The 121,896-nt window shown below is 37.0% G+C and overlaps 6 protein-coding genes and 1 long non-coding RNA gene across 10 annotated transcripts; 4 read left to right on the top strand and 3 right to left on the bottom strand.

Moving 5' to 3' along the window:
• Positions 1 to 294: 294 nt before the first annotated feature.
• mstnb (myostatin b) lies at positions 295 to 5,231 on the bottom strand. Its single transcript, XM_034000915.3, has 3 exons — positions 4,613 to 5,231; positions 3,226 to 3,596; positions 295 to 2,046 (listed from the first exon to the last, which is right to left on the bottom strand). Exons 1-3 carry the CDS (start codon positions 4,980 to 4,982, stop codon positions 1,666 to 1,668), a joined length of 1,122 nt encoding a protein of 373 aa, XP_033856806.1. The 5' UTR covers positions 4,983 to 5,231; the 3' UTR covers positions 295 to 1,665.
• Positions 5,232 to 11,426: 6,195 nt separating this feature from the next.
• LOC117400663 (uncharacterized) lies at positions 11,427 to 14,368 on the top strand. Its single transcript, XR_004544236.3, has 3 exons — positions 11,427 to 11,583; positions 12,301 to 12,387; positions 14,175 to 14,368. It is a non-coding gene; the product is annotated as an uncharacterized LOC117400663 (long non-coding RNA).
• Positions 14,369 to 21,133: 6,765 nt separating this feature from the next.
• Positions 21,134 to 57,217, bottom strand: hibch (3-hydroxyisobutyryl-CoA hydrolase). The gene is made up of 14 exons (XM_034021899.3): positions 56,996 to 57,217; positions 55,956 to 55,998; positions 53,922 to 54,053; positions 53,361 to 53,445; positions 50,923 to 51,003; positions 50,430 to 50,482; positions 35,688 to 35,766; positions 29,943 to 30,088; positions 27,941 to 28,027; positions 26,243 to 26,301; positions 24,589 to 24,670; positions 23,455 to 23,574; positions 22,551 to 22,584; positions 21,134 to 21,811 (listed from the first exon to the last, which is right to left on the bottom strand). Exons 1-14 carry the CDS (start codon positions 57,025 to 57,027, stop codon positions 21,696 to 21,698), a joined length of 1,149 nt encoding a protein of 382 aa, XP_033877790.3. The 5' UTR covers positions 57,028 to 57,217; the 3' UTR covers positions 21,134 to 21,695.
• A 965-nt stretch (positions 57,218 to 58,182) lies between these two features.
• LOC117403754 (inositol polyphosphate 1-phosphatase-like) lies at positions 58,183 to 65,250 on the top strand. The gene is made up of 6 exons (XM_034006145.3): positions 58,183 to 58,572; positions 59,714 to 59,939; positions 60,657 to 60,717; positions 61,365 to 61,559; positions 61,884 to 62,058; positions 63,108 to 65,250. Exons 2-6 carry the CDS (start codon positions 59,736 to 59,738, stop codon positions 63,673 to 63,675), a joined length of 1,203 nt encoding a protein of 400 aa, XP_033862036.1. The 5' UTR covers positions 58,183 to 58,572; positions 59,714 to 59,735; the 3' UTR covers positions 63,676 to 65,250.
• Positions 65,251 to 65,363: 113 nt separating this feature from the next.
• On the top strand, positions 65,364 to 79,218 carry LOC117411400 (major facilitator superfamily domain-containing protein 6-like). 2 transcript variants are annotated; one of them, XM_034018869.3, is made up of 7 exons: positions 65,364 to 65,881; positions 67,172 to 68,700; positions 71,255 to 71,352; positions 75,267 to 75,428; positions 75,747 to 75,845; positions 76,200 to 76,483; positions 77,896 to 79,218. In XM_034018869.3, exons 2-7 carry the CDS (start codon positions 67,202 to 67,204, stop codon positions 78,007 to 78,009), a joined length of 2,256 nt encoding a protein of 751 aa, XP_033874760.3. In that variant the 5' UTR covers positions 65,364 to 65,881; positions 67,172 to 67,201; the 3' UTR covers positions 78,010 to 79,218. The 2 variants fall into 2 exon arrangements, with proteins under 2 accessions (XP_033874760.3, XP_033874770.3); XM_034018879.3 differs by having other exon boundaries at positions 65,367 to 65,881; positions 76,203 to 76,483.
• Positions 79,108 to 88,556, bottom strand: nemp2 (nuclear envelope integral membrane protein 2). Of its 3 annotated transcripts, none has more exons than XM_059032170.1 (9): positions 88,129 to 88,556; positions 87,101 to 87,212; positions 86,311 to 86,545; positions 85,663 to 85,735; positions 85,094 to 85,187; positions 84,328 to 84,442; positions 83,399 to 83,615; positions 81,592 to 81,789; positions 79,108 to 81,066 (listed from the first exon to the last, which is right to left on the bottom strand). In XM_059032170.1, the coding sequence occupies exons 1-9, from the start codon at positions 88,218 to 88,220 to the stop codon at positions 80,820 to 80,822; spliced, it is 1,383 nt and encodes a 460-aa protein (XP_058888153.1). In that variant the 5' UTR covers positions 88,221 to 88,556; the 3' UTR covers positions 79,108 to 80,819. The 3 variants fall into 3 exon arrangements, with proteins under 3 accessions (XP_058888153.1, XP_058888154.1, XP_058888155.1); XM_059032171.1 differs by having other exon boundaries at positions 84,328 to 84,382; XM_059032172.1 differs by having other exon boundaries at positions 84,328 to 84,379.
• Positions 88,557 to 99,547: 10,991 nt separating this feature from the next.
• On the top strand, positions 99,548 to 117,981 carry LOC117403061 (NGFI-A-binding protein 1-like). The gene is made up of 8 exons (XM_034924170.2): positions 99,548 to 100,000; positions 101,932 to 102,742; positions 103,124 to 103,257; positions 104,970 to 105,021; positions 108,536 to 108,655; positions 109,432 to 109,600; positions 114,548 to 114,697; positions 116,373 to 117,981. Exons 2-8 carry the CDS (start codon positions 101,951 to 101,953, stop codon positions 116,459 to 116,461), a joined length of 1,506 nt encoding a protein of 501 aa, XP_034780061.1. The 5' UTR covers positions 99,548 to 100,000; positions 101,932 to 101,950; the 3' UTR covers positions 116,462 to 117,981.
• The last annotated feature ends 3,915 nt before the right edge of the window (positions 117,982 to 121,896 follow it).

Raw genomic sequence — 121,896 nt, 5'->3', positions numbered from 1 at the left:
TCAGGGAAATTCCGGACTCTGGGAGGCAAAACCAGAAGGGACTGCTTCCCCTCATCGCTCTACACCGGACCCTGACGGCCAGGCGCCTAGTGAGTTCAGGCAGACACCTGCAGGCCTGGCCCTGTCGTCCAAATGTTGTATGCATCTTCTTAGAGAGCTTAGAATTTCATTTTGTTTCAGAAAAAAGATTGTTATTGGTTGATCACAAGCAAACATTGCTGTACCTGGTGTAAATTCATTTTGGGAGCATTTTTACATTTATGTTTTGATTTAATAATAATAAAAAAAAAAATATTAAAGCAAGCACCTTTATTTGTATAACAGATATATGAATTTGTTATTGTACAAATGTCTCTACTTTTGTGCTTTTACGATACATTTACCAACAGTGGTTAAAAAAATGAAAGAAAGTCTGTATAGAAACAATGCCATGTACACATTACAAATTAGCAAACATATCAAAATCTTTTTTTTTTTGTAGCAACCAATTCGTTTCTATTGGTTTGCCATAGTGCAAACTGTATTATTTGTAAAACAGTTTAAAGAGTAAGTAGCGGGGTTCCAAAAAATATAGCATTAACAATGAATTTCTATTTTCATTGTTAACATCCTGACAACTTTTTACACTTATAACTTTAAAGTCTGTTTCAAAGCTCTTTTCAAAATATCCACTCTAGTGCACTGGGGTTTGTGATCTGTCCTCTAAATCACTGCAGGAGATTAAAAAAAAAAACATAACAAGCGCTCTGGTTTTTCTGTCCCACATCATGGATCGTTATTGCTGTGTTACCTGTTTGACAATGTGGGCAACAATCCTTACACTATCAGTGCACTAGAGCGTCCATTTTGAAATGAGCTTTGAAAGAGACTTTAAAGTTATAAGTGTAAAAAGTTGTCAGGATGTTAACAATGAAAAGAAAAATGACAGGTACGTAATTTAAACAGTTGTAGCAACACCTGGAGACGTGTGACGTTATATTTTTCAGAACCCTGCTACTTACTCGTTAAGCATGTTTTAAACATTTAACATATTTTTACATTTCTCTGCCTTTTACACATTTACACACAAACACTGCATTCTTAGTGCCTCTAATTCAAGTCCATCTTTCCAGCAATTCTGATATAAAGTTACAATTCAAGTGTGTAGAACAGTTCAGGTGGCACTGTGACAGGAAAGCAATTGTTTACTGAACTATAATACCTCTTATGTAAAGGTTAACATTACTTGAAGCCCATCTAATCTTGAATTCAAGCATCAAGCCTTTCTCAAAAAGACCTACTGTAGAGGCTTCTTAAAAATTCTTTCAGAAATCTCTGCATATATGAATTTTCTGAGATATTGTGTAATATATTGTTAGGTTGTCAAAGCTGGTGTTGAAAGGCGTGTGTATGCATGCCTGTAAGAAGAAAAGGGTTGCTAGGAGATGTCATGGTCTGGACTGCTACTTCTCTCTCTCGAGTATGAAATCAAACCTCCAGCAGCCTCGTAGATTTGTCTTCCAGGAAGATTTTCGATGACTTGCTCAACATTACTTTTGAATATGGAGCAACTGGCTCTATTCTTGTTCTGTTGCACAGTATTTTGGAAATGCAGAAATCACTGACAGATGAAATCTCTCCATTCTCAAGTCCATCCTCAGGAAGGAACGGGCCTTGCTGGCAAGCTCATGAGCACCCACAGCGATCTACCACCATGGCCGGGATTGTGCCATATATTATCTGTTCTTTCTCATTGAAATAGAGCATATTGATGGGAGACATCTTGGTAGGGGTACAACAGGGCCCTGCCGAACCCCTCGGGTTCGCTTTGTGGACCAGGTGAGTGTGAGGGTACTTCTGCAGATACATGAACTCGCATTCTCCTGAGCAGTAATTGGCCTTGTATCGTTTAGGTGCGATAATCCAGTCCCACCCAAAGTCCTCGAAGTCCACAGTGAGGGGGTAACGACAGCATCGGGATTCAGGAGAATGCTCGTCACAGTCCAAGCCCAAGTCTCGCCTTGATCGCTTGGGCACATCTGTGATCTTCACTTCCAAGAAAGGCTGCTGTTGAAACAAGGACAAGGAAAAGATCAATGTTATCATTAAACATGCACAGTAACTGACACGCACTCAAGAGAAACATCATTATTCCTGACTAATGATCCCCCTGTCTCCCAGTTGTATACCTTACAAGCTCAAATGGTTATGCTTACATTTTTTTTTCTGACAATTCCAGGGATGAAAATAAGAGCAAAACCGCCTGAGCCATTCCAGGCTTGGGCACCTTCTGCTTGTCAGAATCAGCTCAGACCTGGTATGGCTCTAAATGCTTTTCAATGGGAGAGGGATCCCTGTTAGATTTGCATTTCCTTCAAACCATTTCTTCTTTTTGAAATATGTTTAAATGCTATACTTTAAGACAGAGCATTGCTTAAGTTAAGGCAACAGGCTGAACTACAAGATTTTGATTGCACCATCCTTTATAGGACGTTTAAAGACAAACCACTAAACACTTGAATCAATTACAGCAGAAATGGAAAGACTTATAACAATATTGTCATAAAGAAAACAGCTAAATTACAAAACAAGTCTTGCACAAACACAATTTAAACTATTCTGGAAATATATGTGATCATTCCTCTGTGATTACTTGAATTGTTATTTTGGTAGCAAAGTCTGATTATAGAATAGTCTGTTATGGCATCACCTTTGAGACTGTCTCCAAAAACATTAATAGATTTTTCAATCTTGGAGAAGGAAGCACCTGCTAACCAAGACGTGATTACTTTCAGTCTTCTATCTGTGTACCAATATGTGTTATGAAATTAGAATCACTTCCTGGAAGAATTCATTATACTTCTATAAGATTCGGTTGTTTTCTGAGAAAGCACTAGCACCACAGCTTTTCACAAAACTGTCAACTGCCCCATTTGGATGGATGCTGGTGTTACAGGGCAACACCGTATGACACTGAGCTGACAAAATTTGCGTCAAACATAATTATTGCATTGGATTTTAACACATGTTGTTCAATTTGTGTTGCTCTGTTAAAGATATGTCTGATTTGATATATTTATAAGCAAATTCATATTACCGGTAAACGAAGGACGTAGTCTACACTGTTGGTACTAACGCCGTCTTCATAATAGTAAGAAAGAACAATTAATACACACTGAAATACATATGTCAAAATGTTACAGTGGGCCGGCATCATACGTTTACTTAGTTATAAGAACCACTTACCAACCCCTCCTCCCCCGGTTCTGGGGAAGTAACAGCAAGGTCATTTCCATTGGAATCGAATGCGTTGATCTCGATCCCCCAGTTTATATCAGGCTGCCGAAACCAGGATTGTAATACTTGTTTAAAATCTATGCTTTGCCACATGCTGGTCCCAGAGTTTACGTCGAGCTTCAAAGACCGGATTCTTGTGTGCCTGGTCCCGTCGGTCACTGGCTTGAGTCGGAGGATCTGCAGATAGACAGTCGTGGATTCCGGGACTGGTCGCAGGTGTATCCACAGTTGCGCTTTGTCTATACGGTTGGTTTGAATTTTCGGGCTGAATGTGAAGAAGCAGCACTTGGGCTTTCCATCAATCTGTACAATGGAGTCAGCTTTAGGGAGAAAAAAACAGGGATGATTCACTAACATAAATAAAAACAAAAGTAATAGTAAGTTAATTCTGCTGGTTATATGCCATCAAATCTGACCTAACTATTTTTGCCAAGATACCTATTTCAGTTTAATGCCACTTTGTTTTTCAAATGACTTCACATGTTGCATTTTTCTGTCGGCTACCGGTCACTCTTGTAAACGAGATGTCTTATCTGGTTAGCAATTACTTTAAAAAAAAATTGCGACATATAGGCCTACCTACTGCAAACAACTCACTCCCCTTTATATGTTGGTATACTTTTCTTTAGGGGTGAAATAAAATCAGTATTTGTAAAACAATCAGCTACAGTACTATTTTGCCAATATTTTGAGTACCGTACATAATGCAATTAGTTAAAGCTGACTAAGCACTTTATTCCAGTCAGCTGCAATTCAACTCTTCCCTCAACTCGCTGACGTCAACCCACCGTCACTAATTGTTATTAACTTATTCTTCTCAAATGAACATGAATATGCTTTTGGGACAATGCGCCTTTCTTATACTCTCCAGAACATAAAGACCTGGATTAATCTTGAAGAACTAACAGAGATGTTAACACGTTAATGTCCAAATTTTAAGTTAATGAAATCGAAGTTAGAGAAAGTGTTCCTTGTATTGCAAAGTCCACTCAATAGCAAGAAGCCAATGAAAAATAGCATTCATTTGGATAAAGAACAAAATAACGAGAAGTCGCATGGATAACAAAACATGATTGTTCAAGTGTTCATTTTGGACTCGGCAATTTTGTAATGCAGTTGCCTATTAGTGCAGTAGCCTATAATATAACATACGTATAATATGGGGAGAAACCAAGCCTGCTACTTGGTATATTTGCATTTCTGCAAAAAGGGACGATGCCCTGTCAAATACATCTCACTTGTTTTACACAAAAACATACAATACTAGTCAATATACTGATACTGCTGCTGTACAACTAACATCAATGCAGGTTTGCGCTTTGTGGTGGGTACTTACGCTTTGTAGCTATGGTGATGATGGTTTCGGTGGTGGCATGGTAATCATCATCTTCCAAGGCGCCGTCGTTATTATCATCCCCCAGGACATCATATTGGTCAAGCAGTTGCTGCATTGGAGGAGCTTTGGGTAAAAGCTGCTTGACAACATCACGGCTGATGTTTGGAGCCTGGTTGAGGCGAAGCTTGCTGAGGATTTGGGACTTGATAGATTGCAGTCTTAAGAGTTTGCTGTGCTGCCTTGTGTCACAAGTAGCACACGGTTCACTGTCGTCCGATTTCTCTGAAGGCTGTTGAGGAATATCACCAAGACCCACTGGACCATACGCAACCAGGAGACACAAGTAAATAAGAATCCGTGATTTCTGCATGTTCCCCTTTTTGGTGGTGTACTTTTTTTGTATGTTATTCTTGGTATTGTTTTCCACTTTATCTTATGCAGTGAGGCGTATACTTAGAACCACCCACCACACTGATAGGTGTCATATATTCTAACGGGGCTTTTTATACCCCAACTTTGGTTACACTATTGTGTCGTCAAAATTCAATGATAGGCTGGTTGGGCAACAATGAATCTAGATGTCTGAAGTGCGACCCATTTCTCTATCACAGCTTAAAGAGCTCTGGTAGAAACACGTTGTAAAGTTGGCAGCTTTAACCAAGTAAATCATATAAAAGGTATTTTCTAACTACACGTGCATTACCTACTGTAATTAGATACTCGTGTGCTAATTTAGCGTTTAAGATTCGATTAGGGTTACATAATGTAAATTGAGTAGCAAACCACAATTTGTCCGTGATAAAACTATTGAGCCTGCTATTCAGTGAATTTGGGGTGAAGAGTAATGCCTACATAGTAGGCAAGTTAATGTTGTCATTTACGTATGTCCTTTCAGCAATACGACGTCACATTTAGGTCCATAATCTTTTCCAACCACTTGCAAACAAAACGTATTGTAGTGTAATACTTTGTAATTGTATTATATTTATTGAAATCGTGCTATTTATATGTATTGCATTGTATACTGTTATTTGTTATATACAAAATCGTTAAATAATAGTTATTACGATTTAAAAGCCTGGCATGCAGGTGCTCAAGATTAAAGAAAAGTGTACAGTCAAGCTCCTTATTTCGTTATTACTTCAAATAAGACATCGTTTACTTTTAAGTAATTTCCCAAATTATATTAGTTTATAAATAACTATGTACCTTGTGCACGCCTGCTTAATATTCTTCAAGACGTGTCGAGTTGCTCAGGCGTTTTGGGAGCGCACAGTCTGTCCCCTGCTGATCAATTTTAGAACTGCTACGTGAGTTACAAAAATACATTTGTAACTTAGTGGGTGAATTGCAACGGACTTGTAGATTTAGTTCGGATCTGCGTACTAATTTACAGACTAGATAATACGGGACTGTTCTTGGATTTTGCGCAAGCATGTAATTTTTTTATTCTTTCGATACAAATCAATTTTTATATAATCTAACTTCCAAATTTCTGACTTCTTTTATTATGCTGTTATTATTATTAGTTTTTATTTCTTCATAAGTATTTATATTTTGCAATTCAGTCCATACTGCTTTTATATAATCATCATTGTTCATTACTACCAACCTTAATCTGCTAGTCTTATAATGGTGCTATCATCCTTTAATAATTACTTTAGCGCGTCTTCTTCATTCGTAGTTACATGTAGTTTATCTTTACTTCTAAGGCCTGTTGTTATTTAATTTCTAACTACTTCAATATACACGTCTCCATTTGTTTCTTCCCTCCGGAGGAGTCCAATGGTGCTTTCTTTTAATTTGTATTCCATGTTCACGCACATATTCTGATTATCTGTGTGTGTGTGTGTCATTATAAAAGTATTCCTCTAGCCTCCTTCGTCTTTCCCATTCTTTTAATTATGTTATCTTCTTGCGGGAACAAACTTGAGCCCCTTGCTTTCTGTGAGGCTGTTAATGTTGTATCAGATAAATTAAATACTGCGTCCACTTCATGACCCTTAGTCATCTTCTCTTTGTTTATTTTAACTTTGATATTCTTACTGTTGTGCACCCGATAGTTACTTCTTCATTACGAATATTATTTGATCCTTTTCCTAAATCCCTATTCCGCATTCTTTTCTTTTGTGTGTGTATGTATTTTTCTGATTCCTTGCAGTTGATATTTTTTATATGTATCTATTACATGTAAGTGTAATTAATTCAAAATGATTATTTTTATATAACAGATTAATTGGTTCTCCATTACATGGGACTGAAGTTTCTGTTCCTTCATATTTAAAGCATTCCTGGCCTACAGCGTTTAAGTAAACATGTATAGTTCTATTTATAATATCTACAGCAGCAACGTCTGCCTCTGTAGGTCTCTGTGCTACCTCTGCTTAATATCATTTTCTCCATGTGTTCCTTATAATCCTCATCAAGGTAACATTTGTATCTATTTTCATTTCTGCTCATGTGTTCAGTAATATTCTCCCTTACCAATCGTATTGTGTTTCATACAAAACTACTCAAAGCACCTAAAAAAGCAATTCCCATCTTTCTCTGTCTTTAATATTTTATTTCCATATTCGTCATTGTGGCACGGATCTTTAGCTACCATATCAAGGTGTATATGTTCAATTACTTTTAAATATATATCACTGGGTATTCGATTCTTGTGTACATTATTACATGGCTTATTTGAGGAAAATATTTTTGGATTTTTTTTTTTATTTAAATACCTTAGTTTTTTTTTTTCTTGAAATACTCAGCTTCTTTTGTTACTTCTCTTATCTCTGAAGGCAGCAGTTTACGACACGGTTCATCTGTTATTTTTTGAATTTCAAAACTCATTTCTCGAATTCTTCTAATTGTGTAGTATTAGCTCTCTGTTCAGCTTCAAAAAGGTTCACACAAATAAGTTTTTGCTCAGTCAACTTCCCAACGTTTCTACTGTTCCTTTCTATTTAAACCTTCAAGCATCATGGTATCTAGTCTATTTATCAATTTATTTTCTTTTATTCTTCTATATTGTACATTATCTAATTTCATTTTTTCTAAAACCATAAACTTTAGTGTCCCAAATAAGTACCCTACTTACATTTTTGTCACTTAAGTTATTTTATGAATACAAACCCAGGTCTATGCAAAGGAACAGTAGATCGTTACATCTTTAGCTACATAGTGAATGAAATCACAAAGACATTAGATTTAAAGAGAAATCCATATATATATATATATATATATATATATATATATATATATATATATATATATATATATATATATATATATATATATATAAGAAAAACTAACATCTTAATTATTATTGGTTTTTTATTAATTTACATTTTTTTTAATTTCTTGAACTTTTTGAAATTCTGTAAGGAAATGTATTTACACACGAAAGTAAATACTAAGGCTGAATTGCATAAGGATATTTTCCCATTTACTTAAACCAAATTCCCATGTATAATCGAATTCTTCTAAAACATCACCAACATTAATGAAGCTGCGTTCGAGGATAAACAAAACGTGTATTCGTCCTGATTATTTAACTCTCACACAAAACAAATGCATTCGTTTATAGGACCAAAAAGTATATTGCATGTAGACTCTAAAAGGTGTAACTCGAGTCCGAAATGCCAATTACATGTTTCAGGTATAGCCTATAAAAGCTTAATTTCTCAGTACATCCATACGAAGGCAATCATGGACAGTAGTCGTGTGCAAAATGATACAATGGAGAAAAAACTTTATTTCATAGTCTTAAAAGATTTTACAGAAACTGTGGAGGATGGCCGAAAGGATTCCACGGTAATTCTGCAGCGCACAACTGCACAGACTTAATGCTGACTTTAGAGAGACCGCAAGTAGAGAGACTGGAAAGTCGTACTGGAATTATGTATAATTATTGTTTTGAAGAAGTTACTTAAGTATGCAACTGGTTTTGTTGCAAACGTTTTGACAATCCTCCCCCCCCCCCCGAAGATTTCAAATCATTTTATATAATTTTTTGTTATGAGTAGTTCAGTTTCATAAAAGTTGTCAATACATTTGGGAATTTTTGATATTTGTTCCAGTTGGTACGATACTGCAAGTCTAGTCTACAGAAATTACTAGGCTAAGTAACATGTTTTAGTATCCTCTAGGAGGGGAACAGCAGTTTGGGTTCGTTGCAATTGAGACACATTTTAATACACAGCTGGGGACTATCTCTAGCTGCGTAGTTCGTTGCAATTGGTGTTAACTTGTGTACTGTTTAGTCCCCTGTACTAATCGCGGCATCATCCACAGTTAGTACGCTCCTTTCAGTTCGTTGCAATTGACCCATGGTGTACTGCAGGGGTTCCCAAACTGTGGTCTGCGGCCCAAAGGTGGGCCGCGACACAGCCCCTGTGCGCCGCGGGAGTAATGACATTATGTATTTTTTTATGTTAAGGTCATGTGATCGCTCTGCTGGCAGATGTAAAAAGTGTGTTCAGAATTTTATGAAATTACAGTATGTCGAAACCGCAACCAAAGAATACGTTTTGCAAAGTATAAAGACCAGAAAAGGCAGATACAGGAGTTTGAATGAATGGTTTTTTTTTTCTTTAGAAAAAACGTTTTTATATTAACGTTTGTACTTGATAACATTCATTTAAAAATTAAATTGATGCCTATGATGAATACGTTTTTGTGACTAATTGGCTATTAACATTTAAAATGTTGAGTACTTTGATATATCTTTCAATAGTAACTAAATCAAGTTATTAATCAAAGTAATAAATCTACATAATTTATTAAAATGTTTGGATATAGGCCTACTGCTATTTTATTAATTACTGGCTCGTTCACAGTCGTCTTAAAATAACGCTAGAATATGTTTTGTTGCATAATAATAATAATAATAATAATAATAATAATAATAATAATAATAATAATAACAACAACGTTTTTGACTGATTCAAATTTCGCTGCAGATGGATTTATTTTCATAAATTTTCTTTTGATTAAGTGGCGCAGCTGCAATCCGATTATGGATTATGGATGTGATTTTGCAAATTGTATTTGTTTGCACAGAGTAGTGGCGAAAAAAGCAACTTCTGCAAGGCTCTTCCCTCTGTATTGTGCGCATTAGTCTTTTTGTGTGCAAGACTGTTCAGCGTGAGAGGTTAAGGGTGTACTGGTTGTACTGGTTGTACTGGTTTTACTCAAAAGTGATTCCTGTTCAGGTATTTATGAATGGGAATAATAACAGCCATGCACTTATTTCTTGTTTGATGACCAAGAAAAATAACTGCATTTCTAAAATGTTCTATTATACATAGGTACCTAATTTAAAGGTTTGATAAAAAAAAAAACGTCTGTTTTGTTTTTGCAATTTATTTTATTTACTAAAATTAAAGTGTCAGTTTTTTTTTATTTTCACTCAGTGCATATTCTATGTGATTTCTGTCTTTCACAATATTTATTCGAATGAATAAAGGACACGTTAGATTAAGTTTATTTGTAATGTTACAGGTTTAAACATATCAAATGTTTTTAATTTGACATTTTCCCAAGGAGTGCTAATAGTGGGCCGCAGTGCCTAATGCAGCTGAACAGGTGGGCCTCGGGTAAAACAGTTTGGGAAGCCCTTTTTTAGAGAGATGTATCAATCTTAGGATAATAACAGAAAACAATAATCATTTCCCATACTCACTCTTACATCATATATAATACATACATTTGTGTCTTTGTACCAAAAGGTTTAAGTATATAAATGCATTCATTGGTATCCCTTTAATACTAGAAAGAAAAATAATAAACATCCACAACAAATCATTAGGCTACTCTACAGCATAGCATACTGTGGTGTTTGGGGCTCTATTCATGAAGTGAACCGCTGTCAAAGTTAGAGTGTGGTTTGAAAGAGCAGAAGAAGAAAACATTGTGAAAAAGAAAAATCAACAGAAAGGTAAGCCAGCACGCAGTAAACTCCAGAAAGGCCTTCATTCCTTTGCAAACTCGACGTTTGGTAAATCCGCAAGAGGGAGCCATAGCACACCATTGCAAAACATCCCAGGGAAAGTGCTAGGAATATACAATACATATAGATAAGGGATAGGTTCGAGTTGGGATTTACCACTGAGAAATGTTTGTATGTTAGGGTTAGGAATACGTTATATAAAGCTACAGGAGAAACAATAACACCATCTTCAATTCGCGTTAAAAATTGTATTTATTTCTTTATTGATTTATGTATGTTACCTAATCCAGTGTAAATTGTCACGCTTTTTGCATCCGAGATCTGGCGTGTACACGTAGTTTATTTGTAGAATTCGTCAGATTTTCGTTTACATCCAAAAAGTATCAAATCTGCTTTATTTTCACTATGCAGAAGGGAACCTTACTTTCGGATATGTTTAATACATGTGGTAGACTATTTGTATTGTCCTCTGTCACTGATTAATTTGGGTAATTCAATTGCTGTTTAGCAACACTACTGCACGATACTGTAGTCACTGGAGTATCTTTCATGTGAGATTTCGCAAGTGTGGGTGGATGTCGGAACATCGGTTTAAATTAATATAATATATTCATATGATAGCAATAAAGGCTAATCCATGTTCATTTCAAATATATACATTCCAAATATGTTATTGGCAATATTACTAAGTAAACATTTTAGTGTTAGCATTGCCCTATTAGATTGATATTATGTCATTCAAAATAGCCAATCCATAGCGTTTTGTTTACAAAATACATTTCTAAAAATAACCTGAGATTGAAAAAAACCCATGTGTATGCCAGGACTGCTCAAAACCCATGAACCACCAAACTAACTTCACTTGTGGACAAAAGCGTCAGGGGTGAGAGTATAAACTGTAAGTAATAACTGCACCTAGTGATTGTTCAGTGACGCTCACTGTCCAAAGTTTACGTTTTCGTATTACGGGAACCTTAGCAGGATGTTTACAAAAGCAGTAAACTAAACAGAAACCATTCCAGAACGAATAGAGGTAAGATATTCTTTAACTGTCTTTGCTAATGCAAAACCTTTTTAGTAAGGTCGGTGTAGAAAAACAATGTAAGTTTTATAAATACTGTACTGTGAAAGCCTAATAATGCATACCTAACCGACTAACTCAGTGTAGACATTAGCTTCTGATTCAAAGCAATCCATGAACAATCAGTAGTATTTAATTTAATATCTGTAAGTGGTAATGCTGTTTGTTAATGAATTCGTCTATCATAATTAAACGAGTAAAATACGAGTAAAGTCTAGTGATTATAATTTATGTTTCGATTAAATAAAAATGTCACTAAATAAAAGATGTGGTGAACGCTGTAGTCTAAAGTTTAAAATGTACAACTGCCTAGAGAAATCGCATTCGAACAATCGAACACAACCGTTTTTCCCTAAGTTTTGAAATTGCCTACCGATAGGTGACGCCATAGCAATAGACACGGTAATGTATGTATTTAATATAGTAGCGTCTATTTTATAATAATAACCAGGTACTAGATTGTTCAACGCGATTTTAAACAGCTTGCAGTTAGGGTTCGCCATTGCAAAAGGGAATTCTGTACTAAATAACACTGTATTTGGAATAGGATTCCAGCCGCGTTTTTTGGCAGTAATCAGACTGGCTTTTCTGTCTTCATGGTGCATTGTGAAATGCGATTTCAATTGAATTTGCAAGTATTTACAATACGTTCTGGTTCGCTTTTTCAAGGGCTATGGTGTATTTAATTCACATGAAGAAGGAACTGATGCAGATTTGGGAGTAGAAACCTGCTGTCTCCAAAGAGATCGTTATAAGGTGAGGCAAAGTTAAAATATCTCTTGAAAGGCAGCGGTAGGTCCATTTCATTCAGATCCAGTGGAAAAAAAAATATTTTACACAAAAGTAGCATTTATTTTGAAGATAAAGATCAATCTGTTGTAGTTTGTAGTGACGTGTCAATATTATGGTCAGACAATTGCCCTAAGGTAGGTAACGTTTTCATCACTGATGTTATATTAGATTACGTGAACATGTGGCAAATGTGTTGGTGCTCAGTCTAGAAATGTTTTGCGTTTTCCTCTGGGAACGCAAACCTGTAGCAAATATCTAAACATGATTAATCAAAATAATTAAACAAGTTTAAAATAAACGAACGAGTATCTGCTTTGTATTTAAAACACGATGCACAGCCCAATGAAAAGTATTATTAAAAAGCTATTTTAGAATGTTGGCACAAATATAATATGCTTTCAGCGAATTGTGTCGACAGTTTTTAATTGACTTTGAGTTGTTACAGCAGGGTAGGTCTATCAATTTATCATTTCGTTAATTGATGCGGTCGAGTTCGAATTCGACACGTCCGATTATTGTCTATTAATTACCATCTCAGACTAAAACCAAACACTTGTGTTTTGTAAGCCATGTATACGTGCTGCTACTGTCGTTAGTCATATCATTTCAATGTATTATTTATAAACAATTACGTTATTTTGAGCCGTACCAGTTCTGAATTTGTTTTTAACTGAACCTTTATGTAAACAAATACAGTATAAACAAATACAGTGAATTGCCCTACGGGGACCTCTCATTTCATTTACTGTATATAAACAAAAGCATGTAACCTTCTTTCAATACATAATTTTCTAAGTGGTGGGGTTAGACAAAAAATAAATATTATATTTAGCACATACCTTTGTCTAAAGGGCAGTCCTTTTACGCAACTGATTCCTTTGAATGCAAATGGAACCTTTGACATGTATTCTGTGATATATAAAAGCTGCATCTCCCTGTTGAAAATCAATTTGTCAATATGGACAAGACAGCAGATCCAAAAGACTGAAAGAGTGATTGTAAGCTCTCTGTTGGCAGCTGCTTACTGTTTTTCTGGGGTTTAAAGAGCCATGCTTAAGGGAAAGCTAAACTCTTACAATTATGCTAAACTTATTCAATAAGGTAATGGGAGATTTGAGGAAGTTCATTATTCCAGACTTGTGTTTGTTAGTAAGCTGATTGATGAATACATGTGCAAACAGTTCGTATGAGTACATACCCCTTCCAATCACATATACATACTCTATCCTTACTGATAATTTTATCCACTTTCACATGAACTGTGAGATTGAACAGTCGTAACATTTGATAGAAAACTTTATAGAATACTGGCTGGGTGGAAATGGCCCTTTTCACAAACCCTTTTTTTCTTTCAAAGTCTGTTTTGCTTAATTAAATTAATTTAATGTTCTTTAAAATCTTTTACTATTGTTAAATAGGTCAAGAGCAGTCCAGAACAGTCTAATGTGGCTCATATCACTTCACCTTTAAGGTTTGCACTTCCTAGAAAAAGCTGTTGCCTTCCTCTTTACCGAGCTAATATGAATGACAAAAACAAACAAGTGGCATAATACTGTCACATAAGGTGTGAGAGTATAGACGCCACCAGTTTGACATGACCGTTCTGCAAGGTGTTTAAATTGTTATTGAGGGATTAGTAAACATTCAGTGTTTCAAAGGTTTTATCCAAGACTTTCAGCTCCTCATTGGGATATTCTTTTTCTTGCTTCCTCATCCTCATTAACCATTTTGTTTTTCTGTCTTGTTGCCAGATTAGGCTGTGTCAGAGGAACAAGTCAATGAAACCATGAATCCACAAGCTCTTTAGGTGCCTTGGCTGCCCATCCCTTCAAACTATTGCTGGAATCAGTGTCACAGCTGCTAGCCCCAAAAACCACTGGAAACACTTTAACCAAACAAGGGAAGACATAGTAAAAGAAAAAAAAAAGCGCTGATGCTATATTATTTATATCATGGGATGCATAAAATCAAAGCACAGTAACCCGGCTGAAAATGCCAACTTGGTGGAGAAGACAGACAGCAAGGGAAATACATCTTCAGAAGACAAAACAGCTTTTCTGAACTCGGAACTACACCACAGGGACAATGGATCCGCATCGGTCAATCCAGTGCTTCTGGACTACGCCCAGCGCCTTTCTGAAGAGATCGTGAGGCAGGCAGTGCAGCAGTGGGCAGTAGTAGACAGCAGGTACAGCAACATCCCATATATAGAAAGTGACTTGCCCTGAATCATTTGGATGCTGCTGAAACTATTCAGGAGGCCAGCATTTTAGCTTGTGCTCATCAATAGCCCCAGGGGATCAGAGAATGGAAATCAATATGCTGAACACTAACTCTTGTTAAAGCTAGCTGAATAACAGCATGCAAGGGGAAGCTTCCTTACACATGAGGCTAGCTTCATATTCATAACATAGATTTTTTAAAGGAAATGTATATGATAATTCCACATTACAATTTGTTTTGTTTGTTTCTGGTCAGTGACATCAACCATCATCTAATCCACAGTACAGGGTCCCTTGGTGGGACTGCTAAAAAAAAATGGGAGATTAGAAAAGGGTGGGGGGGCTGATAAGGACACTGGTGAGAATGCACGGCAGAGGAGATGAAGATGGTTCTTCCAGGCCGGGGGTTAAAGCTTATTGATGTGGCAGTAAAAAGAGAGCCCCTGTGCTATTCTTATTCTAGATTTGTGCCTTTGCATTTTTGTTTCCCAGCTCAAATCAGCCCGCAAAAGTGCTAAAAAGCTGAAAGAACACAACACCACCATCAGTGGAGTAATTAACCTACTGATTGGCTGTGTCCCCAAAGGTTATGCTTTTAGGTTCATTCAGGAAATAACTACAAAGCTCCCTAAACCTCGATGCAGCTACCGTACAGCATTCCAGAATAATGGGTCAGGTAGTGGCCATAGACCACTCGACACACTTTTGTGTACATAAATTAACACAAACATACAAAATGTTTGGGGATATTTAAACCAGTTTTTTATTTTAAAAATTAGTATTTTTAATTTATATATATATATATATATATATATATATATATATATATATATATATATATATATATATTAAATTGGTAACATTGAGGTAAAGTTTTGATCCTACAAATTGGGCAGCATTTTCATATTGCACTGCCACGTTTTGCAAAACATAGCACATACTGTATATACTGAAAAAAGTAAATCATTAATATGATGAGCAGCAGACTCACATGACTTTTCACAATGTGAACTGCTCATCTCTACACTAACTAATCCTGGTGGAGAGATCAGGCCGCATATCCCATGACCAACAAGATGATGTGACAACATAAATTGCTTTTCAGAGGTAATAGAATGGCTTTCATGACATGTTCTCTACTTGGATGTGACCCATCAGGATGTGTGTTGCTTGAAACCTCAACTTTCATCATTGCAATCAAATAGCTGGTCTGGACAGACTTCAGCCCCACAACACAGCATATTGATTACATAGGAAATCTCCTTAAAATATATAGTTATAGACTCAATTTCTACTTCCCTGTGCAATCTGTTTATTATTGTATTGCTATTTTCTGAAGACTGGGAAATGTCCAGTGCAAATTTTCTAAAGTATGCCCACATTATCAAAAGATATATGGAGCATACTAACATCATGAAGGTGTGCTGCCACTGAGCACTCATAAGAAATTAATATATGCGCAGACTACATGACACATACTAAAATACACATAAAATATCAGTCAGTCACAGGTTTAAAGCAAAAAAGATCAGCAATACAATAGCCTGGACAGGTGTGACACAAAATAATATACACAAAAACTACATTTTTAGTATAACTGTCCTGAATTAACACATTATAAATAATTACATTTATTGATGTCTATTTTGTGAAAATTTATATTTTAAACAAATATATATTGATTTCATTTTAAATATTAAGATTGTATTGAAATATGAACAATTATTACTTAACTTTTTTTTTTGTTGTAAATATCAGAATTACCACCAGAATCTATTGTTTCATGACAAACGGTTATAATAATAACATTTTTTAAAGTAATCAATTTGTTGCCTTACAAATTAAATGCATTTAACACTACAATTAATAGTTTAAAATCACCACATCCCCATTGCAAGTGTATCTCTTTTTAAAGTGGCAGTCTGGCTCCCGATTGCCAAGAACACACACCATGGTGTTCAAATATGGTACAATAGCACAAGGCTAACTAAACCCCATAGCATGCAGATAATGAACCACATTTAAACACTGGAGTATGAACATTTACTCTCTTATCCAACCAGCAAATCCTGGATTAAAACAAAAAAAACGATCAAAACATAGGCAGTTTGTTTCAAACATTAAATTCTACCCCTAGAGTAAAGACAGAGATATATGTACAGCCCAAATGAGCCCTTCCTAATTCCGCTCCCTTATTCTCGCAGTCTTTCCTTTCTGTTCTCTTGTACCTGGTCAGTGATATGTGACACCACCCAGTGGCATCCTATGATGGAGATTTCTGGCAGTCCTCCAACTGCTGTTGTCATTTCTATAGGAAACCCTTTTTTCATTACAGTAGTGTCTCTGAAGATTGAAAAACTATACAGCACACAATAAAGAATGTTTTGAAAATGACTATTCCCTAATTCTCAATGTGAGGAAAAATGCTTGGACACTTCTAGGGCTCTTGTTGTTCAGTACCATTTAACACAGTAGTGACGACCTTGCATTTTGACATCCTTGGAACCAGTTGAGATTACAATGGTTTTATGATTGCTGATACATAACTGCTTAAAGATGTCTCATGTGGCCTCTGTGTGTCTCCTTGCGCTACTAAATGATGAAGAGGGGCACTTTTGCTTTTGTAGAGATAAAATCGATGTGAATTTTAAATTAACCACAGTTCCCATAGCTAAAACATTTTTTTTAGAATATTCTTTTGTTAAGTTACAGTTGAAATGTTCCAAAAATGTGGACATTTAAAGCAACCATCCCTGACCTACTGGCTGATAATAGCTATGCAGTATTTGACATAAATTATATATAAAATTATATATATATATATATATATATATATATATATATATATATATATATATATATATAGTAAAAAATAATTAAAAAATATCATAGTGGTATAACTTCTGCTTTCAGATAACATTTTAGATTATTTTATTTCATTGATTTAATTTTCTTGGACCGAGTGCTACTTGCGTCTAATTGAATGCTGTGATGTGTGAAAGTCCTGTTTCATGATGAATCGTCTGCCTACAAAACTGTAAATAATGATTTGCTTATACGAATACTCTCCTAACCTCAATACATTGTCTGTGTTTTATTTATTTATTAGTTTGTTTAAGACCGGGTAAATATGCATTCTTCTTTCAACCTTAGATCAAGTAATTTGGTCTTGCATTGCTTGTTTTAAAGTGGCATAAACAACTCATGTTGAATCAGTAAGAAAATAATCGTCAGTTTCTCATGCCCAATGACACATGAAACAGTGAATTCTTTTTACAGATTCAACACTTATCATTGTTTATCTTGTACTTAATCCACTCATTTAATCCACTTACTGTATACATTAGTTACAGAGTTAGGAAGCCATTCCAGTTGCCATATATGAATACTACCCATCCCTGTCGATAATTATTATGCAATTTCTACAGCTGTATTGCGGTCATCATCCTGGTGTTGAAGATAAATGGCAATGTCAGTCTTTCTAGTCTGGTGAAATTCCAAAATAGAAATGTACTGTGTATGTATTAAATTCTAACCTGGCTCAGATTTCCTCTGCCTTAGTAATTTCACTCTGTAGGGATTCCTACACCTAAATGGAGACAGGGATATGACCAAACACATGAACAATGGAAGTGATGAGCCATTCCTGTTCACCAAGAATGTTATGTGTAACTGCTCTTTGGACAGATGGCCAGACTATTCCAGAGTGATCAATTTAGACCTATATGGACACTAAGCCACTCCAAATGGATATTAAATGAACAAGTAATCCTGCATTAGGGTATCCAATAATATATTGAGAGTATACTAACAGATCCATGGCTAGGGGTGGAGCATTGGTAATTTGTTTTCTCTTCTCAGACACTTGATCTTGGCACAATATCCTTAGATAGTCATCCCTTCTTCAAATATATATGTAAAAGATTTTAATTAACAACTTATAATCAAAATATAATCTTTTTCAAGGAATGCAAAATGACCGGGGCATTTGTTTCACCAAGAGAGAATATAATACTTCATGTAATCTCTGCTGAGGAGGAAACCCAGCACTTTGAGAGTTTTCTTCTGACAAACGCAATCCATCTTAATTCATTATTTATGTCTTACTGCACATAGCTCCAGTGAGAACACGTATCTATCCAGCCTAAGAGGAATGGTTGAGATTCTGTATGATGCAGCACTGCAGCTAAGCAGTAATGCATAGACAACATCACTGCCTGTTTTGTTAAAGGATCAGTGAAGTGTTGCTAATCACTTTAAACAGTGTTGCTGAGTTCCACTTAAGATGGTTCATAGATACAAGGTTCACTCCGAAAGGCTTGGTGAACATGTAAAGTACTATATGCACTTAATTTAATATTCAGGGAAGCAATGTACTTAAGTATAGAGTCAACTACAATTGGACTTTATTGGACACAGCGAATCTTATTAAACAAATACATGGCTTAAAACTACTGTGAGTTTTGTATATCCTTCGGATTGTGTATCATCGTGCATCAAATAAAATATTCAACTGCCCTTTACAAGCTCCAAAATAAAGGAGAAGGAAATTACACACAGGAAACATAAAAGATAAACAGACTTTAAATGGAATTCCAATTACAAAGAGACATATAAGGCAACCAACCTTTTATTTATTTAAAGCACATCAGCAATTAATGTCAGCATCTCTGCTGCTGTATAGTGATGAAACACATTTGTGCTGCCCTGAATTAAATTACTGTAATCCTCAATATATTATCACCCTTTCCAAGCAGACATATAATCAATACGATAACCAAACCTATAAACCCATAAGATCTATACTGACTGTACTGAATTGACAGTTTAGTTGTAATTTCAGTGTGTACTTCCTCGTCTAATTAGGACTGGTCTACTGATTTAAAAAAAACAACAAAAAAAACTCAGTTACAGTTACGTTTATGCTACAAATCAAAGTCCAAACATATCAGTGGAAGTTGTCAGGACATTAACTATTGGGTCACATATTTATACAGCAAGTCAGGTATTCATTTGACTACACTGCACACACCCAGGAGTCAAACTGTGAACTCAATAATACCATAAAACTATCCGATAAGCAAGAGTACACAACATGTACTTGGATTTACAGTAATTGCAGTTGTTCTTGGAAGTTCAGATCACTTGTTTTCTGTGGGCAGCACCACCTGCCTCAAGGTTAAGATTAATAAACAGAACAATGTGCAACGCCTACACTTCTTTAAACAATACTAAACTCTCCTACCCTGAGAGCGCTGTCTGCCACATTTTCACTTTTAGCAGAAAAGTTTAATAGATTGTAAAAACAGGTTACGTTTCAGGAATAAAAATGTACCAGCAGACCACAACCTTTTTATTATATTAATGGAACATAAATGATTAACATGAATGCCTCGTTAAACGCTATGAAGGATCCCATTTTTAAATCTAAATGGCTGGCCAGTGGAGAGGCATTATTTTACATTGAGGGGGAAAATAGTGTTTATTTATTTATTTTTTCTAGGGGCTGGTCAAGCAGCGTAAAACAAAAACAAAAAAAACACTTGGGTGGTTTACACTACTGAGCTGGGCAGACTATGAAATGATTGCTGAGGAAACTGTGACATTTGAATCAAGCCAGGTGACATTTAAATTACCTTTTTCTGCAAAGCGTATCCAAAAGGTTACGAAATCATTATAACTATAGGTCAATACATCTGTAAAGTCACCACGATGTAAAGTAATCTTTCTTAAAGAAATAGAGCATCTTAACAAAAAGCAGTCATGTCCATTTTTGATCAATTAAATGTCTTTATTTAAGAGGGAATTAAGTGAACTGTTACACCCTGTATCTATGGTATACTTGTCAACAGGACTAAAGGTGACCTCTTTGGGGATAAATTAAATAAATAAATAAATAAATATATGAATCAAATTCTGAGCATTTTCAAACCTACTTCCCAAGGTAGTAACTATATGCAGTCGACTACAGAATCATAATAAAGCTACAAAAGAAAACACTGTAGATATAAAACTTTTTTTTTTTTTTTTAACATTAGTTACTGTATGACCAAACTGAAGTCTAACTGACAATTCAATAAGTTATCTTTGCAGCTATTGACACAATGTGGGTCAAGGGGACTCAATGGCAGTACTCGAGTAAGAGTGAACTGTGTCATTATTGTTCTTTGCTTCTGTGAGAATGACAGCTTTTAGGAATTAGACATTACCAACCGGGAACGTCATTAGGAATCAGACTGTGCTTAAAGTTTACCATAATAATGGAATCAAAACTGATTTTATTCACTTTATGATTAATTTTGGTAGTTTTTGCTAGTGTCTGGATTGGCAGCACTGGTTGCCCAGCATATTCCCCGAGGGTGTATGTTAGTTACTAATTACTAGGTTTAAAGTTACTGTAGTTCCCAAAAAGGATTCAAAATAAATTTTGCACCAGCGTGCATGAAAGACATGGGGGAATGCTCAATAAAACAACTGAAAAAAGCTCCTTGAAATGAATGTGGTTTATTACACCCAACAGCTGTATTTGTTCATACTGTACATTTAGGGAACGTACACAGACCCTGCTAACAAACATAATAAAGCTGTAAAGTAATTTATTTGTTCCTCAACTGCTTCAATTGGCGTCACCGGGAACTACACTGATGCATAGCTGCGGTCTTCCACTGTACTGGACATATTTTCAAAGTGTTTCCTCCATTATTTAATTGACTCTTTTTTTTTTTTTTTTAAAGGAGAAAAAGAAACATGTTACTGTTACAAAATGAAAAACAAAAGACATTAAAGACTTGAAATATGCTAAGAAATATAGAACTTAAGTGGTCTGATTCTACGTGTTCTAACTCTTTAAAAAAATATGCGTTCTAAAGGCCGGAGAAAGCGCTTTGAAAATATAGCCCTACATCCGCAATGACAATTTCAAATGGCTCTTAAATGCTTGGTGATGGTATACATCTGTTAATGCTTCTGTTCATGGGAGAAGGGTAATCAAGGGAACTGTGGATGCTTAATGCAGAGCTCCCAGTGTGTACTCCCATCTGGATGAAAGAATCACAGCTTCAGGTCATTGCTTCCAAGGGACTTGAAACAGCCATCCACCAAATCCTCAGTCACCTCCTCCACTACTCCCGGCTTCCACTTCGGGCTCTGGTCTCGGTCAATGAGCACTGGAAGAAGACAGTTTTAGCAATCTTAACAACATTACAAAGTGGCTAACTGACTTTGTAATCACTCTGTGTTAGAGATTTATAGGTGTTGGCGCTGTGCTATACTTATTGTTGCAGACAGCTAGGGTTTACATATATAAACATTGTAATTTTAATCAATAAGAAATAGTAATTACTGAAATTACACTTGTACAGTTTTACCTAATTGATGGGAACACAAACTTAAAAACTGCCATTCACTTTGATACAACATTTTTTTCTGTTATGCCAAAAACATAACATATTAAATGACAAGTGCAGATAAGCTAATGCATGCTTTAGTGTGCCGAGTCAGCCCCCCAGCTCAGCCCAGCATGTCACAAAGTGAAGAAGATCAGGGTTAAAATAATGAGAGGCAAGAGCTGTCTTGCCATTGCTGCACCCCAATCATGGATTTCCCAAGAACCTCTGATACCTTCTGTAATAACATTAGACCTGTGTGTCTGCTATTCTCTATCTATCTATCTATCTATCTATATACACAGTATGTACCTATTTTTAATATTACAGGGAGGATGGAATGTAATACATCCAAATGATCTACAAGTACTATGAGCCTCTGCATTTAATGTATTACATTTGAAACGTATCTGTCGGTATCAAACTTTTCACTTTATTTCAAATATTAGACCAGTTGGACTGTACTTACATTTTTAGGGGAAACTAGAAGCTAAATATAAAGACTAATAATATGTCTTACCTGCCCTCACTCCTTCATAGAAATCATGACCCCTCTGTAAGACAAGACAAAGAAAATATGGAGATCAGAGGTAATGGTACTTATTCTGCTGTACATAAACATGTCTACTGTGTATGTGCTAGTGCTGGGACCAACATGGTAGTGTCATGTTTACATATCTGTTCAGAATTCAGTCAAGTATTGGAATATTCGTTCATTCACTAAATGTAATCAACGCCACTATATACAGCACTGTATTAAAGTAAAAGAATATCCTCCAAGTAAGAACAGGTTGTGAAGGCTTACTTTACTCCACTGAATTACCTAATAAAATAAAGGATGCTTTACAGTAGTTTAAGTACCAGTGACTAAGTATAACTCACTATTTGGCAGCTTGAGAGATTTGTCCCATCACTAATATGTACATATATGTATTATACAGGGTTGGATTAAAAAAAAATAAAATATGTGTTGCATGTTCCTTTTGTGTCAATGGTCTGTCCCACGCAAACAGGTTATCTGAAGTCCACTATATTCCGCACGGCAGATCTGAAGGACTTTGACAGAGGGCTGACAGTAGACGCACAAATGCCTTTCGTTTCCAAAGCAGCAATCTCAAAACTGTTGAATATGTGCTAGTTGAACAAAATTGAACAATGATTTGAACAACTTGGAGATCTACCATGTTTAATCAGTGTTGCCCTGTCAACAGCATTATTCAAGTTAACCATGGTAAATTTGCTATACTTTCACAATGCTAGACAGCAGAAAACTTTTACACAGGCAGATCAATCCTTCTGTCTCTCAGCCCATTCTGTAACTTTACAGAATAACTAATTACATAGTTTTAAATAGTTTATCAGATCAGTTTTACTGGTCTGTAGTTTTGGGCAGAGTTACGGTCTGCAGGTTTTCCAAAACCTACCATGCATGCTTGGCTAAGCCTATACTCCATAACTAGGACCTCTTGCAGGCTCATGGAGGCTCCATTTTGCAGTTGCCTGAAAGTAATCTTCAGAGATGTAGGAGACATCTTTTTAAGAGTCTGTGAAAACAGAAGAACATTCAGGACCAAGACAAGCCCAGTTCACCTGAACCAATCAGTCTACCTGCTTTTTTTCTTCAAAACAATTAAATGAGAGAATAAAGTTAATTGAAAAAGCAGCCACATACTGTATGTTGAGCCCTATTGTCAGAGGTGAAGAAGTAATACTACAGATGTTAGGATTTATGGAAGAAATTAGCATTTTATGATCAGCTTTTTAGCATATCTGACCCTTGGAGCATCTGCATATTTTAAATTTTGCTGGAATAAGAATCTGCTGTGAACTTTTCCAGGCGAAGCTAACAAATGTGTTGTTCCTTAACAACAAGGAATTCAACATGAACTACCTAAAAACAACAAACAATCAGAGTGTTGTTTTATATCCAACTTTGGGAATGTTTAGGAATCAGCACTGCTCTTGAAAAAACATTCACCATCTCAGTCAGTCTTTGCAAACTACCTGGTTTATCTGTCTGAATATTTAAATCTCAGACACACCAAGACTCTGCAAATTCCCAGTTGTATTTATGTGCAGTGTCAGTCTGACAGTGTTAAAAATAGGTAACAAAAAATGTCGCTTGGATTGCAGTCACATTTTTTGCAATAGAATCGTTTTTTTAAAAAAGGCTATTTTTTGGCCTTAAGACACAAAGACTTTCACTTGACATTAGTGGACTGCAAATTTATCAAAGGGAGCTGCAGATTGTTCTCTACCTACAGACGCTTCATGGGAGACATTATGTGGGTTTGTCTGTTGATTATAGCCAATACTGTATATCGATTATCAAAGAAAACTGTCTGATAAAATGCTCTGGTTTTGCCAAGTACTTGTGTTGGACTAATTACCTTTATTATTGCCTTAATTTAACATTCATAATTTGTTCCCCCAATATGTATTGTCTAGCTATTTTTAGGCATGTTCACTGTTGCACAATAATTAGAGAGTTCTTCAACGTCTACAACAATCCTTAACGCTAGAGGCTAAAATGATCCTTATGATATAAATGGTCCTACCTCTAACTGCTTCAGTGCAAATGATGAGCCGTCCTCGTTCAATTTCTGCATAATATCCTCGACACTGCTAGCTTCAAACAGTCTGCAATTTAAAAAAAAGAAAGATAGATAAATGGACAAGTGCCTTATCTTTAGACATTCAGGCCTCATTGATTTATCTGATGGCATTTATTATTTCATCCATAAGCCCTCCTACAGCACAATGCCTAACACCATGCTGGGACATTTTTTGTGATTTGACCCAGAGGGCCGTATACCTGCCACCAACACCACTTCTGACAACAAGCTCAACCTCGCCAAGCCCCTGTGTGTGGAGTGGCTCAGACTACAATGTAGACTGGCTGCAATCAGATCACATCGTCCAGCAGTTCTCATTCTTGGAGTTGGGATCTCCCATTCATATGAGACCCAGAAAATAAGAGTGATGGCCAGGACCTCAGATCTAACTGTCTTTAGTGTACAAAAATAGTTGATACCCTGACCTGGAGAGTATTGCTTTGTCATCTCTCAGGGCCATTTGGGAGAGAATATTTCTGTACATTCCTATTCTTTCAGCAAAGATTACCCTAGAATGACTAAACAAAATGAAACAGCTTCAAAGTTGTTTTTTTTTATACTGAAAATATAAATGGGCATAGATAGATATATTCGGTCTGCTATACTACTGTACGAGACAGGTTCATCATTTTTAGTAGAATTGTTGTCCTATACACAGGTCTGTAGTATTTAAAGAATGGACAGGCTCCAAATTGAACTCTTAAGGTTTCCTAAATTGGTGTGTGTGATCAGAATACAGAATCAATATTAGTAGCAAATACTGCAAGAGCTTTGGAAAAAAGTCTGGCTCTCTAGCACAGAATATTAACTGCATTTGTGTAAGACTTGATATTAATGCAAGACAGGACCCTTTGTGGGTAAAGACAAATTATCCCAGTAGCATGGTAGCTAAAAGGTTTTGTAAGACATTTGTTTTGAGCAAAAGGACAAAGATTAATACATGTAACCACTAGATGCTGTAATGTAATAATTCAAAGAAGCTGCTGGCAAATTCCATCTGTCTGAACAAGCAAGGATTATTCTACAGCTGTGCACCACTTTTCTCAATTAGATGGTGGCGCTGGTTGGGACTGTTGTGCCCGGTTTACATTAGATGTCTTCCTAATCAATACTAATCCAGCAACATGTGCGTTTGTAAATGATTCAGGTCTGAGAAATAATTTGGAAAAACACCACCAGCATTTGTTTCTAATGGGTAAGCAGCAGGGTGGAAATAAGACTCCCATTTGCATAGCAGTTTGATCCATTCCTCAGCTTGTTACCTATACATAATGTTTCTGTTCTAATATTATGATTCCTGGTTCTTAGGAAATCATGTGATATTGTTTTGACCTTTCAACTCGGCTGGCTCCACCTGCTTCTGTTCTATATCACAAAACATTTTGTTAAGCTTTTGCTATGGTAATGTATGTGCTTGTTAATGCACACAGGTAAAATTCATAAACTGGGGAAGAACCAGTGCTGTACATTCCCCAGAATCATCATTCTGGTGATGCTGCCACTAGAAACAGTTAGCATTTCAGAGGGGTCATTAATTTGAGTGGTGCAGATGGATGCTTTGACTCCAGGGAGTAACATGTTTAAAGTAGGACTATACCTATTGATCTGATCCATGTGCTCTGCTAGGATGAATGGCTTTCCATCATCAAGCTTGCTCTGTTAAGAGAAGAGAAGACATGAAGCGAAACAAACACACACACAAGCTTTTTTTCACAATGTATATAACTAGATTTAGCTTGTGTTTATGGAAGAGAAACTGTTTACAATGCCCTCTTCCAAACAGATTCAGCATGGGCCTTATTGTTGGCATTTGATCATTTTAGCAACAAAAGGTAGGTCTAGAAAAATGAGACAGGATGCAGAGCAAGTTGCTTTATCAACGTTTCCCATCCTCATGTTGCATGAAAACCTCCCCAAGAGGTAATACTTTCTTCCAGACTAGCATACATGTGCATAATTGTCTTCACAAAATGCAAATAGTCCAGATGTTGCAAAAATAACAAATCCCCAAAAATAACAAAGTGGCTCCATGTTAGTAAACTTCAGTTCACAACCATAGATGTTGTGCCATTGCCAGAATTTTTAATAGACTTTTAAAAATACATTTTCGGTCAGGAATTGGCTCAGTCCTCCTAAGTAAAGACAACATTGTTTATGCAGCACCGAGCAGTCATACATAAACCAATGAACACAGCTGTGCTTCTTATCAGAAAGATATTCAAAGCACAAGGCTCATTTAAAATGCATTACTTTACCCACATAAACATCATCAAACCAGAAATATACAGAACCGGGTTATTACATGCACTGTAGCACTATTATATTTTTGTTTACACTGATAAATGTTGTTTCTGAGTCAAAGTCAGAAATCATTTTGATATTTCTTTGGAAGTCAATGATGAAACAGTTCTTAAGGTTCACGTCTCACTGTATCTAGCTTTTTACACCTTGGAAACCAAGTCCCTCCCTGCAGAGGGTGGAAGCACATGGCAAGGCAGTATGGGAGCCTCACAAAGACCCATATTATTATTATTATTATTATTATTATTATTATTATTATTATTATTATTTATTTCTTAGCAGACGCCCTTATCCAGGGTGACTTACAATTATTACAAGAAATCACATTATTTTTACATACAATTACCCGTTTATACAGTTGGGTTTTTACTGGAGCAATCTAGGTAAAGTACCTTGCTCAAGGGTATAGCAGGAGTGTCCTCCACCTGGGATTGAACCCACAACCCTCCGGTCAAGAGTCCAAAGCCCTAACCACTACTCCACACTGCTTCTCTATATCTGGTCTGTGGATATGATTCAGGGCTTGACAGGCTGAATTAATGAGAAGGGAACTAGATTAGATTAAACAAGTGGGTTTGGTCACAATTCAAGCATCCAAAAAGGTTTTAGGAACAAAATCTAAATCATTCTATGGAGCTTCCATGGTTTTCGCGTACAACATGCACAGCATTCAGAACTTGTGGATAGCTATAACGAGTAAAGGCAAGCATGCATTTCAGACAAACTGATATGTTGTACATTTAGAAAGAATCTTAAAAAGGCCTGGCGAGACTTACTCTTTAATTAACTACCTAGTAAATATAGTCATTCCTTTTTTATATATATGTATTTGGCCCTTTCCGCAAAGCTTAACTCATGAGTTATTTAAATCATGGTTTTTTGTTTTTTTTTGGTTTTTTTTTTTAAAGTCTGCTTTTATGAATAAATTACAAGTTTGACTTTCAGACATATTCATCCTGACCTGAAAGAAAGATTTGTAACACATCTTTTTTACCTGTGCTTGATACGAATTTAATACACCTGCCACATCTGTGTTGGATGGAGTCTTCAGTTGCACCAAATCTTTCTCTAGGGAAGGCAGCTGTGAGGAGAAAAGAAAGCACCAATATGAGAAATGCAGGGTGTTCCTTCAGTGCAGCTAATAAGATTTCCTCCGGTTATAAAATAGTTAAAAGACATTCACTTTAATGTCAACCTCCGCAATGTAAACACTGTCAAACAGTTTACACTGCAAGGGTTCACACTAGTGTCATTCACGTCAGCCTTAAAGGGATGTGTCCAGCAACATAGCATCACAGTCAAGCTCTCTGTGTTATTAGAGCTGTCAAGAAATGTTTATTTTCTTTTAAAGTTTTAGATCAGGGATTCATTTAAAAACAAAAATACACATTTGGCATTAAATTGACATGTTAAAGAGTAAGTAACGGGGTTCCGAAAAATATAGTGTTACACATCCCCATGTGTTGCTATAACTGTTTAAATAACTGTTTTTTTTTCCTTTCATTGTTAATATCCTGACAATTTGTTACACTAATAACTTTAAAGTCTGTTGCAAAGCTCTTTTCAAAATGGCCGCTCTAGTGCACTGATAGTGTAAGGATTATTGCTCACATTGTCAAACAGGTAACACAGCAAGAATGAGCCATGATGTGGTACGGAACAGAAAAGCCAGAGCACTTTTTTTTTTTTTTTTTAAATCGCTCTTCTTGCAGTGATTTATAGGACAGATCTCAAACCCCAGTGCATTAGAGCAGACATTTAGAAAAGAGCTTTGAAACAGAATTTAAAGTTATAAGTGTAAAATGTTATCAGAATGCTAACAATGAAAAGAGAAATTACAGGTACGTTATTTAAAAAGCGTAGCAACACATGGGGACATATAACGCTATATTTTTACGGAACCCCGCTACTTACTCGAAGTAGAATTTGGTAAAGTATCAGGCTACAGCTGGATTTAGGGAGTACTGTAATCTTAGGAGTATAACATGCACAGTTTTAAAGATTTTAAGGAGAATTCCTGCATGTTATATACAATGTGTGCTTTTTTGTTTTATATATTGGCATCCTGTTTTGCTGTTTGCTTTGTTTTTTAAAAAGAAACTGAATTGTGCATTTTGGTGTCCAAATAATATATTTCCTGGACAGAGGCCTGGAATGGTTAAGACTTTTTTCTTTTTATTATGGATAGAAATTAAATCCCTAAGAGGGCAACCTTGTTTGTTGGATTATTGTGAAAGAAATGTGTTGTGTATGCCTGGCTTCATTTCCATTAATGTTTCATTACAGAATTACAAATCTAGTTTAACTGCTATATCGCATGTGCGTAGGAATTAAATCACAGCAAAACACTGTAGCTGAAGCAGCCAGCACAAAATGAAACCTGGCAGAGATATTTACTGATGTTTAATAATTGTTTCTTAGTGTTGATTAGTACATCCTTTTTGCAGTTCTAATTTAATTTTAACTCCAGGCTTTAAAAAGGTAGTGTGAGTTCACATGCAATAGGCTTGCGGCTGCTTGTAGTGAAATAGTGCAGCTATAGGGGGAAAAAAGGGAAAAATGTTTCTTTTTAGTAAAGCAAATTATCTAACATAGATTAGGTCAGATTTTATAGAGCTCTAACAGTATAGACTACAGGTTTAAAAAAAAAAAAAAAAAAAATGGGCAAGTAATTTTGAAACTGAGAGCCGTTTTCCAGCCTGTTCATAACCCGAAAAACCACAAGAACATTCTTTAAACATCCTCAATCTAGCCTCTCTGTCACACAAGCAAATAACCATTTCCTCCAAATGCCAGCTCCAATCAGTTCGCTCCAGCTCAGCTGACCCAGTTATTCCAGGGCAACTGACCTTGTGTTAGTGTTGTAATTTCCATACAAAAACCAGTGTATGGCCGGGAGAGGTCTAGTAGGAAGGAGCATAGCTTACCAAAGATGCATCCAGCTGTCTGGCTTTCCTTTATCCAACTATCCCCTCAATTCAGCTAGAAATTGATACCTTTTCTGAGTCCACAAAGTGGCTGGCGACTCCTGCTTGTTGAACATCCCTTCCTTTGATCCGAAAGCCGGTGAGTGCTAAGAAGAGGCCAAGCTTTCCTTGGAGTCTGGGAAGGAAGTAGCCTCCTCCAACATCAGGAAACAGGCCTGTCGAGAAATAAAGCTTTGGGTAACAACATGAGAAAGATATGTGATGCGAGAGTAGCAGTTTGTAGATGGGGAGCAGGGCTAACTTTGAACCATTCGCGATTTCGATAGGTAGCGGGTAATGATTTTTGACAACCCTAAAAAATAAATACACGTACCAAAAATATTCATGGAGTTATTGTGATTTTCATTTGAACTAGAGCAATTGTTTTGTGAAAACATTTTTTGGGGTTCTCCAAAATGTAATGTATCTCTCTTAATATTATTTTGAAGAAAAAAAAATACAGGATGGTTTCTGGTGTGTGTTCCTTTAAAAACACAATACAATCCTTTTGATCTTGAAGCGAGCAAGGCAAATGCATCTTTTTTTTCAGTAGGGATTTAAATCTGCTCATTACCTGTGAGGCTGCCATTCTTGACCAATACAATTACAATCTCGAGTTCTGTATTGGTGTCTCATGCAAATAGCTCTTCAAGCCGTTTCCTGTTTTCTCTTATGCTATTGCTAAAGCTATTGTGTTTCATGCATCACTACCAGCTTTCATTTTAAGGAAGCTTCAGCTACATGGTTTTGTTTGAAGTTTTGTCAAAAATAAAGCTCCATGGCAGCCCTTGCCCAGAGATTAGCTCCCTCCTACATCCTATTACCGTACAGAAAATGAGATATCTGTTTTCAATAAAGTACCATATTTTAATGATGAGACCAACTGAAAACCCCTACAAATGATTTATTATTCATCCCAGTGACTATTTTTTCATGAACAAAAATCACGTTTTGGAAGGTGTTATTTATACCTAGTGCCCTTTTATATCAAACACAAAAGATGACAGCTTATGGTACTGACTCCAGTCAAAATGACCAGTTTACCACATGTATTTTACATCATCTAAGTTAATCTTTTGTTATAGAAATACAACCCTGTGCAATGAATAAAAAATGAAATTAAACCACAGTATTATGCTTTGGCAGCTGAAAGAATATACAGTACAACTAATTTTGCCCCACAGTCTGCACTCATGTCAGTCAGAATTTGTCTTACATTAATCTTGTCTTGCCTCTCAGCTATCAGACCACTGCATCCTCTACTCCTGCATTCTCTTGCTACTCAGCAGTGCCATCCCATCAAGAATCTATCCTTTATCCAGGCTGTGCTGACAGACACTTCTTTAACATCCAGAAACCAAAAAGTCACATGAACCCAATACAGCAGTCATCTTAGGTCACAGGTCACAAGTCATTTTCCAGAAGAAGTTTCCATAAAATCTGAAGTTGCCAACTGAAATAATTAACGAGATATTAGCAGTTATACTGGCAATGGCAGATTTGTAAATACGTATAAGCTACAAGAGCATGGTAATGAGACATAATGTTCAACAACACACTGTATTTAATATGTAGCTATCTCTTACCCTGGCAAATGATAGAAATTCATGCCTGGGCAAGGTTTTCAGAGTATTGCTAAGTGACTGCTTCAGCAGAGAGGTTTGTAGTTTCTTCAGTCCCACAGTAGCAGGTGTGGTGATTAGTGTTGGAGAATCAGTGTTGGAGAATTTCCCTGAATCATGTAATACTTAAATGGCGTGTGCCTCAACACTTGAAGACCAAATTACACACTGTTGAAAAAACACTGAAAGTTCTGTTGTTATGCAAGACTGGGTCAAACAAAATGGCAAAAAAGAAAATGCAGACACCTGGCTTGGGGGCATGATGTATTTTGGTCTGCAAAACAGCTGGGAACTTGCCATTCTGAGGAATTTAGTATCGCCTGGAGAAACAAACGACTTTGAGCAGAAAACCAACCACAGCTGTCCTTTCTGAGAAGGCAACTTCTAATAGCATCACTAGATGATAACACCCTAAACTGCCTGCTACTCTAAAATCCGGGAAAGTCAACATTTACCAGCACCAGGGATTGCGGAGTTTCATGTTGAAAATGGAATGGCGGTGAACCGCCAGGGGCTGTTGCTGCTGTGAAGTTTCATGAAGGTTGTGCCACTTTTTTTATTAGGGTGAAAAGCTGCCAGGGAACCATTAAAAAAGGACCAATACTCTTTAATCTGGTGTGGACTGTGGACTGGGGGAGGGGTGGGGGTGAGTCTGTAAATTATTTCAGAAAGATAAAAACATGAATCACTTGTCGAGGCTATGGAGAGGTTATCTTGTCACAGGAAGATCTGTAATGGAAGTGTTTCTTTGTGACTTGTACAGGAATTTGTTAGAAATGATCGACAGAGAAAAAGGCAGTTATTTAGTAATGCCACTTTAAAGGCAGTTATTTATGAGGATTCTTTGATTCCACTTAGTTAGGACACTGTCAACAAAGATGGGAGTGCCGTTTGCACTATGCTGTGTTTACAAATCTTTTGTCAGCTCAGTACTAGCATTCAGAGCAATTATTTTGTAATCAGGGGTAACTGTGCAGCCTTTCACCCTTGTCGGTCTTAAATGAACACTTTCAGTGGACAGTAGCTTATATCCCAACCCATCCCACAATTCGGCACAATTGGTCTGAGTGGCAGGGTGTTGTCAGGTCTCTCTTGCAGGGCTGCAGTGGGAGGTTCTTATGATGCCTGCTTGATTGCAGCCAGTGCCATTGTCCCTCACCGTTCATGTTCACTAAAGGACCAAGGGATTAAGTACTGCACTTCAGACCATCCCTTCAATCCTGTTAAAACAGAAATCGTCATTTCCGTCATACAATGCTAATGAATCCCCAACTGTATGGAGTGCTACACTAACCACTAGATATAATTATTGCTTAGAAATTAGTTCAGACTACTACATGATGTTCAGATATATTTATGAAACCGCCATATTAGTGTCTAATATTGTAGTGTAATAGTGTCTAAATAAATTAACCAACCATTTTCTAATCATTTTCTTCAAACCGAAAAATGTCTGAATCAAAGTTCAACTACAATTACATGTACTGACAATTGTTAGCCTCTGATTTAACAGACATATAAAACTAAAGAGCGCAAGATCACAGGGGTAATTGAGATTCTGTAATGATCTAATACACTTTAAACAAGGAGCCCTCATTCATTTTCTTAATTACAGTATCAAGCCTAATTGTAACAGCTTTCCTGGTAATTAAGCTATTCTCACACCACTTGCTTCAATGTATGCAGGCCTAAATCTCCAGTACAATGGGTAGATATGAAAGCTAATTAACAGTAGGCTGTTTAAATAGAAACCAGTCTCTCTATCTCTCAACAGAACTTTTTTGGGATACACTGTTTTAATTGTTATTATAATATTTTCTTTTTTTTTTGGTATGTTTTTTAGTGTTATTTAAAAATTAATAAATATGTCTCAGATTTAACGCAGGTGGAGCTAGACTATGAGATAAATGATCTCCCATAAAATGATAATAGAAACCTTAGATAGTAACCCAAACACGTTTTTCTGTGCTATGTAGAGTATGCCTGTACAATTAAAATATCATTTTGTTTGATGTATTAGCTGCCATGGAGAACATTCTTTCCAAACAGAAGCAAGACTTCGAACCTCTGATGTCCTGTAAGGTAATGATGTTTTTCATTAGATTCACATAGTTTTTTGGCATTTTGGCTGAGCTTTAATACATGTTAACATGAGTAACTACAACAAACCTCAAACAAATGTTTCCACATAAAAAACTGCATTGGCACATACATTTGTTCAGGTTGACTTGTTGGAAATTACTGCACAAACTGACAAAAATGTTACAAAGGGGCACACACTGAAAATGCCCCTGCAGTAGCTAGATATATGCGCCATGATAGTCAATTAACTTTAAAAAAAAAAAAAAAAATTATATCCATAGATGTATATAACCATGAGCTGACACAGACAGAAAGAATTCAGGCTCATTTAAGTGGAATATTCATTATAATAACCAACTAACAGCACTTCAAATAATACATGTCATCAAGGACCATACACTCAAGCCTCTCAATTTTCAAAGCGTTCATGAGGAGCGGCTCATGCTTCCAGCCATATTAAATATGTTCTCAGCATCTGCTTTACCATGGTGCAAACAAGACACAGAAGAGCTTAGCAGTAATCTTCTGTATTCATTGTTTGCTAATATTATTGATGGCTCAGAAGATCAGATTAGGCTTTAAATGTAACGTAACTGCAGTAAGCCTGAGACTGGAGCATGTCAATTTCTGGAGCATGTCAATTGCTTAAGTGTGTTGAGCATGTCAACACACTTAAGCAAGTGCTTTTTTCTTTTCTTTTTAACGAGAAGACTGATTAATTATCCAGGCAGTGTATGGGAAGCCAAATTATCATTTAGAGACATCTCAAATTGCATTTTAAGATATCTTGAAATATTTAGAGATATCAGTAAAACATTTCAAGATATCTCAAATTGAATTCCAGATATCTTTAATTGTGCAGTTTTTAAGATATCTCAAATTAATTTTAAGATATCTGTAAATCAATTAGAGATATCTGTAAATCAATCAGAGATATCTACAAATCAAATAGATATCTCAAATTGATTCACAGATATCTTTAAATAATATGGAAACCATGTAGATTTTGCTAGCATGGTACGCCAAATTGTCATTTAGAGATATCTTAAAATGAGGGTTTTAAAGCTTTCTCGAAATCATTTGAAGATCTCAAAATAACTTCCTGTTCATTTAGAGATATCTCTAAATCATTTAGAGATATCTCTAAATAGACAGGAAGTCCATTTAAAACATAGAGCATTTTCACAGGAAGTCATTTAGAAATATCTCTAAATGATTTACAGTATATCTTAATATTTAGAGATATCTATAAATTAATTTGAGATATCGCTAAATGATAACTTGGCTTGCCATATGCAGTGCATATAAATGCTATTATGAACAGAAAACCAAAAATGTAAAATGTGTTTTTAGTTTGGGGGGGTGGGGGAGGGCTGCTCTGGGTTACAAAAGACTGCTTTAAACTAAGTCGCTATTACACTGATAATTCCGCAATTCTAAAGCTCTGTCAGGATGTCTGTAGAAACATAATGACCACTCTCCTCAGAACCAGATTGTCTAAGGGTTGGTTCATACTTCTGTCGTAGATGAATGTGATACGTCAGGCGCAGGCAGCTATAAAAGCTGTGATTTCAGGTCACAGACACACGAGAAAAGGCTGCATGACTTTCCAAAAAAGACACACGTCACAAGAGTGTGGATGACGTAATTCCGACCTGTAGCACAGGGTCGCAGACCCTCAACTCCGACCAGAAATGATGTGAAGTATGAGTGTGAAGTATGAACCAACCTTCAGACTATCCATGATTTTTTCATATAAAAGTCTACGACAAAAGCAGATTGAGCTGCAATGTCTTCATTAGATTATTTGACAGGCTCTTCTGATTCTCTGTGTGTTTTGTGCATAGACACACTGTTCTGCTAAGCTACCCACAGCAAATACTGCAATATGTGCATCTTCTCACAGGTGCACAGATAGCTTTTTGTTGAAGTTTTATTTCCTGGCAGTGTTGACATATTTACAGCTGATGCATTATAAACATTTAGATGAGACCCCGCTCACTGGCAGCTGTCATAGTTTCAAATCCAGTCTAATAAAAGATAATAAAAGCAGAACATTTTTTCTGTTTACCTATTCCAGTCTCCGGCATGGCAAACATTGTCTTTTCTGTAGCAACTCTGAAGCGTCCATGTACAGACAGGCCGACACCCTAAAAACATAAGAGCAGTAATAATTACTATGCACATTCAGTAGAATTCAAACACAAAAACAAACCAACGTTAGATGAAGTCTATCCCAATGGCTTTAAATCGGGTTGGGAAAGATCAGATATAAATTCGAGATGATAGCCTTCGCACCACAAGGAAAAGAAAATAATGAACTGCCCTTACAAAATAAACTAAACTATTCGCTGTATTCTGTACTAACCTTCCGTGTATTCTACTTCATCAGAAGACGGGCCTTGCATATATTTCATTTTGTTAACATTCCCCTCAAGTTTGTTTCAGTTGTTAGGAAACAAACTTCCTTCCCTTTGAAATCTGTGTTCCACTTGGACAGTCTGAAGAGTTTGTGGACGTCAGTTGAAGGACATTTACTCTGACCTCTGCCTTGACCTTGGCCTCGGTGTCTGGCCTAGGATATCCCTGGTCCCAATGCATCCAGGACAGAGTGTTCCAAACTGTTCACTGTTCTTTTTTGGGGATTCCAACTTGCTTTAAAAACTACAAGTTGAGGTTTGAATGTGTTTTATATATGCAACGCCTTGACATTGCCTCAAATCTAAAAAGCACCCAGATTTCGGTCAGCTTGGCTTTGAGAATTCTGGTCCCCGGACTTGAAGGTTATGATTGTCATCCTGATATTGTTTTAAAGGAAATACCAGCTGTTTTTAAAACCTATGGGGACGCCCTACCTTTAAGTTGAATACTAATACTAATAGTCAGAAACCATATTTTTTTTAAGAAATGCTATTTAAATATAAAGACTGCTATTAAATCTATAGATTAAGAATGAACACTTACTGAGAGATATGACAGTATCGTCTAAATCCATACTATTGGTGTATGTAATACAAGACAGACAGTGTTAACAACTCTTGAAAGACCCTATCTGGTAGCCTTGGGCCTTTCTAGAGATATACAGAGCCATTGTTTAAATTATCATGATTTCTGATCACACAGTTTTTTTTTTTATATAAAGAAAGTAGGCTCACAACAGCAAACACTAGGCTATTATTAGATTACAAAGACCCTGTCAACATTTGTTACATCAAAATCTAATCGTTACTGTCCAGCCACCAGACAACGACAAACACTATTACTTTCACTTCTGTTGAGAGGAACCAAAGTCGACTGCATTTTAAATACCTATTGCGGTTCTTTAAAGGCAATGCACCTTTCAGGGGAGTGCGTGTTGCTGTGTTCTCTACACGATCACTAAATGAATCTCCTCCACAAAACAGATACTGTACTTGCATCTGATCTACACATCACCATAATTAATAATCTGTAATTCAGTCCCTTAAGCAAATTATCTGATCTACAATTGTTACCAGTTATCATTGCACCCATAACTTTAAAACAATTCAAAGTCAAGTAAACAAACGTTTCCTCAGTAGTTAAAAAGGTGTTTGTTGTTCCTTATCAAATTCTGTCTCTTCTCTTGTCCTCACTGGTTACAGTTGTTGAGATTACTGTAGTTTCACCAGGGACATCTTTTCTGATTTTCTAGAGTAATGTTACAGTTACAGTAATGTTACATACTGTACAAATGTGTTTGGATGCTTGACACAAAAGGAACGATAAAAGCAGGTGATGGGGCAGTTCTCAGGACAGCAGTTACCATTGCTTCACTCATTAAGGCTGAATTTACATCTGTTGTCAAATTGCCACACAGTATTCAAGATGATGTCATCTGGTTTACTCTACCAGTACAATAAAGTGTCAGCAGTTTTTGTATCCTCTGACAGTTTTTGTATCCTTTTGTATTTCTGCTGACAACAACTATGCTGACAGATTTGCTGGTTTAAATGTATGTAAGTAAATAAATAAATAAATAAATAAATAAATAAATACATACTCTTACTCTGGAATCCTGGTCTATATGCAGAATAAATAAAAGAACGTTTTTTTCAATGTTTTATTGTATACTGCTGTCTGCTGTTTTGAGCAAGTTATCTTTTCTAAACTACCAGAGCTGCCGGCAGTTTTGTGTGGGGTTATCTTTCCCTGCCCTGTATACATGTTTGCAAAGTTAATCAGCTGAATTTTTAAAAATAATGACCTCTGTATTCCAATAGAGAAATCTCAGGAGTATAAATAAACTTGGTTACCTTGCATAACGAAGTAGAGAGACATTCTTTAGTAAAGTAAAGAGTGTTTTATTTATTGCATAAATGTATACTATTATATATAAAGTCTGGCGGTGGGTCTTTTTGCTTTGCTAATCTACTGTATATATATTGGTAATAAGACTAATTGAATTCAAGGTGCTATACAATCACAAAACAACAAGCCTTTATCAAAAATAAAGTTATTCAACTGAGAAGATGAATGGTTTTGTTACCATCACTAAAAGAGTAAAAAGTTACAGGATTTGTGAGGCCACAGTGGCTGTCCGCAATGGTGCCTCCACCAAGCAGGGCTAGGTTATTAATTATGAACTGCTGTACACTGAGCTCTTTGTATGTAATTCAGTTGTGCTAGTTGTATTGTTAGTTCTATGAAGGGGGCTGGGGGTACAGTTTATTTGTTCAAAAAAACTGAAATGATATCACAAAAGAAATGGGTCACATTAATAGTTTCATGGATTCATACAGAAATTGTATGGAAGTACAGTGCATAAACCAGTTATTGTATGGAATTACAACACATAAACCAGGTATTACTGGAGTGTGCACTGTTTTAGTGTCTATTCCTAGATAAGGTTCTCAGGTTAAATAGCAAACACATTAAAACACATTGAGACAGAGTGGAGCTAGTTTTAAACGTGTTGCTAAACAAAGTTACTTATTTGTGTACTTATATCATCAACATCTGCCTAATATTTCTTTTTTTACCTGTTTCATATCATATTCCGTTTCACCTGTATTAGAGCAGCACAAACCAATTGTCTCCACAGCAAGCAGCAAATGACATCCATGGTTCATTTGTCATCCCAATTGAAACAACTGAAGAAACAACTGCTTGAATTTGTGTCGATCACTATGTAACACAATTTTTGTTCCTGGGTAGTAAGTGTTATTTCCTAATTGCTTATGCTTCAAAAGTATAGAAAATGGCTATTATTCCCCACAAACTTTGCTTTTGTGACCAGGACAGTGATATTTTGAAATTTACCTATTTCCAATGAGAAAACGGGCGAATTTGTGTCTTTTCGTTCACATAAAGTCAGAAAAAAACAACATATGAATCCAAATTAACATGTATTTATACTAAAGTAATACAAAAATGACTACAAAAGATTTAGAAGTGAGTAGTTTTTCGAGATTTACGATTATACTGTAAATCACTTTCACGAATCAGCCCCCAAATGTAGTCTCCCATCATGTTCTCGTTATACTGTCCTTGGTAGCGGCGTTCAAAGTCCAGTATATCCTGGTGGAAGCGCTCGCCTTGCTCCTCCGAGTACGCTCCCATGTTCTCCTTGAATTTATCAAGATGAGCATCAAGGATATGGACTTTGAGGGACATCCTACAGCCCATTGTGCCGTAGTTCTTCACCAGAGTCTCAACCAGCTCCACATAGTTTTCGGCCTTGTGATTGCCCAGGAAGCCCCGAACCACTGCGACAAAGCTGTTCCAAGCCACTTTCTCCTTACTAGTGAGCTTCTTGGGGAATTCATTGCACTCCAGGATCTTCTTTATCTGTGGTCCGATGAAGACACTGGCTTTGACCTTTGCCTCAGACAGCTTAGGGAAGAAGTCTTGAAGGTACTTGAAGGCTGCTGACTCCTTATCTAGAGCTCTGACAAATTGTTTCATAAGGCCCAATTTGATGTGCAGTGGTGGCATCAGCACCTTCCGGGGGTCCACCAGTGGCTCCCACTTGACGTTGTTCCTCCCCACAGAGAACTCGGTCCGCTGTGGCCAGTCCCGCCTGTGGTAGTGCGCCTTGGTGTCCCTGCTGTCCCAAAGGCAAAGATAGCAGGGAAACTTGGTAAAACCGCCTTGGAGACCCATCAGGAATGCCACCAAAAATGCAGATATGTATCCACTTAGGCAGCTGGAACTAAACTGAACTGGTGGGCTTAAGGCCCCTGTATTTATACTACTATTTATATTACTGGAAAGTTCTAGAAAGTTCTAGAAGTTACTCCAAGTTTACTCAGCACTGAATCTATCTGGAATGTTCTGGAAAATAGGTAAATTTCAAAATATCACTGTCCTGGTCACAAAAGCAAAGTTTTTGGGGAATAATAGCCATTTTCTATACTTTTGAGGCATAAGCAATTAGGAAATAACACTTACTACCCAGGAACAAAAAAAAAATAAAAATTTGTTACACAGTGTTATTGCTCTCCAACCTTTCATAGCCTCTCAGGAGAGCAGCAATCCTAATAGAAACTGACTTTCCTGTTTCACTATACTATATGGTAGTCGATTGAACAAGAGTTATCTAGGGACCATGGACCTTTACCGATTGAAGCAACAGTATGATGAGCCAAACATCTCTGAATCCAATTCCACACAAAAAACACATACAGACTCTGACACCATTAGTAATCCTTGGAGTACCACATCCATTAAAACCATGTCAAAGAGAAAATTAAATGCACCTTCACTGCCCTCTTAACAGAACGAAAAAAAAGCTGCTTTTCTGCCAATGGAAAATACCTCCCACTCCAGGCAGTCAGTACTGTGGAAGCTTGTGTGGAAAACATTTCAAACTGAGAGATTAATGTAACCTTGCATCCTTAACAAAATGTATCTGAGGGTGTTTATGGAGCTGTGTATCTTCCTCTGACATATTGCATCCCTTGTCTTTTTTGATAAAATAACTTTCAAATGCTGTAATGTTAACCAGACCTTTTCCTCAACATACTGTGAAATTGAAAATCTAAGCAGAACAGAAAGCTTGAAATGAGAAAAAAACACAATGCAGTGTGACATACTAACCAACAGATGGACTGGTTCCTCCACATATCCCCAGATTACAATACTCTGGATAACTTATGGTTATGAATGCTGTAACCTTTTTTTTCACAATCGGAAAAGCGATCCTCCAGAGATACATAAACCTTGGGTGCCTGCACTATATCCCTGTCACTAGGACCGGTACTTATAGAGGATACTAAAAAGCTTTGGTCTGAAGTAATAAAAAGCCATTTGTAATGTTCTGGTGGTGTTAGCTCATTGAGTTGTGCATAGGTGACCACATTACAAGAGTACTACACATTTGCAGGAAATCCCTTTAGAAAGCCAGGATTGGATGGACAGGGATACTGAACTAACTACAGTACCTTCTAGTCTCCAAGAGGGTGGTCCCTCCAGAGCAGACTTGAAGCTCATTGTGGCGGCAATGATTTTTTCAGGTTATATATTTTATATACATCTTTCATTATCTTTCATATTTAGATGGATCTTACTTTATAAACCCATGCTGAAACTATCAACTCTATCATTTCAGCTCTATCACAGCCTGTGTGTGATAGAGCCTGAGCTCCCCCCCATTGGGCCTCTCATGCTCGGTCTGCAGACGCGTCTGTGCAGCATACTGTACATCGTGCTTATCGTCGATCACGACACCACAGCCAACATATTATACTACAATGAAAACCCCCAATGATCACTGATTTAGACAATGAGCTTCATAAAAGCAATAGCATACAGCACACTTTAATAAAAGGTACGATACAAAACAAAACTGTTTTTTTGGGGTTTTTTTTAAACGCACACCGCACTAACCCTATACACTGGCTCAGTGTTTCTGTTATTCTGTGCTATCAGCAACATCTGCAGTATAATCCTTCCAGATTCAGCAATGCCAAATTAAATTTGACTCCCATAGCGTGGAGCTCTAAATACAGTGTCCCACTATCTTGGATGTATTTCCCTGAACTCTAATCCTGCCTTCAGGTGTGCAATTAAAGGCAGTGGGTCACTATCTGTAAGAAATCCAGGATTAAAAATGGCATTTTTTATTTTTTACTGTCCATGCCACATCATTAGCTTTCAAGGAACCTGATCCAGGATTCAAAAGCTAGTTAGGTGACAAAGAGCCATGAACAAATACATATCTTTCTAGACGTTTATATTAACTCTAACTGCTGTGAATGAACATGAAGAGTGCCAGAGAAAAAAAACTGCCACTGGAAATGCATGTACAGTAGCTTTGCTTTGTCACTGGTATTTAATTAAATAATAGTGTTTTATTGTACTATATCCATGATAAAACTCATACGGTCAATATCTTAATATTTGGCGACTATCATCACGAAACAAAAACAAAAAGTCACACGACTGCAATATGGCAGTTCAGAGGTCAAGGTCAAGGTCGACTTCACTACCAAAATGTCCCCAATTTTGTAACTTCTAAGCCTGTAAATGTTAAGGCTGCATGTTCTCAAGACAGGGTGGGTTGAAGTTCAAGAAGAGGAACAGTACTGTATATGCTTTGATTTTCCTAGAAATATAAAAACAACTTATTTTTTATACTAAGGTTTTTTTAACAGACAAAATGATGGCACATCGAGATTTACTTGTGGAAATGCCAAGGTTGAAACAGCCACTAATGAAAATACCGTAGCTAGGTTATGACTCAGACTCTTTGACCGACAGAAAGAACCAATCTTTGAGAGGAGCGCAATTATCCTTACGCATTTTCCCCAGAACAGCGATTTCTTAAGAAGCCTCTTTGCATTTTTCCACAAAATAGTTCTAGTATCTTGCTTTACCCATAGAATGCAATTAAAAGCATAAGTGCTTGTCAAGGGCCCCATCTTCAAAGCTATTAGTGCACTGGTATATTACACAGTAAATGGAAAAGCAGGGCAATACAGGCTATTGCCTATTTAACCACAAGTTTGTCTCCAAACTTAAAGAGAATGACTGGTTGGTCTTAAACGTGAACCATATTTAATATTCTAGTAACTAACAATTTATAACGCATTTATATATATATATATAGAGAGAGAGAGAGAGAGAGAGTGAATGAGAGAGAGAGATACACACACACGGCTCCAGTTTATTTCATATGTACTTTCATAGTGCCTGTTATTGCATAATGATAAACAATTGGGGCAGTGTACAACTGTACCATTTAAAATAAAGTCTTCTGAAAGCTTGTAGTTTAAGACAACAAGAACTACATTGCAATTACATAGCGCCTTTCAAGATCAGATCTTCTTAAAGCACTGAACACATTTTAAAAATAACAAGCAACATTATGCATAAATTAACCAAAAATTAACACCAGAATAAAACTAAAGACATATCTTTGTCAAGCGAAGAACGGTTCTGGTTTTTGCCTTCACCAGTGAAGAAAATGAGTTCACTTCCAAATATGGAGTTTGAATTTTATACATCCAGCCTTTCAATAAATGTTAATTTCCATTGAAAGAAAAGACCTTGCCATACTTACTTGCCCTGGCTAGCTCAACCACGCTTTATGTTTCAACAGGAATTAGGTGCTCTTCAACAGGGAAAGAGAATGAAAGCTCCTGACCTGAATAAAACATACGTTCCACTTCCACACGCGTACTTTGCTGACATGGTTGGAATCCAGTCCAATTAGAATTTTGTTTTTAGATTATCATTTCCCATCCTCAGAGCATCATTCTGCTGGTAATCTGTGCCACACAGACCACCGGTTTGATATTATTTATTAATGTATTTCTTTATGTGGATATTTTACAAAGTGAGACAAGCCACAACCCAATCACTCAATAATTTAAAAAAATACATAAAATGCAAAATTCAGTGTTACCTAGGAGACCCTTTGCACCTTAGAACAATTAGAAAGCAGCAGTGGCCGTGGCTCCCATTTGCCCCATAATGCCATTCCACTAGCACTGCATTGTCATTGGAACACAAAGAGCATAGCCTTAACTTTGGCTCCTGACTAGATTGTTATAAAAAGGTCGATCTGCACCAATCAGAACACTCCACCAAAGTCACATTCCTTCTTCAACAAATCAAATGCCTCAGTATTAAAACAAAGCAACCAAGTTATTTAATTCTAAAAATATATATGATATTTTTCTGATCACAGAATTTTACATTGGTTCGATGTTGATCACACCTTTATAAAAGAGCCAATGCCAACAAAGGATGCAGTGTCCTGGCCATACTGAGGTTATCAGATATATTTTGTTCTAGGTGAATGCACTGAGATGTAGGAAACACATAGAATTATTTCTACCTAAAGAAATTACTCTAAAAAGATCTCAGTAGCTTATTTTTGTAAATGTCTTTATGTGCATACAGGTCTGATGCAGATGTGTTGGCAACACTCAGGAATAACAGGAAAAAAAATGATCAATGAATTACTATATTAATCTTAGCTTCAGACACAATGTTAGACAGTGAGAAATTAGATATATCTTAGGCAAAGTGCCTGGGGCACTCATTGAATCTGTTCCTGTGGAGAGCAAACACTCACTTGGTCATGCAACCACAACAAGTTAAAGTACTGAGGGTCCCATAAGCTTTTTCAAATTGTTTTTTATCATATCTACACAATATTATTTGGATATCTAGCTCAATGTCATTTAAGGTTTACCTCAATGTAATAATTCTCTTGATTTATAGAACATATGCATTAGGGTCCTCTAAAACCTACAGGTTTCGCAACAGAACCATTGTGAATTCTATACCATAAGAAACTTTTCAGTATTTCTAAAATTATCAAAGAGTGGTTAAATAGTCATAGACAGTTCTATACTATACATTATGAGCAGGCTCAAAAATATGATTTGCAGGGCCTCTATGACAACCACTAAAGAGCCAAAGTGTCTAGAGTGTGTGCTGGACAGTGGAGGGACAGCATTTTGAACACGTGGTAGTATTGTGTGGGTAACATGGTGGGTGGTGGTTTTCTACTTGGACAAAATCCTAGCGTTCTGAAACTGACATCATCTGCAATCCAAACAAGACCTTTTCAATAATTCAGATAGTAAATTAGACTGGAGGAGGCAGTTTTATTGCTATTGTTCTGAAATGGATGGAAACTTACTAAAAAATCTCCTAATTGTTGTGTACTTTTGTGTATTGTCCTCCCAAATTCTCTACTTTAAATTCTAATTTATAAACAACCTGAGAATTTTAGTTGATCAATTTTAATCCAATTCCAACTTTTAAAAATACTCATTTCTTATTAATAAATATTCATCCAGAGAAACCTGTGATGCTGTGGCTGGTCTGCCATTATGTATATTGTGGGGTGGTGTCAGAGGGCACTGACTACTCAACTATAGATCGTATTTTGGGCAACAGTATGTGAGTTTGTGCAAGAACCCAGCTGTGGTGTAATGCTTAAGAAATGTTTAAGTAAGGCAGTGTTGGCACCCTCAAAACAAAATCCTCCCATAGCTGAGTGAAGAACAAGAAATTCACTTCTGCCATTAGAAAAGTAGTCATGTAATTGCCGGCAGCAATTTTCCAAATCACAAATCATCTCAAGAGCAAGCAAATACAGACTGAAGCAGCTGCAACAGTGGGCAAATTAGCCTGATATAAAGCTTTTCTAATGATGGCAATCTTCTCATTAATTCAGCTGTTTCCCCTTTTCCAAGTCACAATGCAGATGGTTACATTTTTAAATACTGTCAAATCTGCTCTCCTGTTTTGTGTAGTAAAAGTTTTCTGCACAGTCAAGATAACATCAATAGACAATGTGGGGAAGCTATAAAAAGGCCAACAAAATGCTTGGATATATAGTAAAAAATGTTGAATTTAAATCAAGGGAAATGATGTTAAAACTGTGCATTACAATGCATGAGTAAGACCTCATCCAGAATATCGTGTTCAGTTCTGGTCACCTTGCTACAAAAAGGATATTGCTGCTCTAGAAAGAGTGCAAAGAAGAGCGACCAGAATTATCCCGGGTTTAAAAGGCATGTCATATGCAGACAGGCTAAAAGAATTGAATTGATTCAGTCTTGGACAAAAAAGACTACGCAGAGATCTGATTCAAGCATTCAAAATTCTAAAAAGTCAACAATGTTGACCGAGGGGACTTTTTTGACCTGAAAAAAGAAACAAGGACCAGGGGTCACAAATGGAGATTAGATAACGGGGCATTCAAAACAGAAAATAGGAAGAACTTTTTTACAAAGAAAATTGCGGGAGTCTGGAACCAACTCCCCAGTAATGTTCTTGAAGCCGACACCCTGGGATCCTTCAAGAAGCTGCTCTGGGATCAATAAGCTACTAACAACCAAACGAGCAAGATGGGCAGAATGGCTTCCTCTCGTTTGTAGTCTTATGTTCTAATATTATAGTGTGTATTTGACTTTACTGTGGTTTTCACAGAGGCATAAAAAGATCCTTTCAGAAACAAGTACTGTACTTTACAAGGGAACATGCATTACAATTAGGTAGCACAGAATGTTACTTGAACACGTTCTTAATCTTTCATCTCGTCCTGAATGTTAACCACTGCATTCATTCATTCATAAACACAAAGGCAGGTAGCTGGGGGGGAGAGGAAGCACTTATGCCATCTGCTGGAAATGAAACACACTGGTGCCTCCCTGTCATTATAGACTGATTGGCCAAAAAATTGAAGTCTGGATCCAAATGTCATGTGATCCAATAGCCCGGGTGTAAGAGCTGTGTGCGACTATGAGGCAACAATAATGTGAAAGCCACATGCAAAAGCACATTAGTGGCAGCGAATGCTTGTCACAGCACAGCCATAGTAAGCACACACTGTATGCTTAAATAAATGCAGCATTTTCAGTTTCAAGGCATTTAGATTACAGACCATTGATTACATTCTTATAAATACTAGATTTTGCTGTTTTACCATTTTTTAAAAAAAATACTGGTAACCAAACAGCTGTGTCTCTCACATTCCTATATATTGAAAAACAAACACATTGCTCAAGGGTTTACAGGATGGTAAAAGCAGATGACTGCTTAGTTTATGTAGCTCCACTTTTATTTAAATAATACCTGTTTATGTTTGAATTATATAACAATACCAAAACACTGAATTGATAAGATAAATAAGTAAATTAATAAATAATAATACTGTAAGCCACAAAATGGGATGCATCACTAATAAAGAGGCCGACAGACAAAAGCAAAGGCCTAAAGAGACCTCTAGACAGATACCCTCAGTTCTAGATCAGCTTCTCTAGGCCTACTTTATAGAGATGCTCTTTAGAACAGGCAGCATCTGTATTTAGATAAAGAAGAAACTGACCAACTAATTGAGAAGACTAGAAGCCATTTGAATATCTACATTGACACAGACCACGCCTTAAATGTTCCCGTCAGACCCAGAGGAGATCCCAATCTTACATGTTTGAACACCCATTTGATTTTACAGTAGCATTAGTTAATGAACCCTTGCGTTGAAGATCTCTTGGTTCTTTGCTTGTTTTTGGCAAGTTAATTCAGGCTATTCAATAGATTTGAAGTATAACACAGTAGATAAAAAAAGAGTGGGGATAGAAATATGAATAGAAATATTACTTGTTCAAACAGTGATAAGTATTTTAGCTCTCCTTTAAGAGCACAATTTTAAGTCCTTATAAACATGACAAGATTGTATTCTTTACTGTACGTGTCAGGTCTCTCACAGGCTGTAAATACTGTATGTACAGGGTCTGTCATTCAATGTCTAGTATAGGTGTTAGACCCACAACATATGTTGTTTTATTCCTGTCTAGTTTAACTGACACTATGCTACTCCCAATGCCTCCAGATTCTACAGAGAATAAACAGACAGTAACTCTGCAGTGAAAACCAAGGCCTTGAATTTATCCCAATGCCAGGATTCCAGAAATTCATTGTGAGGCTTTGTAAATCTGCCACCTGGTGGAACATTGGTGCAATGCAACAGGCCAGCTGGACCCCTGGTGAATGTTACAGTTAGTACAGTATTCAAAAGCAAGACAAGGGTGGAACCCATTCAAAGGAACCCACAGGAAAAACTGCAAAGCATTCATTTGTGAATTTGTGTTTAATATGCATTTATCAATCTCCAGATTTTCATCAATTTTAATCAATCCCTTATAAAAGTTTACCATGGTATTTTTGCAGGTTTACCATACTTTTCCTCTGGTTATATTAAACATTTACCACAGTTTACCCTGATTTGCCATGTTTATTAATATGCTTTACCACACCTCGCTATTCTTTACAATGCTTATCTATGCATTACAATGCTTTCACTATGCTTGATTACACTTGGTTATCCTTTTATAAGGGATAGCCCGTGCAGAAAACACACTTTTAGATAGAAGTGGTCATATCAATCAAACTACTTCTATTCTCCTTCAGCAGCCAGGTTACACAGAGAGAACAGAATGTCTTCACTATCAACTCCTGCTGGGCTCAGTCACTTTGCAATATATCCCTTGACATGCTTCATTTGGAAATCAGTTAGAAATAACATTTAAATCTGTCAGTATTTGACATGAATAATATGTAATACCTTTAAAAAAAAAAAAAAAAAAAAACTTTGTTCAGATAAGGTTTAAAGACTATTTTGGCAGCAACCTAATCTTATGTAAATTCAAGTCCGATGTTAAGTCTCAAAAGAAAACCGCTGCTTAGTTATTGGCTTGATAGGAAATTCACTACAGTAAAAGGTTGCTTGTTTTATGCATTTAGTTATATCTCAAAGTTTATATAAGCAGGTACTATAGAGACTATTGCTAGTACACATTACTAGCAATATACTAGAATATATTGCACTGACAGCAGGGATGAAAATTAGTAATATTTCATAGCAGTTTCACCTATTCTAGGGTTTAATGTGTGCTTGATTATCCCCAGTGTACAGGTAACAAGCTCAGGTGTGTCTTATTCAGTAATGGCTGGTGAATTCTGAGATGTGGGGCATTAATATAAAAACGAATTATATATATATATTAAGGACGGGTTTAGGCAGAGTGTGGAGCAGCAGTGTGGAGTAGTGGTTAGGGCTCTGGACTCTTGACTGGAGGGTTGTGGGTTCAATCCCCAGTGGGGGACACTGCTGTTGTACCCTTGAGCAAGGTACTTTACCTAGATTGCTCCAGTAAAAACCCAACTGTATAAATGGGTAATTGTATGTGAAATAATGTATAATGTGATATCTTGTAACAATTGTAAGTCGCCCTGGATAAGGGTGTCTGCTAAGAAATAAATAATAATAATAATAATAATAATAATAATAAGAGTACCTTTTTTCAAAGCTATGTGCATATAATAACTACAGATTATATACCCACACACACATTATATACCGAGCATCAAAAGAAACTTATCACGGGGGCTCCCGAGTGGCGCATCCAGTAAAAGCACTCGCTAGAGTGCAGGATGTGCTCTATAGTCTGGACGTCGTGAGTTCGAGTCCACGCTATTCCACAGCCGACCGAGGACGGGAGCTCCCAGGGGGCGGCGCACAATTGGCCGAGCGTCGCCCGGGGGCAGGGAGGGTTAGGTCGGCCAGGGTGTCCTCGGCTCACCGCGCACCAGCGACCCCTGTAGTCTGGCCCGGGCGCCTGCGGGCTTGCCTGTTAGCTGCCCGAGAGCTGCGTTGTCCTCCGACGCTGTAGCTCTTGGGCGGCTGCATGGTGAGTCCACAGTGTGAAAAAAAATGGTCGGCTGACGGCAGACGCTTCGGAGGACAGTGTGTGTTTGTCTTCACCCTCCCGAGTCAGTGCAGGGGTGGTAGTGGTGAGCTGAGCTTAAAAAATAATTGGCCATTCTAAATTGGGAGAAAATAATACAAATAATTGGCAACAACTAAATTTATATTAAAAAAAAAAAAAGAAACTTATCACTATTATAACACATTTATTTTTGAAAAAAATAAGGTATATAAATGATGGACATTGACAAAATGTTTTTGGTTTCTTTTTAATCACTCGATCATGAGACGCTTGAGTGACTATGACTGAAGCATATGCACTTAATCACCTAATTAGTAAGACAGTTGATTGGACACTGGACATGGAGTGATTTCAGCTGTTGAATTGCAAGCTTGAATAAAAAAAAAGAAAATCACAGAAAAAAAAACAATATGCCACATCTGTCAAGAGAGCAGCGCCTTCATGCAATTGGCATGCTGGAGGCTGGACTAGGGCAGTGTACTGTGGCTCGTCGTCTTGTGTGCTCACAGCCAGCAATTTCAAACCTGGCGAGACGGTATAACCAGACACACTCTATCCATGACAGGCCATGAACTGGGAGACCAAGAGTCACAACACCTGCCCAAGATCGACAGATCATTTTGCAGCATCTTCGTGATGTCAATTGTTAATCACCACAATAAAAAGTCACTGCACCTGCTCTGAAACAGAGTTTGTCATTTTTCGATCACATCTAGTGAATTTGATCCAAATATAAGTGATATGTTTCTTCTGATGCTCAAATGTAAGTGATAAGGTTCCTTTGATGATGAACTATAAGTGATACGTTTCTTTTGATGCTCAAATATAAGTGCTACATTTCTTTTGATGTTCAGTATACATCACAATTCTCATTATACAATCAGGAATTTTAATACAGCACAATGTGTAACTGACGAGCATCATCTTCTATCTGAAATCAAACTGAACTCACGCTGTTTTACCAGCGAAAGGAACCCCAATACCAGGGAATTGCAGAGATATGCGCTTGTCATATAATGACTGCTAAATACATATTCATTGGATACTATTATTTGTTGTTTTAATTATAGACGAGTTTGAAAGAAAAAATGATTACTTACACCTCCCATTGTAATTCCATCAATAAGGGCAACATATGGTTTCTGGTAGGTACCTTCAAAGAGAGAAAACACAGTAAGTACAGTGTGTCAATCACACATGATACACATCAGTTTCTGAAAAACAGCCTCCGTTATCCCGCAAAGAAAATACTGCTTTTGTATAGTATGTGAAGCCCTCTGGTTCACACAAAAACCTGTTATCACAGCACATGCTGGTCTTACCCTGTGTTCCCCGATACCAGAAGACCATTCTCCAGCAATCACTACAACACATTACTTTGTACAGTATAACTAGCTTTAGTACACCAAAAGCATTACTTAAACTTGGATTAAATAAAAATGACAGCGATACTATAGACATGTTAATGCCTACAAAGACATAGCTGCACTACAGTTATTGATGTACAGTAATTCAGGCCTTGGGCAAGTTTGGGTTCAGACATTGTTGTTATTGTTTAAGTGATGCAGACACCATCTCCTAGTGTATACTTACCAATAGCATTGTTTAAAATGTATTCTTCCCGGAAGAAGTCTTGGGATAGCCTGTCTCCCACTTTTCCTGCGTCTGTCACAGCTGGATAGGACAAAGAGTATGACCCTCAACATTGAAACAACACTGGACAAATGGAGGTAAAAGGCCAAGGCGAAAGTCCCAGCATACCATGTATTATTATTATCAGATTCCGAACCAATGCTAAATTGTTTCATTGGTGTTAATTTAACAGGAGCCATCCAAGCTCTAGTGGACCAAAGGGAGGTTGCTACAGTGCCTTGCATAAGTATTCACCCCCCTTGGACTTTTCCACATTTTGTAGTGTTACAACCTGGAATTAAAATGGATTTAATTGGGATTTTTACCATTTGATTTACACAACATACTTAACACTTTGAAGGTGCAAAGTATTTTTTATTGTGACACAAAAGTTAATTAAACAAAAAAAAGTTGGTTGCATAAGTATTCACCCCCCTGAGTCAATACTAGGTAGAAGCACCTTTGGCAGCAATTACAGCTGGTGAGTCTTTTTGGGTAAGTCTCTACCAGCTTTGCACATCTAGATCCTGCAATTTTTGCACATTCTTCTTGGCAAAATTGCTCAAGCTCTGTCAAGTTGGATGGGGACCGTTGGTGAACAGCAATTTTCAAGTCTTGCCACAGATTCTCAATCGGATTGAGGTCTGGGCTTTGACTGGGCCATTCTAAGACATTCAGGTTCTTGTTTTTAAACCACTCCAGCGTAGCTTTGGCTGTGTGGTTAGGGTCATTGTACTGCTGGAAGGTGAACCTCTGCCCAAGTCCCAGGTCTCCTGCAGACTGAAACAGGTTTTCCTCTAGAATTTCCCTGTATTTGGCTCCATCCATCTTGCCCTCAATCCTGACCAGTTTCCCAGTCCCTGCCGATGAAAAGCATCCCCATAACATGATACTGCCACCACCATGCTTCACCGTGGGGATGGTGTTCTCAGGGTGATGAGCAGTGTTGGCTTTGCGCCACACATAGTGTTTTGCGCTAAGGCCAAAAAGTTCAATTTTGGTCTCATCAGACCAGAGAACCTTTTTCCACATGTTTGCTGTGTCTCCCACATGCCTTTTGGCAAAATCCAAACGGGATTTGATATGGGTTTTTTTCAGCAATGGCTTTCTTCTCGCCACTCTTCCATAAAGCCCAGCTTTCTGGAGCATCCGGGTTATAGTTGTCCCATGGACGGTTTCACCCATCTCAGCTGTGAATCTCTCCAGCTCCTTCAGAGTTACCATTGGCCTCTTGGTTGTTTCTCTGACTAATGCCCTTCTTACCTGGTCACTGAGTTCTGGTGGACAGCCTTCTATAGGCAGAGTGGCGGTTGTGCCATATTCTTTCCATTTTTTAATGATGGGATATTTTTTTTATAACCCAACCCTGATTGGTGCTTCTCCAGAATTTTATCCCTGACTTGTTTTGATAGCTCCTTGGTCTTCATGATGCCTTTTGTTTAGATATGCTCTCTAACAAACTCTGGGGCCTTCCAGAAACAGGTGTATTTAATCTGAGATCATGTGACACTTTAATTGCACACAGGTGGACTCCATTCTGGTTGCAGCAGAGCTTATTTAGAGGTGTCACAGCAAAGGGGGTGAATACTTATGCAATCAAGACTTTTCGGTTTTTTATTTGTAAATCATTTTGAAAAATATGTAGATTTTTTCCCCCATTTCGACATTATGGACTATTTTGTGTAGATCACTGACAAAAAATCCTAATTAAATCCATTTTAATTCCAGGTTGTAACACTACAAAATGTGGAAAAGTCCAAGGGGGGTGAATACTTATGCAAGGCACTGTACATTAATGTTATTTGTCTAGGTTATCCCCAACATGGAAACAAATGTGGTCAAAGGTCATCAGAATGGGCATGTTTGCAAATAGACACATTCTTCCCATGTGGGGCGTTCTCTACTGCTCTTCTTTGGCAGATACAAGACCAGAAGTGTCAGAATTGAGCAATTGTAATTTGTGTAATTACACAGGTCTATTAACCTCATCACACAACTTGCTACAAATCTCAGCTCAACATTTTCATTTGTTTTATCGAAATAAAATTGCAACATTATACAGTGTCCTGTAAGCTCTCCATAACAGGAGGAATTGCCAGTATTTTTTTTTAGCAGTGGCAGTGTGTTTCAAAAATGAATGAAGATTATTGAATAATTTGAAAGCGGTTTATCTACAGTGTTAATGTCGTATTTACTGTTTGGCAGCATACATCGTTATCTACCTAACCCCTGACAATGGTCATTTATATCTAGAACAAACAGGATGCTGCACTTATCCCCAAGTACTGCGTAGCTTTTTTGATCTAGCCCCGGTTCACAGATGAAGAGGATGGTTGGTAAAATGCACTAAACTTAAACAGCTATATCTTTAATAGACAAGTAGTTTATGACGCACTTACCTCGGATATCTCCACCGGCACAAAAGGCTTTGCCTCCGGTTCCTTTTATGATAACAATAGAAGTTTCAGGGTCCTTCTCCCACTTCTGCAAATCCGGGAAAATAATTCACCATTCAGCAAGAATACATTAGTGTTTTTGATGTATATTTTGTGAGAGCACTTCAGTATGCTCTGCTGGCTGATTAAACCAGTTTATACAGGACATGTATATTTTAGGATCTGTGTTATATTGAAACAAATGTAAAAATATTTTTTTTAAAGTGACCATTTATTTATTTATTTATTGATGTTTACCTTATTGTTCATATCATTAGTTCATTGCTCCATCTCGGATTATACAGTGAGTAGCTGTAAATTTTTACCGGGTGACTACGTGAGGATATCACGTGTGTTGGTGTTATCATATCAATAACTTTAAGATTTTAGAACATAATATATTTGTTAATAATGCTGTGGTAGGTTGCCATAAAATACCTCACAAAATATTAGTGCAAAATGTTTCATTATTTATATATTAGTTGGAAATGCTCTGGAAATGTGATCAGAAGTCAAGATACAAACCTTTAGCTGTGGATATATTTGTCTGATCATAGACAAGTTCAGAGCATTTAGCGCCTTTGGTCTGTTCAAGGTAATGACCCCAGCACATCCAGACCTCTCCAGCAGTATGTCTGACCCTGCCTGACTAGACATCTGTAGTGAAAGAGAGAGAGAGAGAGAGCAGAAGCAAGGCAAGCAAGCAGAACATTCTTCCTGCACCCCCTGTTTTTAAATATAGAATTGTGTTGTATGATCTATGCTTGGGATGACATCTATACACAAGGTAAGATATATTGGAATTTTGACAAATCTGTGATGACAATTGGTTGATTTCTTACGAGTATTGTATTGCATACATGTAACAATGGGCTGTTTACACTATCCATGAATTGACCACATTAGTGAATTATTGAATGATGATGAAAGATAGTAAAAACAGCTGTAAACCCCTGGATTTATTCTTATAGAGTCCTTTCAAATCAATTCATCTTCTTATTTAGTCCACAACAAGGCACACTACACACTTAGCAGAAACATACTGTGGTGCTGTTGATGGTGGATACTCATGTTAAACATATTCAGACAAAACCATGTTACTAACGTAACGGTTCTGGTTGTAAAACAAACAGCTGTCAGGACTCATGAGCATGTTCATACAAGCATAAATGTGTGGTGCCTTGCTTATCCTTTCAAAACCAGACCATTCTGGCTGAACGTTGTCTCGTCGCAATAATCTGGCTCATTGTGATCATGTTAATGAGTGACTGAACGAGGAGCTAATGATAAAACAATATTTCCTACTGTTTTATCAAGCCCATCAGTCTGTTTTGTTTTCCATGGCTGGACATTACTGCCTTTCTGTTGGCACTCCACGCTCCCTTTCTATTTTGCAGCTGAAGTGCATGCTCCTTTATTTTGAACAAACTGTGAAGGCTAGTTGTGCTTAGCTCATATACAAAGATCTTACAAAGCTCCTACAAAGCACCTCAATCCTGATCTCATAGGACTTGCACGCGCAGACTGCCAACCAAAACACAATGCGTGCTGGTTTGGTGATGTGAACGACTGTCCAATGAGGATTAGGACTTGTGAACATAATCAAAGAGGGTTTCTAATCACAAAATGATTATTTCCCCATACAAACAATTGACCCTATTCACAACAGCTCATGTTTTTTTTGTTTTTCTTTTAAAGAATGCTTCAATGAATCAAATAACATTTAATATTCATGAAATTGTTATGGACTGTTGTTGCTAAAGTGGTTGTAGCTAACAAAACCTGTTGCTGAAATCTTTCCTGTCATACACTTCCATTTTGTTTACGATGTCTCAAATGTGCAGTTTTGAAAGAAACACATGTTACAGCAATATTAGTTTCGAAAGCATGTGTTTTCATTTTGAAACACGATCTCTGGAACACTGGGTTAAAAAAATCTCTGTTTGCAAACATTGCTTTCAGGTAGTCTTGCACTTCCTGTGTCATTTCACCTGCTAGCCACTTTCCATAGTGACTGTTGTTTGCGGCTAGTAACCTGCTTTGTTGCTAGGGCTAATGGACTGGGAAGTGAAATAGTAACAGGATTCCTAAATATAAGGCAAGCAAACTGAGAACTGTCTTTAAGCTACCATAGTACGAGAGGTCACGTTTTTATATTACTGTACCATGTGTTTCTTTCAAAACTACAGATCTGAGACCTATATAGCAAATGTAAGTGCAAGACAGGTAAGATTTAAGAAATTATTTTGTAAGCTACAGCCACTTTAAAGTCCAATTAAGTACAGAAGTAACACTGTCTATAATGACTACTCAGTTGGCTCCATATGTGTGTATGTATTCTCAGTATAATAATACCTGGATTCTAAGACCTGAAAAATCAGTAAGCCCTTTCATTCAATACATATTTTGCAATCAAATACTAACAACAACAACGATGACTACTCAGCTACAGATTACGCTGCCTAGCTCTGTCTAATACATCGAAATAAGCTTCTCAGTTTGCCATACACAGAAACATCCTGACACACTACAAAATTACAAGCACTAGTGTATACTCACCAGATGTTGCTGTACTGCAAGTAATCTGCAGAGTGACCTTTGCCTTAAAAAAAAAAAAAAAAAATTAAAAGTTAAGAGATGCATGGTTTAAAATATTGAAGTGTCAGGCACAGAATCAAATGCCTACTGTAGCATGTAGGTTTTAAGGCTGTGGTGTTTCACAATCATGTTAGTTTGTGTGTAGAAACAATGTTGGTCTAATACAGTAGAACTGCTTCAAACCGTGCAATCATACACTGCGTCACACTATCTGGAACGGTAACCTACAACAGTCAGAGATTATAACAAAAGTTACCTTATACAGGCACAACCTACAAGAAATACTGGGTGTGGTCACTTTATTAGGGAATATAATAATGTAGGCACGTCGCTATGTTATACAATGGAGCTGAACTACAGTATATGGCTATAGACATACTGAAGACAGCGCATCGGTATCTAGGAAAGTAAAGGCGGTGACCTTCCGTAATGGCAAACGACTGATCGGTCTACATGTCGTCAGAAACAACTGGTAAATAGAAGAGAAGATTGTAAAATCAATACAGACCACCCCAAACGCTGCAGATAGTGGACTGGATTGACAATAGTCATCCTAATAAAAAATACATAGGGCTTGCTCCAATATTCCACCATAATGAACTTGGGGGTCGTAAAAACATGTACCAGAAACCAGACAAGTCCAAATTTTGATAGACAGTTGTTAAAATGAACACTTGGCACATCCTGATGGGGATCAGTGGACAGAGGCGTGTCTTATACTAGTCATACTAACTAACTATTTATTTATTTTAAAATTATCCTATGCAAGGTTAGGTCAATGTGGTATGGATACAACCAAGTAATAAAGCCGTTACAAACGAAGCTTTGTTACTACCGGAATCATTATCATGTTCACGTGGTTATTAATGAATGCTTAGTGGTATTCCTCTTTTTAAAACATCAGCAACTACTGTACAGTATTTTACACCAAGAAAAAACTTTGACATTGACATGTTGCACAACATAACTAAATATGGTGCATTGCTTTCCTCACAACCTACCTGAAATTGGAACGCAGAACTGTAACAGACATTACGGAGCGGTACTTTAATATCTTAACTGTATCCTAGTTGTTGTTCTATTGCTTTGCTTTGCTTTTCTCTTTGAGCAACTACTCACTCGCTCCAGCAAGCTTTTCACCAAAGACACCCTATTTTCACACAACCATTCGTAAAAGGGGGTGTGTAAGTGACGTTTCAGCGCTGCAGAAGACCAGAGAGTTTCCAACTACGGACTTCCTGCACTTTCTAAAAGCAAAACTTCGCAACACTGCCATCTGCAGATTGAATGCTACAGAATTCACCGCGCAATGCCAGTGAAATAGCGTTTGTAAACTACCTGCTTTTTTTGGCTTGCAGCTAGGCTGCTGCAGGTATTTTATGGCAACCTACCACAGCATTATTAACAAATATATTATGTTCTAAAATCTTAAAGTTATTGATATGATAACACCAACACACGTGATATCCTCACGTAGTCACCCGGTAAAAATTTACAGCTACTCACTGTATAATCCGAGATGGGGCAATGAACTAATGATATGAACAATAAGGTAAACATCAATAAATAAATAAATAAATGGTCACTTTAAAAAAAATATTTTGACATTTGTTTCAAATGTATTTTTAGAACAAAAAAAATGACCATATTTGTATTCTTTTACAAAATTAAAAACAAGCATAATTGATTTCTGAAAAAAAATAAAATACGACTGTTACAGAATGTGGCAGTTTTTTTTTTTTTTTGTATGCGGGGGTGGGGAGGGGGGGTTGTATATGGTGCGGTATTAGTTTTAAAGGTACTTAAAAAAAACAATATTAAAAGAATATTCTACAATGGAAAAAAAAAAAAAAACATTTTTGTCCCAACACTTTATTTAATGAACCATCTGGGAACAATGTAGTGTGGTCAAATTAGGGATGCTGTACAAATGACTGTAGGAGTTTTTGGTTGAGAAAAAAAAGCCAACAATCTTCATGAGCAAAGGGCATTTTAAGGAAACATTTTTATTTAATCTATGATTTATTTTCGAGTGATGCAAACAAGCTAGCAGGCAAGCAAGGTCTAGGTTCGAATGAATTAGAGCGCACAGATGAGTGTAGTAAAGTCACCCAGTCATCATATTTCGATGTGACATTGAGCAGGAATGAGAGACACTGGTGCTTTAATGGTAACTGCCTTCCTTCCTGCTGTGTTTTCCTGACACGAATGAGCACTGTTTGTGAAAGAGAGGTCACACAATTTAAATAAAATTACATACTCCTCCAGTGTACAATTGAAATTGTTTGTATAAAATGACATGTATTTCATTTGTTACATTCTTTTTGAATATGCTTCATTGAGTCAGGAAAGAATGAATGTTCTAGCGCTTGCAAACGGATATTTATGTTCCATCCTGCGGGGAAGCAAAGAATTTGTTACACAAGAGCTACACCGGAGAACGGAGACCTGACGTACTGACGTGACAGCACTACGGGCTAATTTAAAAGAAAACTGCACAGATTACGGTCGAATACAACTCACGATCAACAGGAAAACAGTCAAGCAAGTTGGGTTTGCTATCGACAGAGGAAAAAAGGTAAGCACACAAAAATGTTAATGGAAACACGTTAAACTGAGCTAAATAGCAAATATACTGTTTAGGTAGATACGTAGTTGTCAGAAATATATAGCATAAAACAAAAATGTACCGAATCAAATATTGTTACTGGTATATCCTAATCTAGTTAAAAACTGCATACTGATGAGCTATCTATAGGTGTACAGTACTAGGCTGGTAATGAACGACAGGATGGTAAGATCAAAATAAGGAAAGATATCATGTTGTTGGTTTTTTAGTAGAAGTGATCAAAGAAAAAATAACAATAATAATAATAAAACTCAAAAGGTGTTAGTGCACTTTTTTTTTTCTTTTCTAAATGGTATTGATGCATCGGTTACCGTACCGTTAATTATGTGTTCGAAGTGATTTGGGGAAATGTGATTACTAGCTAGTATTTGAAATACTGTAGGCCCATTTTGAAAAACATTTTATTGATCATCGATTGTGGAGTCTTGTTGGATTGTAAAATCCATAGTTTATTTTAGTTTAAAAAACAAAAAGGAGTAGATTTCACACTGGGGTAAGATGCTTTGGATAAACTGTAAGATGTGTGTTTCAACCCTGCAGCAAGTTAAACCGATCTCTCCCTGCAAAGTGTGAGTAAATATCTAATTGTGTTGCTCTAAAACCCCATCACAAAAAAGTTGCCAGCAGAGTGCTGTTGCTTGTGTAAAACATTCTACATTTGTACAGCATGTATGTGTATATTGTAAAATAAAATATAGGCCTTTATGGAAATTAATATAAATGATGAAATATATAACCTTACACTGCACTGTACATTTAGTATTGAAAAAACACTGATTGATAATCCTTTAACTTTTTTTTTTTTTTTTAGAACATTTTACAGTATTTGCAGAATCCACCAGGATTCCATCAACCTCTCCATATTATGGGTCATTCCAGAGTAATCACAGATGGGTGGTTGCAATCCAGGGTGATTTACCCAATGCTGTAAAATGCACAAAAAAAACCCCATCACACTACAGTGTAATTATTGGCATGCATTATTTGTGTTCACACAAAATTGTATGGTTTAACAATAATGTTCAAAGTCTTAACTACAGTAAATTAACTGCTAGTTAAATCGTGCTTTGTTGTCTTTTTGTTCTTCCAGGAGTACAGGCCTTGAGGACAGGATGTCAGACGTGATCGCTGCTTTGGTCCACGCCTCAGAGAAGGCTGCGAAGATTGCTCGGGCCTGCAGACTGGAGAAGTCCCTCTTCGGACTGCTAATAGAAGAAAAGAAAGAGGGAGAGAAGAACAAGAAGTTTGTCACTGATTTTAAGACGCTAGCAGATGTTCTGGTCCAAGAAGTTATAAAGCATGATGTAGGAAAACAAGTAGGTTTTCTAATTTGGCAGTTTTTGTGGGACCCTGTTTGACCTACATTTTCACATTACTCACACCTTTTAAAACCAAGTTCTTGACGGGTGAATTCACTGTCCCCGATTAGCATTAATCTGAGGTAGGCCACAGTTAGAATTTCATGCCAATTTTTCCTACTGAAAATTGTTTAACTTTGCACAGAAAGCTCCTAAAATAAAAACAAAATAATATGAGGCAAACTTTTGAATTATATTTGCATCTAACACAGTTGTTAATAATTAGATGGTGTTTCTGGAACTTCATTGAAATACTGCCAGTGTTTGTCTCATACCATTTTAGAATTGAAAGAGTTTGACATCACAATTGACGTACAGACTGCAGTGAAAGATTAGCTTTAACTTATTTTTACCTTCACAATGTAAACCTCAGAGTATCATTATCTGGGGATATAAGGAAGTGCCTGTCTGTCTTTCGTTATATACATATTTGTACGCATGTGTATGTCCCACTTACTTCACTTTAAAATAACTAATTCAGTTCAAAAACATCAATATGGTGTACATGGACATACGGTTGATGTAAGTCAAGGTCACAGTGATCTATTTTTTCATGATGCTGTTTGATACAGTAGCTCTAATTCTGTATCTAAAGCTATGGCAGGGGATTTATGTTACTAACCTACTTGTCATGTATAGAATAATCTTAAATGCTATCACTTTTTTACCATTTAGTTCCCAGGCATAGAAAATAACATATTTGGAGAAGAATCAAATGAATTTATGAATGGGCTAGGTAAGTTAATATATATTATAGCAATTAGTCTTCCTAGTTTAGTTTGAATTGACAAGACTAACGGTCTACTTGTACTCAGTTCTTAATTATATGTAGATGGGATTTTTTTTAAATATAACAGCCCTACCTTTTTAAATCAGTGTATTAAAGGTGATGCCCCCCCACACAATTTTGAAAGGATATTTCAAGGGAAGGAAAAGCTTGTATGTCTGCTGCTAAAACTACCGCTGGACAATGTAAATGAACTGGACTGTTCCATTTCCTGATAGAGTACAACAATTCCTAACCTATGAAAGAATGTAGTAAAGACACAAATATATTTTCGTGTCATATTGAACATTAACGTGGGACACTGTAGCAATAATAACCTGTGAAGTTTCAGATTTACAGTATGCCTATAGCTCTCGACTTTCATGGCATTGTCAAGCACCTACAGTAGGTAATTCCAGGATAACCACAGTTAATGCAATCCTAGGTGATTCCATGGTGCTCCAGTGAAATACAGCAGTGTCTTCTCCAGGATGGGTATAGGTTAATCGAACAAACCCCCTAGTGTCTTATAGTTTTACCAGTGTTGCATATAGTTAGGGCTTTTTATTGATTTTGTTGGTTGAGCAGTTTACATTGTTTTTAATGTATCTTTGCAGGGGAGAAGATTAATGTTAAAGTTTGTGAAACAGAGCAGGAAACGGCAAAGCTTCTCAGTAAAGTCCTTGATGGCAACATGGAAGCAGCTGAAGTCCTTGCTCGATCAGCCCATCAAAACATTGTCATTCCTGACCTGGACACCGGGAGGATTGATATTCCACAGGACCGCTTGGGAGTGTGGGTCGATCCAATAGGTAAAGCCATTCATATAATATTCTGGAAAAAAAAGAACAACTAAATAAGTGTTCACTTTAAACAAAAATGGGTGAAAGCAGAGTGTTTCTTTTGCTTAATAAGGACGAAGTATGACGATTAAATGTTGAGATTCTGCATATTGGAATGTTTTCAAGTATGGTATGTAGCTGCTGTGTCCATACAGATGGACCATAAATGGCAATTACATTAGAACATCACAGAAGAAAATAGCTTCATATTATGTGTGTCTTGTATTTGTTTGAGCAATAGACTGATTGTATCATCTGCTACAGTGTCATCATGTGTTTTTTTTTGTTTTCTAGACTCAACTTTTCAGTATATAAAAGGGATTTCTGATTCCAAACCGAACAATAACATTTACAGCCATGGTCTTCAGTGTGTGACTATTCTTATCGGCGTATATGACTTGCATTCTGGAACACCAATAATGGGAGTTCTCAATCAGCCTTTTGCAGTACAGGATCCAGAAACACAAAGGTACAGTATTTACTGCTGAAATATGCGCCATTGCATTGTGAATGTATATTGAAAAGACAGGGAGTGCCGCTGTGGCACTATAATACATGTTGTGTCAAGTGCTGGATAATATTTTACCAGGCAGAACCAACTAAGAACATTTTCTCATTTACAGTGATGGACTGGACAATTTAGTTAGGCCAGAGTTTTAGTGAATTTGGATACATCAGTGATAACATCAACGTTTCAACTCAAGGGACCAGGAAAAAAAAAAGTCTAACCAGTAATTCTTGTTATGCATACTGTCAGTTTTTATTGAAGTTGCAGTAACAATACAATCTTATTTCAATCGCACTACAATAAAAACTGTTAAATGTTAAAGTACCGTGCATCTTATTAATAATGCAGCAATGTCTTTCTTTTTTTGTACTGTGATGCATTATCCACCACTTTCAACACCTCCACTTTTGTTTTCAAGGATAATGCATGTTGAAGTGACATTGGTGCGTCATGCATGAGTACTATGGCAACTCGAAAACTGTGTCTATGGCAACAGGAAATGCATTATAGGATTAGTCCTGCTAAAACAGCACTAAAATACAGAGGCACTAATCTAGATGAAAGTTAATACATTTCCCAATATCCTTTACACTCAGCTGTTCGAACTTGGGCTATTTGTTTTATTCAAATTTTTCTTCCTTGTGCTGGGCTCCAAAATAATTTGTGTGATTTAAATCGATTATAAGAAGTAATTTACATTAAGCAACTGCTAAATTTGGCCAGGACCATATAGAAAATTTGTAGTATTAGGTTTAATCCAAGTTCGTTTTAATGAGAATTGACTTTAATTCTTCTTGGAGGTCACCGTAATGTATTAAAGACAAAAAGTCTTGTCAATCTCAGTAGCATGCCATTATTCTCTCCAAATATGCATATGCCATTAAAATACAATGGACCACATTTATCAGTTTCTAAATTATATTGGAGACATGTTTACTTTGTTTACTAGATTTCCATGATGAAAACTAAAAAGGTTGCTCCTGAAACTAAATCCCCCTATGCTTTCACAGATGGAGTGGACAGTACTATTGGGGGATTTCCTATGGTACAACCAATGTTTGTTCTCTCAGGCCACATAGCAAAAACAGGGATGTTTCGTCAGAATCCAACTCCGTGCCTGCACCCCACCATCTGAAAAAGGGCAGCGCCACCGATTTGGAAGAGGAGCGTTTTTCAGCTGTCCTGAGCACAGGGGAAACAGTGTGTGTCCAGACCCTGCTAAAGGGGGCCTGTGGAGATAATATTCACTATGCATCTGGAGCTGGCTACAAGAGCCTTTGTGTTGTGCTTGGATTTGTAGACGTATATGTGTTCTCGGAAGACACTACCTTCAAATGGGACTGCTGTTCCCCTCATGCTATCTTAAAGTCACTGGGCGGAGGAATGGCTGACCTCAAGGAGTGCCTAAGGAGGAGGCAGGATGGGAATCTGGAGGACTGTTCAGAGTTAGTCTACAATGCACCAGTGCAAGACGCCAAAGGAGCAGATAGGTGGGCAAATAAAGGGGGTCTTGTGGCATATAGGTCCCATAAGCATTTGGATGCTGTCTTAAACCTACTGTCAGGTATCTCAGTATAGAGATACATACATGTTTGTTGTCTTAATCACTTTATTGTTTTTTAATGGGCACTGTACTACTGTAAGTAGATTATACATTGTACTATTTGCTTTCAATCTATAGTGCCTCTCAAATCCAGTCCTCAGGAGCCGCTGACTATCGGTTCAGGGTTTTGTTTTAGCTTGGCACTAATAAATGTGTTTTGTAGTTTGACGCACATGGAATACTTAGGAAAGTTTATCCAATCTAAAGCCTGTAAGTCGTGATGTATTTGTATTGGAAAGCAGTGCAAAATTTTAAAGGAAAATTGAATGAGATCCTGGTAAAAACAAAAACCTGGAGTGTAAGTGGTCACTGGCTACTGGAATTGCGGAGCACTGGACTGCTGTAAATGTGCCCCTAGTGTAACTGGAAGTGTTGTGTGATGCACTGCTATTACAGATCTTGGGTACCTTGAGTGTTCATGTTCGTACCCAGCCTCTAATTAAGAGTTTGAACTTCACAACTATGGTACACTTTGTCTCAACCCATTTTCTTGGTAATGGATTAACACTGACTCTAAGCCCTACTGTATATATCATCCATAAGTAAGTGCTGACTAGTAAAATAAATGTAATATAGTAAATGGCAATGTTTTTCACTTTATTAGTTGATCGTGTGACATGTCATGTGGTTCAGCTTCTTTGCATGAAATTGGCTCATGTTGTGCCTGCTTCCTTTATCAATGGTGCCACCCTACATCTCTTACACATTGTTACATTATAATGAATTTGTCACACGATTTTTCAATATAAATTGAATGCATTTTCTCCACTATGGTTGCTCTTATTCATATATGGTGCTGGCACGGCAATTATCCATTGTATATAAATGCATATAATCTGTCAGCATAAAGTACTCCTTATTATTAAACTGTTTTTTAATGATTAAAAATGTTTCTATAATCAAGGTGCTGTCACCATTTTTATGGCAACAGTCACACTTAAAAATGAAATTAATGAGTGTAGCTGTGGTAACAAGATAAACAAGTGTGTATGAGGTACTACAGGCTGAGTGCAATTATATTGTTTTAAGGGCCAAGCTGTTGTATTATTATTATTATTATTATTATTATTATTATTATTATTATTAATAGCTATGTAGAATTCCAGTTTGTTACATAATGACTGCAATAGGCTTGAAATATAAGGGTCTGTAAATGTAATGAAACTCACTGTTTTTGCAATATTTTCCGTCGTTAATCTGTGTAATTCAATATGCATGTACAGCACATACAATACACTTTAAAGTCTAAATTAAAGGTCAAATCATGCTCCAGTTTATCTGTCAGTTTTCTATTTACACTTCATCTACTAGAACGTTTAATGAAATTATTTTTTGTGGGACATACAGTATGTCAGGTACTAACATTTTTTTCAGCTATTTATATACTGCACCATATATTGGTTATGAATGGATTAAATTAATTTTACTTGTATTTGAACTGATGACGTTTAAAATGTTTTTATTTCACCCGGGGTTCTCAGTGATACGGTAAGCTATTTTAGGACATGAAATGCAATGATTACTACAATGTTACGTTAAATAAAGGTGGTACTTTGAATCCTGTATTTTCAAATGACAGTATTAACTTAGAATTTTATCAAACTACTTATATGGTCATCCTGCACCTTGTATAATACTACACGGAATGACTCTTACGATAAACAGGTCATACTGTATTCAAATACTGCGAGTGGTAGCATTATTTACATCTAAGCAGGTGTCCAAATGTTTAACGTGAGTTTGAAACTCGAGAACAATAATTCGCAAGCACAGGTCTGTAAAAATATAAAATGAAACACAGCCAGTCCCCCGGCTGAGGCGCCGTTCAATGGGAGGTGCTACACCATTTCCGTTGAAAAAGCTTCAGCCCAAACAGATCTGTCACTGCGGGGCGCTGGCCCGACCACTTTTTGTTACCGCTGGTAAGAGTGCAGGTGACTGGTGTACATCCATTTCTCACTTATTTCAAAACAAAACAAAACAGTGCTTTCAGTTTATGAAATATACAGTCGTTCACAATGGAGAGGCAGATATCACCATTGACAGAGTGTCGGCATGTAGACCATGATGATGCAGAAAAGGCGAAACCTTAGCAGATCAAATTAATTCACCTGCGATCGTGGCGCAGAACAGGAGGCTTGTTGTAATCTTAAACGTACCATCCAACAAGACCATTTTCAGGTAAGAGGATTGTTTATTTAAATTGTAGCTGTGTTCTAGGTACATGATGTTATTATAGCCTGGCAAATCAGACTGACGAACGGGAGTCATTTCCTCCAGTCCGAGTTGGTTTAGATGAGATAGTGAGACGATGCATTACAAAATGTAGGGCACATAGGTTTTAAAATATTTTAACTTTTGATTACATTTACGTTGCCATTTTAGTATTACTAGATTGCTTAAAATAGCCTGCACTTGTTTTATGGGGATGTGATAATTTGCGTCTAGTAGTTGTTGTTGTTGTTGTGTTTTCGTTCTCTTCTAATGCTTGTTGTAGATTATAAACAATAAAATCGTATGCGATTATATATTCATTCCACTGGTATTTTCTTTACCTGATCATATGTGTACTGTAATTTACTGACATTGGGTTTGCAGAATTTGTCAAGCAACCTAAATCCAGTCTGTCATGAACTAATTGAATGCTATTGCTGAGACACCCAGCATTTCCGCAAACGTAACCAGGTTCAGTACAAGAATACACTTGCGATATTGCTTTTTTTAAAACAAATCTTTTGCAATCAAAATTGGGTTTTGACCTTTAATGCAGTAGCATTATATATCCGCTTAGGTAGATATTTTGCTTATACTGTAATTGCACAATACATTGTTGTATTTATGGTTGTAATAATCTGGTAATAAATATATATTTTTTCATTCTGCAGACATTTTACAAAATTGTAATGAAAATAATTGGTTTAATATGTATCAGTTTACAGATGAATAGTACGTTAGCTAAGAGTCGTGTCAATTTACTTTTACAAAAATGTATTAAGGAGTATTGTACTGTGTTTGTTTTCTTCTTTCCAAACAAATTGCATTAGTTATTTGAAAGTAATTTACAATCAGCTGAAGAGTTTATTAAGCAGCAGCAGTATTTATGTACAGTGCATAAAATGAACAGTGTTAAGCAGAATAGCACTTCAAAATGACACAGGCTTTATATAGCATAACACAAGCAAAATTACCTAATTTAATTTGCCCTGAATGGCTGGCGCAGTGTTTGTACAGTACTTCAAGATCAGCACACACAGCTGCTTTAGTTGCCATGGAAATTAATGGATGGAAAGTTTAATAAATCAATAAATCAGAGAGTGGCAAAACCTGATAGCCAAGCATAAGCTATAAATGGCCACTGTACTGTTCTGTTGTGTTCTTTTCAAGGGTTTTATTTTGTCATTCAGTACAGTACTGGTATCCCAGAAACACAGATTTTGTTTAATATCCATGTCTTTATCTTTTCTATTCTAGCATATGTAAGATCAAATCTCTCATCAAAGCATGGCGAGCGATGACAGAGTTGCTATTTTGTCAGAAGACGAAGAAGAGCAAAAAAGGAAGTATGTTCTGGCAGAGCCTTTTAACACTCTGTCCTTGGAACAAGTCACTGAGCCCCCAACTGTCCCACACCCTTTAGAAACCCCTGCATCTGCCACTGATGATTTTGACTGGCTAGAAAGGCGGTGCATACAAATTGACAATGATCTCCTGATATCAAAGGTCTTTTACTTTTTCTTCTATTCTGCATATGGATCCTTGCACCCCCTCCTGCCTGTGTATTATAAACAATTGGGTATTTTGCCAAGTCAGAGCGGGCTGCTAGTGGGCATCCGTTACTTCATTGAATTCTGCAGCGCTCCATTTTGGGGCGTGGTGGCCGACCGTTTTAAGAAAGGGAAAATTGTCCTTCTGTTTTCCGTTCTGTGCTGGATTCTGTTTAACTGTGGAATCGGCTTTGTAAGGCCTGCTGCCATGACGTGTGTGAATCTACACCCTTCTAACTCTACAACAACTACAACTACAGCCCCCAAGGTAACATCCAATTCCTTCTCTCTCATGCCTCCAAATGGTTCTGTTACCAATCATCGACAGAGGAGGGACTTGTATGCAAAAGGACTGCTGTCCACAGTTGGTTTTCCATTACCTTCTTTTAACACAGAGCCTGTTTTATCTCTCAGAAGTGGTCTTAACATGACTGCTAATTCAACTACCCAGAAACCAACCCCAGCCAAAACCACCACAAGCACTACCATTAAAACCACCACAAAATCACCAAACCAATATATCATCACTACTGACAGTGATCAAGTGGAGACCATCTTTCTGCTCATCCTACTAGTTATTATAATAGGAGAGTTTTTCAGCGCGCCGGCTGTTACCATCGTGGACACTATCACCTTGCAGTATCTAGGCAAGCACAGGGACCGCTATGGACTGCAGAGAATGTGGGGCTCTTTAGGGTGGGGGTTGGCTATGCTGGCTGTTGGCATCGGAATTGACCACACACACATTACAGTCTTTATTGTAGGCACAGGCTGTGATTTGCCAGATTACAAAGACTACCGCATTGCTTTCATTGTGTTTGGGGTCCTTATGACGTTTGCTCTCATCGTGGCCACCCAGTTCCGCTTTGACTCGAGCCATTTGATGCAGGAGGATGAAAAAAGGGAAGAAATAGAAATCCCCCAGGTGGTTCGCAATGCCCCCGAGGAAACGGGTGTAAGAGCTGGTCCTTATACTAGTCCACAGGCTAGCGGAGAACAGTTCGACTACAGATACCTGCTCAAACTGCTGTGCAGTGTTAAGTACGGCAGTGTCCTCTTTGTGGCCTGGTTTATGGGCTTCGGCTATGGGTTTGTGTTCACCTTCCTATACTGGCACTTGGAGGACCTGAAAGGGACCACCACTCTGTTTGGAGTCTGCTCTGTCTTGAGTCATATTTCAGAGCTAGCCGCTTACTTCTTCAGTCATAAGCTGATCGAGTTAATCGGACACATCAGGTAAGTGGCAGCTAAAATGTGTTTTATTCCCATTGCTAAATTTGGCATTTTGAAGGTTCTCACTTAGAACACACACCTTTCTTTGTCACACCACAGTGTAGAACTTGACTAGAACATAACATCAAACAAAAGGCTCATTTTGGGGTCCTCCTGTCAGAAGTGATAATAGTGAAAACTTTGTGAGGATCCCTGTATTTGTGTTTTGCTCCTGGCCCATTCAGCCCTGGAACTTCATAGTCTGAAGTAAAATGGAACTTGATGCTTATCAGAAGACAGTCATCTTTATGTTAAAACATGGACTCTCAAGAGGACGTTCAGATTTATCAATTTAACTTTGGAGTCATGTTAAAAATAACGTTGCCCTGTACCTTCCTGAGACATTATCACTTTGTTCAGACACGGATGGATACACTTACCTCAGCAAGTGGTTTTCTCAATAGGTAGTCCTGGGTTTGTAAATCTGTAAGCCTGAGCCTGGTCCACTATGTAAAAAATCACCGCCCAGTCAGCACAGTTGTGCTTGTTTCCCAAAACCCTGTGCATAAATAAATCAGAGTGAATTTGCTTCCCAATCGAGTACCAAGTTGGCTTGATTCTAGAACGAGGGTATTTGACAAATCGTATTCTGTATCTATTGGGCTAAAGCTGCTCTGAGACCTTAATTCTACTGTGCTAGTAATCCCAGCCCTGTCATTACCACTGACTTCATCAATATCTGAGTTGCAAACCCCTGCACTTTAGTTTTTGATCTGTTCAGCTCATGCGATTCATCTTTGGCATCTGTTACATGAACTAGTGACATTTGCGAGCCATCTGTTGTATTTAGAAAGTACAGTACAAAGATGTTTCTGACCAGCAGCTGCCCAAAAGAGAGTGTACAGTATCTCTCCTGTACAGTAGCTGTGAATGATGGTGTTTCTATATGAATAAACTATGCAGGGAGTGGTGCTCAAACATACCTTTGAGTATGGCTCAGATACAATACATTACATACCACAGGATATGTCTAGCCTATATTTAAAAAAAAAAAAAAAAATACTTTAAAAGTGTTTGACAACACAAACTACACGTAACCTTGGGCCAGTAATTTCCAGAGAGGTCAAATATTCAACAGTCTTTCTGTTTAGGGTATTTTCACAAGTCAAAATGATGTTCTTTACTAATTCTGAAAGCTAGAAATATTGCAGTTTAATCGCTCTGGAACATTCTATTTCGGTTAAGAAAATAACATTTAAAACTAATATTATACAAATAAAAATTCCAACTGTCTGTCTGAAACATTTCCTCCTAGTGTGGTTAAAGTAAGAGCTACTGTATGTAGAGTAGAAGCAGACCTTTAAAATGGTTCCACAAACCCTGTTCATTTTGCACTGAAATATAATTGTTGACAGCACAGGAAATAGGTAGCTTCTTCTACTATTGACAAAGTAGGAGGCATGGAAAAATAGTTTAGTTATTTAACTTATCAAAACAGACGTTAAGTAAAGTGCCAGTTACTTGTTACTTGTTTGGTGATGATACAGAATGCTGTTCTGAAAGGTCACCTTCATTCTGAGTGACACCACAATGAGAAAAGACTCACAAACTGGCACCCCTGTCTAAAAGCAGTTTCTAAAACATCCCCCGAGACACAGCTATAGCTCTAGCTATTACTCTGGATGCTGAAGGTTAAGTGGAGCGCAGGGATGAAGCATTGAACACAGCTGGCCTAGTCAGTGAGTGCTGAGGCACTGACTTGGATATATTGTATTGCTGATTTAGGACTGCCTCACCTATAACAGTTTGAAATAAATGAAAAAAGACTTTAACTAAACAATACAAAAATATAGAAATACTTGGCCCCTTACTGACCTGTTGCATTAAAATGTGAAAACTACCTGCTTTTTAAATCTGGCGAGGCCATTACTGTTGTATGTTTTTAGATGTGTGCCTCTGTCTAAACAAGGCTATCCCAGTAGTTTTTCAATATAAGATGAGCACAGTGGATGCTAGACAGCTGTGATATGAGATTTTGTGAGTTAAATAGATAAAACTATTGCAGAAGCAGCAGTGGCTGTTGTGGTTTGTTCACTTGTCCCTGTGGCAGAAATTCTCCTGCTCAACAATGACAGGAGTAACCGCAGTAAGGGAATTTGGTTACTACTGTACCCCTGGAGGTGTTCTTTAAATCAGCTGAACAATAGTTTCTTGTGTTGATAAAAAAACATGTAAGCACTAACTATGACCTGGATTCATTCATAATTATGGGGCCATTACATAGCTATTGCAGTGTTGTGAACTTTGAAGTCATTTTAGGTTGAATTGTGTTCTCTGCTGAAGATGGTTTTAACATTTACCTAAACTGAAAAACCAGTAGCAACCCCAGTGTGAACAACAGCAGCCACAGAATATTATACTGTAAAGTATTTTAGAATGGTAAACTTATTTTGTGTATTTATATACTGTAGACCAGAGATAATGTTTAATTAGAAAAGCTGCTTGAGTTGTTCTGTTAGTATTTAACAGCTCTGTGTTTTCTATTATGATTTTTGAATTCTCTTTTATTTCATTCCAGGGTTTTGTATATTGGATTAGCCTGCAATACAGCTCGCTATCTGTACATATCGTACCTGGAAAATGCTTGGATTGTTCTCCCAGTAGAAGTTCTTCAAGGTAATTTTTGAATCAATAAATAAATATGAATGCAAATTAGCAGAATACATATTTGTATTCAAAATATAAAAAATGTACCACATATGCCACAAAGAAAAAATAAATCAGTTTTGACGTTGAGCTGGCTTAATGGCAGCCCTGAAGTTATAAATTGAGGTTTTTTGGAACAGGTTCAACAACTCTGTTTGTATTGGGTGTTGACTCCTAACTCTGAGCAGGCCTGTGTCTAGAGTACACACCCAGTGTAACTGAAGTGAAACTGTTTGAAGTAGTGCATGCTTTTAGCTTGGCCATCTACAGAGGCTTGTGACACGTATCTGTAGTTGAGCTTACTCAATTGGTTTCCCTTGTACTGTATTATCAATACGGTAGGGGCAGCTGCTGTAAATCTTTTCATCTTCCTAAGAACCAAATTCCCTTTTAAGAAAGTCATGTTTGTGAGGGTTGGAGTTCGTTTGTAGTTTAGATTTGGCAAGGCATTTTTTTTTTACCGGAGTGATACCATCTACTGTGTGTATTTTTATAGCCCCTTTTACACTGGCAGTCCTACCCGGATCACTATCCCGCGTAGTGTGAAACCACGTACCTGGGTTGTACCCAGGTTGACATGGGTCCCAGCGGCCCACTACAGGATGTGGGTCGACATGCTTTGAAACGGGTTGACCGAGACAAAATGCATGATGGCCGTTCGTAAGCCGACGAAATAACAAACAGCCACGCCTGCGTGAAGGTTTCACTTGCGCAAGGAACATTTCTCTTTATTCTATTTAGCTATATTTTTGTTGCTTGAGACACACCATGAGCCAGATTGCAGCAGGGATGAAGAAACATTTGCTCTAATCAACATTTGGGTCAGCGGTTGAATCCAGAGAAGCTTGAATGGAAGTGTCTGTAACAAGCTGCTTCTGGGGCATCGATACACGCATTGTGTACTTGCGTCTGTCACCCTGGTTAACCCTGCTTTATCAAAAGCAGTGTGAGATTGCGTAGCCGACCCGCATGACACCGGGTCCTGACCCAGGTAGGTTCTGACCCGGGTAGAGCATGCCAGTGTGAAAGAAGTTTATGTGTTATTGTGTAACAATCTCTGTCTCCATGACAGTCCCATCATGGGAGATTAAAAAGTAGTTCATGCATAACTTGAATCACTCAATCATATTTTTTCACAGAGTTCACGATTTCCATGAAATGTACCAATTTCAGTGTAATATGTAGTTCCACATGAAAATTTCAGTTTTGCAAAGAATAGTGTAACTATACATATTTTTATCACTTAAAAATAAATACAGCAAATATTTGTCTTATTGCATAATCTGCATATAGGAACCTGGCGGTTGGTTTAGTTTGCTTCCGGTAAATGATTGAACACACACTGCATAGAGCTGCATGATTTCTTTAAAATGAAAAAGACACCAGCTGCATCAAAGATCAGAAATATTTCTGCTAAAGATAACTCTGTCCAATACAAGAAGGGGGCATTTCATGTGTCTGTTGTTATTTTGTTTGATAATTCCCTGATGGTGAAAATAGAATGTCTTTAAAAGGTGGACTTGAAAAAACTAAATATTCTACAATTTAGCATTTACTGTTTTTCAGGGTAGTGTTTAAATATGTAGGAACATTTGTTGTATAACAACTCTAGAGAAAATTATCAATTTTGAATGTGACAACACACTTTTTTTCTGCTTTACTAAATATTTAATCGTGAAATATCTTGAAATACATATTTTTAGACTGTGAAATAAGCCATAGGGCAGCAGTGTAGAGTAGTGGTTAGGGCTCTGGACTCTTGACCAGAGGGTCGTGGGTTCAGTCCCAGGTGGGGGACACTGCTGCTGTACCCTTGAGCAAGGTTCTTTACCTAGATTGCTCCAGTAAAAACCCAACTGTATAAATGGGTAATTGTATGTAAAAAATAATGTGATATCTTGTAACAATTGTAAGTCGCCCTGGATAAGGGTGTTGGCTAAGAAATAAATAATAATAATACATGGAACTCAGCACCTTTACATAATTTCTTTTTTGGTTTTTGTACCATGTTTTACAAAATTAAATGAGAAACAAAGGCTAAATGTTATACATCTTGAGGGAAATTAAAAAAGTAGGCCAATAGCACTCCAGTGAATGCATATAGGCCTACAAATGGTGCAGAACATGGCATGAAACCTTTTTGAGTGTTCAGTTTTCTGTCAAGGTTGAAAGCTGTTTTAACATTAACAAGCACACAGAAATTGGACGGAGAAAACAACTAAAGTTGTATACAGTTGCTTTTATTATTCAGCAGTTAATGGTGACCTTGGAACCACTTAACTGTATTGCAGTTTTTGAGAAGTTGGACTGCATCCCAGCAATCATCATTGCAATATTTAAAAAATGGAAAATCAATTCGTTTTTTCGTGTCAGAGAAACAGATGTCTCTTGTAATGGTATATTTTTTGACATTTTGATTAGAACAGTCTAAAGAAGATTTATTACCAGCTTTTTTTGCACGGCAAAGCGCCAACCTAGGAATAACATCCCAAAGTGCAACAGCATACAGTGGAATTAAAATGAAATGTGCCAGTATAAACGTTGTCTTCTAACAAAGAAGTGAAGTAATTGATAAACTGAAAACTGACTGTTTTAATAATTATCTACAACATTTCGGCTTCAATATATATATATATATTAATTTAAAAGGAGGTTTGACAGCAGTGTACAAAAATTATACTTTTGCTGTACACCCAAAAAAAAAAAAAGTTTCATTTTATATATACAATAGTAGATATAGTATTATGACTTGAAACTGTTTTTAATCTAGAGGAGACTTTGATCTCGACACAAACAGTGTTCCAGGAAAGACAATGCCATTTTTGCTCATATGTAGCTTAGGGGTTAACCATACTTATATTTCTTTCAGGGAAAAAACGGGTGTAACCTTTAAAAGGCTTAGTAAACCTGGCACAATAAATATGGTCAACTGGCCTATACATCATTTTTTACATTTTACAGAAGACCAGTGTGAAAATTGGCTTTCATTTTTAAACAAACCAAAAAAAAATGGTAACTAGGAAGTTAATTACAGCAGTTCATTTACAGCGTATTCTTGTGATTTCTGTTTCTGGACAATTTTATTTTTAAACCTAAAACCGAGATTGTATAACTAACCTAGGTAGCAAATGTTTAAGACTTACCTTGGTTGTTTTAAAGCAGAAAACATAGTGAACCCAGAACTTCTACTGACACTAGAAACACAAACACAGAAGACCTGTTAAGCCCTGGTAGTCCGTGAGAATGCACTCTGAACTGAAGAACTTGAGGCATCTGTAATTGCCTTCAAGGTATCTATGTTCTTGAACACCTGAAGCAAAATACTTAATGAAGCAGTCCATACTGGATTCAGTGCTGTCTTCTTAAATGTTTCTTTGAGTGAATGAATGAATCTGGTCACTATTATTATCCCTGCTGGGGATGCATATTCCTGTTGAGAAGGATCTAGGAATCTGGGTATCGATGTTTCTATGTACATCACACTTAAATTACATAAGCCTAATGTAAGGTGTTTGGTGATTTATGTTTCTGGAAACTGAGAAAAGAGCTTCTATTTTTGAGACAGTATTTATAGACACTGCACGACTAATTGGGTCAGTTAGTATAAAAAAGAAAGAAGATGTCACTGAGCTTTTAGAAAGCTGTAAAGTTCTTTCAGTGTAGGCCCCTGAATCTAAATATTGAAATATTTTCTTTATATATATATATATATTGATTGCTCCATCAAAAGTAATACATTTTTTTTGTTTATAGAAAATGGTGTTTCTTGCTAGTTTTGTACCATTACAATTAATGCTTCCTCTCAGATCTTTCACTTGCTTGACAACAGGATATACCACACAAATTTGTACAGACTTTCAAAATACATGTTTTTGTGTTTCCAGGAGTCACCCATGCCTCGGTGTGGGCTGCTTGCATTTCCTATCTGAGTGCTGCAGTGCCTTCAGCACTGAGGACGTCTGCCCAGGGAATCCTGCAGGGCCTTCATCTGGGGCTGGGGAGGGGCTGCGGGGCCATGGTGGGGGGAGTCTTTGTGAATTACTTTGGTGAGTAGAATACTCACATGTTATGTTCTTAACAAAAGCAGAAATACTTAGAAAACAATAGGCTCTAATCAGCTTCCATATGTAGAATAACGTTTCGGTAAACTAATAATTTGATTGGGAATCTTCTGCTATCTGTACTGCAAACTGGTTCATTTACACCCACTGTAACATATCCTAACCATATAGCTGTATGGCACTTGTGGTAGATACAGGGGGGCTTTGCTGATTGATGATAGTATGTCAAACTGGTTAGAGATTATGTGCTATCATAACAGACCTGCTTTGATTCCTTGACTCTACTGTCTGTCCATATTTCAGGTGCGGCTAAAACATTCAGAGGAATCGGAATGGCCTCTCTTGTGATTCTTTTATTATTTGCACTTATTCAGTGGTTGTCTGTGAAAAATGAAGATGATGGTAAGAAAAATCGGCCAGGCTGCTGTATTACTGAACCACAATGTTACACTTTTAGTTCACGGATGTCTTTTTTTTTCTTTACAAGGTAAAATACAATCTTGAAAACCAGTGGTTGGGATAAAACTGATATGTGTTTTAGGGTATGGTTCATTATACCCAAGGTGTGGTCGTTGGTACCTTTTTTGGAAAATTATCCTAACATTTTAATAAATACTGCTTTTTTTCTGTCTTAAGCACATAACTATGATGAATGACACTAGATTGAACAACCGAAAACATCTTTTAGATGTACTGGCTACGTATGAATGTTATTATTTGTAAAAATTCAAAACTGTTTCTGTTTTGTGGGGGAAGCAGAAGATAAGATGCTGGCAGAAAACATACCGGTTCCATCCAGCCCGGTTCCCATAGCAACCATTGACCTTGTACAAAACCAATCTGAAGTGGTTCTGCCCCGAGTGGAGCCCAAACTGCCTCTGAAGAAAAGCAAACACCAGGAGGAGCAGGAGGACCTGAATAAACCAGCATGGGTGATCTCTCCATCTCCATGGGTTACCATTTCTTTTGCCATCTATCAAATGAAAGAGATGATGAAGATGTCGAAACGCAATCTAGCTTCTGAGCACCAACCTCTACAGGTGAGCTGCTTATTTAACATGGAGCGATAATTCACTGAGAGGATAGTTTGTGCAACCTGCCCCCTATAAACAACAGTTTGGTTCATTCCAGGCTTCACTGACCCTCATTAGTCACACTTTAGCTCGCCTAAACAAACCACTGATCTCATAAACTCGTGTGACGAAGCTTATGGTACAGCTTGGATAACCTTATTTATATCCTGGAGAGAAAGAGAGGAATAAGTGAAGCTACATAAAAAGTGTCTGGCAATATAAAATATTTTATGTCTCTTTAGCAAAGGTGGTTGTCAGTGATTCATATAAGGTCAGTCTGAGGTCGATTTTTCTATTGTGCCAAACACAGTATGCTAGTTATATCGTAAACATGTTATTTTTTTTATACTTAAATGAAAGGAGTCTGGTATTGCACACAGACAGGCAGTGTTTGTTTATGCCATTGAGCATTTTTTTATTGAACTCTCTTAAGTTAACATTTAAGAGTGATGTCCATGTTGCACAGTGTAAAGCTTGAATACTGGTATTGCAATAACAGAATACATCTGGTTTTTTCTTTTGCATGCCTTCCTGGCTCCCCTGAAGAAAGGTGAGAAGGTATTTTATGCAATAGCACAAACCACAGTATAGTGTTAAGCATCCCTGTAAGCTACATTCTGTGATTTTCTTGTTTAACATCCTGACAATGTAGGTCATGGTGACTTTTTCACTGTAGCCACAACTGATTCTCTGAAAATTATATCTTGACAATAGTTTGCCTGATTTTGATGGGCACTTGTTTCAAGAAATTATTTGATGGTAAATATGTAACTGATAATAATAAATAAATAAATAAATAAATAAATAAATAAAAACAGTACAAAGTTTATACATAAATGCTCCCTGTTGGATGACTGTGTTAGTACTGCACTGCAAATGAAAGTGTCTGATTTCATGAACATCTTTAAAAAAAATCTCATTCTTGCCAGTGCAGCGTGGAAATATGAAATTTTACTGTCAGCTTTATTTAATCTTTTAGACCAAGTCTACTGCCTGCAAAGTTTGCCTCAACTAACAATATTGTTTTCAATATATAGCGATTCATGAATTTGCCCAAAGTTAGTACAACTTGTATTGAAATGTGCACCTCACATAAAATAATATATACGTCACACTGTTTAACTAAACAAACATTTCGTGGACTGCAAATCCTGTTCAAAAGCCACTTTTTGGGATTATGTGGATTTATTTATCTTTGCAAAGCTATTGAGAGGTTCTCAATCCCAAAGCAACCTATATAGGCTTTAACAAAAACATTAGTTTGAGCTTAAATGCAGCTGAAAGGAAATCTGTTCAATACATTCTGTATACATTACCTGTCACACTTGGCTGTCAACTGCTACCAGCCAAATTCAAACTCTAATTTTTGTACCTTTCAGGAAACTGAACTGTCTTCATCAACTTCTCATGCTCAAAGAAAGACTTCACCAGCGGCAGCAAAGAGTGAAGACCCAGCAAGCACAGCTCAGGAAGGCACAAACAACTCACTGTAGGCTACACAGGGCCTTCCAGACACCAGCCCAGCAGAGACTGTGGAGAACAGCAACCCTCTGCCAAGAAATATTGCTAGCAATTTAGCCCTGTCTCCAACAAACCCCTTCCAGCAACTATAAATACGGAAGAGCTGTACATACAAGCAACATCTGTACATATGAATATCTGTAGCAATGCATTTGTTTCCTTTTTATTTTGTTTTCAAATTGCATAGGAAGAATTCAGGAAGCTACTACTCCTGGATGGTATTTTTGTGTTTGCTGCTGAGGAATGATTCTCTTTCCTAAAAGGTACAATATTAATAAGCCTTACAGTATGTGCAACTTGCCACCTTGGTAGACAGAGAATATAACAGGAATACAACCAGTGATTTTTCTAAACACTATTTAACGTTTCAGAACGTTTATTTTCATGTTAAAACCCCAAACTGCAAAAAGTGCCTAATACTTAGTGCATTACACTATTTGCCTATAATTCATCTGCTAAAATAATACACATTTGCAGTAGACATTTCATTTACTTAACATTATTTTTAAAAAGCCCAGTTTTTTTAAGCTGCAGTTTAATTGGCAAAATGTTTTCCTGAACAGTGGTGTGCTAGACTTCCTGTCTACCTGTTGTCTTTGAACTGTTTGACAATTCCAGAAGAAATGTTTGCTTACCGGGGCTTAGAGGCTCCTGAAAATGAAATTGCATTTTTAACAATGAATACTGTGCTAAAAAAAAAAAAAAAAATTAATATTATGGGTTTAAAAAAGATTTGTAGTCTTTAAAGCATACACTGGAAAATGTAAATTTGTTAATTTATGAACAGTTGAGGGTTTATCTAAATATTAATATATGTTTGCAATCCGTGTCCAGCACTGTAAACTTGTTAACATAACATAAATACATATATTTACACAGCAGGTTAATCAAGTAAAGGCTTTGTGTATAATTAACAATGTGTGCCTTTAATCTCTTGCTTACTGTATTCTGATCAGTAGTTTTGTAAATGGTTTTGGGTTTCCAGCTAAAGAAAGCAACAGTTTTAAGGAATGCAATGTACTGTAATGTTAAAACAATTAATTTGCAAAAAATTAAGATACACTCTGCGCTTTTATTAAAACAGTTTATTAGGAAAAATTAAGCTTTGATTGTACATACCTGAGTGATGTTCTATTAAATAAATAGCACTGAATATACAAAGTCATGGTGACCTACATTCACACGTGTTTTTTTTTTCAAATGATTCAATCAGAAGATCTGGAATAGCCTTTGTAATCCTTAAACAGGTTAAAATTAATGCATAAATATCGGTCACCACTATCTACACCAGAGAGTACACATGTTGTTGAGTATACTGTATGTTCCAGAGCAATGTTCTTTAAAGTGGTTGTAGCTAACAGATTCTGTAATGCCCTTCCATTCCCTATACCAGCTGTGAGCAAACATGTACTGTATTTTCATTTTATCACATCATATCTGGTGCTACGCTCACTAAAGAAACGTTTGCATCCTTGCTTTAAGGTAGTGCTACACATTTGAGTCCTATAGCGAACGGAAGCCTAAGACAGTTTTGATATAGGGAATTATTTTATTAGCTACAACAGCTTTAACAAATTGCTAAGGTTATGCATTTTATTTTATTATTTTAAATCAATCAAAACCAACGTAAAGCATACCTCTAATCAACTTCAAACTAAACTTTCAGGAATAAAACATTTTACTTATTTTTCATTTAACAAATAGAAAAAGAAATACAGAAATACATGCTGGAGTGTTCAAAATTAATCAAAACTATTTACAATACACCACGGTATTAGGAAATAGCAGTTTGAGCCATTCCGGTGTTGAATCAATACACCTGAGCTTGTTGCCAATAACAAAACCAGGGTCAATTACTACCATACCCATGTTTAAAAGGTGATATTTACATTAAGATACTGTTTAGCATACTTACATAGTACTTAATAAATCAGAAGATCTTATTTTTTTATATATTTTTAATTTGTACCATTTTATAATTGTGTGTGTATGTATGTATATATATATATATATGTATGTATGTATATATATATATATATATATATATTTTTTTTTTTTTTACAAAAACACAGCAACTCAATCTATTTTTTTTATAATCCATCAAACATTTAGAGCTTGGACTGATGAAACAATAGCTGCTTTTTAAAAATGTTAAAAGAGCACTTGGTGTGTTTTAATTTAGATTATTCCCTCCTGCAGTATTTTACATTTTGTTTTGTGCTGATCTGTGCCACGTGTCTAATGGACAGGTTATTGTATCATAAACATTCTGGAAGCCCCAGTGGGTGTCTAATATATACACTCAGTTTAAAAGTGTCACATAAGGACATGGTCCTTTCAGTGCAAAAACAACCTAATCTACCTGCGAGTGCTTTAATCCCCTAATGTATAAAGGAAATGAGCGGTTGTTCTAATGGTTCCTTCTTAAAATACCTGAGTTTGAAGGTTCATTTCAACGGCACGTTTAAAATGAAATCACAATGTCAAGACAAGCCTGATATGTTTCAACAAGGTATTCAGTTATCTTGATAACTGATTAAGTTCTTGCAATAAAAACAAGTTATGGTAAGCAAATTATCAAATAAAAAAGGCAATCGGGTTAGAATATTATTAAAACATGCACCTAAATTCTTACTGAAGCAAACCCGAATCCAGTTTGAGAAGCACTTTTTTTGAGGGGGTAGTCTATTCTGATCATCTAAATCAGTGTTTATCTTTATTCTACACATTTTTATTTTATTTAGTGATATAGGAGATCATTCAGATAGACCCCTTTGTGACTTTAGAATAACTCTAAATCAACTGGTGCTAAACTGCGCTGTTCAGTGGCTTGGTAGTACTCCAGGTCTTCCTCATCAACATCCTCTTGGGATTGTAGTGGGTTTGGCCAGTCTTGATCACCCTGCTCCTCGTCTCTAGAGGAAAAGATCCAGTCTTCAAAGTAGGTGCCGCCCAAACAGTACTGTTTGTCATGCTCAAGGATCTCTTCATCAGTCACATGGGAACCCCCTCGTATAAATTCAGCCAACCTGAAGGAATTATTTAAAGAGAATCAGCTCAACGTACTGTAATAATACAGTTTTTATTTAACACCTTTACACACACAAATGCTCACTTATTGATGATTGTGTTTGAGGCTACCATGTACCATTCATCAGTCACTCGACAACAGCTTTTGTTGAGTCATACTTTGACTCTAAAGTGTATCAAGTTTAACCAACTAATAATGAAATGGATTCAAATAGTAAATGGATATATGCATAAATAAACTTATCTCAGAGGTTGCTTACTTTTTTTCCCCAATGTACCATGTGCATTTCTCTGGTTTTCTCTTACTGGTTGCTGTAACCAGCTGGTCTGCAAAAACCTTCTGCATTTTTACAGCAAACAGGCACATTTGATTTTGTAGACAGCAGTCAATCATAGAATTCTACATATATTTAAACATGCTTATAGCTGAATATCTAACAGGGTGCAGAAACAACATCCTTTTTTATGTTCAAATTCATTTTTTCAGGGTGAGCCCCTCAGCATACAGTGAAACAAGTCTTTACCTTTTAGGAGAGCGGAGTCTTGACACTGCTTCCCATGCAGGGAATTCTGGACTCAAACAGTTTTCACGCAGCTCCTGCAAGGATGCTCTGGTCTCAGTGTCACCCTGTTTTCTGTATTCTTCTTCACTAAGCAGTCTGATTTCTAGTTCCTTTGCTTTAAAGCTTTTTTTCAGGATTTGAAATATTCCTCTTATTATTCTGTAGAAACATGAAGTGATAAAATGCTTTTAGGAAATAGCATGACATCAGTTCTGGCTAGGGCTTGACGATGTATATTTCGGTAGAGGACTCGTGTCATTTCACATTATTTGGCTATCTTATCATTAAGGCTTATTTTGTTAACCTAACTTGGAGAAATTAAACACATTACAGGACTACAACAGTAAAGTTTAGTGCTTTTTTATGTTTCGACAGGTATTGTGTTACAATGGGCTCTACTGATAAAGCTAAAGAGCCTTTTAAAAGTCTGTTTTGGTGAATTCAATAAAGTTTGTCAAAAACAGGTCTACAAATAACTCATGAGCATTGTGAATAGGGCTCTGCATTTCATGCTGATTGTGTGACACATCCAAAATCAGTTCTTACTCTAAACACATTTCAAATCTGATCAGTAAATACACTGGGAAACGCTGAGTGCTGTTAAACAGCAGCTCTAAAGAGAACAGAAGCCATCCTTTTTCTATGGCACTAGCTCTATGGAATATGAGGCATACTGTACAGTTTATGTGGGACACAGGAATACAAACATGTCAATGTAAAAGCACTGAAAGATAAGATACAGATAAGTAAATAGACAGAGACAGACAGATCATGATTGGACTTGATTTGTTTTAAAATGTATTTTAAACTTTCGTTTTTCAGGCAGTTAAGGATTTATTGGGAAACCTCATTCACAGCACTATATAGACACACATTTCAAGACTATTTTGAATAGTAAAGAGCAGTCCCAGTAAAATACCCACAGCTGACACCTAGTGACACTCCGGCATATGGCAAGTCTCAAAGACCAAGCAGCTCCTTGTGAGGTGGCTTTTTCCTGTCACCTAATAATGCAACTGTATGTTTGTGCATGCTTATGTACTGTATATATTTAAAATGATTTAATTTGCAAAACACCCAGAGCACAACGACAAGGAATTAGAACAAAATCTACTTTTTCATTTGTTGCCATATAATTGTTGTCAATTCAATGTACCTGATGTACAATATGGAAATAATTCTTACTATTAAAACTACATGTTGTTAACAAATTATACCATGTTTATTATTTTAGACTGATGTCAATGCGACTTACCAGGAAATAGCACAGCAACGTGCTTATAATGTACGGAGGTTGACAATGTGGCAGATACATAAAAGGGCAGTCATTATGACCAGTTTGCCATTCCTTTGAACCATAATAACTTTCTTACCGTATATTAATGGTAAGGCACAACATATTAGGCAAAAAGCATAATGTGAAAGGTACTTAGCATTTGGCTTCAGTTATCTTTTTACTTATATTACTAGATATAAAAGGGTAACTACATTAAAAATGAAACCACACAGAGGTAGACACAGTACATATCGTTTTAACTTATATGAACAGGAAAAAAGGAGTGGCCAAAGGATTTAATCAATGATATATGGCCTTACACTACTGTAAGAAGGCAGCTATGTTATATACACTCAAATACAAAATGTATTATAGTAATGATTTTTGTGAAATAAAATGAACTTATGAATGTACTTTCTGTATAAACATTCAAATATTTTATTCACCAAAAAAATGAAACCGTACTAATTCGGAATTGGCATACCCACTAACCTGCAAATCAAAACCCCTGAAAATGCCAGGGCTTTTGAAGCGACTAAGATGCTGATGACTGCATATGCAGCAGGAGGATATGTAATCCCGAGGTACATTAAGAGCAGGGCGATGATCTGCAGTGTCCAGGTCAGGAGGTTTAAGCTTTGTTTATTTGTTATTGGTCCATGCTTATAGCAGACAGCAAAGCTGAGAAATCCAGAAAATAACAGGTAACCTGTAATGATATTTAAAAACAACAGGAAAACATTGAAAAAGATTTTCTGAAACGGAAGAAGAAAAAAAGGCTCTTGCAAAACCAATGCCTGCTAACGTCAGTTTTTGTAGAGTACTTAATATACTGTCAATAGGGTAATAGGACACCATGTGGTTGTGAAGTCTTAGATACACCAGCTGAGGATCTACTTTTAATACTCTATTAAAACTGATTGAGATTGAAACTGACATACACATTGCAGAATTGATAGAATACATTACATTATTCTGAGTGATTTCATGTTAAATCCCCTCATGACACTCAAGGTGCTTTACAAATAAAACATGAATACGGCAGGACAAGGCCTTGTCTTGAAAAGCTTTACAAATGTGAACGCAACAAATTCAGCTAGGCAACAAATGCCACAGCTTAGTGCAAACTAAAAATCTTCTACTCAGCAAGACTCCAGCCAATATCAGGTAAATCCATAGCCGCAGACCTCAATAGATGAACAGGAACATGTGAGGATATGAAACTGAAATGGTCAAGGCTATAATAAAAACCTAAAAAACTCTGTGCTCAACAGGGAGAACATGTTGGGATGGAGTGATGGGAGGGATGTGTTTAAGATTTTCAATTTTGATAATAAATATATCAGTCATGTGAGGGACAGCTTACTTACACATTCTTGTTTTTATAAATTTGATTCATTCAGGAATTTCACTTTACTTACCAACTGCGTATCTCCAGTAATCTGTCCTTATTTCATCCCAGTGATTCACTACCTGCTGGACCGCCATGTAGGATAGATAAGAACATCCACTGAGCATAAACAAAAACGTCTTTTTCTATAAAACAAAATTATAGTACGGGAAATTTCATCATGAAATCTGTATATGAACACTACAGAGCTATAAATTATTCTTTTTAAGTGCTCATGAAATATTGGGGGCAAGAACACTGCTCAAGAAAGCCTCACTGAAGCACAGATTTCCAAATAAGCCGAAAATGTGTGGAGGTTCTGAGATGTGGACTTCGTTGGGGGCTAAGTTGAGACTACCAGACTCATTCATTTATTTCATTTGTGACCTGAGGCAGTTCTGAACTCAAGTCTCCCGAGATGAAAGGCATAAGTGGCTACAGAATTAGCCTGCTGCACCATTAAGCCATAACAGTAAAAAATGCATCACTTTGCCAAAGGCACACCATTAGCATTTACATCCCTAATGGGTACAGCAGGAGTTAATGTAAAATATCATCTCTATACATCTTACATAGCTTTCATGAGCTCAGCCTATCAGGTATCCATATTGGGAAAAAGTAACTGTACTAAACTTCTAAATGTACAGTTTAAAATGAACTGTACAGTGAGCCACTGGGGAGGTCTAATAAGATAAATATAAAAACATATATATTATTCAGATTTTAATCAAATATAAACAGTTTGAAATACTGCACATTATGAATCTGAGCTAAAGTTTTACTCTGCTAGCACTTACCTTTGGTGTGAACCTTCTAAGTACAAACAAAGTAAGAATGAATATGGAGAGAATGCCCAGAGAAATACCTACAGTGTAATAAAACACAGTGTTCCTGAAAAAAAAAAAAACATCATGAAATTACCATGGCAACAACCACACAACTTGCAGAAGTGAATGTGTCCACATTGTTTTGCTTTTTTTTCTTAAAATGTTCTCATCATTTATTATGTAGAATTGTATAGTTAATTGCACTTGTGTAGCTACATGATGTTGTTACAGTTCCTTGTGTGTCATGAAGTACAGTTTAAAAAGCTATTCTGTCTCTTACAACCCGTATAAGAATTCAGTCAGACACCCAGGGTTAACATCCCTCTTACACTTTAAAATACCACAGTATATGCATTCACATTAACTGTGCATCCCATAGACAGGACCATTGACTGCTTGGTACATTACACTATTCTGTGCCACTGCAAGGATCGCTCCCTTTGTACTGAGCCACTAATACCATTACTGTAGCACTTGGGGTTCCTTTTAACTTATGAGATCTGATATAGATTCACAATCTTAGAATGGTAAATATTCACCTGCATAATCTGCGTGCAGAAAAGAGCAGCAATATTCCGATCACAAACAGGGAAAGACGATACAGATCATGCTCTGAAACACAGAGAAACAGTTAGCTGTTATTTCAAGTAGCCTCCACTTACATTAACTATCCCCTTTGTATGATGTTTTGGCTTTCTAGTTGCTGGCCACAGACACATTAACATGGGCTAGATCAGCACATACAGCATGTCTTTTTAGTTTGTGTTTCTGGTGCGTATGGCCAGCAATATGAAAGGAAATGTGATCCACAGCAGCTGTTCACGAGACGGCTGTACAGACACTTTGGATGATCTAACCTTTGTGATATACATCTGTAGCTGGCAACTGGAACTGAAGAACAGCCCCTGAACTCAGATCAATTCCACACTTCTATATAATTGCAGATGCCTTAAATGTTCTTTACAGACGTTCATCCTGCGGAATACTGACTTTCCAACCTTCTTTTTCACTGAGAGCTCAGACGTTCTAAACAATAATGGCTCATCCAGGGAAATCTAATAACACCACAGTCTTTAGCAAAAGTTTTTTTCTGAGTGACTACATAATCAAATTAATCAGGGCAATATGCTTCAAAATTAGCTCCCAAATTTAAAAGGAAAAGCTTTTAAAAATTGAAATCCTCTTACTTTTTCTGGTTACATGCACTGAGTACTTAACAGAGGGCTTGGTTGATTTTATTCCAAAGCAGACTTCCTCATCAGTATGTGCAATAGTTAAGCTTGGTTCATTTGATGCTTTTGGAAACGGCCAATAAAATCTTAAAACACATTGAATAAAATGTATGAATGTCTCTGGCTCTTTACAATTGTTATCTTCCACAGGAAAAACAATGTGGACATCGTCCTGGCTTTGCACATTCACCTAAGAGAGTTAACATGAAACAAAAATTACAAACAAGACAACAATAGTGTTATTTTCCTATAAATAATATTGTGAATCACACATAGTGCATGTGATAGGGGTAAGATCAGTGAGGCTAGAAAGCTTTAATGCATCTTTAAAAAGTAAAACAAACTCAACAGACCCACAGTAAAATAAACCTGGTATTTATCATATTCACCACAAACATTTAATACATCACATACCCGTAATTCACAATTAAGCAAGTATGTTATTATTAACTTCACAATACTGGTATGTTGTTATATATATAAATATATATATAAACAACATACCAGTATTGTGAAATTAATAATAACATACTTGCTTTTAGAAGCATGAGGGTAAACCTGTCTAAAAAATAAACTAAAACCTACAGTATCTGTAATGTGAAAAGCTGGTCTTACGTATGAAAATGTATGTTTATATTGAAAGATATCAAAGCTCAAAGCAAGGTTCACATAGTTAAGAACATGCAAATTGATAGAAAGAAATCTTTTTGTGGTCTTGGTATTGTTGAAAGTTAAATGCATATACCTGGAATGTTGACCAGATGTCCTTCCATCCTACTGTCGTATTTAAACTGTAGCAAAAACAGTGCTCCTGGTATTGACTTATTTCCAGATTGTCTATCACTTCAATACATTCTGTAAAACAAGGGCGAAATAACTCCTGATTGTGTACCATTTGATATATATATATATATATATACATATATATATATAGATATAGACAGATATAGATATACATATACGCTCTAGTTAAATGTTTAACTTGTATAGCTATACTTTATAGGTTATAAGGCAAGGTATTTAGGAATTCTGTCTGGCTACATAAAGTCACCTACATAATAATTCCCACAGCAGAATTATTAATGTTTCATTAGGTGATAGTCATTTTCATTATAGGAGAATTCTTATTACAGGAGAATTCTTTTTAATTTTAATTTCACATAAATGAGGATGCTCCATTTGCGGTTTTATAAAAGCTACAAACCAAGTATCTGTTATGGTATAACTGGAGGTGTGCTTACTCGCAAGAACAGGGGTGATCCTACCAGGTTTAATTTAACAATTAAGAATATGGTTGGAACACAGGCCCCATCCACGCACTAGTGAGTCTCATCACCTTAGCCACACCTGGCCTGGGGCGATGAAGTATATATACCACTGCATCCTTGACATGGATTGTGGAGAACCCTGCAAATGGCACAATACTCGAACATATAGCCTATGATGATACACTGGCAAAACACCAACATTCAAACAGTGCAGTACAGTACAGTACAGTACAGACTACCCACGTGTCATATAATCAGCACAAGTAGTACCAGCACCAATGCAATCGTACCAGGTTTTTGTTTTTATGCCACTCTCACTTGACACAGTATGCATTGTATTACAATTACTGTAAACATGCAGAATTAATGAACATTTAACAAGTTAGGCTTATAATAAAATAATATACCTTAATGTCTGATGAAGCGTAGCCTACCAATAACAATCATAAAGTTTCTAAACAAAAAAACACAGAAATGATACGATTGATGACACATATGTAATACTTTAAATGTGTTACTCCACGCCGTCTGTACAAACAAGAATAAACAAACTCCTAAAATCTGCATATACTTTTTTGAAGCGGAGAGCGCCTTCATGATGAAATAGAAATACTGTACAGTTTCAAATTCGGTAGACCTTGGACTTGACCATCAGACTAAACTAGACGATACACTCACAAACAAGATATACAGTAGAAACTAACTTAACTAAACAGGTGGTGTATTATATATCAAAACATACTGTTTAATACAATGGTTTACATGTAACAAGTCTTTTGTCTTTCTTTCTGAAAAGTAATAGAATTATGGCTAGTGTGCGTATCTGACATCTTCTAGTTTGGTCTGGAAGCTGAACCGACCGTGTATGTACTTCTGCATTTTGTTATGCAGTTTCCCTTTTTAATACCACCGTCGGTTATATTACAAGCACGAAAACGAAACAAAAAAGTTACGTTATCATCTATCACCTATGATGTTTGAAAATGTACGACTTAATATCAGGCTAATTTTATTATTATTATTATTATTATTATTATTATTATTATTATTATTATTATTATTATTATTAATAATAATAATATTATTATTACTAAACCAGTACATGTATTACGCAATGCAATGCATTTTTTGAACGATTATAAAAACAAAGACAAACATCGAAGATAAACTGGCCTATGTTCCACTAAAAAAAGTCCTTACATAAAATAAAGCCCCCTAGCGGACATAATTTATAAAACCTCGGGACACCACCCAGCAATACAGCTAGGTTGAGCCAGAACAAAAGGGAAGAGTATCGGCTGTTTTCACAGGCCCTGCTTAGCACTAGTCTTTGATTACTTTACCTAAAATAACATTAGTCAGTCCAAGATTGGTGATAATCGGGGTCTGTGAAACCAGCCATGTACGACATTAGAGCGACTTAGTGGATCACTGCAAATTGACAATAGTATGAAAACTTAACCAACTAATGAGCAGAAACCCCTGGTCTCTCCCACCACAAAAAAAAAAAAAAAAAAGAAAATCAAATACAGCACTAGATATTGCATGGATTACAACAGTCTTCAGTAATACACTTTATTTTCAATATGCAGTAACTATACTGCAATATACTGTAATAATTAAAAACAAAATATTTAAAAGAAAATGGTCACTTCACTAGAGAATATGACGTACAACTTCTAATCTTGTGCTTTTAAGTGATATTATGTGGGGTAGAAATATTTCATGACTAATAAATGCGTGTGATATTAACCAGCATTGACTCACAATATATTCTGTCTGAGACATTTCAACGTGCTGATAATAAGAGGATGGTGACATGCAGAAGACGATCTCAGCCCAGTCATTGCCTCACTTGTGTGTCTCAGCCCCTCTTAACAGTAATATTGGGCTACAACGAATTACTTTGTGAGAAATTTGGTCAAGCTGGAAGATCCTGGGCAAATCATTTCTTAATAATAATGATATGAATTCTCTGTATAACGCTTTCACATATAAGATACTATTTTTTCACCAGCAGAATAGCACAAATAAATATTGAAAGCACCTCTAAAATTACAAGGTTCAGACTCCAGCAAAATCTATTGACTCATTTGGTTGATTGATATCTAGGTGCCCTAATTTTAGCCTCCTCCTGGAAATTATGCTTGAATGACTTCACCGATTCTCTTTACAAGCTTGGTTGACAGCACTGTAGGATTATGAATATGAGAGGAAATGGGGACGCTATTTAAACAACCAGTCTGAGAAAATAAGACTGGATTTTATGGACATAAGCCTCATACCCTCCCTCACAGTAACAGTCTGGGGTTATCAGTCTGTTTAATGTACTTGCAGCTGTCACACTAACTTCTCCAATTGTGACAATGCATATAACATTATTTACCACAAGTTATTGAGTATCGAAATCATGGGATATTGTTCATCTGTCTGCTTGCCACACATATTTTTTTGTAAGTACTGATAGCTCTAATTTTGTATTTACAACTGTGTCAGCAGTGTATACAAACTTGTTTTCAGAGTACTTAGTTTTGACAGAAGGTTGGTAACCACTCTCTGTGACAGGCACACCTACACACTTGAGAAAATGTTATATTTGAAATCTGACTGAGAAGTTTAAAACACAGTCTTGGGACAAAATAATAACAATAAAAAACATGTTTACATCAACCTCTACAAGTCTGCTTCAGTGTCTTTGTCCTATTCACACAATAAAACACCTTTTACAAGGTGTGATAGAAAAAAAAAAACAGTGACTATATTTAAATTGCGAGTACTGTTGTGTTTGACAGACATACGCTACCACTGTGGAAAAAAAAACTCTTGTTATGGAAAAACTATGCTCTGTGTTTCTTGAAGAAGAATGCTTCACGGCAAGAGCTGTATGTTTTGTTTTGTTTTTTAAAAGGGCCTTATTTCCATTTCATTAGGAAACCACTTGATAAAATAATCTTCTAACATCACACAGTGCTACAAGGCGTCAAGCAAGAGGTGTGAAAGGGGTGAGGCAACCAATAAAGACCTTTTTTAGAGCAATGCAATTCGAGTAGGAAAGTGCTTTTGCAGACAGGGACAGATGTGCAAAGGCTTACGGGGTAATACTGGCATCTGAGCAATTCAAAATGAAAAGTGTAGTTCAGGCCCCTGTGCCACCTATTGGGTTAGCTATCCTGTTTGATGCTGGATCCCAAGTATAATGCATTTCATAGCAATGCATTTAAGAACAAGTGTCAGAAAGGTTACCACAAGGAAGTTTGAAATAGCTATATGCATTCAAAGGCATTCGAATTCGAGTCCTTTTTTAAGGAATGGTTAAGATCGTTTAACTTTCTGTGCTCACCTTGATATAAAGAGTAGGTCAATTACATGACATTTTGAGTTGTTCTGGGTTTTGTTTCTAAATCACTGAGTCATTATAATTGTTCTCCAAATCTGCCTTTAACCAGCTTTGAGGTGCTTTGAGCTTGTCTGGAGAATTCTAAGTGCCAGGACTGCATAGCCTTCCTCGTTCCATTCAGATCACGTGCCAATATAACTATCAACCCCATCTACCCTAGAATAGAGTAGAAAAATAATAATGACTCTGTATTGGATAACACAGAGCCCATAGCCACTTAATAGTAAGGGAAATGTAAAACTAAAATAAGATTTAAAGCTCCTTACTCTTTGACACTGTGGTTGTTTAGTAAGGAGGCAGCATTTTGCAGTTCATTACACTTTTTTATTACTTGCATACTGTCTAACAAATACTTGTTTAAGAGGTCATTGTTAAAGTTCATTGGGGATTCTCATGCAACTACAGGCACTGATACTGTGGGCTACATGTACAGTAGATCAGTGCGAGACAATTGTGTAGCATCGCGTTTGACTGTGTTGAGTCGAGTTACATCAACATTGATGCTGTTGTGTACAAACCGCCATGGACAACAGTGAACAATGTGATTCATGCATGTCTCTTTTGTTCAACAGATTCCTGAAGCTGTGAAGACCAAAGCAGTTGCTTGAAAATAGAATTCAGGGCAGTCTGAATTCACCGGTCTCCTGTTTGTCAATGGTCCAGTTAATTAGTCTTGTGATAGCCTGTGATGTTACTCTCAGAGATGGGAGCTCTGTGAGCATCACATTGTGTAACCAGGCTATAAGAGTGTGGTCCTCCAAGAGCAAGTCTCCAGTGTGGAGAAGCTCATCAGTGCTTGTGTAGTCTTACTCCACTTGAATAGTCTATAGCAGAGACTAAGGACTCTACAGACACTAGCTTACTGAGTGTTGACATTGAATGCTGGGTTTCAAAGTGCCTGTCAAACAAGGAACATCTTTTAAATTAGACACTTCATGTAGGATGGTGGCAACACTATAATAATATCTAGTCCCTCTGCTAAACCTTCCAAAGCTTCTGGTTTTTGGGGAATCTGTGTAGGGTACTTTCTTGTCCACTGGAAAGTTGTGGAGTTTTGCTGTCCCTGCATTGCGGATAAAAAGGAAGGATTGTATTACCTTTCCCAGATTATAGCTGTTCATGCAGCAAGATGTCTGGAGTTGTCTTTGCAATAATGTGCTTTGTTACAGATTATGTCCCATGTCTGTGAAATGAGATTAAAGTTAAAAGCTCTATAACCACGAATGCAGATGAGCCTGGCTCTTTTGTATAGTGGTTAAGGTGATTGCTTGTGGTGTACAAGGTTGCCGCTTCGTGCCCAACCTCCTTCAAGCTAGTCCTTCCTACGGAGTGTCAGTGACTCCTGATTTAGCAGCATTAAATAGACTGTATTTCCGAACATGGCTGTTATCACTTTATTAACCAAGAGTGTATTTTGTACCCACTAGATTTCCCCTATCACCTCACTGGTGGGTGTGGTGTTGTAGGTAAGGCAAGCAGGTTGTCCCACATATGACTGCGCGAGATGGACATATAATAACATATATTAGTTGTGTGGGTATTTATATAGGCATGAACATGAGCAATAGTTTGATTTGGAGTTTTGGAAGAGTGCAGTTCTGTCTTTTTTCATTCCTACTTGGTGCATTAGGGCCAACTGAAAGGATGTGTTAACAGATGTATAAAGAGTGATTCAGGGTGTGTAAATAACTTTGTATTAGTAGAGAAAGATGCAGTCTCTATAGAATCTGTTTTACTTATTTTACTGAATGTGAGGATATGGGATTAATTGATTAATCAGTTGAAAAGGTCAACTGTATATTTCTTAGAATGAATAAGAATGAGCCGGAATCACTGGTTCTCTTTTAAATTCCGAGAAAATAGTCTCAGTATACAGTAGGCCGCTGATAATGGTACAAATGCTAATAAGTGGGAGGAAAATGAATGTCAAAACCTTGGTTATTTATTAACTCATTTAATTGGTAGAGATAATTAAGGGAAAACATTTGCAAGGCCTTAAAAAGGGTTTTTAGAGAGTCCAGGCAAAACTGCTACAGTGCTTCTACATCCCCCTACTTCACCCACACTCACAAATTCCACAGTTACTGTAACAGAGGTCAGTGGAGGTGTTAATATCTTAAAATATATTCTCAGGAAGGTGATTGACTATATTGCAGGCCTGCAGGAAGACAGGGTCAAGATTAATCTAATTCGATGCCCTCTCCAACCACACAAATCCCAGGTCACGTTCTTTAGTAGAAAACAATTGCTGTAGTTCTTATTGCTGTAACACCTGCATGCTCCAGTAATGAAAGAATAATACATTTTGTTCCTGTTGAAAGTTCTCATGATTTTTGTTGATATATATATGGTAGCAAGCCCCTTATTGTTTTACTGCTCTTTTTGTAATTTCTATAAAATTGGTTTGGGTATTAAAACAAACGTGTTCACTGTAAATATATTACAGAAGAGCACTTTGAAATGTTAATATAAAGAGGCCAACTACCGTGATGGATAAAGGATATTTTTTATATGACACATTTATGAGAAATTATCTAAAAACGTATTATCTGTCTGGCTTCAACTAAAAGAAGATAGCTAGGAAACCCAAGGTTATATTTGTATTCTATATAAGATATTTGTCTTGGTAACCTTTTATATTGAGTTTCTCTAATGACACTGTAATTGCACATGTTGTTCCACAGTAATAACATTGTTAATGCACTAATAGGTAGCGGTGTAAAGTACTACCTATTGTAATTACATTTTGAATCTCATGTGCTAATGAGGCATACACATGCATACACTCACATATAGTCTACACGCACACACAGACAGACACACATAGAAATACATTAGGTTGGGAGCAGTGCCTAGTTGGCTGTGTGGGTGGTGTCAGAGGAAGGGGTGAATGGCGCCTTTGTATGCATGGCTAGCTGAGTGCCGAATAACAGGGTAACTTTGGCAGCTGTGAGAGTCAGAATTGTTCAGAACAGAGCTGTGTGGGCGTCTTCATAACAGAGTAAGGGTCTTTCAGGCGGACGTGTGGGTTTGTGGTGGCAGTTTTTGTAATTGGGAAAGTTTATTCACGTATGAAGCGGGTTTCATGTGTGGCCGCATGACAACAAGCTCAGCAGTAGGAAAGGAAGACAATGCAAGCATGTCTTTGAATCACTGCCACCATCCAATTCCCTCCAAATTATCCGCCAGCATAACAGTGATATAAAGCATGGTGCATTTTTACACATGATTATAATGTTCCCAAGAGGCCAAATCAGAGATACAAATCAGGAAATGGGATGAATCAATCATGTGTGCAGGAAGCAGAATCTGTCACTGGCAGAGGTCTGAACGTCGCAGTGGGAGGCTCAGCCCTTTACAGGTCCAAAAAACAGTCTACTGTTCCGGACACATTTTAAAAGCACTTCATAAAGATCTGCTTTTGTTGAGCCAACATAGGCCAGTATGTGATTCTTTCAAATAGTGCAATTTATTTAAAAAAAAAAAATCTAAGATGAGTAAAATCTGGAGAAATACATTTAACCATTATAAACTGTTGTTAAATACAAAAAATAATGGTACGTTTTTGACCGTTAGAAAAAAGTTAAAATAAAAATGGAATATGTCTGTCAACCGAAGCATGCTATTGACAGTCCCACAAAATATTAACAAACAGTTGTGCCATTGAGTTTTAAAATAAGATCTTACATATTTTAGAAAGCTGATGATCATTTCTATTTTGCTTCCTGAGCCTCTTTCGAACCCATTACCACTGTTGCATGTTGTAGGAAGAGTGGGCGTATTGGCCCACAGAGTGTCAATCAGGTTTCAAGGGGGTGGAGCTAAATGTACAGGTGGGGAATGTAAACAAACTTTCTGCAGCTTCTGCTTTCTGATAAAGTAGAATGTGAAGACTGCAGTTAAAAGTGGGACACTATAGCTTTAAAAAGAATGTGTTTGCTTGGTCAGTTTCTTGTTTGTTTAACTCTCAGGCCGCTGTGTAAAGCATGGTTGTCAGGATTGAATTATAATTCTAAAACCATACACCATGGTCTGATATATTTAGTCGTGGGCACACCGGGTATGCGTTAAGGTGTATTCCTGCTGCAGACAGTATAAATGAACACTTGAATTGTAAGGCAGGGTGCAGGTGCACGGATTCACTGTATACAATGTATGTCATTTTTAAAAGAATTGTACATTATTCTCCAATGTAAATGTCAAAAATAAGTCTTATTACTGTATTTTATTTTACAAACTATCAGCAAAAGAAAGACCGACCTTAGACTTGCAAGCACAAGTAACAGACGGCTTTCACAGAAGTTGAAACACTTACCTAGACCTCTTAAATATAACCAAACATCCTGTTTTTGCACAAAGCGGAAAAAGAGTTTAGTGAGATGGTGGATCAAATCAATTTCTCTGTGACTCCCAAATTGTGCAGCAATAACTGCTTGTATGTGATTGATACGCTAACTTATGATACACAATGTTCCTTTTGAAAATTAATTCATTTATACATTATACCAGATGTCTACAATATTCTGTAGTCACAATTCTTAGAAGGGAATATTAAGAAACAATGACTCTATATGTAACAGCCAATATTATTGCATTAGATATAACTTGTTCTGCTAATTAAATGTTGGATATTTGCAATCTTTCTTTTTTGTTCTGTGACTCTAAGACTGAAATCTTATTTGAATAGTTTGCTTATTCTTCCACAGCCTTGTGAGGTTTTTTTAACCTTATGTTTTATTTAATTATTTTTTTTTTCAAAAGGTGTTCATTGCTGAAACTGAAAGAAAGAATACTGAAGCTTGTTAAATACTGAAGATCATTTACCTGTGTGAATACTCTAGACCAAGGCTTCCCAACCCTGGTCCTGGGGACCCCAGTGTTTTCTGGTGTTCATTCCAACTGAGCTCTCAGTTTACTTAACTAGACCCTTAATTTAATTAATAATTTGCTTAATTAGACCTTTTTAATTGTTCTCAGCTTCTAAAAAGTTGCAGATTTCAAGTTACTTATAAAATATTATAGCTAACTTGAAATCTGCAACTGTTTCAGAGCTGAAAATAAGTAAAAACGTCCAATTAAGCAAATTATTAGTTCAATTACACTTACTAGATTGTGATGTGAGTTTAGAAGCCTCAACTGTCCCAAACTGTCAGGGTTTACGTGGACCCATGTGGTCACCTTACACAACCCTCACTTAGGTACTGAATCCACCAGTTGTGCAATAATATACTGTATGTACAGAAACAAAACTTGTTACTTGTGAAAATGTCACTCACTCACTCATACCCATCATGCCTACTGGCACATAGGGCAGCAACAAAGGTTCTCCATTGCTGGTGGTCCTTGGCAATTCTCTCCACAGAGCCCCATTGACCCATCTGTTTCACCTCTGCCTCCACAGTTCTGCGCCAGGTTGTTTTTGGTTGCCCACGTTTCCTTTGGTCTTCTGGTGTCCATCATAATGGAATTCTGGTGATGCTGTTGCTTTCCTTCCGAAGTACATGGCCAACCCAGTTCCACCTCCTTCTGGTGATGATGGTTTTCATGTCTTCCTGTTTAAGTTTTTGGAGAAGGTCCTTGTTTGAGATAATTTGAGGCCACATCATCTGCATAATTTTCAGATTGTTAAAAAATGAATGCCCAAAGAGAAATACATCTCTGCATCTCTGATAATCCAGTGTGGAGTAGTGGTTAGGGCTCTGGACTCTTGACCAGACGGTAGTGGGTTCAATCCCCGGTGGACACTGCTGCTGTACCCTTGAGCAAGGTACTTTACCTAGATTGATATCTTGTAACAATTGTAAGTCACCCTGGATAAGGGTGTCGGCTAAGAAATAAATAATAATAATATTGGGAAGCAAACCCTGGAATATGAGACATATATAGGGAATAGTAATGTCATGATATTTGTGGAAACCTTTTATTAACTTTATGAACTGTAACAGAAAGAGTAAAGTATACAAGTAAACAATAGCGTTGGTACTAGTTTATAAAACATATAGCCCTGTTAGGTTCTATTAGCAAAATGAATGGCACTTCTGGTTATCCTTAATAAAGGGTTGTATGTGAGAGTCTTGCTCCTCCCTATCATATCATTTGTCAGATAGTTTTAAATTGCCTGGATTTTCTTTCTCCTCCTCCACCCCACTGCCCCCTTTGCAGCTGTCTCCCCTCCTTATGGGGGTGAATGGGTCCCATCACCTAGGCTTGGATGCCCTCTGACCACTGTCAGAGGAGGCTCACCTCAAAAGAGACGGCTTTCACCAGCCATAAAGTGAGACCCTGAGCCACAGTGTAGTAATATAGCACTACATCTAATAAATGTTATTATTTCTCACTTTTATGTGAGCTTTTGACTCGTTCATTGACTCACAAGTAAAGGAACATGCATGCTCAACAAAGCAAACTGAATATCACTGTTGCTGTTTTGTTTTTTTTTACCAGGAGGGCTTTGCAGCAAAGAATATTTACGGGAATACTGTCACTAATTTACACATATGCAGATTTGAACTATTCATTTTCTATCAACAGGGAGAATGACTGCTAATTTCCCATAACAAAGAGAATGACTCCATCGCTTTTCAACAAAGTTCCTGTCACAGCTAATTCAAGCCACCGATATAACTACTAGCTTCTAGAGAACTAAGGTAATTGGCCTGCTGTTTTCATTGGACATGAATGACACTGTAAAATGTCTTTATCATTTGGAGTGACACTACTGGCTTTCATGAAAAAAAGAAAGGCACTGCGGATTGTTTAAAGCAAGTACAATGACACTGCTACTTCTCGGCACAGCTAGTTTCAATTAAAGAGGAAATGGTACTCTGCAACAAGTAAGAACATATGTTCTGAAAGCATGCTTTCAGTAAAACCCCTTCAACATTCAATTTTTTAATTGGACGCACACACAGCTGCAATCACATTTGAAACCTCCCTGTGAGGAATAATGCATCTGGACTGTGCATTGAGACACACCCTCAAAAGAGCAGCACGTGGTAAGAAATGCTACACTAATCAATCTATTCTATAGATTATTTTTCCTAAACAAATACTAGTAGTTGTTACTGCCCAAATACACGCGGTGCCACTGGTGGCCATTGTGCATTTTCATCTCAGACTTTGTATGTGCTCAGTAAGCTGAACAGGCATACACGTTTAAATACACAATTCTGTTTGTAATTCGGCAGTACAACGTTCAATATGCAAAGGCAGGAAAAGCCGTGGCCAGGTGCAGAAGCAACACAGAATATTCATAAAATGTCTTGCCTAACGTCTTGATTTAAATATGCTGTCTGCTTACTAAATGCCAACTATTTTAAATACAATGGAAAGTACAGTCAAGTTCACCAATAACCTGGCAAAATAAACATTAAAACAAATATACGCCTGTTTTCCTGTGGAACTCGAAATATAGAACAAGACATTCCATTGATTACAATAGTGTTCATCAATAAAATGTATTTTTCAACCATCTAAAATACAGTACACATACAACACATTGTAATAATTAAAAACATTAGACATCTGCAGACATGCTCTGTGTGCAGTATATTGCTGATCTACAGTACATGTACCAAACTGCATGGATAATGTTAATTGCATTAGGATGTCAAACAGGCAGTAGGTTGGACATTTGCCTTATTAACATACTGTTTGAATGTTCTCTGTTTCAGGGCACTTAAGAGAAAACCAAACTCCCAGTACGTTTATCATAACATAATAACAAGTGTGCAACAACTGAGTTCGTTGTAGTATCAATAAAAAAAGCCTAAAGCTTTTCTAAACAAAATAAACAAAACAAAACAAACAAACAAACAAAAACTATTCACAAAATATAGAGCGGATTCTTGCTATTTCAGAAATTCATGAAAAGTGAAACAGATGATACATCCAGAAGAATATAGCATGACAGTTGTTAGTAAACACTGTTTAATCCTCCAGTATGACGTAATGACTTTGATGTCTTGGACAACATTTCACATGCTCACATCGCATCGGTTAACATTTGAGGTTTATGTTATAAGATGTGTATTAATCCTGTAAAAGTAGGCTGCGTTTTGTTGTCATCGTAAATGTTGTAAATTAGAGAAGTTTCTACTGTACCCTCAGTTGTTTTGAATGTGGGTGTGCGTGGGTGTTCCTGAGCATTGTGACGCCAACTACGAAAATTAGAAACGCAACTCTAATCTTTGATCAAGTCAACAAAAAAAAAACGTGAAATGACAAAGGATTTTTTGTTGCTGTTGTTTACAAATAGTGTACAAAAAAATAAGAAACAAATGGTTATGAACTGATGAAAGACGCTGTATGGTGGGGATAACACAAATTATTATGACAAGTAAATACAATTACATGACCATCAGCAATGAGGAAAAACATCATTGATGCATGCATTAAGCAATTTGCAAAAGTTGTATTTAATTCGTGCAGTACGAGTTATTTTAGGTGAGGTCAATCTGTCTGCTTTCTTCCGTACGTTCGTGTCAGTGAAGGCGCGTTTATAACTCCCTGCTTGCTGCCGCTGGTGTACTGTGATGTTTGGTATTCCTAGCAGCAGCCTCCCACGCCCCGCAGCCTCCCACGCCAGGATCTGCGTCACCCTGCAGTGTGGGAGTGAGAGTGCAATGAGGCAAGAGCGGAATATCCCAATATCACAGCAGAGGGGAGGAGGGGGAAACCAACAGCTCCCAGGCCCTTCGTACTAAAACTCTAAACCCTCACATTTACGCAGTGTAAGGACAACCTAAAGACAGTGATCGGTGCGTTTTTGTCATCAAAGGCTGTGTGCACAGCTCTGTTGGCGTGGCAGGATCATCCTGTGCGGAGTATTCATTCACCCCTTCCAGTAGGAAGCTGGAAAAAGTCCCCATCCCAAGAAGAGGGCTATCATTTGCAAGTTCTAACTGAACTCGAAATCTGAACAAAAAAATTATATAGTGAAGAAAGAAATTGTACAACTCAACTGTAAAAAAAAAAAAAGGTATGTGCATTTGCAATAAATAATGGCAACATTATTATGAATCGTTTATTGTAGGCTTGTGGTGTTCAAGTATTTTTTATTTTATTAAACTGGGGGTTTTGCTTTATATTACATGTGCTTGTGACTTTTATAATAAAGAGTGTAGCCTTGCCCATTTTGACAGGAAGGACGGGGTGGATTTCGTTGATGTGTGGGTGATTCCCAGAGAAATCCAAAAAAGCAGGGAAAGGCTCAAGTGGGCGTTTTAAGCAGCAGCTGTGCAAAGAAGAAAGCATTAAATAATGCAGTCCTGGCTTTTTTTCATGTTATTTACCAGATCGCAGATCAAAAAGTCGTTTTCTTTTAACAAGATGCAAAGGTTGAAAACTTAGTTATAACTTATTTACATGTAAAAATGAGTGTGCATCTTAATAGCTTTTAATGTTTTATATAATGCCAATCTGATTTACACTTTTATTTTAAAAGTACGGTTTTATTTATGTATAGATTAATTCATGACTGAAAAAGACTGTTACATTGTTAATTAAGCCGGACAGGATACACGTTTCCACTCATCCGTTGTTGCTTGATGAACTAAGCTGAATGTGTACTTCATAGACCAAACATTTATTTCAGCGAGTTTCTGGGTGGGAATGACAATTGTTTTACTGGCCTAAGGACTATATAGGATTCAAGGATAAATGATGCATAATGCTTAGCTCAAAGCTAGAAATCATTTGATACACAAGCAGTATACGTGAAGTTGCATATTCATATTTTTTATCCAGTGATATGCTCTTAATAATCATTTATTACTCACTGATATTTGGCATATTTAATTTAGTCACCAGAATATGAGTAAGCCCAAGCAAAGGGAATTGGTTTATTGAGTCAGGATAAAAAAAAAACGCCACAAGGGCACACTGGTAATTGCTTTCTCTGGGTATTTATTGATAAGGGCTCAGCAGGGACTGATATATAATATCATGCAGAAATACATTTTTGAGTAAAAATCAGGTTACAAGTTCCACCAAACAAATTATTATTATTATTAGTTTATTTAGCAGACGCCTTTATCCAAGGCGACTTACAGAGACTAGGGTGTGTGAACTGTGCATCAGCTGCAGAGTCACTTACAACTACGTCTCACCCGAAAGACGGAACACAGGGAGGTTAAGTGACTTGCTCAGGGTCACACAATGAGTCAATGGTTGAGGTGGGATTTGAATTGGGGACCTTCTGGTTACAAGCCAATTTCTTTAACCACTGGACCACACAGCCTCCTGCAGTCTTGAGTTAAAGTAGTCCATAGTAATCAAGGCTTGAGAAGTGAGTATGGGAGTGCTCATAAAAGGACCAGTAGCAGACATTAAGAAATGCAGCTCCTATTGCATTTCTTGCACATCACAATTCGTGCATCTCTTGGCTGTTGAATGTGCTGTTAACCCAAGTTTAAGTTGTAAAAACTATCCCATGGCTTATGAGTGATTTCCGGAAGGGGATATGTAAGCAGAAGCACAGCAATTAGTAATTCTAAGTGTGGTCATATAAACACATCACCGGTTGAGTGATCATTAGCAACTGATTGAAGGGTGGGAGGACAAGCCCCTAGACTGCTACAGACTGTTTCTTGCAAGTAAATTAGCCAAAGCTTGCTCAGAATGAGATATTTTCCATTATACTGGAGACCCCCCCCTCCTTATTTTATTAATTTGTGCACTCAGCTATCGAGGTCGCTGCTGCCAACATCAGGGGACAATCATTTAGAATACAAGCAGAGTCTGTATGAGGCCACCCACGGATAGCAGAGGTGGAGTGTGGTATGTAGATCACAAAACAGCTAAGGAGTCCAACAGACAAGAGTTTTTTTTTTTCTGGGTCTCTAACTGCAGCAACCATTTCTGGCTCCCTCTACTTACTGACTGTGAGTTTTTTTTTACATTTTTAAACAGATTGTGATCTGGGTCAGGGATGGCAGCGACTTTACCGAGGACCCTTGGGGAGTTGCAGCTCTACCGGATACTGCAGCGAGCCAACCTGCTGTTGTACTACGAAGCTTTCATCCAGCAAGGCGGCGACGACGTGCAGCAGCTGTGTGAGGCTGGAGAAGAGGAGTTCTTGGAGATCATGGCTCTGGTGGGCATGGCCAGCAAACCACTGCATGTCAGGAGGCTGCAGAAGTCCTTGCGTGACTGGGTTACCAACCCTACTCTTTTCAATCAACCTCTGACCTCCTTGCCCGTCAGCAGCATCCCCATCTATAAACTGCCAGAGGGCTCCCCAGGCAACAGTTATGAGAGGAACAATAACACCAGAGAACCTCACGTTAAGATCCCCAAAAGCATTGCTGCCACCTGTGTGGGGCCCAGCAAATCAGAAGCGTCGTCTAGCTCCCCCATGCAGAGTGGCAGCGAGCCGAGGTTCTGGCAAGGGAGCCACGCTACTGAGAGCGAGCAAAGCCTCTCCCCTGCAGACCTGGGCTCCCCCTCGTCTCCGAGAGAAACCCTGGAGAGCCTGGACGCGGCGGCAGTGCAGTCGGTGGCCGAGTGTGTGGACAGGATGGCCCCGGGTTTGCCCAAGACGGACTCTGCGGAGGTGAAGGAGCAGTTGAAAAACAACAAGAAGCTGGCCAAGATGATCAGCCACATCTTTGACATGAGCGACGAGGACCCCCACAAGGAGGAGGAGATCCGCAAGTATAGCGCCATCTACGGGCGCTTTGACTCCAAAAGGAAAGATGGGAAGCACCTGACGCTGCATGAGGTACAGAAACAGGGCAGAGCGCTGAGTCTCACTGCAGCGAGACAGCAAGTTCCGCATTTTACCAGCAAGCCATCCTGTTCAGGAGAAAGGTCTCTACAGAAAAACATCAGTACAATATGTGCCTGAACTGATCCCGAAGGTGTCATTTCTAAACCCCTACAGCTGACAATTTTTATCTTAGTGTAAAACTGAACATGATTGTGGGGCACTGCTGCTATAAAGTTAAAACTATGCTATTCATGCAAAAAAAATTAATGGAACATACCCCACTAATGCTGGGAATGTGTATTATGTTGCAGATCTCACTTAAAAAGTACAGATCTTGAAATAAACAATGAATGGATTTTTCATGCTTCTTTTTGCCTTGTTTTTTTTTTTTAGCTGACAGTCAATGAAGCTGCTGCCCAGATGTGCATTAAGGACAATGCACTCTTGACCCGGAGAGACGAGCTGTTTGGACTGGCTCGGCAGATCTCTCGGGAAGTCACATACAAATACACCTATAGGACTAGCAAGTAAGTGCATTAGAAGATTTTTGTACACCACCAAACATAGTGTTGAAAGCAATCTGGCTAAATATAACTCTAATATTGTCAATACCACTTTCATGTGCACAACCATGCCTGAATCAACATAATTATAATCGCATTTAAATATGTCCACTACAGAACCAGCTTTTTTGTTCAATTGCATGATTCAGATATAAACTAGACACAAGAATCAAATCCACTGTAGCCACAGAACAGAGGTATCTTAATTTTAGTAATTGTGTGCCCTGCTTTAATTTGCTGCAATTTCAATTTTGTTTTCTTTGTACAAACATGTATTGCATGTTCTCAGTCCTCCATAGAGCTGGGTTCGGCATCATGTTTTTGTAATCTACAGAACATGTTTTTTTTTTAATAAGATGACTACAGCACTTATCCATTATAATGGGATTTTTTTCCCCTGAGGTTAAGGAGTTGATGCCATTTCAATTCATGCTTTTGTAAAACTGCATTGCTCCTAGCAGTGAGCAAGCAGTGCGTGTTATCTGAGACCCCTGGCTCCAGTTTATACTGGTACATTGTTGACTTGATTCAATGTAATCACTAAAAAGGATAAAGCCTACGCAACAAAGATGACACAGTATGCTATGATAGTTTAGCAGTACATGTTAAGGATTGAATAGGGCATATTACTCCCTCTTGGGGTGTCGTGGGCTAGTTGACGAAAGGTGGAAGGTGCCCACTTGAAGACCCCAGAGATGTACCCTACTTAGCTAAATCCAGACGGTTGTCATGCTGATGCGCTGGGTAGACCACACTGGGGCCAGCATCGCAGCCGCTGTGTGTGCTGATGCTCTGTGGAGGCAAAGTAAGCTGATCCCTGGAGCCAGCATTACACTTCAGCCATCAACACCAGTCAGAAGGATATCTACATCATCAGATGGAAGGAAATGCAAATGGATGGAGACACAGATGGATCACATTAGTTTACTGTAAAGCTACAGTTGGTGCTTATCTTGGCGAGAGCTGAGTTCAAATCAGCATGAAGGGTTAACATCTACCTTCATGTAATGGAAATCAAATCGTATCATGCACGTGCAAAAAATATATTCTTGTAATTATACATGTTCTGACATCATGACGTTACCTGGTCGGCAGCTTCAATTAAAAAACAAACCACCGCCCATTATCACTCTACAACAAGCATAGTGCAAAGGAGAAGAACTAATACATTCAAAATAAAGACATGGATATTCAACCAAACTATTACGAGAAATTAGGTTAAGACCAATAACAAAAGGAGATTTTTTTTTTAAAGAAAATGAAAAAAAAACAAAACAAAAAATGCTGATATAAACTTCACAAGGTCATATTTGCATTCAGTGGGAGAAACCAGACACCTGAAAAATACTTTTACAAACACCTTTTGAATTTCATTTTGTCAGTAAAAAAAAATAAATGAAAGAAAAAAGGGGAAAACTTTGAACAATGTCTTTATTTAGAATTTACAGTTTCTTCTCCATTTTACTCTGCTGGCTGTAGAGAGAGCGATAATGGTGGTGGTTTGTTTTTAAATATGATTCACTTGTGTATGCTTTTAGAAACATAATATATAAAATATGTGTCAGAAAGTATTGTTATCACTCGTGGCTGAGCTACTAATGCATTACTGCCCAAAACCAACCTGAAATATATAGATATATACATATATAATTTCAGTTTTGTTTTTGCTTTTTTAGGTCTAAATGTGGAGAAAGAGATGAACCATCCCCCAAAAGGATGAAAACAGAGGTAATTTATTTAGATTTTAATCTTTCAAAAGAAAAAAACAAAAAAGGACAGTATTAGCGCACTGTTTTGCTGTTGCTTTTTCGTATTTGGATCAGACCTTGACTGTTGACATTCTTTATTTTTGGAATGTGATTGTAATCCTGTGGGCTGAGTGTGTAGGAGTGGCCATCAGATCCTATTAACACTCTGTATGTTTAACAACAGCACTTCTCAATTTAGGAAATGTGTTTAGTTCATTCCTTTGGATGCAGATCTCTGTTGACAAGCAATATAAATTTGTTGTAATCAAATCTTGTATAAAATAGCATTCACATACCATATCCATAATATATTTATAACAGAAACTGACCACAGGAATGTATACAGTTTAACTTCTCTTCAGAATACTAAAATTGGTAGCAAAGCATTGGACCATATGCTGTATATCTTTTGATGTATCCATGTGTAAAAATTAATGAATTCATATTTATTTGAAGCAGCATTTCTAGTTTGTTTAGAGCCTGGCAGTAACAATAACTAAGACTTATGTCAGACTGCTGTGCCCCAGTGTTCTGTCCTCCACTATTGTTTAGTGTTTACTAAGGGGCATTCTGGTGTCACTAGGATTTGTATGTAGTACAATGGGGCCTCTCCAAGATTCTATAGCATCTTAATAGAATAAGTGAGCTCTTGTAACAACATTTTATTATTTTAAAGATAATGTAGTTTACTTGGGTTTTGGCCAACATAATACTGGCAGCCAGAACCTATTGCTGTAAACAACACATTTGAATCTGCCAAATGCTCATCGAAAAGGCAACTGTGTCCTTCATATTTCTGCATCTGTGCTGCTTTCTGAAAAAAATAAAAACATGAGCAACTTTTGGAGTATTTTAATGATTCCAGATTCAGTAGGCCTACGAGGATTCACACTTTATTGCTCTATCCATACAGGATTCAGTAAATGGTGAGTTACATGTCAGAGATAAACTTATAGTGTTTAGGGTTAGGGTTAGGCAAAAGATCAAGCCATTGCGGGAGACTTGGAAGTACAGTAATGCGTCGTGTATCTGACTGTGGTGGGACCAGAGTAAGGGCGGATATGTAAAAAGGCAGATAAATAATAAATGTTTTAAATACCATTATACACAGCTGTAACAATTACTATATTCACACAATTATTGTTTTGAGATTCACCTTTATTAGGGAGCTCCACTAAATCCCTTCTTCAGAAAGATACAGGGTATTAATGCTTGTGACAGAGTAGCCGTCTGCAGTGTGGGTGCATGCATTCACTGCTGAGTGACAGGCAGGAGTTCGGAGGTTGAAGTTGATACGCCTCGCAGGTGAACTTGATTTATTTACATATCAACACACTGAACAGCTCATGTGACACTACCAGCAATGGCAGCGCACTGAGCACATACAACACAGTGTACAATAACTTTGGTCAGATCTACAATCTCTGAACTAATCTTCTTTGTTCAATAATAAACTAATGTTGCTGAAGAGATTGATCATGGTGGATAAACAGTTAGGGCGGATATGTGATGGACAGATATACGATGGATTACTGTATAAATGGAACAAATGCATTAAAAAGACTTTCTCAAATAATATGCATTTCTAACAAAATATATAATGCTTTTCAAACTAAAATTAAATAAAATATAAAAGTAAACTTGCAAGACTGTTTAGTGCCTTTCTGAAATAGTTGTCTATGCTTTAGAAAAAGCAATGCAAGACCCCCTCCCCACCACTGACTTTCCCACCCACATTGAAAAGGAAAGCCCAGATGAGATCAATCGCACCTACCCATAATCTTGAAGTACACATGACATCATTAAGTGGGTGCGCTAGGAATCACCCACACCCATGGTTGTTTACTGTCACCGCAGATTAATTTAAAATGTGTAAGAGCAGAGCCAAGGTTAGCTGAAGTCAAAATGTTAAAATAAACTCTCAGTATGGTGTTTAAACAATTATTTTTACAACAAAGTCTAGAGCAGTTTAGCCCCTAATGTACACAATCTCTTTAGATGCACATACAGTATTTATCTGCATTCTCAAATAGCGATATCACTGTATGCAGGTATGCAAAAGTAAACCCATGATTCATAGTAGAACTAAAAAAAAATCATAATAGCTGTGCTGACCATTCCAGTAAAGGCACTACCGTGTAAGTTGAGGGGGTTTACTCGTTTGAATCTTGAGTTGCTGATCTTGATTGAGGGCCCACAGGGAGCACTGCTGGGTTTAGTTTGTCCTTCAGCACCCCCTACTGGGCAGGTGCCCCACGATTCCAGACAGAGGTGTCCCAGACTTGACCCCTGCCTCAGTACTTCAGTAGCTTGGGACAATGTGTTGCTTAGGTTCGGCAAGTGAAAAGAGGATATTACCTTTACAAATTCAAATTGGGAATTTCTAATTGAGTAGAAAAACAATGATTAAAAAAAAAAAAACATGATTTAAAAAAGCCTTTATTTGTAAGGATTTTTTAGTCCTTCACTGTATGCTTTACACTATATTTTATTAGGATGGCTCTTCTAGTTTGTAGTCCAGACGGTCTCAGATATGTTACTAAGGCTGCCATGGAAGTTTTATTTTCATCTCTGAAAAGGGGGGGGGGGGTTAATCAAAACTGCTGTAAAACAGTGCTGATCCAGTGTTTGAAAGATCTGCTGATTACTTACGACTGGATTTATAATGTAACCTTAGATAAGGTAGTACTAACAGGGACTAAGTCAGAAACTCTTGACCTGGCTAAATGTTCTGGCTCAACTGTGTACAAAAGGCTAAAGGGGTTTTCCTTACCCTGCTCCAAATGTCTGTAGTATATCTTCCCACAATTCATAAGGCATACTGAATCTGTTTAGTTGTATTTAGTCATGTTTTACAGACATTATTAGTGTTTGTATCAGATATTTGACCTCCTCAAATGGAACAATGTAGGCCTGGACAAGTGCAGGACCGTTGTTGCAAATTCAAAGGGCTGGTTTGGCAGGTATTGTTTCTTTTATTTGTTATTGTGTTTCATTTGAATTTTTAACCTGTTTTCTTGTTCGATCGTACAGTGCTTTGTAAACGCTCTTTAACGAAAGGAACTTTTTAAAGCAGTGGTTGTCATTGAAAATCCAATTAAAAACTGTCAATAAGAACTAAAAAGACTCACTTTCACACCCACCACTTGAATGCTTATTGATTTGAGTGGTTTGCCTGTAAATACATTAATGTTAATTAAATCATAACATGCAATTTCATAGAAAGTAAGTCACACTGCCAGATGTATTACATGTTGCCACATGAACCAAAGGTAAGATGATTGATGGAATAGCTAAGGCCTTATGAAGGGTCTAAATGACCTGTTGACAATGGGGTTATCTGCCCAGACTGTTGCAGAGAATGACATCCGGCAACAAGACATTGAGTGAGCCTGTCTGCTGTTGAAGTAGCTGTAATTATGTCTACATTGTCAGCTTTTGTGTACTATAAATGACTCTGGTTTGGGTCTTAATGTCTTTGTGTTTTTTTCTAGGACACCTTTTTTGATATTCAGGAGGCATTGCGGACCATACAACAGAGACAGGAAGCACTAAAAGAGCAACTAACATTGGCAAAGGCTAAAGGTGAAGAAATGGTGGTTCATAATATCCAGGTAAAAGGAAAAAAAGGCCAATAGTCTGGCTGTGTGTGTGTGTGTGTGTGTGTAGACTTTGGCCACCATTATGTTTGAGAAGCACACATTTCTGTTTCACTGTATAACCCCTTAATTAATTCACTGTTTTCAATACTTAATTTAGTTTTTATGTCAAAGACGTCTGCCAAACAAATAAATTATAAATTATAAAACAACAACAAGAGAGCTCTATATTAAGATTCAACTCTGATCCTTTTAAACTGCAAAAACGTACTTTGAGCAGGCTTGTTTTTCCTCTGTAGCACAGATATCTGAAACAGACCAGTAATTCATTTAGCTCTTAGTCTGCTTTTAGCATAGTGTGAAGCCAAGCAGCCTGAAAGTATTCTCATTGGAGAGCCTGCCATTTTTAAGGTGAGTGCCCTGAGCTTTTCAACAGCTCTCAAATGACATCATAGCTACCATTCAAATCCGAAATGTAATTATCTTTTCACACAGCATTTTGTCTTTTTAAATCGATATCGATTGAATTGCATCTGCTTTAGAAAAAGTGTGAAACTTAATGACCTTTTAAGATAAAAGCAAGACATTTTGATTTCATGGTTGAGTAGCACATTGGGATTCGTTATGGTTGAAAATATGTGATTATGTGAATAATTAATAACTGTAAATAGACACTTGGCGAACTCACTGATGAAGTCATAAATGATGACCGAAACATCACAACATTATTTTGACAGTGACCCTCATAATTTACAATATTGTGAAAAGTAACAGCTGATGTTTTGCTTCAGGTCCAGCTGGAGAGACTGGTGAAAAAGCATATGGAGCTCCTTCACGACACCACAGCTCAGGAGAGGCTACACTTCTCGGAGTGGCGTCTGCCAGCCACTGATTTTAAGCGCAGTACAGAGGAGCACAACTCTAATGGATTGTCTGCTGATAATGCGACAGAGCGACAAGGTACAGTGGAGCTAATGAAATGATTTAACAGTCTGCAGTCTGGGGTGGGTAAATCAATGTGCAATAGTACCAATTTGCCTCAGCTTCGTAGATACAGCAAAAGCACAGCAGGGCCTTTAATCAATGACGCATACTGGCCACTGTTATTCAAGCTATTACTGAACTATAAACCCGAACAGGAGCTGCAGGTTGGGAGGCAGAGGCATTAAAACATTTTCCAGTGCAGGAGGAGCAGTCACAGAAATTGCACAAACACGTTACAAGTAAGAGTATAGTTTGCTTTGAAAAATTAATAACTGTGAAAAGCACTGTGACAGGATGACAGAGGTTGAGACTCAGAGACAGTGTGAAAAAGTTCAAAAATAAAGCTTTTAATACATAAAAAATACAAAATAAACCGGCACGAGGGCCAAACAAAAAGGTTTCAAAACACAAAATACACACAAAATGAAACTTACAAAAGAATAAGGCTTCCAGGCTAGGCATTGCCTTCACTGGATTACAAAATGCACAAACACCAGCACACCCAGGCAAACCACTTGCTTCCTCTCTTTCTAGAACTCTCCGCCAAATGGGAGGCTGAGGCCTCCTTTTATGCCAGGTGGCTGAGTATTTAATTGGATAATTAATTGGTTGATTGCTCCCACCTGCCGCAATCAACCTGGGCAGGGAGGAGAATTTAACTCCATCCCTGCCAGTATTTCTAACGGCAGAGCCCTGCTCTGCCACAAGCACCTTTAAAGAAAGAAAGACTTTCATCTCTTTCCCCACCTTGGTAATTTATATAATGTAATGTCGAGAGGTTTCCCCCAACAATGTCAGAAGTTCTGTGTGTGGGCTGCTATCTGCAGCTGGCAGAACTCAAGGCTGATTGCGTTCTTGTTAGTTAGTTGACAGCAAGTATACATTAGTAAATGGGGAAAAGGGAGAGTTCCAAGTATAATATATAAACAAACAATATATAAAAGAATATGTAATTCAGGGATAAGCGTGGGCACTAAGTGGGTGATTTGATCCACCTGTTAACCTGCTGGGATAACAGAACTGGGGAATCACCCTGAAAAATAGCTGGGGATTCACTGGTGCTGTAAAAGATTCAGTAAATCCCAGTGGTGTTTTCCCCTGTGGGGTGTAAATTCATATTTTCAGTTTTTATTTATTTTTTTGCTCAAAATATTATAATACATCTCTCAAGTCCTAGGTCCTTATTGGAGAACTGTGCTGACAACATGTTTGACATCCATCCAGTCTTTAATGCAGCTGACCGGAAACAAAGATTAAACTGAATGTTATCACAAAGCCTAGTGAACTAAACGTTATCGCAAAGTATGTACAAGCACGTGGACTCCTCCAGATGGAAGAGATAAATGGTTAGATATGTATATTGAAGTAGTTAAACAAGAAATAATAGTAGGACTAAAGAAAAGATGTAAACTTAATTTAACCAATATTGAAGAACAAGCTATGACTGAGTTGTTAAATGATGATGATATAATGATAAGACCAGCAGATAAAGGCTCAGGAATAGTGATAATGAACACAGATGACTATATGAAATCTGTAGAATGTGAATTAAATAATACAAATACATATGAAGAAGTTAAAAGCAATAAGATCAATACATCGGTAAAAGAGGTTAAGGAAATTGCAGAGAGACTATACAATAAAGGAATTATATCAAAAGAATTAAAAAAAATACATGCAGCCACATAATGCAAGAACAGGCCTAGCAAGAGGAAATCCTAAAATGCACAAAGAAAATCACCCTATGCGAATGATAGTCAGTACAATTTATAATCCAACACACATAATAGCTGAAATAGCAGAAAAACAACTTAGGTCGCACGTTGAGAAATTACCAAGCTATGTTAAGGATACAACACAATTTTTAAAAAGACTTGAATCACTAAAACACAACCTTCCAGAGAATACAATTTTATTTTGCATGGATATAAAATCCTTGTACCCAAGTGTCCCTCGTAAAGAAACTTTAGAAGCTTGTCAAAAAGCACTAGATAATAGACTAGATAAATCAATACCTACAGCAGAGGTACTGAACATGATCAACATAGTTTTAGAAAACAGTTATTTTACATTTGTTGATAAGAATATGATCTAAATTAGGAATGCATTTTGCCAGTACATACATGGGGAAATAGGAAAAACAATTACTTAGAAAATCGGAAAGAGAACCTTTAGAGTACATTTGGTTTGTAGATGATATTTTTGGGGTTTGGACACATGGAGAAGAGTCTCTTTTCCAGTTTCATAAAATGGCAAATGAAATACACAGTAATATTAAGGTGGACCTTCAATGGACAAGGAAAGAAATAGAATTTTTAGATACTATAGTAAAACCTGAAGAAGGTTCAATTGAGACTGACCTCTTCTGTAAACCTACTGACATGCACCAGTATTTACACATGTCCTCTGCACATCCGATACACACTAAAAGGGCAATCCCAAAGGGTCTAGGAATAAGAATACAAAGAATATGCTCTAAAGAAAGTGACTATGTAAAACAAAGAAATGTATTAAAAACAAATCTTAAAAAAAGAGGATACAAAGAAAGAATTATAGAGACGGAGTTAAGAAAAGTGGATAAACTAAAAAGAGATGATCTACTAGATTATAAAAATAGAGATAAAAAGGTCAAAAGAGTCCCATAAGTAATGACTTACTCTAAACTTTTGCCCAATATTTCTAAGATGCGGATTCTACATAATTCAGAAAAATTAAAAAAAGTATTTCTTATGGCCCCAGTTGTAGCATTCAAAAGAGAAGCTAATTTAGGAGATTTTTTAGTTCACAGTAAACATAAAAGAATAATTGACCAAATAGGTTCTACGAACATGTGCACTAGTAGATGTAAAGTGTGTAAATACATAGACAAAAGTAAAAATATAATTAAACATAAGAACACATATCCACTAAAAACTAATACCTACTGTAAAAATAGCAATGTTGTTTATGGAATAGCCTGTGAAAAATGTGATGAAATCAAATATGTTGGAGAGACTTGAACTACTTTATATAAAAGAATTCAGAAACAACTTTCATTAATTAGAAATAAAAAATGAATGAACCAATAGTACAGCACTTCACCAGTCAAGGACATGACATAAATGATGTAAAGTTTGTAGTATTAGAACAGCTCAAATTAGACAATGCGACATATAGAAGAATAAAAGAAAGTAAATGGATAAATAGACTGAACACGATAATGCCAGCGGGACTCAACAGAAAAGAATGAACTAATTAACTTCAATAAATATATAACATTTAAATAAATAAACAAAATTCATTCAAAAGTTGTGCATGCTAATGAGCTGGGGAGGCCAAATCTAGACTGATCCTCAGAGCAAGCATTGCATGATATAATAAAAATATAAGTTTATATAAAGTAGTGTTAATTAGAATTAATACAGATTCAAAGATAGAAGTAAAAATGATGTCACAATATATAGAACACCATTACATCATGTAAGAATAAATCATGGATTTGAATGTAAACAATAACAAGTAGTTGTCATGCCATCAAAAACCTATAAATACCTCCAATGTTTGGATTCAAACACAGGCTCCCTTGAGAAAGATATGTACAACATATCGAAACGTTGGGCAGCTGGCTTTTTGAGCTAATATATATATATATATATATATATATATATATATATATATATATATATATATTATATTATATTATACTTACTCACAGAGATTGAGAAAATATTAATTAGTGATTTAATCTCTGAGATTTCAACACCAGTTTCACAACTGTATTGATTTAATGTTGGTTAGTTTCTGATTCATCTCTTTATTACACTATGAGTTTCATGAACAGAAAAAGGGATATTGAAGAGAGAAGAAAAAACTGAATAGCTGAGGCAACATGTAAACTGCGTGTACAATGCAGCTTTTTTGTAACACTATCATTTGACATAGAAACATAAAGAAAGTAGGATACTTCTTTGTGAGGAGGATCTGTTTAGGGTGGTCTTCCTTACATATTACTGATGCCCTATTTAAATTAGGATAGTTTACCCTCTTTCCCATTAAACACTGCAGCACCAATAATAATTCTGTTTGTATCACCCATCGCATTAATTAAAGGTACTTGCATTACATAAGTATTGCACAGCAAAGCAAAGAACTTTTGGTTCTTTTCATGACATTTATGTGCGTGTGCTTTTCCTTTCAATGTTACCATTCAATAACAGTGATAATGTATGGTGCATTAAAGAGGTTCCGAAGCATGGTCACGGCTACAAGACATGAAACACATTGAGGCACACTTTGTTGCCTTTTAAATGGTTTCCCTTTATATGTTCCTGCCTTTTACCAATAACCCTTATTAATGAATGTGGTCTAATGCCTCAACACTTTGAGAAAGAAGACCATATTGTACACTTGATAGAAACAAGAAAAGCAAAAAGAGAACTATTGAAACAAATGTTGCAAATGCCTTCTAGAGCTGTTTAAATCCTGAGTGGTTTCCCACAGGATAGGTTTATAGACCCGCCTGTTGACAAAACTCAGTTTTAAAAACTTTACTTTGCTCACTTTGATGTAAGAGACAAGAGAGTACATTACTAATGACCCTCTTTTAGTTACTCAGTCATTCTTTATATTTATATGTTTTTGTTTCCTAATTGTTAAATGTCAAATTACATTACAACAATTATCTGGTTCATTCTAAATCCTGAAATCTGACACGCTGTTCAGCAGTACAGCTTTCTTGCTTTGTACAGTAATATGATTTTTCATTCATTACTTCTGTACCTTGATAAAGGAATTTGACAGTAAAAGGCCACTGGGTGACTGTGAAGCATTTCAATTGTTGTTGGAGCACTCTTCTTGACAATAACAAATGCAGATGTTCTGGGCTATGAAAATCAGCTATTACAGTGAGTGGCATGTCAAGCATCTTTTGTTTTTATTCCGCAGTTGAAAAGCCATTAAACCTGAGGGTCCCCAGTCAACAGAGACACCGACAGCAGCAGACAGCAGCAGAAGGGGAGCCTCTCCTGGGAAAGCAGCTGTCAAACGAGTTGAAAAGGTTTTATTCCACCAGCGAGGGGAAACCCCAGTCTACAGGTAGGACTGTGTAGCCGAGAACGGAAAGCCTTGTCACAGAGTTAAACTGGGGGAACACAAAGCCACTTTGTGGCTTGGAACTTGGTTTCAGGAGACTAGGTTTCAGGCCACTCTGTGGCACACCAGGGGAGACTTGGGGTTTGATACAGCAAAGTTGCCTCAAGCCAGGTCTCCCGGTCTCTTGGAACCAGATTTCCAGCCACTGTTACTGAAAAATTTGGCTTTATGTTCCCTCAGCTTTACAGTTGCTGCTGTTTGCATGCCAGCTCATTCTGGACATTGCCAAAAAAAAGCTTCTAGAAATAATCTCATGCAAGCACGTTTTACACATAGCAAGATATATTTAAGAAACTAAGCAAAGCAGCCGTAGCTTTTAATAAAGTGTGTCTTAGCAGGCACAAGTACAGACAGGAATGAGGTGATCTTTACCTTTAAAGATAGTGTTTGACTGTTCTGTGCTGGTTGTGAGAATTCTACTGGGATGGAAGTGTGGGAGTTTATTTAAGTATTATACCGTGATAGTTTGGTTATAATTGAAGACCCATTGTAATTGCATGTAATTGTAGGAGACCACAATATTGACATTGCTATTAAAACATATGTAAAAGAGGTGTTTTTTTTTTTTTGTTTTTTTTTTATTGAAATCTGCTTCCAATTTATGCCAGAAGATTTAGTTCAGAATATAGTACATACTGTTTCTGGTAAATACTGTCTTTGAAATCGATTATTTTTTTATGGCTGTATAAAGCCTCTGAAACTGGTTACAATTATAGTAAGAAATGTTGTGCCTCTTGTACGCATGGCATGTTTTGCTGTACACATACTTGTCATTGTCTCATTAACTGCACTGCCATACTCCATTATGGATAATGCGATTGTAGTTACTGACTTATTTCACTTTGAATAAATCATGCTGTAGTTTTCATTTCTTTTGAGTGCACCCATTATACAATTGATCTGTTGTGTTTGTACATGAATATCAACAAGTCAAACTCCATTCCAACATACTGCAAACTTGATACCTGATCCAATTGGCAGACTTAAACAGAGACAGACAGTGGAAGCTGAGGCAAGCAAGGTTTTGCAATTACAGCTGAAACAAATGTAGGCAGTGTTTGATTTTTTTTGAGTAGATTTTGTCCATTTATCAATATTCAAATAGTTTTTCTGTTTTCTATGAGTTTTGCAGTTTTGGTTGTTTGTTGAGACCTAAGATGGATTTTAACTCGGGTGGACAGCTAGTGGTTTGCTTGACACATGTTAGTATGCCATGAAGAAGAACTATTTCCTCCATCTTTCTCCCCACATAGCTTTTACATTTTAGAAACCTATTTAATATTAATACATTTTGTATTCAAAAAGCATTACCAAAGTTGTCTTCTGAGCACAACTGTTGTATTGTGAATATATTTTATAGTATGAATTCCTTGCAGTGTACGATAAAGTAGGTAGTGGGTAGGGTTATTTTCTTTTAATTTGTGCAAAACCACAAGCAAAGTAAATGTCAGCCTGCAAGCATATTGGCAAAACCGGCAACGAGAACATGTCATAACATTGTGTATGTGTTCTGTCAGGCTGCGACATTTAATGAACCTCTATTTTGTTTGGTTGCTGCTTAAGTACTGATGTTTTCCTGTTTCTTGTTTGTTTTTGTTTTGTTTTTTTTCCCCCTTAGACAACGGCAGCTTCACAGATTTCTGCCACAGAGTCCTAAACCTTGCTGAGAAGAAGCCCATCAAATCAGAACCAGAAGATTCTAGATAGCCTTGTATTGCCTTGATTTTTGTACTGAACATGATGTCTGTTAGTAAGTACTAAACAAGCACAGCTACAGTAGAGCCTTAACAACCAACCTTGCCTCAAACATGTTTTTGCCAAAGCGCCTGGAACTGGGAGTCTGCTCTCAAAGAAGCAAAGAAGCTACCTGTCCTTGGCTGTACAAATGTTTGCTGGTCACACTTGTTGTTGTTACAGCAGCTGTGTGTAGATAGATGTGTTCACAGAGTAATATTGTACTGGGGGATGTTATTTAAGAATGTGCTGTGTATAAAGTAAATGTATTTACTAGGAAAGTTATAAAAAATCAATATATATAAAAGTAGAATCACAACAAGGTCGTGCACAATGTACTAAAGAAATAATTGTGCTTACAAATGGACTGTCTTAATACCAGGACCAGCGTTTTAAACAATTGCAGCATCATTCCTCAATTTATCTTACAATGATATTTATGTTATCAAAACTAGTTCCAATAAATGTATATTGTAGTAGAGCAATACTGAATAGTCTTAATAATGGTGATCGTCTTTTCCTGTCTCCTGATCAGTGCACTGTACTAAATTTGTGTTGAATAGCCTAGAAACTGTAGTTCACATGGTGTTCATGATCTGTTACCTATGAAATTATGGACAAATGTTTGCTTGGTTCAAAGTGTGTGCTGTTCGAATTAGCATAGAGCATATTCAGAGTCTGTGTTTCAAATGAATATCTTACCGTTGGTAATAAAGTAGTTAGGCACATTTGCATATTCAGAACATTGGGTCCCTGTAGGTTTAATGTTATGTTTCTGTTTCTTGTTTGGGTTTTAGACAGATACCTCTTATTTGTTTTATTTAATGCAACTCTTCGGTTTTTGGAGTACGTCATTGTGTTTTTCCGTGAGTGCTTGCCATTTACTGGTGTGATAATCAACAGCACTGAATAATCTCTTGCACTTAAAACCACACTCCATAGCTGTTCACTATACAGCTTTCAATGCAGGGTGTAAAAGTAAATGGAATTTTTTTTTTTTTTAAAGTGTGTTTTGAAAGTTTTGTGAAAGACGCTGCATGGACTCCTGTCCTCTGCAGTGCTGAATGGATTATGGATGTGTGTATGATAAAGACATCTGCGCACCATAACCAATGCACTATATATGCAACTACCATTGGATTTTATAGAGTATAGTACTACACTGTCCTAATTGTTAGCAACCGTTTCCTCAAAAGTGTACTTCTGCTATTGTTTAGTATTGTGCATTAGAGGGGGTCCTTTTTCCTGTGAAGAAACTGCTTTTTTAAATGTGTTCATTAGCAGGCGTAATTTGTATGTAGAGAGGAAAAACATGCATCTTTATCTATAGGATAAGACAGTGTTGATGGTTAGTAGTTGTAGTCTGTTCTTATCACTTTTGCAGTGGTAAATGAAATGACGTTTGTGTCTGTAGTATGCACCAGTTGTTTTGTAAACACTAATATATTTAATTTGTTATACAGCACATGAACATTAAACTATATTTTTTTTAATTCGGACTGTGTGTCTTTTTTATTTTGTTTACATTTTTTTTATCTAACAATTAAAATATACACAGGTATGTAAGTGTTTTGAAAACTAACAGCTAATGGGAAACTTTCCCTTGTTCACCATTACACACAAGCCTACAGCATTCTCAGTTTAGAAATGAGACACTCACTGATAAGATGAAAGAATAGCCTCTTTATAGGATTACTCTTATGCTAGCAGACTGGAAATGTGGTCAAACCGTAGGGCCCCTCCCCCTGGATTAGCCTGCTGCAAGGTGGAAGCAGGTGGTGGGCTGATGTGTGACTGTGACAGCCAGTAAGTATAACAGGAGTGTATTCTACATGATTTAAAGACAATGCAGAATCTCATTCCAGAAAACCCATTCCAGTGGCGTTTCTCAAAAAAAGAAAAAACAGTATGGAGTAATCTGTAAAATAAGACCTTACAACAGAAAGATGCCAGCCTTTTTTAAGACAGCTTATAGTGTGCTATTAAATTGAATTAAATAGTACATTTTAAAAAAATCAGGTTTGGAATGATGTGTCAAACCTCTATTTGAAACTCTGCCAAGGCAAAGTCAAAAAGCATGTTTATCGTACGCATTCCCCAACAGATTTATAATCCAAAGGCGATGCTTAGAAACAAAAGAGAATTTGATTAATAGCAACTAGAGCACATGGATGTAGTGTGTTTATGCAGAATTAAGAACAGTTAATATTGTGACGGCAATTAATAAATGACTTATTAGCCAATCCCTAAAGAAAAATGTATTACTGAGGAAGGATTATAAAGGCAGTTATTAGGTACAGCTGTTCTTCCCCTACTTCAAGATCACTTCCCTATTCTTGGTTGACCATTTCTGTCTGTTTGAATAAACCTAATCTTTTTTTCTCTTTTTTTTTTTTTTTTAAATACATGGAGTTGGAAATTCAACCGTAGTTTACTTGATGTAGAAAAAATCCTTAGTGACGGAAATGGTTGCACAAATACATTGTTACTTAGTGGTGAGAGATAAGTCTGTGTTTTTTGTATTTATTGTAAATTAACAAGTTGACAGCTTCTGGGTATTTCCAACAAGTCACTGAGCAGGCAGCCTGATCTGCACATCTCAGCGTATCAGATGGACTTGCTTTGTGGTATTAATGGTAACAAACAATTCAGCTTTTGAAGAACATATGATATGGTTTTAATAATGTAAAAAGGACAACCTGTTCAGCTGTTTGAAACTGAGAACTACAGCCTCCAATTCCAGACCCTCAAGCCTTCATAAATTCTGCAAGATTATAGATTATATATATATACAAATTGTAGACTTAAAGTACACACTTCTACATTCTTAATTAAGCTACAATACGTGATACAGAGTGAATTTCCAGATATTTAGGACTTATTTTATGCAGTACCGAGCCAAAGCCATTGAGCTTGGGAAAAGCCCTATGTATTATTCTGATAATGTTTCAATGAAGAATGTGGGAATGTTTTTTTTTCTGTCTCTCTCTGGTGATGACACCACAGACCAGTTAACTGGGATTATGGACGACTGTAGCTTGCAAGTTTTCCAGCCAGCTATACTGTGGCAGCCCCTTTGTAAATGTATTTATTTAGTTATTCAATTTTTATTCGTACTGCAATTAATCAAACTGCAACCACATTTCACGTTCACCCCTACTCCAGTCTCTTTAGGAAATGTCCAGTTTCCCATTTAAACATCTTAAATGAAAGCCCCTCTTAACCACTGGTGTTGCAATAGAGATTGGGATTTCATTTAGACAGAAGTGAGCAACAGCATGACATTCACTTCAGATTTTCTGAGAAGACAGTACGACTGTTGAGCAGTAAAATTTCATCGCTCATAATCCCCAAGCTGATTAATGACCCAATAAAATGTTCAATGACCAAAAAGAAATGTTCAATATTTAAAAAATAAGTGGGTGTCTGTTCATTTTTTAAACTGTTATGACTGGTAACAAAGAAAAAAAAAACATATCTCTGACCCTGATGTCATAAGTAACTATGCCTATTTTCAGCCTGCTTTTTCTAACTAAGTGTCTTAGAAAGTGTAGTGGCTCCCCATTTCCGCTGTGACCTGCATGTTACACTCTGGTTTGCAAGCCACAGCAATAAGACAGCTCATGTTGGAGTGGCTATTAATCTGCACATGGTTTCTATTTCTGTCTCCTTTTTCATTGTTTCCCTCCTGGGTCCCAGTGTGTCACACTGTTAACTACAGGATCCTTAATGTATTGATCACCTGGAGGGACGACGCTGGTCTATCTAGTACTGTCCCCAGCAGACAGCACCTTTCATTTGTATTGATCAAAAGTATCAAGATTTAATCCCATGTCACACACTGAAGCATCACTAGATGCTGCAGTGAAAATACTCTGCAAACATTATGTGCAGCAACAGTCCTGCATACTCTATAACCGTGATTTATAATATGTTTGCTATTTTGTATTTCAGTGTTATCTGTGAAGGCGGTTTTGTGATGCAGAGCAATATGGCTGGATTTGATCAAGTCCCAGAGGTCGACGGTGTCTGCACTGCCCAGGCCTCTAAGTGGGGGATATGCTATTGTCCACATGTTGCCTCTGCATGCCATTAATGTTGGCATGGAGAGGGTTTGCATTATTTTCTTAATTTTATTTATTTAGCAGATACCTTTATCCAAGTAAGCAGACACCTTTATCTAAAGCAAGTCAAGTCTTAAAACATTCACCAAATTTTTTGCAATGCAGAATTACCTTTAAGTATCTGACCTAATTTACAACTGTAAACTCAATACTTTATTTTTTTGAAAAAATGCATTTAAAGATAGATCAGCATCCTGGTTCATCACCTCAAAAAAAAAAGGTTACTTAACAACCACTGATGGGTAGATTGGGAGATCAGCCAACACATAAACTTTTATTTTTGTCTTATGAAGATTAAAACCCTGACGGTATATCAAAAGTTTTGCCAAATTTCTAATGACGATGCGGAAGTACCTTGGATTATTCTCACACAACAAATTTAGCTGAACGAAGCAAACCGACTGTGGGCTGGCCTCCTGCGTCGCTGTTCGTTAGCATGTGCATCATATTTACACATTCTGAAACTGATTAATGACTCATCCATACGCCATCACAAAAGAAAAAGGGCTCTCTACTGCTTTGTGCTAAACAGCCTGAAAAAGTACCACAGTGAACACCCACATGAACGGGCCCCATTCGAAGATGACTGTCTTCAGGACTGACAGATAGGTCACAGCACTCGCGCATTGTGTAGGTTGCAGCTCACTGGTGGGAGAGTGGGAGGAACCTTATTGTTGCACTGAGACGTTAGTAATGGACAGTGTATGCAGTGCTGAACGAAGCAGCCTGAACACATGTAGGCGGCAAATGCTTTTTTTTATACTGTGGGATCAATAACTCCGCCAAACTGAATGCCCTATTTTATGATATTTCTTCTTCCTTATTTTATTTTTATTTTTTTTAATATTAAATGCTTTTTACCGACTGCAAACTGGTGCAATGATGCAATGTTCCAGCAATGTGCTCATTAGGCTCCGAGTTTGCTGATGTTGCAGGACCTATAGGGGATTTTTACCCCTTACCTCTTGTGGAAAGCTTCTTATCTATTTCAGAACACAACTTGGCCCCTATTTTCTGCTCTACAATGCGAAAGGAAAAAAAAAACTGTCATTGTGCATAAAGTCCAACTGAATTTGTTTCTCGGCATCACACTTTGCTGTGGAGCGTCCTGTGTCCTCTTACAGTATGTAAGCACTGTCAAAATGTAAGGGGTGTATCTTCATAAAGTAGGGCAATAAAGGGCTTGCTCTGGAAACTACAACACAAATAAACCTTTTGGATGGAGTGCTTCAACTCTCTGAAAGCTGTTAAAGTACACATTTAGAAAGAAAAAATAGAAAAAGT

This window comes from Acipenser ruthenus, chromosome 10, assembly GCF_902713425.1.
Source record: "Acipenser ruthenus chromosome 10, fAciRut3.2 maternal haplotype, whole genome shotgun sequence".
Taxonomy (NCBI): domain Eukaryota; kingdom Metazoa; phylum Chordata; class Actinopteri; order Acipenseriformes; family Acipenseridae; genus Acipenser; species Acipenser ruthenus.
The sequence above is the reverse complement of the archived record's forward strand: the minus strand, read 5'-3'. Positions and strand labels throughout refer to the sequence as shown.

Excerpts from the sequence above, each read along its gene's own strand:
- mstnb (XM_034000915.3), bottom strand. The coding sequence starts at position 4,982 with ATGCAGAAATCACGGATTCTTATTTACTTGTGTCTCCTGGTTGCGTAT. Across the intron at positions 3,597-4,612 it reads CATCACCATAGCTACAAAGC|CTGACTCCATTGTACAGATT; the intron begins GTAAGTACCCAC and ends TTCTCCCTAAAG. Across the intron at positions 2,047-3,225 it reads AACCGGGGGAGGAGGGGTTG|CAGCCTTTCTTGGAAGTGAA; the intron begins GTAAGTGGTTCT and ends TTGTTTCAACAG.
- hibch (XM_034021899.3), bottom strand. The coding sequence starts at position 57,027 with ATGTCTGTTACAGTTCTGCGTTCCAATTTCAG. Across the intron at positions 55,999-56,995 it reads GTTCTGCGTTCCAATTTCAG|GCAAAGGTCACTCTGCAGAT; the intron begins GTAGGTTGTGAG and ends TTTTTTTTTAAG. Across the intron at positions 51,004-53,360 it reads TGCCGGTGGAGATATCCGAG|CTGTGACAGACGCAGGAAAA; the intron begins GTAAGTGCGTCA and ends TGTCCTATCCAG.
- LOC117403754 (XM_034006145.3), top strand. The coding sequence starts at position 59,736 with ATGTCAGACGTGATCGCTGCTTTGGTCCACGCCTCAGAGAAGGCTGCG. Across the intron at positions 61,560-61,883 it reads AGTGTGGGTCGATCCAATAG|ACTCAACTTTTCAGTATATA; the intron begins GTAAAGCCATTC and ends TTTGTTTTCTAG. Across the intron at positions 62,059-63,107 it reads CAGGATCCAGAAACACAAAG|ATGGAGTGGACAGTACTATT; the intron begins GTACAGTATTTA and ends ATGCTTTCACAG.
- LOC117411400 (XM_034018869.3), top strand. The coding sequence starts at position 67,202 with ATGGCGAGCGATGACAGAGTTGCTATTTTGTCAGAAGACGAAGAAGAG. Across the intron at positions 75,846-76,199 it reads TGTGAAAAATGAAGATGATG|CAGAAGATAAGATGCTGGCA; the intron begins GTAAGAAAAATC and ends TTGTGGGGGAAG. Across the intron at positions 76,484-77,895 it reads CTGAGCACCAACCTCTACAG|GAAACTGAACTGTCTTCATC; the intron begins GTGAGCTGCTTA and ends TGTACCTTTCAG.
- nemp2 (XM_059032170.1), bottom strand. The coding sequence starts at position 88,220 with ATGAAGGCGCTCTCCGCTTCAAAAAAGTATATGCAGATTTTAGGAGTT. Across the intron at positions 86,546-87,100 it reads ACATCTGGTCAACATTCCAG|GTGAATGTGCAAAGCCAGGA; the intron begins GTATATGCATTT and ends TAACTCTCTTAG. Across the intron at positions 85,736-86,310 it reads AGTGCATGTAACCAGAAAAA|AGCATGATCTGTATCGTCTT; the intron begins GTAAGAGGATTT and ends TCTGTGTTTCAG.
- LOC117403061 (XM_034924170.2), top strand. The coding sequence starts at position 101,951 with ATGGCAGCGACTTTACCGAGGACCCTTGGGGAGTTGCAGCTCTACCGG. Across the intron at positions 105,022-108,535 it reads CCAAAAGGATGAAAACAGAG|GACACCTTTTTTGATATTCA; the intron begins GTAATTTATTTA and ends GTTTTTTTCTAG. Across the intron at positions 109,601-114,547 it reads TAATGCGACAGAGCGACAAG|TTGAAAAGCCATTAAACCTG; the intron begins GTACAGTGGAGC and ends TTTATTCCGCAG.